The 144,179-nt window shown below is 41.9% G+C and overlaps 1 protein-coding gene and 1 long non-coding RNA gene across 14 annotated transcripts; one reads left to right on the top strand and one right to left on the bottom strand.

Moving 5' to 3' along the window:
• Nucleotides 1-76,074: 76,074 nt before the first annotated feature.
• LOC104680305 lies at nucleotides 76,075-98,020 on the bottom strand. Its single transcript, XR_750439.2, has 2 exons — nucleotides 97,820-98,020; nucleotides 76,075-77,435 (listed from the first exon to the last, which is right to left on the bottom strand). It is a non-coding gene; the product is annotated as an uncharacterized LOC104680305 (long non-coding RNA).
• Nucleotides 98,021-98,141: 121 nt separating this feature from the next.
• Nucleotides 98,142-143,358, top strand: CAPRIN2 (caprin family member 2). 13 transcript variants are annotated; one of them, XM_030939386.1, is made up of 19 exons: nucleotides 98,142-98,343; nucleotides 99,537-99,752; nucleotides 101,972-102,034; nucleotides 111,945-112,031; nucleotides 117,843-118,081; nucleotides 119,296-119,378; nucleotides 121,451-121,618; nucleotides 122,674-122,717; nucleotides 123,625-124,302; nucleotides 126,827-126,949; nucleotides 128,461-128,542; nucleotides 129,600-129,655; nucleotides 131,985-132,086; nucleotides 133,677-133,823; nucleotides 136,235-136,403; nucleotides 137,774-137,959; nucleotides 139,029-139,129; nucleotides 141,274-141,337; nucleotides 142,435-143,358. In XM_030939386.1, the coding sequence occupies exons 2-19, from the start codon at nucleotides 99,576-99,578 to the stop codon at nucleotides 143,001-143,003; spliced, it is 3,138 nt and encodes a 1,045-aa protein (XP_030795246.1). In that variant the 5' UTR covers nucleotides 98,142-98,343; nucleotides 99,537-99,575; the 3' UTR covers nucleotides 143,004-143,358. The 13 variants fall into 13 exon arrangements, with proteins under 13 accessions (XP_030795246.1, XP_030795243.1, XP_030795252.1 ...); XM_030939383.1 differs by having other exon boundaries at nucleotides 99,487-99,752; XM_030939392.1 differs by lacking the exon at nucleotides 98,142-98,343 and adding an exon at nucleotides 141,117-141,160 and having other exon boundaries at nucleotides 98,507-99,752; nucleotides 142,391-143,357.
• Nucleotides 143,359-144,179: the final 821 nt, after the last annotated feature.

Genomic DNA, 144,179 nt, shown 5'->3' with positions numbered 1-144,179 from the left:
GAGTTTCACTCTTGTTGCCCAGGCTGGAGTGCAATGGCGTGATCTCGGCTCACCACAACCTCCACCTCCCGGATTCAAGCGATTCTCCTGCCTCAGCCTCCTGAGTAGCTGGGATTACAGGTATGTGTCACCACGCCTGGTTAATTTTGTATTTTTAGTAGAGATGGGGGAGGGGTGTTTCTCCATGTTGGTCAGACTGGTCTCGAACTCCGTACCTCATGTATCCGCCCACCAAGGTCTCCCAAAATGCTGGGATTACAGGTGTCAGCCACAGCACCCGGCCAGGATTTCTATTTCCACTAGGGGGCGCTGTTGTCTTAGGACTACCATGTGCTCGCCAGAGCAAGTAACGTCACCACGAGGTAGCATTGTGCGGGGTGGCGTGGAGGGGTGGGAATCTCTGTTCCTAGAAGATTGCAAGGGCATTTTCGTGAACTGTATACCCAAGACTACAGCATTTCCTGATCTTGCCTAATAGGATGTAGGATCTTGCCTTAGGCTGTAAAAATTCCTGCACATTCTACACACACGGAGAGTAAGAGACCACAGATAGAAAGAGAAACAAAGTTTGGCGGCAGAATAGCAGGAAGAGAGCCTTGAGATTGAAGGACAGATTTGAGTTTGAGATTTGCTCCACTGTGTACTCACCAATCCACTGAACGAATTCCCGGCCAGTGCAGCAAAATGATATGGCTCTGATGATTGGAGGAACACCAGAGTCCTTGGTCTCATGCTGATTTAGATGCGCCAACATGGACACAAGTCTGGAGTGGTTTTAAGGAGCAGAGAATTTAATAGGCAAGAAAGAGGAAAGGAAGAAGAAAACAGCTGCCCCATACAGAGACCGGGCAGGGGGGATCCAAGCAAAGAGAAACTGTGTGGCAGAAAAGTGGTTGGTTATATGGGAGGCTGGAGGAGGCAGTGTCTGATTTGTGTAGGGCCCAAGGGATTGGTTTGAACAGGTGTGTCATTCATGTAGCTGGCAAAAAACCTGGCCGTCCCAGCGTAGCCCTTTGTTATGCAAAGGCGGGCCTGCCATGATGTCCTGGACATGTGGAGTTATCTGGAGGTGCCTATGACACTTGACACACTTGGTGACAAGAAGAAGGTGGGAATCGCCATATTGGGTGAACCCAGCTTCTAATGGTGTGCATTTGCATATCAAAGCTTGCTGGCCTGGCTCTCTTTAAGCGCCTTTCTGTTAGAAAAGAAATGTTTTTGGGGTTGCTCTCATTAAAAGAAAAACCCTTACTGAGAACTCCTTTTACTTTCTCTATCTGCCTAAAAATTATTTCTTAATAACTCCTGTATTAGCCCCACCATCCATCCAGAGTCACTCAGGTAAAAACCCTAGAGGTCCATCCTTGATTCTCTTCTCCCCTTTAACTCACATCCAATCCACCATAAAGTCTTGTCGAGACGACCTCTAAAGCATTTGCCAAATGGATACAGCTTCCTCCATCTCCACTATGTCCAGCCTGGTGAAAGCTACCATCATTTCCTGCCTGGAGTACTACAGCAGCCTCTTGCTTGGCCTTCATGTTTGTACTCTCTTCCCCTTCGGGTGTTCTCCATAGATCATCTGGAGTTATCTTTTTAATGTAAGTTGATCACGTCACCCTCCTGGTTAAAACCTTCCAAGGACTGTCCATCAGATTTGCAATGAAATCCAGACGACTCTCCCTAGAAACTGCACATGGCCTGAGTCCTGCGGACCTTGTCAGTGCTTGCCCTTGCCTCCCTCACCCCTCTTGGCAGTAGGCTTCAGCCATGGTTGCCTTTGTGTCTGTCCTCCAAGTTTGTTCCTGCCTTAGAGACTTGTCTAAGCTTCCTCTTCTGCAATGCATGCCCCTCAAAGACAGTTAATTTATTTTAATTACCCGAGTTCAGCCTAAACATCATATCATTAGGCCCAAACTAGAGGCTCCCATCATTCACCTATCACAACTCCTTGTTATATTTTCAATATATTATGCACAGAGTGATCTAAAAGTCTTCATGCATTTCTGTACTTGTACAGGAATGGCCAGTGATGACAGGTTCATATTGATCAGTGATGAGAGGTTCCATTTCTTCTTAGTCAGGAACCCAGATAAGGATTTGGGTTAATTTTCTTTCTTATCAAGATGTGCCATGGAGCTTTTTCCCAGTTATTTTGGATCAAGCGAAGTCCTATTCCCAGATGCTTAGTAAACATTCCTGTCCTACATGCAATACCATCCTGGCCCTCATGCCTCTAAACCAGCCATTGTCTCCATCTGACTCTGCCATCTTGCTTTTTGTACTGTTTTGGCCTGTAGACCTCTAAGGGGATGGGCACCAAGATGAAGGCCACTTGGCTTAGGTAATATTCTTGAGACCACTCTCCTTAGTAGCCCTGGAACTAGCCTTGCTAGGGTAAAATCCTAGGAGGGGCATGTAGCTGTCCTCCAAAGCCACCCACTTTTATTCTTTTTGCAGAACTTTCTTTTCTAGTCATGTTCTCGATTTCTTCTAGACATGTTTTGTGATCATTAAGTGTTCAGTGAAGGTCTTGGTCAAAGGGGAAAATTTAGAGGTCAAGTCTATATAAGAGGGAAAGGGAAAGGCATCAAGAATATGCCCAGTTAACACAATTTCTATTTAAGGAGCTAGGATGGTACATTTAGGAGAAACAGCACAGGTTTCTAAACATGGTAGGACGAGAAAGTCAAACAAGAAGAGAAAACCCAGGCTGTTCAGCGGTGGGTTTGTCTTTGTCCAATACCAAGATTGAGAGCTTCTGACCAAGCAGAGGAAAAGCTAGATTGAGCTGCCTGGCATGTTCTGCTCTGGGTGGCCTGGCAGCAGACACCCCCTGTGCTATGGCATTGCAAGGAAAAGACAGTGGGGAATCAAAGTCCATGGTCCTCTGGAGCTCAGCCACCTTGTGGTTCCCCTGATTCCCTTCAGGGAAGGCTGGGGAATGTGGGGGAGGGGGAGCTTTGTGCCATAGAAAGGAATGGCTGGTACAAAGGGGAGATTCTGAGTGAAGCATAAAAAGTTATTTGGAGCCTGGGTTGGAGACAGCCTCTAAGCATGGGGACCTACTGCTCCTGCTTTTAATCAGACCAAGAGGGTAAGTAATAGATCCAGAGTTACATCCACATTGTCTCATGTGGCCTCCTCATTGTCATTGCTGCTTAAACAAAATGGGCATGGGAAGAGGGAATGGTTCATCCTCCTTGTGCCTCAGGGAGGGTGTCTGGGGTGGAGTGATCTTGGCAGCCTGCCTCCCATGGGAGGACTGGGCCTGCTCAGTAGTCCTCACTATTCTGTGAGTAGTGCTCACAGAATAGTAGTGGGTTGATATCATGCCTTTTTTGTTTTATTTTTAGTTGCCAAACACAGGTAAATCAGTTTGATTTAAGTTGCTTATAAAATGCTGTATCAGCTACTACTAGTTAAACGAGTTACTATTTGTCAAGAGCTTAGAACAGCACCTGGCACTGCTACCTATTAATTTAATAGCAATCGTTACCATGATTGCAGCTGTGATGTTTCAGCTACTGACTTCTGGCAGCCTGTACAGATAATCAGCTCTCAGTGTTTCTCCAGGGGAATCAGGGCAATGCTCATCAGCTCAATTTGCCTGATGGACTTAAAAGACATGAAAGGGAAAAGGTTGAGGGAACCGCTCCACATGCAGTTTTTTGTTCTGACCAAATATCTGGCATTGGTGCCTTCTGAAAATGAAATATGCTCCAATAGCCTCACATACACATGCATGTGCCGCATGATGCGTGCAAAGTGTACCTCTGTTACTGAAACAGGAGCCTACTTATTGACAATGGCGAAAGAAACATGAAGGCGGCATTTATTGGGTTGGCTGTGAGGTCATCGGACCACTTAAGCCATCTCTGAGCCACCTACTACCTGGCCCCATTGATGGGGGGGTCCCATGTGATTCCACTCGGATTCAGAGACTGGGTTGATAAGGCTTCACAATCAGGCCTCCTACTGAAATAGAATACTTGTTTTCTAGTCACAACCCTGCTAACCAAAACAGGATCCAGTCCAAACAGGATAAAGTTAAAAAAAAACAACAAAACCAGCAGTTGGTGACAAAACAATCGCTAGCCGACCTCATTGCTTATTTGCATTAGACACTCCCACCAAGCGCCATGACAGTTTACAAATGCCATGGCGACAACTTGGAAATTACCACTCCTTTCCATGGCAACAAACTGGAAGTTACTGTTCTTTTCCTAGAAAAGTCTCAATAACCTGCCCCCTCAATTTGCATTAACCCATCCTTTAACTTGCATATTATTAAAAGTGGGCTTTTGAGAGTATAGAGTTGCCGAGAGTCCACACACTGCCAACTCTAGGTGCACTGCTTATGAGTTAGCCCTACTCTGCTAGGCACAGTACCAGTCAATAAAAGATTGCTAACACCATCAGCTCACCCTTAAATTCTTTCCTAGGCAAAGCAAAAATCTCTCCAGGGCTAAGCCCCAGTTTTGGAGCTTGCCTGTCCTGCATCACTACCATCATCCCGGAACATGAGGAAAGGAAAGCCAAGGCCCTCTTGGGGACATATGGCTCCCTCCGCACACCCACCGTCACACCTCCTTGGGCACAATCACTGTCTGCCTGTTCCTTGGCCCATAGATGTTCGTGAACCCCGTGAGTGAAACTAGACCACTGGATTACTGGCAAGAGGGATTTAAGCCCAGGTCCCTAAGCGTAAGATCCTGTATGTTAGGTTGCCTGGTTGCCTGTCTCTGAACCACTTCACTTGTAAGGACAGGCTGGCTTTCTCTCTTTCTACTCAAACCTTCACTCCTTTACTGTTTGTCTCCATTCTGCTCTGAGAGTCTCATATCAATCAGCTCCTGGGGCCTCTTACTTCTCTTGATAGTTTTCTTCCCTGTTTGCAGAATCTCCTCCATCTGCAGACCACAGTGAGCTGGCTCTCTCCCTGCACTGCCTTAGTCCCCCAACCTGACTGCCAGCAGTGTCTCACTCAGGTTGTACTGCCTCAGCTGCCTGCTGTTCTGGGCAGACATCTGCCCAGGTTGCCACCAGCCTGCCTTGGTGCTCTGAGGGGTTCTAGGATCCAGGTCCCCTGTCTGGAGACTTGTCTAACCCTCTTTAATTCCAGGGGTTTCAGTCAGGCTTCTACTGGAAGCAGAGTCCCAGCTGTGTGTCAAAGAGGCTTCTTCTGCCACCTACCAGTGCCTGTTGTAAAGGCCAGATTTTCCCCAGGGACCCCTGGGTAAATGCCAGAGCATCTTTTGGGTCATTTCAACCTTTGATGAAGGCTGCTGGTGGGGATAGGTGGGCATGGATTACTATCAGAAGATGTTCTCTTTCTCTCCCCTCCCCTCTTTTATTTGACGTTAACTAGCAGGGTTTTCCCCCGCCCCCATGTAATTTAGAACAGCATACTCACTTTTCAGAATGGCATTGATCCGCTGCTTCTAAAATAAACATTGAGCCATCCTGACCAGCTCCTTTGGTGGGAAAAACAATTTCACATGTGTGGCATGACCTAGTCACACAATCCCTTTCTGAACCATGTGGAGTGAAGTCCTGGGGTTCATGTTGATGAACCCTGAGGGGGTGAACTTTCCTCCTCCTGTGGCCCACAGGCCTATAATGGCCACTCTGGGCATTCCTTGGGAGCCAGAGACAGAATCTGCACAAAGACAGAAAAGCACCTGGAAGGCAAAGGGGTGACAGGAGCATTTCACTTTGTATGAAGATGTTAGAGCAGTTTCATTTTTGTTTTCCAAAACAGGTTACTTTGTCTCCATACACCTAAATTATGAACCAGCCTATTCTCTTCTAAAAGTAGAATAGACACTTGATGTTATCAGAGCTGCTAAATCTCGATTTTTTAAAAATCTTAATTTTATTGAGGGACATTACATTTATTTTGTTGGGGGGCCATTCTAGTCTGCTTTCGTTTTCTCTGCCTGCTTTCATACCTTCTTGAAATACACCATGCGGGTTCATACCTCTGGGCCCAGGCTTATGCTATTCCCAGTGCTGGGGCACCCCCTTCTCCCGAAGCTCCTCTCCCACTCAGTAACCAAATTCCCACTCATTGTCCAGGACTCAGCACAGACATACCTTTCTCAGGAAGTCCCCCTTCTCCCCTTTCCAAAGGGACAAGGCCCCTCCCCACTGACCTCCTATATCCCACGCATACATCTCCCTTCTCCCTGCCCATGTATCGATCAAAATTTCAGCTCTGTCTCTCTTTCCTTCTACTCAGTAAGCTTTTTGGGAATAGCTGGTGAATTTTAATCATGGTTGCATTGCTCTCAGCCATCACAAACCCTGACATGTCGTTGATGCTTAAATTGGGGTTGTTTACCTCTGTGCTGTCCTCTCTACATTATCTCATTCTAGACACTTTCCTTGCTTGAGAAGAAACTACATGTCCTTGGGCACACCCACATGACATTTTCTTACTGTTTTAAAATTTTTACTTTTGAGACAGGGTCTCACTCTGTCACCCAGGCTGGAGTGCAGTGGCAGGATCATAGTTCATGACAACCTTGACTTCCTGGGCTCAAGTGATCCTCCTGCCTTAGCCTCCCAAGTAGCTAGGGCTACAGGCACATGCCATCACACCTGGCTATTTAAAAAAAATTTGTAGAGATGGGGTCTTGCTATGTTGCCCAGGCTGGTCTCCAACTTTTCAGCTCAGGCAGTACCCCCACCTCAGATTTCCTTACTTTTATAGTGGTTAATGTGTGAGGCTGCTCAACACATCTAGTTTTGTAATGTCTTTGCTCTAATGTCTGCATCAGCAGTTAAACTTTTTGGTCTCAGACCCCCTTAATAATCTGTTTTATTTTGAGACAGGGTTTTGCTCTGTTGCCCAGGCTGGAGTGTAGTGGTACACTCATAGTGATCATAGCTCACTGCAGCCTTGAACTTCTGGGCTCAAGTGATCCTCCCACCTCAGCCTCCCAAGTAACTGGAACTACAGGTGCACACCACTATGTTTGGCTAATTTTTCAATGTTTTGTAGAGACAGAGTCTTGCTGTGTTACCCAGGCTGGTCTCAAACTCCTGGGTTCAAGCAATCCTCCTGCCTCAGCTCCCAAAGTGCTGAGATTAGAGATATGAGCCACCACATGTGGCCCATAGGTGGAGCTGCCCAAGGAGAAGGATTAGGAGAATGAAGAGTCCATACAGCGCCCCTGTCCTCGGCTGCCCCTGCCCTCTTCTCAGACTAACACTTCCATCACAGTCATCTATACTCTGGCAGAGGCTATGTTTCCCCTCTGCCACCAGGAGGCTCCTTGGGGGCAGTGTGTGAAGATATGCTTTGTCTCATAGTTGGGTGATGATCATTCCTGGGCTGTGGGACCCTAGAGCCATTCAGACCAAGGTATACATCTCCAGTTCTCCATGTGGCCTCTGAACAAAGAGTGATTAACTGTTGTTATAAATAAAGTTTCAGTGCCACAAAAGAAATAGCACTTAAATATAAAATTTTCTTTTTAATTCTCAGCAAGGCAATGTACTTCTATAGAAGGGTGCGCCCTTACAGATGGAGCAATGGTGAGCACACACTTGGACAAGGGAGGGGAAGGGGTCCTTATTCCTGATGCACATGGCCTCTGCTGCTGTGTTGTTCCCCTGTTGGCTAGGGTGAGACGGCACAGGCTAAACGAATTCCGATTGGCTAATTTAAAGAGAGTGACCGGGTGAGTGGTTTGGTGGGAAAAATGGTTATGCAGGGTGGAGAATGAGTTACGGCGGAGCAGGTGGCAGGTAATCGGAATGAGTCAGAGTGGAGCAGGTAATTGGAATGAGTCAGGGTGGAGCAGTGGTTGAAATGAGTCAGGGTGGAGCAGGTGATCGAAAAAGGTTGCTTTATGAGGAAGTTAAGTTTAAAAGTAGAAGGCAAAGAATTGAACATACCAACATACTGATTCTTTGGAAGGAAATTTAGAACTCATATCTAACAGTTCCATGGCTCATTCCCAAAACAAGTCTCCAGGCTTCTGAGATTCAACTTTGGTCATTAAGTGATTCTCTATTACCAAGAGGGCAGAAACTCACCTCAGCCTCCAACCCCATCCAACATGCACCTTCCCAGTGATGGAGGGGAAGAGCTCCCTAGAGTGGGCAAGGCACACTCTACAAGGACAAGGCAAGAAGGGATGAGTTCTTAGTCTGCAAAGTCTCTGGCTTGCATGTTGGGGTGGAATTTCCAGACCGCAGAGTTTCCCCTGCAGCTATGAGTGAACCATGGGAAGGTGGGCGAAGTTGCGGAAGCAACTTTGGAAAGTCCCTGGTGGGTCACAGGTCTGGATCAGAAGACAAGTGCACCAAGGGAAGGCAGAGAAACTGGGAGAGACACCTCATAGGCAGCAGTTAACCAAGAAAATAGCAGATTAACCCAGTGTCAGGAAGTAAGTACAAAAGTGTGTGGGTAGATAGATAGGCAGATGGCATGGATATTTAGTCTAAAGGTGGACTAGCAGACAGCTGGGTGTGTTTAAATAGGTCAGTCAATTGACTAGGATGATGAGTTGCGTTGCAATAACAAAGGTGACTGCCTAAGCTATCCCAGAAGGAGGTTTAGGACACCGTCTGAGGACCAGGTCAGACTTTGGGGCCAGTAGCCCCAATCTTTCCCCATTTTCATCTCATTTTTCCTGCCTTGCCCCTTTACCCCAACACTATAACTTCAACTCTGCCCAGGTCACAATTTTGTAAGATGTGCTCAGGGTACAAGAAATGGGTTCTAGCAAACTGTTTAGAAACTTGAGGTACTCATATCCCAAGTCACACTTAGTTTCCAAACGTCATCATTCCCCCAAAAGAGAACTCCTGGGCTCTGACCTGAAATCCTTCTTTCCCCATTCCCCAGCCTGAATGGGCTCCTCACCATTGTCCTCTGGTAATTGGTGATGATATTTGTCAACTTCTAGCACAGTGGAGTTGACATTTTGTTCTTTAAGTTGTCTTTGTTTTGACCTCTAGTAACTTGAAGGTTCCTCCAAAATTGCTTTCCAACAAATATAGAAGAGAGGGGATTCAAGAAGAAAGGAAAGCTAAAAGGGAGAGAATAAAGAGAATGATGATCCCTGATGGAGAGAAGAAGAGGAGCTGATCCTAGGGAGAGGATTAAAGCTGGACCATGGCTTCAGGGGAGCCGAAGGTATGGGTCAGCCTAGGGACAGGTCACCAGACCTGGAGCTGGGAATGCACTGGACCAAATGTGCTCTGCTGACCGGACTTCCTCCTGGGTATGTGCCCAGCCAGCTACCTTGATGGAGCTGGTCTACCTGTTACCAGAAGAAGGTGTCTGAGTTATTGGCGGTGAATCCATGTGGGTCTGCAGCAACTTCAATTCTTGCCTCCTCAGAAGAAAGAATTTGATGGAGGGGCATACAGCAGAAATAGAGATCATGGAAAATTTCAGAGAAGGAGTGGACGTTTATTAAAAAGTCTTTAGATCTGTAAAGAAAGGAAAGAACACTTGGAAGAGATCCAAGTGGGCAATTTGGAGAACAAGTGCAAGAGTAGTGATTAACCACGAGCCTAGGACTTCACAGGCTCACCTCTTTCCCATGAGTCTTCCCTTGGGGTGGGCTGCCCGCATGCGCAGTGAAATCCTTACCCTTTGGAATTGAGCATGCGCAGTGTGTTTAGGAAGTCGTATGCGTGCCCTTCTGAGGCTTTCTTCCTTTTTCCAGTGGAGTGTACTCAGGAGGTCATGCTTCACCATTTTGTCTCTTAACTTGCATGCCTAGGAAGTTGCTTTTCTCAGGGTCTGCATTCAATTAACACTTTAAGGTTAACAGCTGTGGATCCTCAGGAGGTTGTCGCTCCCTGGCCACCTGGCCCTGCTGCTGCTAATGTAATACCTAATCTTGTTTTTAGACTCTCCCTTAATCACGTAGCCTTGTTTCCACGTGAATAGGCTCTCCCTTAGCTGAGAAAGCCAGACGAACTCCATTTGGCTCCTTCATTTACAAGACATCAAGGACTCCTTACCCACCCCCTTCCTCAAGGAGTTAACTTGTGTAAGCTGACTCTCAACATATCAAAGAGTCCAGTTAACTGATAAGGTACTGAAGCGAGCAATATATGAAGTTCCCAGGATTTCGCTCAAGAGATAACACCATAAAGCCTTGAGTTTGTGTCCAGTAGATCCCCCATACCTATCACCTTATGATAGATTTAGATCCCCTGCACCTGGAACTGTTTGTTTCCCTGTAACCATTTGTCTTTTTAATTTTTTTGCATGTTTTTACTTCTGTAGAATTGCTGTAACTAAGCTCACCCTGCCCTTTCCAAACCAAACTATAAAGGAAAATCAAGCCCCTTCCTTGGGGCCGAGAGAATTTTGAGCACTAGCAGTCTCTCGGTTGCCAGCTAATAAAGGACTCTTAAATTCGTCTAAAAGTGCGGCGTTTCTCTAGCTTGCTCAGATACAACATTTGAAGGCCCCAGCGAGATTATATTCGCCACTGGGCAAGAGCTGGGCTCACTCCAGGCTCCCCTAGATGGATGGCTGGCTTACAGGGGAGCCCACCTGAAAAAAAAAATTTTGACGTCCCCGAAAGGTGGCTGTCTTCCAGAGGAGAGCAGATCAACTACCGTGTATGTGTGCCCACAAAATTCAGCCTCTGAGTCCTCAGCTTCTGACCCCGGGGTCAGGTAAGTCAGATTTGACTTTGGTTTGGTGAGAGGGAGGCAGCCCTGATGAGGGTGTCCCTCTCTTTGACTCGGCCCACTTTTCCAGGATGCTGGAGGACAGAGCCCTGGTTTTTCTGTTAGGCGCCTTTTGGTTCTGGTTTGGTGAGAGGGAGGCAGCCCTGACGAGGGCGTCTGTCTCTTTGACTCTATCCATACTACAGGATGCTGGAGGATAGAGTCCTGGTTTCTGGCAGGCCGGCCTCTCCATTAAGACTAGTCTCTCTCTCCTCTCTTTCTTTCTCTCTCTCTCCCTTTCTCTATCTCTTCTCCTTCTCTCATTCAGGTCTCCCGGGACCTTCGTTTAGAAAGAGAAATAAGAAAAATTGTTATGAACTCTGTGTGAATGTGTGCATGACTGAGGAGTCCAGGGGCCTGCCTCTGGATCTATGGGTTTTGAGTGGGCCCGCACCTGCGGTTCCGTGGCGACCTCATGAGGCTTAAGGCAGCATCCGGCACAGCTTGATCTGAGCCATGGGTTTATATCGGCCTGCCAATGCTAAGAGGAGCCCAAGTCCCCTTGGGGAAGTGGCAAGGAGGGCATCTGACTGATCCCATCACGGGACCCCCTCCCCTTGTCTGTCTAATAAAAACTGCCGTAATTGTTTTATATACCCTAGGGTCTGTTGTTTGCTTTATGTTCATTGTCTTGCTTGGTGTCTGTTGTCCTGTTTAGTGGTTGTCAAAGTTTGGTATGTCAGGTTGTTGATACTTCCCAAGATGTCCGGGCAAGAACTTCTTCAAGGTCCTTAGTGTTGATTTTTTATCACAGGAGGTTAAATTTCTCATCAATCGTTTAGGCTGGCCATCCCAGTCCTGCCTTTTCTGTCAGAAACAAATCAGGTGTTGTTACGGGAATGAGTGTGAAGAACATTCGCCTTTTTGGGATTTCTGGCACCATGAAGGTTGCTGACATTTTTTTTTTTTTTTTGAAACGGAGTCTCACTCTGTTGCTGGGGCTGGAGTGCAGTGGCCAGATCTCAGCTCACTGCAAGCTCTGCCTCCCAGGTTTACGCCATTCTCCTGCCTCAACCTCCCATGTAGCTGGGACTGCAGGCACCCGCCACCTTGCCCAGCTAGCTTTTTGTATTTTTTAGTAGAGACGGGGGTTTCACCGTGTTAGCCAGGATGGTCTCGATCTCCTGACCTCGTGATCTGCCCGTCTCGGCCTCCCAAAGTGCTGGGATTACAGCCTTGAGCCACCACGCCGGGCCCAGGTTGCTGACATTTAAATTGTCATACCCCACGTCCAAGTGACTGGGCTACCTCTAGACTAAACCAGTGATGGGTTCAAAATAGCCACCCCGCAGACCTCCTTGCTCACCTCTTTTGTCATCCCATAACTTTTCCTGTGCCCTTAAATAGGGCACTGTGCAGAGACACCTATGCCCATACCGCTTTACTTCATTTAGACTCTTATTCTATTCCTCTGTGGCTACTCTCCTACCTTAGGAAAGATCTGAGTGGCCCTTTTCCTCCTCTCATCCCTACCCCTTACCCCATACATCTCGTTTTCTGGTGTCCCAGCAAGTTCAATGTCTCCAGGACTTGGTTCTGCTCTCACTCCTCAAACCCTTAAAAGAAAAGGCCGAGTTTGAGCTATTTGCCTTTGAGTCGTGGAGACACCAAAAGTATTTAGGCTACAGGTCCAGGGAAAGAGGGAGGACACCTAGGTCCATCCGGCCAAGGAGACCTCGGGTTGGCCTCTAGTCCTCCTCTCTCAATCTTAAAGCTAAAATTTAACCATCATGTGGCAAGTGGTGTTAGCTATTGTCTTTCTGCTCCTTCTGGTTATGTTAATTTTGTTCTTCCCATACTTCAGCCCCCAGGAAGTGAGTTTCTCTGTCGGTGTTGCGGACAGATATCCCTGCTCAAACCTTGTTAAACTGCCTCCAAAAATGGGAAATTCCTCTTCCCAGCCCTGTAAGGATTGGAGCCCCATTCAAAGTACGTTGCAGATTTTTTCTTTAGGCTTCTCAGAGGATTATGGAGTCCACCTTAAAAAAGGCAAACTCCGGACATTCTGCGAAGTAGAACGGCCAGTTTGGAGTCAGGCGGCCCCCAGTAGCGTCACTGAACCTCGCAATTGTTCAGGCTGTGTGGCGGGTTGTTGCTGAAACTCCTGGCCATCCCGATCAGTTTCCCTACGTTGATCAATGGCTGAGTTTGGTCAGAAGCCCCCCTCCATGGCTCCGCTCATGCGCCATTCATAATTCTGCCTCCAAGGTCCTGTTGGGCCAGACCACACTTTCGGCTTGACCCTTAGCCGGTTTAGCTCCCCCTGTACTGCCTCCCTCTGAAGAAGAGGAGAGTCTCCCCTACCCAGTTGCACTGCCTTATAACCATCCTGCTCCCTTAGAATCTTCCCTGGTCTCCGCCTATTGCCTCTCGATTGCGGCTGTGGGAGGAGGAAGTAGCCTCGCTTCTACCACTGAGAGAAGCACAAGTCCCTCTGGGTGATGAGTGCTCAGCCCATTCTTGGTTTATGTTCCTTTTTCTACTCTGACCTGCATAACTGGAAGGTTCATAATCCTCCCTTCTCCGAAAATCCCCAGGTCTTGACCTCACTGATGCTGTCCATGCTCTGGACCCATTGGCCCACCTGGGATGACTGTCAGCAGCTCCTTTTGACCCTTTTTACCTCTGAAGAAAGGGAACATATCCGAAGAGAGACCAGAAAGTATCTCCTCACATCAGCCAATAGGCCTGAGGAGGAAGCTAGAGACCTTCTTGAGGAGGGTCTTTCCCTCTACCTGGCCTAATTGGGACCCGAATTCCTCGGGTGGGAAGAGAGCTTTGGACGATTTTCACTGGTATCTCCTTGCAGGTATCAAGGGAGCTGCTTGGAAACCTATAAACTTGTCTAACATGACTAAACTCGTACAGGGGCCTGATGAGTCACCGGGAGCATTTTTAACGCCTCCAGGAGGCCTATTGGACTTACACCCCTTTTGACCCCACATCTCCCGAAAATAGCCACGCTCTTAATTTGGCATTTGTGGCTCAGGCAGCCCCTGATATTAAAAGAAAACTCCAAAAACTGGAGGAATTTGCTGGGATGAATATCAGTCAGCTTTTAGAGATAGCCCAAAAAGTTTTTGACAATCGAGAGTTTGAAAAACAAAAACAATCTGCACAGGCAGCTGAAAAGGCCGCTGATAAAGTATCCAAAACACAAGCAAAAATCTTAGTTTTTGCTAAGCCTCCTGGTGGCTCTCCAGAAGGTCAAGAAGGGAAGGCCCCCATCACAGAGGAATGGCCAGGGAACCTCGGGTCCCCACCAGAAGGGCAAAAGAGGTGAAGAGACTCCCCTAGAAAAGGACAATGTACTTATTGCAAGCAGACTGGGCACTGGAAAAAGGAACGCCCACTAAGACCAGAGGAGAAATCAGAAAAGAAAAAGGTCCTCATCCTCCCTGCAACGGAAGTCAGATGACTGACGGGGCCAGGGCTCCCTGGCTCTTGGCCCCCAGGAGCCCATGGTGACCGCTATGGTGGGGGGCCAGCCTGTATGCTTCCTAGTAGATACTGGGGCAGAGCACTCAGTACTGCAGACCCCCTTGGGCAGTGTCTATAATAAAAGAGTGGCTGTACAAGGGGCTACTGGAGCTATTTAGGAATATCCTGTCACACATTCACGAGAAGTGAGCTTGGGACAGAAAAGAGTGACACACTCATTTCTTGTGGTTCCAGAGTGTCCTTTTCCTCTCCTCAGATAAGACCTGCTCCATAAGTTACAGGCCTCTATCTCTTTCTCACCCCAGGAGGCTCACTTCATGCTAGGAAATACAGCACCCTGCACTGCCCAACTCCTGCTAACTACCCCTCTGTGGGAGGAATATCTTTTAGTTTCACCATCATAACCACTGGAAATTAATACTAATCCTCTCCTGTTGGACTTACAGACACTCTTTCCCCGAGTTTAGGCCGAGTCAAACCCCCCAGGACTGGCTAAACAACATCTGCCAGTGGTTGTAGAACTCTTGGCCACTGCCTTGCTGGTCTAGGTAAAGCAATATCCTATATATAACTCACTGGGCTAGACAGGGGATTAATCCCCATATTCAATGACTGTTACAAGCTGGCATACTCACACCATGTCAGTCCGCCTGGAATACTCCATTTTTCCCGGTCCAGAAACCCAGAATGAATGATTACCAGCTGGTACAGGACTTAAGGGAAGTTAACAAACAGACCATTACTATCCATCCAACCATCCCTCATCCTTATACACTACTTAGCCTGCTGCCACCAGAACATACAGTATACACTGTCCTTGACCTAAAGGATGCCTTCTTTGCTATTCCTCTGGCCCCCAAGAGCCAACCGATCTTTGCTTTTGAATGGATAGATCCTAGCTCAGGAGACAATACCCAATTGACTTGGACTTGGTTACCTCAAGGTTTTAAAAATTCCCCCACCCTTTTTGGAGAGGCTTTCCAGCAGGATCTTATACCATTCCAAGCTAGTCACCCTAACTGTACTCTTCTTCAGTACGTGGACGACCTTTTATTAGCTGCTGGAACTATAGACAATTCCCTGCAACATATTAGGGACCTACTTTACCTCCTTCAGGAGCTTGGGTATCGGGTCTCAGCCAAGAAGGCCCAGCTTTGTCTTCCCAGAGTGTCCTACCTGGGATAGAGATAAACCAAGGAAAAACGGCACTCACCAGTGCCTGGAAAGAAGCCATCCTACGAATCCCCACTCCCACCACCAAGAGACAGGTAAGTGAATTCCTGGGGGTCGGGGGATACTGTCGCCTATGGATATTGGGGTTCGTGGAGATTGCCAAGCCCCTGTACACTGCTACAGGAGGGAATGGCCCGCTAGTTTGGACAGACACAGAAAAACAGGCTTTTCAAAATCTGAAAAAGGCACTAACTGAAGTCCCTGCTCTAGCCCTCCAAAATATCCCAAAGCCGTTTCACCTGTTTGTCCACGAAAGCCAGGGAGTTGCTAAGGGGGTGCTTACTCAGACTTTAGGACCCTGGAGATGCCCAGTGGCCTATTTGTCTAAGAGGCTGGATCCTGTGGCCTCTGGATGGCCAAGTTGTCTGTTGCCATAGCGGCAACAGCAAGCCTAGTCCAAGAGGCTGATAAGTTAACTCTGGGCCAGAATTTAACCCTTACAGCTCCTCATGCCATAGAGACTTTGCTATGAAGTGCTTCTGGCAAATGGATGTCAAATGCTTGCATCCTGAAGTATCAGAGTTTACTGTTAGGTCAGCCTCATTTGACTTTCTCTCCCACAGGCTGTTTAAATCCAGCTACTTTACTCCCTGATCCAGACTTTGCCACACCTGTCCCTGACTGTCAGGAACTGTTAGAAACTACAGAAACTGGCCGACCTGATCTCCAAGATGTGCCTCTGAAGAAGGCGGACACCACCATGTTTACAGACAGTAGCAGCTTCCTCAAACAGGGTGTAGGAAAGGCTGGTGCAGCCGTTACTATGGAGACAGATGTGCTATGGGCCCAGGCTTTACCAGCAAATACCCTGGCACAAAAAGCTGAATTAGCCGGGTGCGGTGGCTCAAGCCTGTAGTCCCAGCACTTTGGGAGGCTGAGACGGGCGGATCACGAGGTCAGGAGATTGAGACCATCCTGGCTAACATGGTGAAACCCTGTCTCTACTAAAAATACAAAAAAAAAATTAGCCGGGCGAGGTGGCAGACGCCTGTGGTCCCAGCTACTCGGGAGGCTGAGGCAGGAGAATGGCGTGAACCCGGGAGGCGGAGGTTGCATTGAGCTGAGATCCGACCACTGCACTCCAGCCTGGGCGACAGAGCAAGACTCCGTCTCAAAAAAAAAAAAAAAAAAGCTGAATTGATCACCCTCACTCAGGCTCTCTGGTGGGGTAAGGATAAATGTATTAACATTTACACTGACAGCAGGTATGCTTTTGCTACTGTACCTGTACATGGAGCCATCTATCAGGAGTGCGGGCTACTCACCTTGGCAGGAAAGACTATCAAAAACAAAGAAGAAATTCTAGCCCTGCTTGAAGCCGTATGGCTCCCTCAGCAGGTGAGCAGGTGGCTGTAATCCACTGCAAAGGACATCAAAGAGAAAACATGGGCGTTGCCCGTGGTAAACAGACAGCTGACTCAGCGACCCGGGACGCAGCGTGACTTCTAGTCAGGCCTCTAAACTTGTTACCTGCAGTCTCCTTTCCACAGCCAGATATGCCTGACAATCCCGAGTACTCAACAGAAGAAGAAAAACTGGCTTCAGATCTTGGGGCCAATAAAAATCAGGAAGGTTGGTGGAATCTTCCTGACTCCAGAATCTTCATACCCCAAGCTCTCCGGGAAACTTTAATCGGTCACCTGCATTCTACCACTCATTTAGGAGAAGCAAAATTGGCCCAGCTCCTCCGGAGCTGTTTTACGATACCCCATCTTCAAAGCTTAGCAGATCAAGCGGCTCTCTGGTGTATAACTTGCGCCCAGGTAAATGCCAAGCAAGGTCCTAAACCCAGCCCAGGCCACTGTCTCTGAGGACACTCACCAGGAGAAAGGTGGGAAGCTGACTTTACAGAAATAAAACCACACCGGGCTGGGTAAAAATATCTTCTAGTAATAGTAGACACCTCCGGATGGACTGAGGCATTTGCCACCAAGGACGAGACTGCCATCATGGTAGTTAGGTTTTTACTCAATGAAATCATCCCTCGATATGGGCTGCCTGCTGCCATAGGATCTGATAATGGACCGGCCTTCACCTCGTCCATAGCTCAATCTGTCAGTAAGGCATTAAACATTCAATGGAAGCTCCATTGTGCCTATTGATCCCAGAGCTCTGGGAAGGTAGAATGCATGAACCGCACCCTGAAAAGCACTCTTACAAAGTTAATCTTAGAGACCGGTGAGAATTGGGTAAGACTCCTTCCTTTAGCCCTTCTTAGAGTAAGGTGCACTCCTTACTGGGCTGGGTTTTCACCTTTCGAAATCGTGTATGGGAGGGCGCTGCCTATCTTGCCTAAGCTAAGGGACACCCATTTGGCAGAAATATCACAAGCTAATTTGTTACAGTACCTACAGTCTCTCCAACAGGTACAAGATATCATCCAGCCACTTGTCTGAGGAGCCCATCCCAATCCAGTTCCTGACCAGACGGGGCCCTGCCACTTGTTCCAGCCTGGTGACCTGGTGTTTGTTAAAAAGTTCCAGAGAGAAGGACTCACTCCTGCTTGGAAAGGACCTCATACTGTCATCCTCACCATGCCAATGGCTCTGAAGGTGGACGGCCTTCCTGCTTGGATTCATCACTCCCGCATCAAAAAGGTCAACAAAGCCCAGCAAGAAATATGGATCCCTAAGCCTGGGTCAGGCCCCTTAAAACTGTGCCTAAGTCAGGTGAAGCCATTAGATTAATTCTTTTTATTTACTTCTCTTGTTTGTTTTTGCCTGTCACGTCCTCTGCGCCTTCCTATTCCTTTCTCCTCACCTCTTTCACGACAGGACGTGTATTCGCAAACACTACTTGGAGGGCAGGAACCTCCAAAGAAGTCTCCTTTGCAGTTGATTATGTGCGCTGTTCCCAGAACCAGCCCGTACCCACGGAGAGCAACGCAATCTGCTGGTCATGGGGGCAAGAAGCATCAACCTTGCAGCAGGATTTGGACACTCCGGGAGCCAGACTGGATGTGGGAGCTCCAAAGGTGCAGAAAAAGGACTCCAAAATGTTGACTTTTACCTCTGTCCTGGGAATCACCCTGATTCTAGCTGTCGAGATACTTACCAGTTTTTCTGTCCTGATCGGACATGTGTTACTTTAGCCACTTACTCTGAGGAATTAACCTGATCTTCAACTCTTTCCATAAGTTGTGCTTCCCGTCCTAAGTCGTGTACTAGAAAAAATTGTAATCTTCTTACTATAACTGTCCATGACCCTAATTCAGCTCGTTGGTATTATGGCATGTCATGGGGATTAAGACTTTATATCCCAGGATTTGATGTTGGGACTATGTTCACCGTACAGAAGAAAATCCTGGTCTCATGGAGCCCACCCAAGCCCATCGGGCCTTTAACTGATCTAGGTGACCCTATGTTCCAAAAACACCCTGATAAGGTCCATTTAACTGTTCTGCCACCATTCCTAGTTCCTAAACCCCAGCTACAACGACAACATCTTCAACCCGTCACCTCCTTAACCTCACCCAGGGTAAACTAGCCCAAGATTGTTGGCTATGTCTAAAGGCAAAACCTCCTTATTATGTAGGATTAGGAGTAGAAGCCACACTTAAAAGTGGCCCTCTGTCTTGTCTTGCACAACCCCATGCCCTCACACTAGGGGATGTGTCTGGAAACGCTTCTTGTCTAATTAGTACCGGGTATAACTTATCTGCTTCTCCCTTTCAGGCTACTTGTAATCAGTCCCTGCTTACTTCCATAAGCACCTCAGTCTCTTACCAAGTGCCTAACAATACCTGGTTGGCCTGCACTTCAGGTCTCACTCGCTGCCTTAATGGGACTGAACCAGGACCTCTCCTGTGCATGTTAGTTCATGTACTTCCCCAGGTATACGTGTACAGTGGACCAGAAGGACAACTTCTCATTGCTCCCCCTGAGTTACATCCCAGGTTTCGCCGAGCTGCCCTGCTCCTAGATCCCCTCTTAGCCGGTCTTAGCATACCTGGATCAGCGGCCATCAGTACGGCTGCCCTAGTTCAAGGAGAAACTGGACTAATGTCCCTATCTCAACAGGTAGATGCTGATTTAAGTAACCTCCAGTCTGCCATAGATATACTACATTCCCAGGTAGCGTCTCTAGCTGAAGTAGTTCTTTAAAACCGCTGAGGCTTAGATCTAATATTCCTCTCTCAAGGAGGTTTATGTGCAGCTCTAGGAGAAAGTTGTTGCTTCTGTGCCAGTCAGTCTGGAGTCATAAAAGATACTCTCCAAAAGATTTGAGAAAATCTAGATAGATGCCAACAAGAATGAGAAAATAACATCCTCTGGTATCAAAGCATGTTTAACTGGAATCCATGGCTAACTACTCTAGTCACTGGATTAGCTGGACCCCTTCTCATCCTGCTATTAAGCTTAATTTTTCGACCGTGTATATTACATTGGGTTCTTAACTTTGTAAAGCAATGCATAGCTTCTGTCAAACTTATGTATCTTAAAACTCAGTATGACCCCCTTATTATAACTGAGGAATCAACAATTTGATTCCCCAAATACGCAAGTGGGGAATGTAATACCTAGCCTTGTTTTTAGACTCTCCCTTAATCACCTAGCCTTGTTTCCTCATGAATAGGCTCTCCCTTAGCCGAGAAAGCCAGATGAACTCCATTTGGCTCCTTCATTTACAAGACATCAAGGACTCCTTACCCACCCCCTTCCTCAAGGAGTTAACTTGTGTAGGCTGACTCTCAACATATCAAAGAGTTCAATTAACTGGTAAGGTACTGAGGCAAGCAATGTACAAAGTTCACAGGATTTCGCTCAAGAGATAACACCACAAAGCCTTGAGTTTGTGTCTGGCAGATCCCCCATACCTATTGCCTTATGATAGATTTAGATCCCCTGCACCTGGAACTGTTTGTTTCCCTGTAACCATTTGTCTTTTTAATTTTTTTGCATGTTTTTACTTCTGCAGAACTCCTGTAACTAAGCTCACCCTGCCCTTTCCAAACCAAAGTATAAGGGAAAATCAAGCCCCTTCCTAGTGGCTGAGAGAATTTCGAGCGTTAGCCGTTTCTCGGTTGCCGGCTAATAAGGGACTCTTAAATTTGTCTCAAAGTGTGGCGTTTCTCTAACGCACTCGGGTACAACACTGAATTATCGTTTTTAGAGAGGCAGTATGATAATTGTCGAACCATCACATTCCTAGGGAGTGGAGAAGAACCCTCTTCTGCTCTGCTCATGCCTCTCTAACTACCTGTAACATACCCTGGCTGGAACCAGGAAGGTGTCTGAGATGCCCTCATTTTAGCAGCAACTTGGAGTGCCTCCATAAAGTTGCTGATGTTCCTTCTGGAGAGATATCCTTTTCATTGTCTTCTAAGGAAACTAGAAGAACTGTAAATTTCCCTGTAAGGAATAAAGAGGGAGGGGAGAGTTTCCCTCCTGCTGGAGGTGGGAGTTTCACTGGAGGTGTTTCATCATGGTGTGGTGAAAACATCAGAAGACTTCAGCTTGGCTTCTGACATAAACTATGCCCCTCACTAGCAACTATCCCCCGGGGAACTTGCTTAACTCCTGGGCCCTCTATTTCTTCACATGCAAAATAAGCTCAATAAAAATTAACATGAGAATCAAGAGATGAAATCCGTGCTAATAGATATCAACTTTCAGGATCATCTCAGCCTGTTGTTTGGGCTACATCTTTTCACTTGAGGTCATAAGTGCATCTTATGGGTAGTAGAAAGTTGTAGGGGCGAGGGGTACTTGTCCACAGGTCTATGAATAATTGATTACTACTAACTACAAACTCATATCACAGTCACATGTACCTTTTGTTTAGTTAATAGTGATAGAAAAGAAAAAAAAACACAGCAAATTGATTTAGGCAGGGCTCTGTTTACCACCAGCCACATTTTTCTCCCACTTTACCATCAGATAGGTCTGAGGGTGGTCTATCTCTCTGAGCGGTCTCCTCAGAAATTGCCCTGGGGTTTTCCTATCCAGGAGAAGAAGCTGGGATAGGTGGTCTCTTCTGGTCTCCTCCAGCCCTCCAAGGTAAGTTAATGCTGCACCTCTTAATAAAACAGGAGAGTTCCCTGCTCCCCTATAATCCCTTGCAGGATATGCCACAGGGGTGCGGCTTGTCTGGCCACCACTCAAACCCCTTACAGGAGGGGGAGCACACAGATGGGCAGGTGCAGGAGCTGAGGTGAGTGCTTTTGGGCTTTGGCCCCATGGTGGCATCTAGGGGTGTGTGCCTATGACTCTCAAAGTCCCAGTGGGCATGCTACAGTGCTCTTTTAGCTCTACTGTCCGTAGACGGCTTAAGTGTTAACCAGCTCAGTGCCCTCTTGATACCTGGGTTCTTGTCTGCCATCCAGGAAGAATCAGGTCACACACAGATTTGAAGGATGGTGAATGCGGGAGTTTTATTGGGTGATGGATGTGGCTCTTAGAGGGAAGGATGGGGAGCTGAAAAGGGGATGGAGTGGGAAGAGGATCTTTTCCTGGAGTTTGGCTGTCCCATGGCAGATCTCTCTGACTGTCCCCAGCTGAACTCCTCTCAACATTCAGATGCTCCTTCTTTTCTCTCCTTCTCCACCATGCCACTCTTCTGCTCCTCTGCTCTTTTGTTCATCTGTTTGTTTGCTTGTGAAGCCTGGGGTTTGGGGTTATATGGGTACAGGATAGAGCGGGGTGGTGAGCCAAAAGGCAACATTTGGCTTGAAAACAGGAATGCCTGTTCCCATTTAGGGCTGTGGGTTTCCAGGCTTGGGGGTAGGGCCTTTGCTGGGGAACTGCCCTCTTCTACCCAGTATTTCCCTGTCACCTGTCTGTATCATTAGGACTATAATGTGCAGGGCAGCTGTATGGCCTGGAAGCACCTTGTTTCACAATCCTAGGAGCAAGGTCTACTGTCTTCTGGGCCTCTTCCCAGGACCTCTGCCTCTCCAGGTTTGGCTCCAGTCCCTCACCAAAGCATTAGGTTCATTAACTCCCTGTTGTGGCTTCAGTTGGACGTGGAGGATGGAGGTGAGGGAAGGCGCCTTCTAGCCTGGGTGGGGGGCAGAAGGCACAAGGGGATGAGAACCCTCAGACAGGACAGAAGAAGGGGTGAGCCAGTTGAGAGGTGGGTGCTGCCCTCAGTCCTGCTCTGTACCCCACCTCCCTAAAGTGAATGGACTCACCCACTTTACCCTTGCCAACCTGAACAAAGAAAATGCCATTCACCTAGCTGTGAGTGGGCTTTTTGTGCATGCATGAGAATGGGCTGCCAAGCCACCACTCCAGGGTGTACAGAGGAGGTGGGGCACAGCCTGCTCTCTGGGCTCTGTCCTGAGGACAGACCTGGACAAGGGCCTTCACTTCTGACCCCTCCCAGCAGGGGAGGGGAGGGTGTAGAGCTAGATAAAACCAGTGTTTGCTATTTTAATTACCTCCCTCTAAGGGCATTTTCATATGAAACTTTGTTCTATGTTACATTAAGGGAGAGAGATTTTTAGAGGAGCTGGGGGAGGAGGCCCCAGGGGTTTCCTTCTCCCCACAGATACATCTATCAGTGAAATAAAACACAGCAAAGCACTCAGCACAATGCCCAGCACATGGTAAGTGCTCACTGAACATCATTAACACTCTCTTCCATTGCAGTTGGTGAAAACAACACTCAGGATGCTTCAGCTTGGTGAAGAAGAAAAATAAAGCCCAAGTTCTACCTCTGGGGCCTTGTCCTCCATGTGGTAGCTCAAGGCTAAGGGCAGCTCTGGCTCCAGGATTGCTTTTGCTCAGAATGGGCCAGCATGTCAGAAGTGGTGTTGCCTGCCCTCTGCCATTCTGCATCTTCAGCTCAGCCCACTGTGCCTTTCCAAAGCACAGGCCATATTCCTATCCTCCTGCTCCATGTGGAGCTCCCACAGCTCATCTTTCCTTCCAACTGGGGGGTGGTGATATAGTTTGAATCTGCCTCCCCGCCCAAATCTCATGTCAAATTGTAATTCCCAGTATCGGAGGTGTGGCCTGATGGGAGGTGACTGGATCATGGGGGTGGATTACTCATGAAGGTTTAGCACCATCCCCTTGGTACTGTCCTTGTGATAGTGGGTGACTTCTTGCAAGATCTGGCTGTTTAAAACTATGTGGCACCTCACTCTTTCTCTCTTGCTCCTGCTCTAGCCATGTGACATGTCTGCTCTCCCTTCACCTACTATCATGATTGTAAGTTTCCTGAGGCCTCCCTGGAAGCCAAGCAGATGTCAGCATCATGCTTCCTGTACAGCCTGCAGAACTATGAGCCAATTAAACCTCTCTTCTTTATAAATTACCCAGTCTCAGGTATCCCTTTATAGCAATACAAGGACAGACAAATATAGGTGGGCAGCCCTGAGAGAGCTCTGCCCCTCCCCTGTCTGAGTGGCTCAAAGCTAGGATCTTTTCCTGGTGCCCTCAGGGGCCTGAGGATAAAGTGGGCCCCAGCATGCAGGCTCTATAGGAAGAAAGATGGAGGGAGGCACTGCTAGGAAAAGGAAGAACACTTAGCTCACACCTCAAGAAGGTGTGACTAGATGAGCAGAAGCCCCTGTCCCAGGGGAAAAAGTGTTCTATCCCAAGGCACATCCTGGTGTAGGAAGATTTGGAGCTCAGGTGGGATTCAGGCTCAGCAGGGCCTCAGGCTCACTATCCTTTGCTCAAAGATACTATCAAAATAAGATGTCAGGAACTTCTCAGCTGTGCCAAACAAAGGCCCAAAGGCCCAGCTGTCTACCATGAAGAGGAGGGACAGCCTTCTCTCTAGGGCCACAATGCCCTATATCATTCAGCCTGGGACCTTTCTTTCAAAGTTGGTTCTTTGCACCCTCAAAGCATCATCTCATCTGTTACTTTATTTGTGACTCACAGGAAGCTTCTGAGTCAGACAGGGTGTGTGTTATCACAATTTCATAGAAAGGGAAACTGAGGCACAGGGTGGGCTAAGTGACTCGGGCTACAGTGAGTGGAGGACAGCACTCAGATCTTCTTGGATCCAAACCAGACATCCTTCTCCCACACAAAACCCTCACCCTAATCTTAACACTTCTGTGGCTCCATGGGTTCCTCAGTGATTTTAGGAGGATTGTGTTGGTGTGTGTTGCGGGAAGTCAGGGATCCCCGAACGGAGGGACCGGGTGAAGCTGCAGCAGAAGAATATAAATTGTGAAGATTTCATGGACATTTATAGTTCCCCAAATTAATACTTTATAATTTCTTGTGCCTGTCTTTACTGCAGTCTCTGAACATAAATTGTGAAGATTTCATGGACATTTATCACTTCCCCAATCAATACCCTTGTGATTTCCTATGCCTGTCTTTACCTTAATCTCTTAATCCCTTCATCTTCGTAAGCTGAGGAGGATGAATGTCGCCTCAGGACCCTGTGATGATTGCGTTAACTGCACAAATTGTTTGTGGAGCATGTGTGTTTGAACAATATGAAATCTGGGCACCTTGAAAAAAGAACAGGATAACAGCAATCTTCAGGGAACAAGGGAGATAAGACTTGGAGCCTGACTGTGCTGGTGAGCTAGGCAGAACAGAGCCATATTTCTCTTCTTTCAAAATCAAATAGGAGAAATATCGCTGAATTCTTTTTCTCAGCAAGGAACATCCCTGAGAAAGAATGCACCCTGAGGGTAGGTCTATAGATGGCCCCCTTAAGGCAACCACCTTTTAGGGTCGAAGCTGAAGGGATGAAATAAGCCCGGGTCTCCCGTAGCGCTCCCAGGTTTATTAGGATGAGGAAATTCCTGCCTAATATATTTTGGTCAGACAGGTTGTCTGCTTTCAAACCCTGTCTCTTGATAAGATGTTATCAATGACAACACATGCCCAAAACTTCATTAGCAATTTTAATTTCGCCCCATCCTGTGGTCCTGTGATCTTGCCCTGCCTCCACTTGCTTTGTGATATTTCATTACCTTGTAAAGTATGTGATCCCTGTGACCCACCCCCTATTCGTGCACTCCCTCCCCTTTTGAAAATCACTAATAAAAACTTGCTGGTTTTATGGCTGGGGGAGCATCACAGAACCTGCCGACATGTGACGTTTCCCCTGGACACCCAGCTTTAAATTTCTCTCTCTTGTACTCTTTACCTTTATTTCTCAAACTAGCTGAGATGCTTAGGAAATAGAAAAGAACCCACGATAAATATCGGGGGTGGGGTTTTCCTGCGATAGGTGTGCACATGTGCCTGTGTGCGCGTGTGCATGCCTGCATGTGTGTGTGATGCCTTACTTGCTGAGGGAAGGGCAGGAGGGTTGGCAGTCTCTGATTTTTTGTCTCTATTTTGGATATTTTAGGTGCCACTCCTGAGAGAGACAGAGAGCTGTAGTGTGTTAAGACAAGGGGTCTGAGGAGGAGAAGACCTGTGAAGTAAAGGTGATTGAAGACCCTGAGTCCCACAGGAAGCCCAGCCTGTTCCCCACAGAGATGTGAGCTCTGCCCAGGTCAGTCACGGTGCTGGGAACGGTCTGGGGGAGGCAGGGGCAGATCCATGGAATTTCTCCTCTGGACATGATTTTGGGGAGAAGAAGAGATCAAATATTATAAAACATCTGCACAGCATGTGGCATCTCATTAGGGGGATGGGACCACCCCCATTACACATACACACACACACACACACACACACACACACACACACACACACAGACTCCCCTTTATAGCTTGGCCTTTCCTCACCAGGAAAACTTTCAAGCATTCTTTTTAGGCTGTAACCAATAGTCATCAATATATTTTCCAGTAAGATTCAGTGCACACATACATATATTAACAATTAACAAATTTTTCATGCAACACCTTATAATAAAGTCCCAGAAAAGGGTACTGTTGGCAAATTTAGGGCTGAGATTTTTGTCCTTGCTGGAATTTTTGGAGTAGAGTGTTTAAACTGCAGACCTAGATCCATTAGAAGGTTGTGACATCAATTTGGTCAGCTCTTTAAAAGAATAGCATAGCATAGCACAATAGGAAATATCAGAGTGCATCAGAAGTCACAAATGTTAGTATTATGTGGTGAAACATTTGGTTCATTGCCAATATGTGTGTGTATCTAGAGAGTCTCTTTGTAAAATGCCTTGATGACAGTGGGTTACATTAAAAAACATTAAAGACACACTGTTTTCAGAAGCTTTCCTGCAAGTACTTTATATTGAGGAAGGACTAGCTTTTTAGGCTTGTGAAGAAAGGAAAGGTGTGGCTGGAGGTGATGGGAGGGAGGCCCTGGACCCCCCAGGGGGATGTGGGGAAAGGCTCCAGCCAAGCTAGGGCAGCATGTGACTTCCTGGGGTCCAGAGCTTTCTGCTCCAGAACTGGGTTGGAGGAGTAGCAGAGGTGTCTCCTGTCCCCCTGATGAAGAAAGAAGAATCTAGTGAATAAGGAAAAGCATGGAAATAGTAGAGATCAGTTCTTGACAAATCCATCAACCACCCTGTGCCTTCATGTCCCCATCAACAAAATAGGATGGTGGGGGTGACAGACCTTCATGTTCCTGACGAAATGAAACATAGTCAACACAAAACCAAAAGAAACATTGGAAGCTTCTTAAGAGATAACATTCTCTAAATTGATTTTTGGGGAATACAAATTCGTATACAACCACCTATCCTGGAAGTCAGCGAAAGTGTACGCTTTAACCCATTTTGGTTGCTAGGTTGTGAATAAACCAGTCCCCATACCCAAGGAGGTTTTCCAAACTAGTTAGGAAGCTAACAGGGTCTCAGAAGAGGAAGATAACATGGAGAGCTCTAACTAATTGCCCACAGGGTGGTACAAACCCCGAGGGGTACAGGCATTCAGAGAAGGTTGAGGGCAGGATAAGCTTAACATGTGTGATGCACAAGGTCAAACAGCTGGATGTGCAAGAGTAGGGGTGACATGTCTAAGAGGAAATATAATAGGGAGGGCTTGACTAGTTGAGAATGAGAGCAAGGCAGGGAGGCATAAGAATGTGAGGTCTCACTCAACAAAGGCTGTTGCACATCTGTAAAGACTCAAAGTTACTGTGCTGTGCCAGGAACAGGGGTGGATTCACAGAAGATGAAGGCAGCAGTGTCTCCCCTCAGAAGTGGGGGCTGCACCAGGGACCAGCAATTTGGTGGCTTCACCTGCAAAAGGAAGTTAAAAGGCAACTGTGCCTCTCAGACTGCAGGCCGACACACTAGGGATTGTGAAATCAAAATTTTAATGAATAAGAACAGACTAAAGTAGATTAGAACTTACCAGTGTGCAACATAGTCACACTGGATATTTAGCTACACAACAATCCATCCACCGACATAGAGAAATGATCCAAGAAACTGCCAGTAACATGGTCAAGAGTAGGGAATGGCATCCATTGTCAGGGAGGATGCCTGGATGTCAGGGAGATTCCCTGGATGGAATCCCTCTTGGCCTGGCTGGCTCCAGCTGAGATAGTGAAGCACAAGATTCCATTAGGTGCATCTGTGCATGATGGGAATGTGTCAAATATATTCTCACCGTGATGGTGACTGTGAGTCACCATCAAAAGACCCGGATGCCATTGACTTAATACCTCCCAAGCTTCCTTACAGCGCGTCTAGTCGCTGACTGAATGATTGTATGCTTGTTGTAGGCAGCTGCTTATGTGCCCTTGGTGATGAAAGGGTTGGCAGGGCAGGGAGAAATGGGGGGTGGCTGGTAAGTCTGGGTTAAAGTTGAGAGTAGCTGTGGCACATAGCAGCAGCACATGCAAACACAGGAGCTGAGGCCTTTCCTTGAAAGAACCTAATGGGCCTAGAATGTTTTCAACTCTCTTGATGCCTTTGACCTGAGACTGCCTTCACTGCCCCAAATCTGAAATGCAAGTTCATAGGACAAGCTGTGAGTGAGGAGCTGGAAACTCCCAATCAGCAGGTCTGAAGACATCTGTGATGCTGGGGGCACGGCGGAATTTCCTGGGAAGGAAATACGTCAACCTGTATGTAAGCACAATATGGTGGGGCAGGGGGAGGGTCTCTTCACTAAGGAAAAGAGCAAGCTGCTTTCTGGGGGTGGCAGCTGTCCCTACGCCGTGGCATTTCTCAGCCTCCCAGAATCAGCCCCAAGAGTTCTCTGTTCCAGGCTCTCCTACTGGGGAAATCCTACCGATGAAAATCAACAATTGACACACCCAGAAGAGGACAAGAGAAACATCCAGCAATCCCCGAAGACGGGCTCCCTCTGCTCTGCCTCACTATTAAACACACACCTTGCTTTCCAGATGTGGCCGGTGGTCCCCTCTAAGGGGACACTGGTCAGTGCTGAGGGATGATTGAGAGACCATGGAAACCTGACTCAAACAACCTCCCCAAAGTGAGCTGGGCAGATTTCCAAAGTGGTGAAACAGAATCCCAAAGGCAGGGTGTGCCCAGATGGGCCTTGGACATATGCTGCACAGTATGTCTCAGAGATAAGGTGACAGGGTGGAGAAAGGAGGTGTGTCCGGGGCCACAGACATTGCTTCTTGCACCCCAGCTGGGTGTGAGCCGTTTCAGGCTAGCATGCTCTTTCCCTGCCCTGTTCCTGGTTCTCTGGCTGGCTTTGCAGGTCAAAGGATCTCCTTCTACCTGGAATGTCTAAAGTGACAGAAGAATTTAGGGGGACACATCTCCCAGAAGATAGTCCTGCCCTGCATCTGCTTGACCCTCTGGTGGCTCATACATTTGGACAGGCTGCCAGCCACCACCCAGCAGGCTGGACGGTCCCCAAGATAAGGGACAAATCCCCGAGAGATCAGTCAGTCTTCCCTGTCTCCGACTGCTGGTACACCTCCTACCCCTGGCCCTAACAGCCCCTCGCTAGGGCTGCTCATTCTTCCTGTGTAGGCGAGAGCCTTAGCAAAGTGGTAATGTCACAGGGTGGACCTAGGAAATACTGCTCAGTAGGAACCCTTCCCAGGATCCCGAAGAATCAGCAACTGCAGGATCTGCCTGAGCTATCTTCTTGTGGTGTCATAGATGTCCCCTCATCAAACAGGCTTAAGCTGCAGGGCACCCATGCAGACAGAGTTTGAACATACTGGAAATTTAGCTGCACAACAATCCATCCACCGACATAGAGAAATGATCCAAGAACCTGCCAGCAACATGGTCAAGAGTGGGGAGTGGCATCCAAGGAAAACATGTCAGGGAGATTCCCTGGATGGAATCCCTCTCGGCCTGGCTGGCTCCAAGTGAGATAGTGAAATGCAAGATGCGAGAACCAAACATATTCTTGGTATTTAGGACTAACTCACTTAAAGAGTTATCTAAGATCATTCTATTAACCCCAGGCAAGATGGGGTTAATAGAGGTCTAAAACTGAGGTCTAAACCTCGGTTTCCTGAACTTTTACTCATTTAATCATATATTCCCTACATGGACCTAGGCTTTAAATAACTTCGTTTACCCAAAGGCATTCAGCTGCTAATCAAAGCTCATAATCAGCATAAGATGACCAGTGTGACCCAACTGACTTCAAAGAAATGCAGTTTTGCTTAGTCCAGGTGACATTGCCTAAAAAAGTATGATTTCCACTGGGCTTTCCAAAATATTGAACATACCTTGAACATTTCCTAGATCTCCAGGGACCCAGGAGCCCCACGTTGGGATCATGATGAGCTGGGCTAGGGAGGTGGCAAACTATGGGGGACACTGTGTGTGTTATTCTAAAAGATTTCTTTTTTTATTATTATTATTTTTTCCTTATTTTACTTTAAGTTCTGGGATACATGTGCAGAACGTGCAGGTTTGTTACATTGGTACATGTGTGCCATGGTGGTTTGCTGTACTCTAAAAGATTTCTAACAGTTGGTTTCCCCCATCTGTTCTCAGCCTGCTGGTAGGCAAGAAAGTCATCTTTATTTTGTAGTCCTCTTTATCCCTTTCTCTTCCCTCCCACATAGGCGGTGATCTTCCCGTTCTCTCTGCCTCTCAGAGCTGGGCTTTCCCCACACAGTGTTGCTCTCTCCAGGGAGCACATCTCATCAGAGCAGCTGCCGCTGGGGAGCCTCTGCAAGGGTAGGTCGTCAAGGCAAGCAAGCCTGGTCCCTGCCCTCATGATGCTCAAGAACATGCTGGGACAGAGGACACGATATGTAAATAGTTTGATTACAATATAGTGTGAGACTTAAACTCTGGGTCAACGACAACCTGAGCTAGAGGTTGGTGGGGCATTGTTAATGGCCCGATTAATTGTAAAAATTAAAGCAGCAAATACTAGTTTGGTCTAGCTCTGTGCGATGTGCACTATACTTCTTCACAGACCTTATTTTGATTGAACCTCACACCAACCCTGTAAGATAGATTGATATAGAGGGTATTTGTGTTCTGGTTTATAGAAGATACAGGCATCACGATTCTCTATTATACTGATGAGAAGACCAAGAGTGAGAGAATTCACAGCTGCTAGGTGACAGGCCCAGGGTTGAAATGCAGATTATCTTGATTCCACTCAACCACAGCTTTCTGAAGTTAGAGGAGAAGCAGGCCACATCAGACTGACATAATCATAAACTATATTTTGAGATGGTTGAAATTCATGCCAGGTCTGATGAAGTAGGATTGAGATGGGTGAAAATGATGGCATGTGAATCCCAGGTGGGTGGAACTAGCTGGAAACAACAGCTGCAAAGCAGTGGTTGCTCAGAAGCAGGGGCCTGCCTTGCTTGGCACCAACCACTCCCAACAACTCACACTATTTGTGTGTCCACAGGCATTTTCAGCGGTAGCCCTTAGCCCTTCAGAGAAGCCATCCTCCTGCCTCATTCCCAGGTCATTCTCCACCAACCCCTGCCATAGCCCCCAGCCCAGGCAGGCCTGGCAGCTGGTTCCCACCCTGTGCTGGAGGTAACTGAGTCTAGCAAGAACCTCACCAGCAGTGTCCTGTCACCACTGCAGCTCCTGTGCTGAGGAGACCACCCCGTGGCACAGGGATGCACGAACCAGAGAGCCTGGCCTGTCTTCCCCATGGTGGGTAGCCAGGCTGGGACCCTAGGAGGCAGTTCCACAGCAGTGCCAGCAGCCTGGTGAGGTGGTATATGACTCCTTATCATACAGCAGACAGGGAAGGGAGAGGCCATGGGCAGCAAGGGGACTTGGCATGGGGAGCGGAGAGGGAGAACCTGGCTCTTTCTGAACTGAGTGTATGTCAAGCCTCTGAGCCAGAAAGACCCTCCCTTCCCTCTCAGGGCTACAGAAGGACAGCTGGCGCTGGAAAACAGGACCACGCAAGATGTTACTGGCTCTCTTAAGGCTGGGCCTGATACAGACAGAGAAAAAAGCTACTGAGAAAAGTATCCCTGCCATAGGCCAGTAAACTTCAAGAAAGGCCTTGAGGCTCCATCGTATGAGCCAGCCATGTGCTGTGATTGCACAAAATGCAAATGTGAGTTTGAACTGGATCTATGCAAAGAGAGGGTCAGCATCTGTGGTGCTCAACCCTGACTGCTCATAAGAATCACCTGTGGCACTTTGGAAACCCATGACAAGTGAAACTGATATTTTTAAAAGCCCTTTGATGATTGTGATGCACAGCCAGCTGGAGAGCCGCTCGTCTAGAACAAGAGAGCTTTCAGTTCCACTGTACTCTGCCTGGTGAGAGCATCTAGAGCATCCTGGCACCACATTTTAAGGGACCTTCAACAAACTGGAACAAACCCAAAGGAGGATGATCAGGATGGCAAGGTCCCTAGGAACCATTTCACAGGAGAACTGGTTGAAGGAATTAGGTAAACTAGGAAAGGAGATGACTTCAGAGGCTGTGCTGGGCATCTCCCACCTGCAATGGGAGGCATGGGGAAAGGGTCACGGTCTTGGAGCAACTAGCTCAACGGACAGGCGGGGACATTTCAGGTCACATGAGGAAGACATTCCCAACTGAACTCTCCCGAAACGAGGGGGCATTTCCTAAAAAGTAGCGAGCCTCCCATCACTAGACATATGCAAGCAGAGATGGTGCACATCAGTCATTAGGCTGTCATTGCAGGAGATGGGAACTTAAACCAGATGGCTTCGAAGGTCCTTTGAAACTCCAAAACTCTGATGCTTCACGTAGCCTTGTTACTGTCATGCGCGTCCGTGTGAAGAGACCACCAAACAGGCTTTGTGTGAGCAACATGGCTATTTCACCTGGGTGCAGGCAGGCTGAGTCCGAAAAGAGAGTCAGCGAAGGGAGATAAGGGTGGGGCCGTTTATAGGATTTGAGTAGGTAAAGGAAAATTACAGTCAAAGGGGGGTTGTTCTCTGGCAGGCAGGAGTGGGGGGGGGGTCACAAGGTGCTCAGTGGGGGAGCTTTTTGAGCCAGGATGAGCCAGGAAAAGGAATTTCACAAGATAATATCATCGCTTAAGGCAAGGACTGGCCATTTTCACTTCTTTTGTGGTGGAATGTCATCAGTTAAGGCGAGGCAGGGCATTTGCACTTCTTTTGTGATTCTTCAGTTACTTCAGGTCATCTGTGCATATACGTGCAAGTCACAGGGGGTGCGATGGCTTGGCTTGGGCTCAGAGGCCTGACAGTTACCCTTTATTCATTTCACAGATCTCTCCTGAGCACCTACCACGTGCAGGCGCTCTTCTAGGTGCAGGGACACAGCTGAGAAACAGAGCCTCTGCTCTAGTGACTCACATTGTGGTGAGGAGGGACAGATAATAAATAAACACGTATGCAACAGGTCAGGAAGGGGCAGGAGCTCCAAAGTAAAATTAGGCAGCATCAGGAGAGAGTGATGTGGGTTGGGAGCAAGACGAACAGACACCTGGGAGGAGCGGTGCCAGGTGCGCTCTGTGGCTTCCTCCCTTCCTTTGTCTCGGGAGCTTGTTTTCCCGTAGCCAGGCATAAAGCTGCCAGCAGGGAGGATGGAGAAGTTTTAGGGGTCGCCTGCTGGCCTTTCCGAGCAGGTGCATGCATGGTGTTTGCATGCATACTTCTGGATCCTCACCCCAGGAAATACAGCCAGCGGGCTATGGGCAGTGGGCTCGGGGCTGCAGTTTCAGCAGGGAGAATGAAGGTTTCTTGGGAAGAATAATATGAAAGGCATCAGAGAGGAGAAGAGAAGGGCAGGCTGGGATAGGCCTAGGAAGCAGCAGGGCAGGCTCCCCCGTCCCTCTGTGAGGCAAGTCTTTATTTGATGACGGCTTTTAATACCCAAGGCAAAACTCTTCTCTGGCCTACACATCCCTAATCCTTCGGTTGATGCTCCTTCTCTGCTCATTTCCTACAAGCACCCCTCACAACCCCTCACACATGCGCGCACACACGCAGGCACACACACATGCACTGGCCCGCGAAGTTCCGCGTCAGAAGCCCCTTGCTGCCACCCTCTAGAGGAGTCAAGCATCAGTGATAATGTTCCTTTGATTCTTCATGGCCTCCAACCCCGCCCCCTAGGTTTTGATTTCAGGACTGGGGCAATTTGCTCAAGACCCCGAGTTCACTGAGATCTCAACATAGAAGCTGGCCTCCGCCTGTGACAGGACAGGAGACGAGGTAGAGTGCGAGGCCCACAAAGTCCTCAGCTGGGCGCCCCGCGGAGCCCTGCAGACGCCGCCCTCTTGCCTTTCGTGAACTGCCGGGACCTGGCCAATGCCGGCAGGAGCCAGCGCAGAAGAGCCTGGGAGCTACGCGCCCAGGGCCGCGAGTGCGGGGAAGCTGCGGGACCGCAGGGTCCGCTCGGCAGCCCGTAGTCAGGGCGCCGGGGCGTTAAGCTTCAGATTTACTTCAGTGTTCCTAATGGGCTTGTTTCAGAAGTGCTCACTGTTCTCGCCACCTGAAGAACCGCATTTTCATGTATTTGTATTGGGACAAGACGTAGAGTCCGATGTGTAAAGGGCCTGCTTTGAGGGAAGAAAGGCCGCAGCCCGGGGTGAGTCCGCAGAGACGGCGGGTGACGAGGAGGCAGGAGATCAGGGACAGAGGGGAGGGTAGAGGCGCCTGCCCGCTACTGGCACTGCAGGCCCTGCGCTGCGAACCTGCGGCTGCCTCTGGGGACGGGGAGCCCGGCTTCCTGCGGCGCTCAGCAAAAGGACCGGAGAGCAAACGGGTGTCTTTCAACTCAGCTTGTAATAAAAGCATTTGCACATATCCTGTATGAGCCTCCCTGTCTCCAGAGAGCCAGGGCCTGTGGATTTGGAGAAGGGAGCGGGGCAGCACTTCTCGCGAGGACCCCAGCCCAGCCCACAGAGGGAGGAGGAAGCTGCCGAAGCCGCGGAGCTCCGGGAGAGAGGCATGAGGGCTGGGGCCCAGGGTAGCAGTGCAACTCACCCCAGACCCGGGCACAGCGGCGGCTGCCCGGCCACCTCCGCCCGCCCGCGGCGGGATCACTTACCTACACCCAGCATGCGGAGCTCCAGCCCAACAGCTGGGCAGGCAGCCGAGAAAGGAGCTGGCGCCGCCCACAGGGAAAGGGCGCCAGCGCCCACAAATGAAGATGTGCTCAGCGTCTGTGGAACGTTCTTTTGTTTTGTGGTTTGACACTTTCCTTGCAGTTTTTGTTTTTTGATTTGTTTTGAGCTTTTTAAAATTTTATTTTATTTTAGTTTAGTTTTTATTTTCCCAGGGGGGAGGAGAGGAAGAAGAGTGTTTACAAAGTCCTGTAGCCACCCACCTAATTTTCGCTTTTGCCAATGTAAACTGGGTTTGGTTTTCTTGTATTATTTAAATGGTTGTGGTTTCCTTTATCCAGGGAGGGTTCAATAGAAGACCGTGTTGGATAATTATACCAAGTATTGTGTATGCCCAAAAATTTGTTATAAATCCCTTAAGTAGTAATCCGTTTTTTTTTTTTTTCTGGCTTGGTTTGGTTTTCTAATGTAAAGGTAATTGGCAATGCATTTGATATATCTTGCACAATATGGGTAACTGAGTTGGGTTCCTTTTTATCCTGCGTGTATAGGTGGGTGTGGGAGGGAGGAGCATGGGTGAGTCTCTGTGTGTGTTACACATGTGTGTATGTAGTAGGTTGTGTACCTATATCCAAATGTATATGCACCCATATCGTGTGCCCACAGCACCTGTGAGTACACAATCCGCCTTTTCTGGTTTAATTGTGTGGAGATCTAAATCTGGGACCGTTTGAATACAAAAACAGACCACTGCCTCTACTTCTAAGGTGGTAATCTGTAACTCTTTGCATTTCTGTCCCACAAGATAATGCAAAAACAATGCGATAATATTCACTTTAAAAATATAGTTGTGAGTTCTTTGGCATTAAAACTGTATTAAAAAACCAGAGAAGGCCGGGCGCGGTGGCTCAAGCCTGTAATCCCAGCACTTTGGGAGGCCGAGATGGGCGGATCACGAGGTCAGGAGATCGAGACCATCCTGGCTAACACGGTGAAACCCCGTCTCTACTAAAAAAAACTACAAAAAACTAGCCGGGCGAGGTGGCGGCGCCTGTAGTCCCAGCTACCCGGGAGGCTGAGGCAGGAGAATGGCGTGAACCTGGGAGGCGGAGCTTGCAGTGAGCTGAGATCCGACCACTGCACTCCAGCCTGGGTGACAGAGCGAGACTCCGTCTCAAAAAAAATAAAAAATAAAAAAAATAAAAAACCAGAGAAATTTAAGGGAAAAACTCAAGAAGGCATTTTGCTTCAATATATCTCATGTAATTTTTTATTACTTTTATGTTTCTGTTGAAGAAACTTAAATTCAGGTCAGTTTCAGTATTTTTCACATTTGTTTTAATGGAGTTACAATTGTGCCAAGTGAATATGATTATATTTTAATTCACTTCTTGTATATTTTGCTGCATGTAAATCATTTTGTATTTGGAGTGTGACACGGGTTACTTCTGAACACTTAAGTGCTTTTCTCTATGTGATTGAGGGAAAGGGAATGATTTTTCTTTTAATTTGTACAATGAGCAAAGGTATTGTTGCAGTCTCACTAATGCATTTTAATGTAGCAGTTTCTCATTGTTTGAACTAGTACCCAGGGTTCTTTGTCTTACATCCAAGAAGATTAAGGAACATGGCTACAAGGGTGAGGTTGGAGCAAAAGTTTAATAAACTAAAGAAGAAAGCTCTCCGCAGCAGAGGGGAGTCCAAGTGGATTGCTGGGTTGCAGCTGATTGCAATAAACTTCTATATGCAACTGCTCTCCTCCCTGTAACTGTTTTAGTAACTTTTTACCAGTAAAACTGTCTGTGCAATTGCCCTTATGCAGCTGTAGGTATGTCTCTAGGCAAAGCACCACTTCTCTTGTTTATATAACTGTGGGTTTGTTTTAGGTAAGTCTCCCTCCTCCCTGTGCCAGTTTCCATGGAGCCCACCGTGTATATGCCTGAAAAGGGGAATAAACTTTTTCCTGGGAGTTTGCTAATTATACAAAGAACAGAGGGCTTCTCTGCTGGACTCTGTCTGATTATCTGCATGCAAGTGCAGCCTGAGGTTTTTCCCATGTTGTTTTATTTTTTCCTGTTGCTGTGACTTTTGAGGCAGGCTGCTTTTGCAGTCCGAGTATTCCCCAACTGATTTTTTCCTTTCCTTCTCCCTCAGTATCACCAGTGTAAGTCATTATTCTGGTATCTGCAAACAAGTTAGGACATTACTGCTTTGCGTATCTTGTGTTTGCTTCCATTTCACTCAATTTTTCTAAAATCATGTGATGGGTATATTTGTACCATGTCTTACTTTGTGAAACCAAGACCTGTTTTATTCTTTTGTTTGTTTGTTTTTTTGAGATGGAATTTCACTCTTGTTGCCCAGGCTGGAGTGCAATGGCGCAATCTCAGCTTACTACAACCTCCACCTCCTGGGTTCAAGTGATTCTCCTGCCTCCTCCCCTCCCAAGCAGCTGGGATTACAGGTGCCCACCACCACACCCGGCTAATTTTTGTCTTTTTAGTAGAGACGGGGTTTCACCATGTTGACGAGGCTGATTTCAAACTCCTGACCTCAGGTGATCCGCGCACCTTGGCCTCCCAAAGTGCTGGGATTACAGGCATGAGCCACCATGCCCGGCCTGACGTGTTTTATTCTTGTCTTCATTCTGTCCACTCTGCTTGGGTTCTCTGGCTTGGTACTTCTCCAAAAACAATGCTTCACTGTGAGGTGTAGGGAGGCATTCTGACCAGCCTCTCTGTCCCTGACCTGGCATCAGAATCCTTCACAGAAGAGGAGGCTGACCTTCTCTTCACTGCCACAGCATGGACTTCTGCCTTTGGTTTCCTGGGGAAAATGTGCCCTGACTGAGAGGATGGAAGTAGTGTCAGGCTGGCTGGAGGGAGGGGCCTCTCCATTCCAAGCCTCTGCTCTACCCAAATGCAGACAGCAGGAGCTCAAGACGGGCAACTGGGTGAAACCTTTGTTTGTCCAAAAATCAACTCTGCCATGTTCATTTCTCTATCCCTTCCTCGCTCTAGACCAGGCTTTCCTCTCGCTGCCATGGAGGGGACCAGGAAAAGGGAGGAGGCAGTAAGCAGGAGCTCATGGTGGTGGAAACAAATTTTGTGGGGGCAACTCTTATGCTAGTTTGCATCTCCCTAGAACATTGCCCTATGGTGTTGTGTCCTTCAAATGTATTTTGACAGTGATGGTTGAAAAGCAACTGCTTTGGGGAAAATAGGACCCAACTATTCACCCTGAATTGACTCATTGAATCTCTTCTAGTCCCAGTGTTCAGCTCCTCTCGGCACTTATATCAGCAAGCTAGAAATTAAAATAGACCACCATCCATTCCTCAATGACAGTGAGTTGTGCTTTCATGGACTGATTCATGAAAAAGTGGAGAAATTTGTCAGCAACTCCCAGGTTAACTGTTTCTAGAGCCTAGAAACAAGAGTCTTTGTGGTTCTCCAAGTTCAACCCATCTAGATTTTCTTGGTTCCTTTTCATTGCCATAAAGGTCTTCTAGAAATTGACTTTAGGTAACATCCTTTTTCTGCTTTCCCAAGGTTTCTACCACTGTGCTGCTAAGATTCTAGTTATGATGGTGATGGGGGCCCTTTTGAACTGACAACAGGTTCTTGCTGTATATTTGGCCCCTAGATGGAAATTTGGAGTTTTGACTGACCCTACACACACACACACTCTCACTCTCTCTCTCTCTTTCTCTCTTTCTTTCTCTCTCTCTCAAAAGTTTTCTGCTGCCTTCTCTTTTGAATTTTTCATTCCCAGGTCTCACTGGACAGTGGCATGGGCTAATGGGGTGGACTTGTGTCCACAGCCCCCAGGGTCCTGCCAAGTATGATCCCCTCACCCTCCCCACTCACATCCACAGCCTCCCTTCTTGTCTAATGTCAACACTGGCCAGAGTAGCCTTCCTCCCTTCCCTACAAGAAAGATGTCAGCTGTGACAAGGGCACCTTGCCCAGTGCTGCTGTGAGGGAAGGAGGTACCTGCTGGTCGTCTAGTCCAAGACATGTATGATGCCTGTCATCAGGATAGTTCAATGAGTAGTGACATCAATGAACCACACCCACAATGTGCTTAGTGATGTCTACTCCCCACCTAAAATGGAATTTTCCCTATGACCTTGTGAAACATAATTGCCAAATCTTCTTTAACCCTCCTGAAAACCCCTGCATGGCAGGAGAAAACAGCCAGTGGCTGAAAAACCAAAGGACTTGAAGAAGCACAACTTAAGATCTTTGATTTGATCAACTTAATTTTTATTTGTCCTCTGAGCAGCCCTGCCTCTTTTATTTCTACACCTTGGTCTTTTAGTAATTCTTCATGTGTGTGGCCATATGAAGCAAAAAAAATCTCCAGCTGTTTGTTTTCTGCCTGTTCCTAGAAGATTTTCACGGTTTTGAGATAAAAAGAGGAGGCTTTTTCCTAGGCTTTGACTTGGATTAGTGAACATTTCCCTGCTATTCAGAAGTTATTAGTTATAGCTCCCAGTCGACTTCCCTCTGACTGGGGAATCAGGTCAAAGAACAAGAGGATGTCTCTTATCCTCCCGTTTCCTGGTTCCAAATTCCAGGTGCTTGTCTGGAGTGAAGTTGCCTGTCACTCTCTAACAGCCGTTCTCCATCCAGAATGTCTCCTGACCCTCCAGCTGAAGACAGCAGAGCCAGCACAGGAGAAGCAGACCTTTCCATGCCCAAGTTCAAATCTTTCTGAGAAATAAGAACACTCAGAAAATGAGAAGTTCGGAATCACCAAAAGAGTGATGGTTGCTTTACAGAGGGTGAACGATGCACACTTACCACTTCTAAAGGCAAAAATATAGAACAAGAATTTAGGTTAGGGATAGACTAGAACCCTGGTAATTGGGGTTTTCAGCACCATCACGCCATTATCATAAATCTTCCAAAGGAGGATGATGGCATCTCCATGCCTAGAGGCCTGGAATAATTGAAATGCCATTCTCTAGGAGTTAGAATCAGTTTAGCAAAGAGACCAAGAAAAGGGTTGTCTGGCTCCTAGAAGCCCTCTTTAAACCCCAGGTCAGTCAAAAACTTGCTGATAGAGTCTGGGCCAATTCTGTTTTTGAAAGAAGACCTGGTTCTGGGGTAAAGGTCAGCACAGAGAGGACTGAGGGGAGAATAGGGGCAAGAAAAGGGCATATTTTGGCTCCTTCTGTGTCTCTTCCCATTGTTGCAGAAAAAAAAAAACAACAACAACCAGGTTCTCATCATACAACCAGGAAAGATTAGGCATGCAGACACTTTGAAGGGTGAGTGGTTACAGAATGTATTGGGTGAAAATAAAAAAGATTCTTAGCAAAGCAAGAGGGGTTCCTGTTAACAGGCCCCCATCTCACAGATTGAATTCCAGGTCACCAAACAGCATGAACTTCCTGAGGCCCCACCCTGTACCCCCGGTGCACAGGCCAGTCGGAGGTTCTCCAGGGACCACTTTTTACTTGGCTGTCTTACCATTTTCTGGAAAGACATTTTGAGTTCACCTAACCACAGTGACCAGTGTGGTGGAGTAGCTGATGTCCCAAGGATCTACACAGGAAGATTTTCAATCTGGTGGTGTTTTCACAGCCACATGGACCTTCCTGGCAGGTGTGAGGGTCTCTGCCACCCAGTCCCCCACTCTGCTAATGTTCTTCCTCTCATGCTATCCAGGTGCCATGTGACACAGGTCCTGTCCAAAGGCAGGTGGGGAAGCTCAAACCTGACTCACAGAGCAGCTCACAGTCGCCAGAATCCGGGTTCTCCAGCAGCCACGTTTTGAGGAAAGACGCGTCCTGCAATTGTCACGGATGGGGCACTTTCCCCCTTCCTACACAGATCTCCCTCTTCCTGCCCCTCCTAGCCCCCAGCTCTCCCTTCTCCTTGTAGCTTGGTGAGAGGGACAAGTCAGAGAGTTCCACATACAGATGTTTGCACAGTTTTTTTGTGAGGCCACTTTTGGTTTTAATTATTTATTTCTATCTCAAAGCAATGAAAAGTTAGTTTATTGCATCATATACCAATATAACAGGTAAATGCGTTTTTGCTAGATCTCCATATTGGTTTTTTGTTTTTTTGAGACAGGGTCTCACTCTGTTGCCTAGGCTGGAGTGCAGTGGCACAATCATGGCTCACTACAGCCTTGGCCTCCTGGGCTCAAGGGATCCTGTCAACTTAGCCTCCCACATGTAGCTGGGAATAGAGAAGCATGTCACCATACTCAGCTAATTTTTGTATTTTTACAGATACTGGGTTTCCCTATTTTGCTTAGGTGGGTGTCCAACTCTTGGCTCAAGTAATCCTCCCACCTTGGCCTCCCGAAGTGCTGGGATTACAGGTGTGAGTCACCACACATAGCTGGTCTCCACATTGTTGGGGAGATGCTTGAACACCCCCTCTACCAAAACACACACACACCTTAAGGCCCAACGACTGGAGTGGAGCTCTAGATAAGGGACTTCTCCTCTTTCCAGAATAGCAAGCACTGGATAGACAGACATGGAGAGAGAACCAGAGTGACTCCTTGAATGGAAAAATTACTTTCTTAGGGGAAAGAAATCATCCCTATTAATAAGCAAGATGATTTCTACATAGAAAATTCCAAGGAATACACACACACATCCTAAAAGTAATACAAGGTCAATACAAAACACACAACTGAATTTCTATACACTAGCAATAAATAACTGAAAACCAAAAATGTCAAAATAATTACACCTATAATATCTCTGAAACATAAAACTTTTAGGTATATGCAGGATCTGTGTGCTGAAAACTTACACAATGCTATAAACAAAATCAAAGAAGTGCTAAATAAATCAAGAGTATATGGATTCATGGATTTAGAAGACTCAACGTATTAAAGATTTTAAGTCTTCCCAAATTGATCTGTACTTTTAATGCAACTCCATCAAAATCCCAACACAGGATATTTTATAGATAGAGACAAGGTGATTCTATAAAGGGTAAAAAGAAGACTACAGTGAGTCTAGAAATAGATCTACACAAATACAGCCAATTGACTTCTGACAGAGGTGCAAAGGCAACTCAGTAAACAAAGACACTCTTTCAACAGATGTTATTGGAACGATTGAACTGTCATGTGCAAAACATTGAACCACAACCTAAAGCTCCTACCTTATATAAAAACCAATTCAAATGGACCACAGATTTAAATATAAAATGTAAAACTATAAAACTTTTAGAAGAAAATATAGGATACATATTCAAGACCTAGTCCTTAGACATGCCACCAAAATAATAATTTATGGAAGAAAAAATGGATAAAATGGACTTCATCAAAATTTAGGACTTTGGCTTTGTGAAGGATTCTATTAAAAGGATGAAATGACATGCTATAGACTGAGTGAAAACATTTGCAACCGTATCTCTGACAAAGGACTTGCATCTAGAATATACAAAGAACCCTTAAAACAACACATTTTACAAAATCCCCTGAGAAAATGAGCAAAAGACACAAACAGACATCTCACCAAACAACGAATATGAGGCCAGTGGCTCACGCCTATAATCCCAGAACTTTGGAAGGCTAAGGTAGGAGAATCACTCAAGCCCAGGAGTTGGAGACCAGCCTGGACAACACAGGGAGACACCATCTCTACAAAAAAATTTAAAAATTAGCCAGGTGTGATGGCATGCGCCAGTAGTTCTAGCTACTTGGGAGGCTAAGGTAGGAGGATCGTTTGAGCCAGGGAGGTTGAGACTGCAATGAGCTGTGATCACACCACTGCACTGCAGCCTGGGTGACAAAGTGAGACCTTGTCTCATAAAAAAAAAAAAAAAAGGAAATGAACAGCAAATATGCACGTGTAAATATGATCAGCATCATTAGCCATGAGGGGAATACAAATTAAAACCACAATGAGCTATCACTATTCCTCTTACAATGGATAAGATGAAAAATAACACCAGATGCTAGCAAGAATGCAAAGAAACTGGACATCTCATACATTGCTAGCGTGAATAGAAAATGGTACAGCCACTCTGGAAAATAGCTTGGCAGTTTCTTATAAAACTCAACATGCACTTACCATGTGACTCAGCAATTGCAGTCTTTGGCATATATCCTGAAGAATGGAAACTTATGTTCATAAAAAGCCTGTACATGAATGTTCTTGAGAGCCTTATTCATAAGAAGCCCCAAACTGGAAACCACCCAAATTTTGTTCAATGAGTAAAGGATTCAACAAACTCTAGCATATCCATTCAATGGACTACTACTCAGGTATAAAAAGAAATAAACTGTTGATACATACTTCAACTTGAAGGATCTTCAGAGCATGAAACTGAGTGAAAAAGGTCAATTGCTGGCTGGGCGCGGTGGCTCAAGCCTGTAATCCCAGCACTTTGGGAGGCCGAGACGGGCGGATCACGAGGTCAGGAGATCAAGACTATTCTGGCTAACACGGTGAAACCCCGTCTCTACTAAAAAATACAAAAACTAGCCGGGCGAGGTGGCGGGCGCCTGTAGTCCCAGCTACTCGGGAGGCTGAGGCAGGAGAATGGCGTAAACCTGGGAGGCAGAGCTTGCAGTGAGCTGAGATCCAGCCACTGCACTCCAGCCTGGGTGACAGCGAGACTCCGTCTCAAAAAAAAAAAAAAAAAAAAAAAGGTCAATTGCATAGAAGGCTACACACTGTATAATTTCAAGTAATACCATCCTCAAAATGACAAAACTATAGAGATGGAGAACAGATTAGCAGTGGCCAGGGGAACAGAGACAGGTGGGTGATGTAACTGAAAAGGGGCAGCACAAAGGAGTTCCACTTGGTGATACAACAGTTCTGTGTTGATGGTGGTGGTGGTGGTTACTAGATACTATACATGAGGTCAACTTGCATAGAAAACACACACACACACACAAGTGCATGTAAAAATTGTGAAAACCGCATAAGGTCTGTAGTCTAACAATATTGAACCAATGCCAGTTCCCTAGTTCTGATACTGTAACTGCTGTTATGGAAGATGTCACCTTTAGGGGAAGCTGTGTGAAGCATCCAAGGGACTCTGCCTACTATTTTGCAACTCCCTGTGAATATAATCACTGCAAAGTAAAAAGAAGAAAACTAGTAGTGAAAACACTGGAAACAGCCCAATGTCCATCCATATGGGACTGATCAAATAATTAATGGCACATCCACACCACACAACTACATGGAAATTGAACAATTCAGAGATTCTGAATTGTAACAGAACAGCTGGGTCTACCAGGGTGGTACCCACTGAGCCACATAAAAACAAGGTGAGGCTTGTTGAATAGAATGGAACATTTTAAACCCATGCGTTTCCTTGCAAATCTGTGCTTCATGTTTTAAAAGCAACCTCTTACACAAATTTTAGCTGCCTAATTTGCAAGAAGATCATGCACCCTTTTGCTGTCTGATGGGATTCTGTGAGGTTTCTTTTTTTGTTGTTGCTATTGTTTTTCTGGATAGTAACTGTTACCATTGTAATGTATTTCACTTTGCTTGTTCTTTGTGTATATTTATCTACATTTTACAAAATTGGTGTCACACTATTCATCATGAATCTTTTCCCCTTGAATTTTCCCCAGCATTTTATTGTGAAAATTTTTAAACAGAAAGGTTGAAAAATTGTACAGTGGGCAGCCATAAATCCACCACCTAGATTCTCGTTACCATTCTATGATATTTGCTGATCACTTATCTGTCCTTTTTTCAATTCCTCTATGCACCCATTAATCCATCTTTCTTTTTCAAGGCATTTCAAAGCAAGTTGTAGACATTACTACACTTAGCACTTCAGCATGCATATCATTAACTAGAGTTCAATATTTGTTTGTAGTTTTTTTAGATAACCTTTACGTACAATTAAATACATACATTTTTAACATAACATTAGATTAATTTTTACAAATATATATACCTGTGTAACCTAAACCCCTATAATATATAAAATATTATCATCACTCTAGAAAGTTTCCTCATGTCGGGGGTTGCCAGATTTAGAAGGAAAAATAATAATAAGATGCCCAGTTACATTTGAATTTCAGTTAAATGATGGCTTTGTGTGTGTGTGTGTGTGTGTGTGTGTGTAAGTATGCCCCTACTATTGCATGAGAAATTCTTGTCCTAAAAAAATCATTTGTTGCCGACGTGGGCATGATGGCTCACACCTCTAATCTCAGCACTTTGGGAGGCCATGGCAGAAGGATTTCTTGAGGTCAGGAGTTCGAGACCAGCCTGGGCAATATAGCAAGGCTCGGTCTCTATGAAAAAAGAAAAAGAAATATTAGCCAGTTGTAGTGGTACACGCTTGTAGTCCTAGCTACTTGGGTGGTTGAAGTGGGAGGATCACAGGACCCTAGGAGTTTGAGGCTGCAGTGAGCTATGATCACACCATTGCATTCCAGAGTGAGACCTTTTCTCAAAAAAAAAAAAAAAAAAAAAAAAAAAATTACTCGGCTACAATCCCAGTGCTTTGGGAGGCCCAGGCGGGCAGATCACGAGGTCAGGAGATTGAGACCATCCTGGCTAATACGGTGAAACCCCGTCTCTACTTAAAAAAAAAAAAAAAAGCCAGGTATGGTGGCGGGCACCTGTAATCCCAGCTACTCAGGAGGCTGAAGCAGGAGAATGGTGTGAACCTGGGAGATGGAGCTTGCAATGAGCCAAGATCACGCCACTGCACTACAGCCTAGGGGACAGAGCAAGACTCCATCTCAAAAAACAAAACAAAACTCATTGTTTATCTGAAATTCAAGTTTAACTTGGCATCTTGTACTTTGTCTAGCAACTCCACAAATAACCCTTCCTAGTCAATCCTGGATCCTTTATCCTCTAGATGCATCCACTGTCTGATTTTTTTTTTTTTTTTTTTTTTTTTGGTCATCTGTGATGGTTAATATTAGTTGTCAACTCGATTGGATGGAAGGATGCCAAGATAACTGGTAAAGCATTGTTTCTGGATGTGTCTGCAAGTGGAGACATTTGAGACTGACATTTGAGTCAGTGGACTGGGAGAAGAAAATCTGCCCTCAATGTGGGTGGACACCATCCAATCGGCTGCCAGGTGGCTAGAACAAAACCAGCAGAAGAAGGTGGGATAAGCTGACTTGCTGAGTCTTCTGGCTGCCTTCTTTCTCCCGTGCTGGATGCCTCCTTCTGCTCCTCCTGCCCTTGGACATCAAACTCCAGGTTCTTTGGCTTTTGGATTCTGGGACTCGCACCATTGGTTTTCCAGAGGCTTTCAGGCCTTTGCCCACAGACTGAAGACTGCACTGTCAGCCTCTCTAGTTTGAGGTTTTCAGACTTGGACTGAGCCACTACCAGCTTCTCTCTTCTCCAGCTTGCAGGTAGCCTATCATGGGACTTTGCCTTGTAATTGTGTGAGCCAGTTCTCCCTAATAAACTCACACACACACACACCCCCCCACACATACCCTATAAGTTCTGTCCCTCTGGAAAATCCTGACTAATACAAGATCATATATTAGCTCTGCCTGTTTTACAAGGATCTAACTTCATAAATTGGAATAATAAAATATATCTCTTTTGTGTTAGACTTCTTTCACCAAAATAGCATTTTCAAAATTTATTCATGCTATTTTATCTAATATTAGTTTGTACTACTTTATAAATATGCCACAGTTTTTCCTACTGATGTACACCTAGACTGTTTTTAGTTTGGGGCTATTATAAATAGAGCTTCTACAAACATTTTTGTACAAGTCTTTTTGTGGACTGTGTTTTTTTATTTCTCTTGGGCAAATACCTAAAAAATGTAATAGCTAGGTTACAGAGTATATGTATATTCAGTTTCCTAAGAAACAGGTAGATCTTTTCCAAGTAACTATACAATTTAATATTCCCACCAACAATGCATGAAAGTTCGGGTTGTTCCAAATCCTGGCCAACATTTGGTGTTTCAGTGTTTTTATTTTTAGTCATTCTGGTAGGTGTGTAGTGGTTTTTCATTGTGGTTTTAATTTGTATTTTCCTAACAACTAATGATGTTAAGTACTTTTTAATGTTCTTGTTGGTCATTCATATATATTAATTTGTAAAATGTCTATTGAAATGTTTTGCCTATTTTAAAAGTTGGGTTGTCTTTTTATTATTGAGTTAAGGAGATTTATTTATTTATTTATGAGACGGGGTCTTGCTATGTTGCCCAGGCTGGCCTTGAACTCCTGGGCTCAAGTGATCTGCCTGCCTTGGCCTCCCAAAGTTCCAGGATTACAGGTGTAAGCCACCCCACCTGGTCAGGATTTTTAAAAAATATATTCTGTTTATCAGTTATTTGTCATATATATGTCTTGCAAAATATTTCCCTTATGTCTTGTCTTTTTCCTTAATAGTGTGTTTGAAGAACAAATTTTTTATTTTTATGAGGTTTCATTTATAATTTATTGCTTTCTATATCCTAAGAAACTTTTACCTATGTCCAGTTCACAAAGACATTCTTTTGTTTTCAACTGGAGACTTTATAACTTTTATGTTTAGGTCTATGCTCCATTTGAATTAGTTTTTATGTGTGGTGTAAGGCAAGGGTAGAGGTTCATTTATGTCTGTAGAGAGATACCTAGTTGTTCCAGAACTATGTCTTAAAGAATTTTCTTTTCCCATGGGATTGCTTTGGCACCTTGTTAAGAACAAAATGGCCATGGTATGCATCTATTTGGGGGTTCTCTATTTATTCAGTTTACTTATTTGTTGATCTTTATCCCAGTATCATCTGGTAAAGTTTTGATTACTGTAACTTTAGAATAAGTCTTGAAGTCCAGTAGTGTAAGTGCCCCAACTTTATTATTCTTTTCCAAGACTGTCTTGGATATTTTAAGTCCTTTGCTTTTTCATACAAAATTTAGAATCCTGTGAATAAACCTGATGGGTTTTAAAATTTGTTTAATTTTTGTTTTATTAAATATATTTTCTGGGCCAAGCACAGTGGCTCACACCTGTAATCCTAGTACTTTGGGAGGCTGAGGCAGTCAGATCACCTGAGGTCAGAAGTTTGAGACCAGCCTGGCCAACATGCTGAAACCCTGTCTCTACTTAAAACACAAAAATTAGCCAGGTGTGGTGATGGATGCCTGTAATTCCAGCTACTCAGGAGGCTGAGGCAGGAGAATCACTTGAACCTGGTAAGTGGAGATTGCAGTGAGCCGAGATTGTGCCACCGAACTCCAGCCTGGGCAACAGAGCGAGACTCTGTCTCAAAAAAAAAATGTTTTCTGAATATATTGAAATGACTTTTCTCATCTTGTCATGAGACGAAAATGTTTTTCTTTGTTCTACTGATGTGGTGAATTTGCTACTATTATTGTATTATAGTCTATCTCTACCTTCAGAGATAGTAATGTTCGTTTTATATACTTGGAAGCTCTGGTGTTGAGTGCGTAGATATTTATAACTATTATATCCTCTTGCTAAATGGACCCCTATGTAGTGACCTTCTTTGTCTCTTTGCAATCTTTGATTTGTGTCTCTATAGGTAAAGTGGATTTCTTGTAGGCAGCATATAGTTGGGTCGTGTTTCTTTGTTCATTCAGCCACTCTGTGCCTTTTAATTATAGAATTGAGTCCATTTACATTCAGTGTTATTACTGAAAAGGTAGGACTTACTAGTGCCATTTTCTTGCTTATTTTCTGATTGTTTTGTAACTCCTCTCTTTCTTCCTTTTCTTACTGTCTTTCTTTATAGTTATTTTCTCTGGTAGTATTTTTTAATTGATCACGTGTTATTTTTAGTGAATCTATTGTTGGTTTTGTATTGTGGTTACCATCAGCATTACAAAAAACATCTGGTAGGTGTAACACGTTATTTTAAAGAGATGACAGCTTATCTTAGGTCATGCACACAAAATAGGAGCAAACAAGGAAAGAAACCCTCTACACTTTAACTCCATTCCCCCAACACACATTTTGACTTTATATTGCCTCAATTTACTTATTTTATATTGCCTGTCTCTTATCAAGTTGTTGTAGATATTATTTTTAATAGGTTTGTCTTTTGGATTCATACTAGGATTGTATTTATATTATAAATATATAAATACACAGTTATGATATTAGACTATTCTGGGTTTGTCCATATACTTAATTTTACCAATGGGTTTTATATCTTCAAGTGTTTTCTTTATTCATATTAATTTTTTTTTCTTTCAGAATGAGAAACTACCTTTAGCACTTCTTGAAAGATGAGTCTGGTGGTGGTGAATTCTCTTAGCTTTTGTTTGTCTGGAAAAGACTTTATCTCTCCTTCATATTTGAAGGATAACTTTGCTGGATACAACATTCTTGGATATCTGTTTTTTTCACTCAGCGCATTGAAAGTGTCATCTCACTCCTTTTTGGCCTATACAGTTTCTGTTGAGAAATCTCTTGTCAAATGAATTAGAGCTACTTTATATGTTGTTTCTTTTCTCTTGCTGCTGTTAGGATCCTCTCTTAAAAGAGAGAAAGGATCCTCTGTTTGTCATTGACCTTTGAGAGTTTGACTATTATATGCCTTGGGTTGGTCTTATTTGGGTCAAAAATGTTTGGTGTTCTTTTACTTTCCTGTACCTGGGTATTATCTTTTTCTCATGTTTTGGAAAGTTTTCTATTATTTCTTTGAATAAGGTTTCTATACTTTCTCAACTCTCTTGAATACCAATAATGTTTAATTTTGTCTTTTCAGGTAATTTTCTCTATCTTGTAGGTGATCTGTTTCTTTTCTTTTTTCTTCTTTGTCCTCTAACAGTGAATATTCAAATAGCTCATCTTTAAGCTCACTGACTCTTTCCTCTGTTCAGTGCATTTGGCTGTTGAGGGTCCATAATGAATTTTTTAGTCCAGCAAATGTATTTCTCAATTCCAAGATTTCTGTTTGATTTTTTAAAATTACTTCAATCTCTTTGTTAAATTTCTCTGATAAATTTCTAAATCTGTTTTTTGTGTTATCTTGGAGGTCATTAAGTTTTCTTAAAACTATTATTTTGGGCTAGGCACAGTGGCTCATGCCAATAATCTCAGCACATTGGAAGTCTGAGGTGGGAAGACCACTTGAGGCCAGGAGTTTGAGACCAACCTGGGCAACATGGTGAAACCCCATCTCTACTAAAAATACAAAAATTAACTGGGTGTGGTGGTGCATGCCTGTAATCTCAGCTACTCGGGAGGCTGAGGCACAAGAATCGCTTGAACCTGAGAGATGGGGGTTGCAGTGAGCCAAGATTGCACCACTGCACTCCAGCCTGTGTGACAGAGTAAGACTCTAACTAAAACACTAATATTTTCAATTCTTAGAGAGTTCACATATTGCCGTCTTATTAAGATCAGTCACCGGTTCCTTGTTTGGTTTGTTTGAAAAAGTCATGGTTCCCTGATTGCTGTTGTTTCTTGTGGATGTACATCTATGTCTTTCATTTAAGGATTAGCTCTTTGTTCAAGTCTTCTGTGTGTGGCTTGTTTTGGTTTTTATTGGATACGTTTGCTTACAGATTATCTGTAATTTATCTGTTGACTTCTTTTTTTATTGCTAGGTCACTGCCTTCTTTTTGTCACTAGATGGCACTTTCAGCCTAGGTTTGCTACAGTTCTAGTAAATGATCAGAGTGCTTCCTAGCTCAAATGGGGAGCCGCCAAATGAAATACTGCAGTAGTGCAGGAAGGCTGCCTAGGGTGTTCTGCCCAGAGCACAAACTTGTGGAATGCACCTCCTACAGCATGGTGCTGCTGAAGAGCTACTCTGATTTGTGCCTCATTTTGCTGAGTTACAGAGGTTCCAGAGCTAAGGATGGTAGTCTTACTTCCCTCCTTTGTCTCTGGCTGCCCTCAGGAATAGTTCTCCTTTCAAGGTACTCCTGATACTTTCCTTGGGTTGAGGCAGGGATGGGTCTCCTGCCAGAGAACCCAAGATGGTAGGAAAGCTGGTTGTCCACCTCAACCTCGCTTTTTCCAGTGTGGAAACTGTGAGTCAGGGAGAAATTTTCCGTACACTTGGTGTTGAGCAGACTGGGAGGACGGGCATTGTGGACATGAAAGTATGATTCCCTTACCATCTTCTCAAAGTTTTTCACTTCTCTGTGGCCCCAGGAACTGTCTCATCTTCATATTTAAGTTCTGACATATTGCTGGCAATAATCTCAGAGCTATGTATTTGTTTTTGGTTTTCTGTGGAAGAAGTAAAGCAAGCCTGATTCTATGCTTCCATTTTGGAACCCCTGGTGAAATTTCGATTAAGAAATATTCTGCAAATGTTTTTATGTTTTACTTCCTTTTCAATTATCACCATTCTGCAGCCATGTTATTGACAAGCACTTTCACATAGCTCTATATACCTCAGCACATTGTTCTCACTCCCTTTCATAAATAGAAATTACTTCTAAGCCTCTGATTCTATGGACTCATCTTGCTTCATCTCTCCCAACATTCTTTGTATTCTGTCATCTGCAAACCTCTTTCTCTTCCTTTAAATTTCACTGCACCTTTTCTTTAAAATATAAATTTAATTATTATTCCTGGACCTAATGATTCCCTACTCTGGCTTCACATAACAGGAAGAACTCCAGCCTAAGAGTTAGGAATTTCTCATTTATTTACCAAGTACACCACCTAGCTCTCTCTTTATCCTGGGCTCTGCCACTGACTGTGTAGCCTCAGGCTATTAATTTAACCATCAGAGCCTCAATTTACTTATTGTTAGGTGAAAAAGATTAGATTAGATTAGTGTTGTGGTTTTGTTATGTGATGGTGGTGGTTTGTTTTTCCTTTGTTAATACCAAAACTCTTTCAACAATCTAATGAAATTCATGAACTCTCTTTCTAAGGTAAAGCACATTCACACACACATTTTGCAAATAATATCCAAGTGTTTACAAACTTCCCAGAGCCTATTCATGGACTTCAGCCTAACAATCCTTAGACTGGATATACCCCTTTCTTAGTAGTTCTCTCTGGTTCTAATTCGCTTAAAATTAAAAATTAAAAAATTTCAATTTCTATTCTGTCTAAGAATTCATATCTGAGAAAAATGGTTCTGACATCTCTCAGCCATATTCTGATAATCAGGATTTTTAAAAGTCCCTATGCTAAGAAGCTAAGTGGTTTAGGCAAAAAAAGCTCCATAAATCTCGATCTCCTGACCTCGTGATCCGCCCACCTTGGCCTCCTGAAGTGCTGGGATTACAGGCGTAAGCCACCTGTTTATTTTCCTCCTAGAAATAAAAGCTAATCATTGTAGAATTCGGTGGCATTCTCCCTGTAGGTAGTTGCCCCAGCCATGTGAAATGCTTGCTCCTCCTTTGCCTTCCACCATGACTGTAAGTTTCATGAGGACTTCCTAGAAGCAGAATCCTTATGCTTCCTATATAACCTGTGGAACTTCTTTTCTTTATAAATTACCTAGTCTCCAGTATTTATAGCAATGTGACTAATACAGAAAATTGGTACCGAGTAGTGGGGTGTTGCTATAATGATACCTGAAAATGTGGAAGCATCTTTGGAATTGGGTAACTAGCAGAGGTTGGTCACAAATTATTGTGACCAAAATGCTGATAATGAAGTCCAGGCTGAGGAGGTATCAGATGGAGATGGAGGTGGAGAACTGGAGCACAGGTCAGTCATTTTTGCTATGATTTAGCAAATAAACTGACTGCATTGTGCCCTCGCTCTAGGGATCTGTGGAACTTTAAATTTGAGAGAGATGATTTAGGGTATCTGGTGGAAGAAATTTCTAAGCAGTGAAATGTTCAAGATGTGGTCTGGCTGCTTCTTCTAACAACATATATGTACGAGCAAAGAAATGATCTGAAACTGGAAGGGAAGCAGAGAGTACAAGTTTGGAAAATTTGCAGCCCAGCCATGTGGTAGAAAAGCGAAGCCTATTTTCTGGGGAGGAATCAAAGAAGGCTGCAGAGATTTGCATAACTAAAAGGAAGGCAAATGTTGATAGACAAGACAATGGAGAAAAGGGTTCCAAGGCATTTCAGAGACCTTTGTGGCAGTCTCTCCCATCACGGGTCCAGAGTCATAGGAGGGAAGAATGGTTTCCTTGGCTGGGCCCAGGGCCCTGCTGCCTTATGTAGCCTTAGAACACTGCTCCCTGCATCTCAGTCACTCCACCTCCAGCCATGGCTAAAAAGGGCCCAGGTATAGCTGGGCCCTTAAATATTTAAGAAAGGATTTGGTCTGTTACATTTATGAGTTAACACATGAATCAAAGAACAAGCAAAAGTGATTGTACTTATTTTCTACAAATATTATGAGAGTAATAAATGGACTTACAAGCTTTGTCAAGTTGAATTTAAAAGCTTGAGAAAAACTAGGATTTAGATTTTGCAACTCAATTTAAGGGACTAAAAACAAAACACTTTACTGTGAAAAAGTTTTCCACACACAGAAACCCCTCTTGAGATTTAGTGAATCTCAGTTGGCACATTTATTCAATGGTTTATTCAAAACATATTTTGGCCAGGCAAATGTCTCACACCTGTAATCCCAGCACTGTGGGAGGCCAAGGCAGGTGGATAACTGGAGGCCAGGAGTTTGAGACAAGCCAGACCAACATGGCAAAACCCTGTCTCTACTAAAAATACAAAAATTAGCTGGGTGTGGTGGGGCACACCTGTAATCCCAGCTACTCAGGTGGTTGAGGCATGAAAATCACTTGAACTGGAGAAGCAGAGGTTGCAGTGAGCTGAGATTGTGCCACTGAACTACAGCCTGTGTGACAGAGCAAGAGTCTGTCTCAAAAAACAGACAAACAAACAACCATATGAACCATATGTATTAATCGTCCACTGGGTATGTATTAATCTAGGCACTGGGAGTATGGTTGTCTTAGTCTGTCTTCTGTTACCTAACAGAATACTATATGCTGGGTAATTTATTAAGAAAAGAAAGCTTATTTAGTTCATGAAAATGGAGGCTGAGAAGTCTAAGAACATGGGACTGGCATCTGTTGAGGGCCTCCTTGCTGTGTCATAACATGGCAAAGGGCATCACATCACAAGTGGTCAAACATGTGCATGTCTTTCTTTCCCTTCTTATCTTCCTCTTCTTATAAAGCCACCAGTCCCATCATGGGGGTGGGGGCCCACTATGATGACCTTATCTAATCCTAATTACTTCCTAAACGTTCCACGTCAAATCAACATTTGAATTTGGGGATTAAGTTTCCAAGACATTACATTTAGGGGACACATTCAAACCATAGCAATGTGGGAAATGACTCCCAGTTCCTTCCTTCATTCAGACTTTATACCAGCAGAGCACATATTGGAAAAATAAGTCAAACAAACAGCATGATTTCAGATAATGGAGACACAAATATCAGCAATCAGAGACTAATTCCTAATCCCATCTTCCTCATTGTGAAGGGTGTTCTGTCTCCTCTCCCATTTTCCAGGAATGGGATCAGTGGGCATTTCCTTTTTCCCATAGCCAAAGACACCACCAAGTGCTCCATTTCCTACCTGACTGATTCTTGATACCAATCTACTGCTTCTTTCATAATCAGTCAGTGAATCCAAAACTGTTGTTTGTCTATCAACTGTCTCCTTAAGACACTTCTTGAGGGCACTTCTGTCAGGGCAGAGAAGTGAACAGAAAAGAACAATTGCTTTGTTTGCAATAAACAAAGCAAACATTCACTGAATACCTCACACTCAGCTAAACGTGAATGTTGAGAGAGCAACACAGGACTGAGGAAGTCAGGATCCTTGCCGTCGGGGGGATCAATCTTGTAGACAAAGCAAAATTACATTTCACCCAAAGACACCTATATTTTTTACACTTTAAGATTTCTAAAATGGGACTTCATCTTACAGTCATGACACCTTCGACTGGATGAAATACAGTAACTATAACACAAAGCAGCATTTTGCCCTGATAGGTGTGCAAAGCCTACAGCAATTAGGACACTGGACCAAGGCCAGGATGCATATTAGAATCACCTGGGAAACTTTTAAAACTACCTTATGTCCAGATCCCACTCCAGACCAACTGAATCAGTATGAAAGAGTGAGGTTGAGCATTTTGGCATTGGTACTTTTTTTTTTTTTTGAGACGGAGTTTTACTTGCCATCCAGACTGGAATGCAGTGGCATGATCTCAGCTCATTGCAGCCTCTTCCTCCTGGGTTTGAGTGATTCTCCTGCCTCAGTCTCCTGAGTAGCTGGGACTACAGGCACCTGCCACCACGCCTGGCTAATTTTTTTGTGTTTTTAATGGAGATGAGGTTTCACAATGTTGACCAGGCTGGTCTCGAACTCCTGACCTCAGGTAATCCACCCACCTTGGCCTCCGAAAGTGCTGGGATTACAGGTATGAGCCACCACGCCTGGCCAGCATTGGTGGTTTTTAAAGCACCCTGTGAGATCCTAATATGTAGCCATAGTAGAGAACCAGGATAGCAATTTCAAATGAGAGTACACATTCCCTGAGGTTACCTGAAGACTTTCCAAGGGGCATGCTGACATGAATACTTTGGCAGAGGTCAGCACACTAGGGCTTATGTATGAAATCTGCTGCCTGTTTCTGTACCCCCCAGGGAACTAAGATGGCTTTTTACATTTTTTAATGGTTGGGGGAAAAATCAAAAGGGAGCTAATATTTGGGGACACATGAAATTCAATTGTAGGTGTCCATAATTAAAGTTTTATTGGAGCATAGCCATAATCTTTTGTTTACATATTGTCTATGGCTGCTAAAAGGTCAGAGTTAAAGAGTTGGGATAGGACCGTATGGCTGGCAAAGCCTGAAATATTTACTATCTGACACTTTACAGAAAAAATTTGCTGACCCTGGCTTGAAGAGAATGAATCTTCAGAATCTCAACATCTTATGTCCTATTCCAGAAACTGACCTGCCTATAAAGCTACCAGCTGTTAAGGTGTCAGGTGTGGGTGGAGGCTTATTTCCTTTCCCACACTTTTTTCATAGTTGTCCTCCTGGCCGGGCGCGGTGGCTCAAGCCTGTAATCCCAGCACTTTGGGAGGCCGAGACGGGTGGATCACGAGGTCAGGAGATCGAGACCATCCTGCCTAACATGGTGAAACCCCATCTCTACTAAAAATACATAGTTGTCCTCCCACTTTCAGAAGAAAGGTAGGCCTCTCACCAACAATGGGGTATGAAAAAAAACCCTAGGCACCAGACAAAAGAATAATCCCAAATACTGGTGTCTGATGGGACTCTGACCACTGGGTAACCATATATATCTATATATCGATATATGTGTGTGTGTGTGTGTATGTGTGTGTGTGTAATATATAGTAAATCAGGTGAGTTCCAAATATTGCATTACCAAACCTGAAGGAGAACCCAATCAAGTTATCAGCTGGCAAATTATTGAAAGTATTTGGCTGAGTGTAGTGGTGCACGCTTGTAGTCCCAGCTACTTGGGAGACTGAGATGGGAGGACCTCTTGAGGCCAAGGGTATAAGTCTGGCTTGGGCAACCTAATGAGACCACATCCCTAAAAAAAAAAAAAAAAAAAAAAAAAAAAAAAAAAAAAAAAAAAAAATTGGCGACAGATGGCTATGGGATTTATGGCATGTAACTTAGAAAGAGTTCAAAGAATTGAGTAACATAGTGATAAAAAATTAACGTTATAATTATTTATGGAAGCAAGGTACTTTAAGGCTTACATTTAAAATATGTTAAAACACTGAGTATTGTCTCGTAGGAATAAGCAATATTTGTTCACAAATACGTGAACTAATTAGGAAGAAAAAGTCAATTAATTTCATTAAGAGGTGAATTTAAAATAACAATTTGTTATAATGTTTAATAATTATTAGTATGTGGATTATATTTACGTTATTTTGATCAGTTATGTACTAATAATTGTAATGATGAAATGAGAATCTCAGTTTCTTGCTATGGGCAAAGGCCCTTCTTCGTTCTCTGCCACTTGAGCCCCTCATAGGATGGCTCACAGTGAGGCAGTAGAATAGGGTCTGGAGGCAGAAAACCTAAGGCGATTGGCGCTGACCTCTTAGAACTCAATCAAAAGGAAAACCCCATGTCTCTGGCAGATGAAAAATGGAAAGTACCCCTGATAGGTCACCTCCCTGTGACCAATCAGACTGGTTACCTCCCACGACCAATCAGACTGGCTGGGGGCCAAGTCTTCATTTGCATAGGGTGCAACCAAGTAACCAATGAGAAACCTCTAGAGAGTATTTAAACCCCAGAAGATTTTGCAGCAGGTGTATTTTTTTTTTTTTTTTTTTTTTTTTTTTTTTTTTTTTTTGAGATGGAGTTTCGCTCTTGTTGCTCAGGCTGGAGTGCAATGGCACAATCTTGGCTCACCACAATCTCCGCCTCCCTGGGTTCAAGCAATTCTCCTACCTCAGCCTCCCGAGTAGCTGGGATTACAGGCATGTACCACCACGTCCGGCTAATTTTGTATTTTAGTAGAGACAGGGTTTCTCCATGTTGGTCAGGCTGGTCTTGAACTCCCAACTTCAGGTGATCCACCTGCCTCAGCCTCCCAAAGTGCTGGGATTACAGGCGTGAGCCACCGCGCCTGGCCTACAGCAGGTGTTCTTGAGCCAGTTATTAGAGTGGGCTCCCACTCTGTGGAGTGTAGTTTCATTTCAATACATCTGAGCCTTCCTTGCTTCATTCTTTCCTTGCTTTTTTTGTCCAAAATGCCAAGAACCTGGAGGACTAGTAATCAAGCCCTCCACCGATAACAACAGCATGGCTTCTCACAGAGCAAAGAACTGATAGAGAGGCTGGGCAGGACAGAAGCCATGGCCTTTTTGGAAACTAATCTTGTAAGTGACATCCTATCATTTTTATTGCATTCTGTTTATATTCGATCTATTCTATTGTTAGCCCCAAGCAGGGAGGGGGTGGGGAATTTCAGGGGGTTCTGACTACCAGGAAGTGGGATTCAGGGGCCATCTTAGAAGCTGCCTCCCACAAAAGCCAATTTTTACATAACAGTTACATCCTCTACATCTATTTAAACTTAGCATGGTTTTAGATGTCATCTTAAAAATGCATGAAAGGATGCAGTTTTCCAAAACTCTTTTAGAAACAAACAAGCAAAAATATTTATAGATCACTGAGCTTCAGGCCTCATTCATCCAGGTCCTATCCTTTGCCAGGGGCTCCCAGAGATCATGGCCAGGGCCCAGTCAGCAGCGGCAAAGGCCTTGAACGTTTTGGACAGTGAGAAACCCCATCGCCTCAGATCTGGGAGATCCTCTCCCAGCAGGTGGAATATGCAAGGGAAAGGCTATGTGAGTCTAGATTCCATGGGTGTTAAGGCCAGGCAGAGGCAGACTTTAACAGGCAAGGAAATGAAGATGATGTTGGGTTCAGGAGGAAGAGGTTAAAAAGTGCAGTTTACCTGGCCAGGTGCGGTGGCTCCACCAGCACTTTGGGAGGCCGAGACGGGTGGATCACAAGGTCAGCAGCTCAAGACCAGCCTGACCAATATGGTGAAACCCCTTCTCTACTAAAAATACAAAAAAATTAGCTGGGCGTAGTGGCGTGAGCCTGTAATCCCCTCGACTTGGGAGACTGAGGCAGGAGAATTGCTTGAAACCGGAAGGCAGAGGTTGCAGTGAGCCGAGATTGTCAATAAGAGCAAAACTCTGTCTCAGGAAAAAAAAAAAAAAAAAAAAAAGCAGTTTACCAAAGGCAAATGTGGCCGGAGCGTGTAGGATGAACTAGGGGAAGGGAAGGCTCGAAGCCACGGACTGGCCATGAGGAGTGGCAGGAACCTAGAAGAGGGGAAACGCATGCCCGACTTGGTATCGTCCTGGAGGGTCCAGAGAGAAGAGGATGCAGGCAGCACACATTTTAAGGGATGAGTCTTCGGAACTGGATACTAATCAGATATAATCAGCTGACGACATTCCTTCTGTGGAGTAAGCCTCTTGGGAAGACACTCTTGGGTGCGGAGGGGACCCAGAGGGACGAGACCAGATGCCTGCTGGTCTCCCAGGTTCGCGCTGGAAGGCTGGGAATTTCCTTGCCTCCTCCGCACCGCACCACCCTCCACCCTCCACCCCCAGCCCGGAGCTCTCCCTACCTGGAGAGAAAAAACGGAAAGGCCGAGAAATCAGAGCGAGAGCGCAGAGTGAAAGGGGTGGGGATGGGGGAGGATACAAAGGGGCTAGGTCTAAGAAAACGTTCCTGGAGTCCCGACTTGGGGGCTTGACATCAAGAAGAGAAATAAGAGAAATCTGAAACGGGGGCGAGAGCAAAGGCAGGGGCGTGGGGGAAGAGGCGATTATAATCGACTTTTATGGCTTGACAGCCAGGGCGGAAATTAAATTTGGGAGCCGGCTAAGGCTCGAGAGTAAGGTGACCGCTCGCCCCGCGGGTTTGGAGCTGTGGGCTGGGGGCAGAGGGAGCAGCGGCAGGAGCGCGTGTCTGGGGCGCACGGGCCGGGAGGGGCCGGAGGAGAGCCCAGTCCCCAGCTCAGACTCCTCTCCTAGGCAAGGTCCCCAGCTGAGCCCGGGCTGGAAGCTGGAAGCGGGCTAAGTAGAGCTGACTCGGACTTAGCTGCCCAAGGGAACGCCTCCGGGCGTTCTTCCCTGCACCCCCAGTCCGGGGCCCCGACCCCTCCTGGACACTGCTGGGGCCATGCGGGCGCAGCGTCGCCGGCTACTCGTCGTCCCGGGGGCCCCAGCTGGGGCCGCTGCTGCTGTTCTAGAGCTTGCTGGCCCCCGCGCCCCTCTCTTGCAGTTCCTGGACTACTCGGGGGTACCACGTCGTCCCGGAAGCGCGGCCACCCAGAGGATGCTGCGGCCGCGGGCGTTTCGGGACTACTCACCGGAGCTGGGGAGGCAGGAAGTCTGTGCTGGCTAGGGGTTGGTCTCAGAGGGACTGTGGGGCTTGGACACAAAAATCGTGGCGCACTGGGGAGGACACCCGGTGCGGTGGGAACTGCAGTGTAGACCCGGGAGAAAAGGGGGTTGGACGTGGGGGGAGATCGTGCGGCACGCTTTGCATAACCTGACCTGCAGTCTTGGGCTCGAGACAGGAGTGATACCTCCGCCTGAGCCCCTGAGCCGCAGTTCAGAGAAGGCTACTGCGGTGCTGGGTCCTGCGGGAGAGCCAGCAGGGCTGGGGTGGAATAGGAGGAAGGGAAGGAGCCCTGAGAGGAGCCAGGATGGGTCTGGACCTGGCTCCAAGTCGCATGCCCTACACACCCTCTCCGCGCTGCCCAGCGGGGCACGGCCCGACCTCGGAAGGCCCATCCCGCCCTCGGAATCGGCCGCTCTACCAGGTGCCCATAATGCTGCCGAGGATCCTGTGCCAGTCCCGTGGCAGCCGTGCAGCAAGTGGGCGGCCCGACTGACTTCAGCCGCGCCCCCCTGCGTTCGTCGAGACTTGTAGGCGATCCGGGAGGCCTGCAGGGGCGCAGAGATCAGAGTACTGAGACATAGTATGATCTTTCAGGGAGAACTGCGCAAAGGATGACCAAGGGTCACCTCCCTAGAGGGGCGAAGTCCTGAGATGTAAGGATGATTCTTAAGACAGCGCCCTGGCCGGGTACGGTGGCTCAAGCCTGTAATCCCAGCACTTTGGGAGGCCGAGACGGGCGGATCACGAGGTCAGGAGATCGAGACCATCCTGGCTAATACGGTGAAACCCCGTCTCTACTAAAAAATACAAAAAAAAAACTAGCCGGGCGACGAGGCGGGCGCCTGTAGTCCCAGCTACTCGGGAGGCTGAGACAGGAGAATGGCGTGAACCCGGGAGGCGGAGCTTGCAGTGAGCTGAGAGCCGGCCACTGCACTCCAGCCTGGGCGGCAGAGCAAGACTCCGTCTCAAAAAAAAAAAAAAAAAAAAAAAGACAGCGCCCTTCCCGCCCCTTCCAAACCCCCAGACCACCACCCGGGTCTGGGAACAGGGTGAGCGCGTGGCGAGAGATTGTCTGGTTTTGTAGCTATCAAGTTGTACCCACGCTGCGCCCATGGGAAGTGACCCATCTGCTTGTTAGGTAGTGGCCTTGCTGTGAGCCAGAGCCATATGAAGAAAAGAAAGAAAAAAAGGAACAGCAAAACACGGTGCCCCTGCACAATGTGCTTTCCTTTCGTCTGCCCTCCCTCTCCCAGGCTGTCCTCTTCTTCCTCCACTTGTAGTTTGCTCAGCCCCCTTCTCTCCACTGCCAACCCCTACCCAGTTGAATAATGCTCAGTATCTGAGTCAGCGGATGTGAAACAAAGAGTTATTTCTCCTTATCTAATTTTGTGTAAGATTTACTAAAAGAGGGTGGAGGGTGTGTCTATTTAGCAGGAAAAAGATGTTTTTAACGTGAATAATGTTGAGAAATGTTCTGTGACTTTCACTGTTGGGCAAAGCAGGGAGACACCTGCCTAGCTGGCCCTTCCTGCAGGCTTGGTAAAAAGTCCTTTCACCTGGAGGATTGGTGGCCATTTGTCAGGTGCCTAAAGAATACAAGGTGCTATGCTAGGAACTAGAACTGTACAGAAATATCCCAAAGGTTCTAATGTCATGGGACCTAACTCATTTAGGAGGAAGTAAGGCTTGAAGGTAGAGAACTATCTTGCAAGGCCGACTGTAGCAAGCTCTTTGCACAACCAGTGAGTACAGAAATCCAGGGTAAACAAAAATTACTTCCAACTGGGATATACTTCATAGAAAAGGCATCTGGGTTGGGCGCAGTGGTTTATGCCTGTAATCCCAGCACTTTGGGAGGCTGAGGGGGGTGGATCACCTGAGTTCAGGAGTTCCAGACCAGCCTGGCCAGCCTGTCTAACGTGATGAAACCCTGTCTCTACTAAAAAAACTACAAAAATTAGCCAGGTGTGGTGGTGGGTGCCTGTAATCCCAGCAACTCAGGAGACTGAGGCAGGAGAATCCCTTGAACCCAGGAGGCGGAGGTTGCAGTGAGCCCAGGTGGTGCCACTGCACTCCAGCATGGGCAACAAGAGTGAAACTCCGTCTCCAAAAAAAAAAGAAAAGAAAAAGAAAAGGCATTTGGACAGCCCTGGGGTTGGCAGAAGCCTTCCCGGTGGTAGAAGCCAAGGTCCTTGGGTGGGACAGGATAAGGTATGTGGCTAGAGTGGAGAATCTGTAGCAGGAACTTGAGAAAAGATGCCAGAAAAGGAGATAGGGACTCCTCTGTGGCATGGCAACTGGGCTTTGACTTTCGTTGCACAGTGAAGCAACCGAAAGTCATGAGCAGGGACACAGCTGGCTCCAGAGAGGGCTGGAGAGAGATGCTTACTAGCCATATTTGTCCGCAATCTCCCACTCTACTCTTTTTTTTTGAGACGGCATCTCGCTCTGTGGCCCAGGTTGGAGCCCAGTAGTGCCATCTGGGCTCACTGCAAGCTCCACCTCCTGGGTTCACGCCATTCTCCTGCCTCAGCCTCCAGAGTAGCTGGGACTACAGGCGCCTACCACCACCACCAGCTAATTTTTTTTGTATTTTTTTTTAGTAGAGATGGGGTTTCACCGTGTTAGTCAGGATGTTCTTGATCTCCTGACCTCGTGATCTGCCCGCCTCTGCCTCCCAAACTGCTGGGATTACAGGCATAAGCCACTGCACCTGGCCTCACTCTACTCTCTGTAAACCTGGCTCACAGACAACTAATCTCCATGGACAAACAGCTCTGTTCCAGTGACTGGTCCTTTTCAAGAGAAAGAAACCCTGGGCTCTCTCTCTCTTCCTGGTGTTGTAGTGATATACTGAGGGGTGTACAGATGGGGCTTCAGAAGACCTAGATTCGCATACTGACTTTGCTGCTTACTATCTCTGCAACCTTGGGCAGTTGCTGCCTGGATCTGGGTTTCCTGAATTCTACCATGAAGGCACTGGGTGAGCCTTCTTAAAGTGAGCCTGCACCACCTTCTAGATTATAAATGTCTATTGAAAGCCCAGTTAGATTTAGCCCTCCATGACTCTATTTTGAGTCAGAGAGGAGGCTTTTGCTGGCCTGTTCTATTGCTGACTCAAGGCTGCAAGCACAGCACGTGGGGCTTAATAAATAAGTGTTGAATGAAAGAACAAAAGAATGCAATGCATGAATAAAGGAATGAATGGTTAGCTCTGCTTGGAAAGCATTGGTAAGCTGAGACCAGCCCCAGCACGGGTTCTGGCTGCCTGGGGTTAGCACCTCAAAACTCAGGTAACTCTGATGTCCCCACAGAAATCAATACTGGAGAAACCATCAGTAATTGCATTTCCCTGGGCAGTCTTTTGGCTCACTCTTTCCCTACCTGGTCTTTCTTGCCATTTCCCATGACTGTCATCCAGAGGAGTCTCCGTAAGAAAAAACAACAACAATTTGGAGTTGGTCATTGTGAATGTTTACACACAATTTTATAGACAGAATGTGTTTCATCACAAATTCTTTTTTCCTGAGCACTTTTTATTTTGACCTGTAGTGTTAGAACAACTCTTTGGTTTAACAGTTTTATCTTCTGGTTGCCAGAAGCTACTTTCAGCCAAACCACTCTTCCAGAGTGTACAAAGCTGTGTTCTTTGTGCCAGGCACTGTGCCAGTGGTTCACATTTCATCCCATGCTCACAACAGCCTATGAGGTCAGCATGATTAACCTGTTTATGAGAAGCTGGGTGATAGGCCCGAGATCCGCAGCTAGTGCAGGTTAGGGCAGGGCTATGCATGTAACATCAAAGCCTACTTTTCTTTATCAGGCATTCGGTAATGTTCACTGAATGCACGGAATTGAATATAATCTTTCATTTCTCTTTTTAACCTTTCCACTGTGGATAGAGAATAGTGGCCTACCTTTTGGAAGTGTCCCATTTTTATTATTTAGAGAGGCAGCATAGCGGCAATTAAGAGCATGGGTTCTGGAGCAAAACTACATGGTACAAGTGTTTGCAAAACTACATGGTACAAGTGACCTTGGGCCACTTAGCTCACCTCCCTGGGCCTTGGTGCTTTCATCAGTACAAATGGCATAAGGGTACTTAGCTCATAGGATTGTTGTCAAGATTAAATGAGATACATGTATAAAGTGCTTAGTGTGATGCCTGGTGCAGAAGAGGAGAAATAAATATTAGCTGCTCTCACTGTCATCTTCATTGTCATGAATATTCTCTTCTGATTTTTACAAGATCCTTCATGTAATGCCATTCACAAACAGGAAGCTCATAAATAGTATTCTTAGCCTACTATTTTTAAAGAATGGGTAGTTGGTAGTTCAAAGTGAAGAAATTAGGAATGACTGTTGGAGAGGAATTTGTTGGACAGAAAAAGATGGGCTTTCGTATCTAAAGAAGATTCTTAATGAATTTTTAACATTATTAAAATGTTAGGTTAGTGTAAATTCTATATTGGAATTAAATTATTAGGAAGATGTCCACAATTACTTCCCTAAACAAATGAATATCTTTTGACTTACAAATAAGCATAATATCTTTTGACTTATAATAGGTGAAAATTACATTACTATTATAGAACCAAACTTGGGTCTGCTCTTCTGGCACAGTAAAACCAGATATCTACACTGAAGTTTTGCAGCAATAGAAGGAAAAGCATTCATTTGTAGGGTGCCAAACAAGAACAACCAGGCAGCTAAAAACCTGTGTGGCTAGAACTGCTAGTAAGAGGGAGAATGATATAAAAACAGAATTAGAGAAGCAAGGGGCCAGATTACTAAGGGCATTGGGGTGAGATGGAGCAGGAACCCCCTTTCAAGAGGCCTGAAAACCTCAAACATGGAAATAAAGAAAAATCTGGAGTTCCTTCAAGGGAAATTCCAGGAACCTAGCTAGCCCCAGAAGTAAAAAGAAATTTGTCAAACAAGAAGGTAATAGTAGTCTAAAGCAGTAGCCAAGGAAGTTAAAGTTCCAGAGATGTTTGCTTTCCTTATGGAAACTAAAGATAACATCTTAACACATGTCCCAGAGTTGTCTTTCAGAGATTTGGGCCCCACTGAGTGCCCTCACTGAATGGATCTGCTGGCCTGTAGACCTCAGATAAGCAGGAATTGAAAACTGAACTCTGACCACATTCTTTGTCCTAAAATTTTTCCAGAGGGGCTTAGAGAATGTCATAGTACCCTGGGGGCTCTGGGGACACAGCCAAACTATTTCATTCTGCTTGACATTTTTCTGCCGATCCCAATTTTTTATTTTTTAAAGCTTTTCTTCCTAAACCAATTGCAAAGGAAAAAATCTTCGAATCTACCTATGACATGTAAGCCTGCTTCACGATATCCCACCCTTTTAGGCCTAAGCCAACATGTAACCTCCATGTATTGATTTACAGGTTTGCCTGTAGCTTTTGCCTGTGCTACAGGCAAAATCATAAAACAACACATGGAGGTTACATCCACCCCTGCCTTTAAAAATCCTTGCCTGCAAGCCATCGGGGAGTTCAGGTCTTAAGCTTCAGCTGCCCTGATTCTGCTTGCTTGGCGCCCTGCAGTCAGTGCCTCACTTTCTCTCACTGCTATCCCAGTGTCAGTGATTGGCTTTGCTGAGCCAGGTGAGCAGATAAAATACAGTTTTATGACATCTCTCTCTTTTGTCTTAAAATAACCCAAGTTTATTTTTGGCTTAAGAGCTTTTGAACTTTCTATTCTTGAAACACTCTTACTCAGATATTCATGAAGTTGGTCTATTTAGGGGAGAAGGCATTGAGAAAAAGATAATTAAAAATGCTTTTCTTTTTTTAGGCTTTTGGTTTGATCAACTTGGATGCATGGTGGTTCTCCATTTACTGAGGTGTGAATAGTGGGGGAGGAGATGTGGAATTTGAGATGTCTGTTACTAGCTTACATTTATAGAATGCGTAAGTATTGTATAACAAATTATCCTGAAACTTAGTGGCGTAAAGCAGCATTTATTACCTCATTGTTTCTGGAGATTAGAAACCTAGTTGTGGATTAGCTGGGCCCTCTAGCTCTGGGACTCTTGCAGGGCTGCAGTTCTAGGACTCAACTGGGAAGCATTGTCTTCCTAGCTCCCTTGGGTAGTTGCCAGCAGAATTCACATTCTTGCAGGTTGTTGGACTAAGGCTTTATTTACTCACAAACTGTCAGCCAGAGGTCTCCCTCAGTTCCTTGCCACATGGACCTCTCCACAGAGCAGCTCACAACATGGCAGCTGACTTCATCAGAGAAGGAGAGACACAGTGCTAGCAAGATGGAAGTCACAGTCTTTAGTGACCTAATCACAGAAACCATGTTAAATCTGTATTAGTTGGGGTCCTCCAGAGAAACTGAACCGATGGGATACATACGTGTATGTGTGTGTGTATCTGTATCTATATCTATAGAAAGATGTATTATGAGGGATTAGCTCATGTGATACAGAGGCTGTGTGCAAGCTGGAGGGCCAGGAAAGCCAGTAGTGTAGTTCCACCCTAAACTTGCAGACCTGAGAACCAGAAGCAAAGATGTTCAAGGGCAGGAGAAAATGGATGTCTTGGCTGAAACAGAGAGTAAATTTGTCGTTTTTTTGAGAGACAGTCTCGCTTTGTCACCCAGGCTAGAGTGCAGAGGTGCAATCTCAGCTCACTGCAACCTCCACCTCCCGGGTTCAAGTGATTCTCTTGCCTCAGCCTCCTGAGTAGCTGGGGTTATAGGCACCTGCCACCAGGCCCAGATAATTTTTTTTTTTTTTTTTTTTTTTTTTTTTTTTTTTTTTTTTTTTTTGAGACGGAGTCTCGCTCTGTCGCCCAGGCTGGAGTGCAGTGGCGCGATCTCGGCTCACTGCAAGCTCCGCCTCCCGGGTTCACGCCATTCTCCTGCCTCAGCCTCCTGAGTAGCTGGGACCACAGGCGCCCGCCACCTCGCCCGGCTAATTTTTTGTATTTTTAGTAGAGACGTGGTTTCACCATGGTCTCGATCTCCTGACCTTGTGATCCGCCCGTCTCGGCCTCCCAAAGTGCTGGGATTACAGGCGTGAGCCACCGCGCCCGGCCAGGATAATTTTTGTATTTTTAGTAGAGACAGGATTTTGCCAATGTTGGTCAGGCTGGTCTTGAACTCCTGACCTCAAGTGATTTACCCGCCTCAGCCTCCCAAAGTGCTGGGATTACAGGTGTGAGCCACAGCGCCTGGCCAATTTGTCCTTTCACTATCTTTTTATTCTATCTGGGTCCTCAATGGATTGGATGATGCCCACTTACGTTGGTGAGTGCAATATTCTTTACTCAGTCTACTGATTCAAATGCCGATCTCTTATGGGAATATCCTCAAAGATACACCAAGAAATAATGTTATACCCACTATGTGGGCATCCCTCAGCCTCATGAAGTTGACATTAAAAAAATTAACTGTCACACCCTCACTTTTGCCAAATTCCATGTGTTAGAAGTAAGTCATTAGGCTCAGCCCACACTCAAGGGGAAGGGATTATACAAGGGCTGATCACCAAGACATGGAGACCATTGGGAGCTATGTCTGAAGCTGTCTATCACAGGTATGTGGGCACTATCCCAAATGCTTTACATGTCTTAAGTCACATAATCCTTCCAGTACAACTTAAGATAGCTATGCTATTATTGTCTCAATTTCACAAATGAGATATCAAGAAGTAAAGTAACTTGCCTGAGGTCAAACAGCTAAAGTCAGTCAGGTATGGAGATTTGAACCTAAGCCGTCTTGGTTCAGCATCTGTATTCTTAACCTGTTGGCTGCATTATTTGAAATGGCGGGGTCCAGTAAGAGCTGGAATCTGGACTTCTTGGGAGAGGATTGGACTGGCAAAAGAGATCTGGAGGATGAAATTAACGAACCCTAAAAGAATCACAACTGATTTTCGATTTATTTCTCTTTTGCACCCAGACTTCTCTCCAGTGCCAAGGAGATAAGCTTTTCTCCTAGCATCTTTGTAACAGTGAAAAGGAGGCCTAGCTTAAGAAAATCCATTTTGCTCATAACAGCCCTCTTCCCCCTCCAGGTGGTAGCTTTTAGATTAATTTTGCTTATCTCTGCATGTAGGCAAAGATAATGATATGATGGAAGGAATTTAGTTTGTAGTTTAACTTTAAAGCAAGGATAATAGGATGCTAGTTCCTTCTCAAAACTAACCTCCAAGGAGATAAGGAGTGTGTACATACAAGTAACAATGTTATATTAAAGATTTATGGGATCCTAGCTTTCACTCAGTATACGAAAAAATAAAATAATAATAAGAAACATATAATTAAAGATTTATAGGAGCATTGTGACCTGACCAAGGACAAAGAAGTTTTCCACCTCCCTGTCAGACCCTTTCTGCTGCCCAGATGCCTGTAACCATCAGTCACCTCTTGACGTCAATCTCCTTCTACCTGCTTCCCTTAACATTAAAGGGACCGGAAATGCACATTGCCTTGAGACAGTTCTTTAGGACATTAGTCTGCCATCTTCTCGGTTTGCTGGCTCTCTGAGCAATAATTCACTGAGTTATTGCCCTCTTGCCCCAACACCTTGTCTCTTGACTTATTGGCTGTCGTGCAGTGAGCAGTACCAGCTTAGACTCCACTACATTATCCTGTAGTATTCATCTGTTCCCATACTTTTGACAAGTGTTTACTGACTACCAACTATGTGTAAGGACAGTACTATATCCTAGGGAATGTATTTTTAGCTCTCTGGATACAAAAGATGAAATTTAGTTTGAGAAGTTTTTGAACAACTTGTTCAAAACATCTACTTAACTGTCATCTATTTCAACTTGAACCGTCTTTCTATTAAATGTACCACTATTAAATGTTGTGATGGTACTAGAAAATCAGCAATTTGTAAAGCATTTGCACAAATTCTAACAAGGCTTACCACTTCAGCTTTTTCTATTATCTACTTAGCAATCAAAGCAATGCCTTAATTTAACGTATGATATTGAAAATAATTTTACAATATTTCCAATTAAGTTAATTTTCACATTGCTTCTGTGCTCTTTGTCATCACATAGAGAATGATGAATTCTATTTTACATTTTATTAGTGAACATAGGGTGTGTTTTTCCATTTGGGTCACTATTAGCTCTCTATTATCTAATTTCAAAAATACTGAGTTCAGTACCCAATCTACAAATTATACAGTAACTTCTCTAAATGAACCACAATTTAGAGGTAAGCTTACAAGCCATTTCTTCATTTGTGCACATGTGTAACAAGCCAAAGCTTAATGGTTCATTTCAGTTAAGTAGGTTGCACAAAATTTAGAAGTTCGTTAGTAAGAAATGTGACCTAGAACCATTACGGAAATGAAGAAAAAATGAAATTACATAGTTTAGACCTATATTATCCAATTCCTAATTTAGTCAGGGATTATTGAAGTGACAACCCTCCTTTTTATTAAATAAAATATTTAAAAAAAATAAGAACATTGTTCTGCTCTTAATCTCTGCTAAATGGACAGTTACCAGGAGAAATATGTTATAAAAACCAGCCTATGAAGAATATCAGGAAAGGAAGTAATGTTACCCGGAAAATCTAACCTACTAAATTTTGATAAGCATACGAGCCACCAATCTAGTCACATTGCCAGGAAATTCTGATAAAAGGCAACTATTAATTTCTAACGGATAAATCTGACACAATCTCAGGATAATTGCATTTGGACTCCTTATTTTATTATTATTATTATTATTTTTGAGATGGAGTCTCGCTCTGTTGCCCAGGCTGTAGTGCAGGGTGCAATCTCAGCTCACTGCAAGCTCCGCCTCCCAGGTTCACACCATTCTCCTGCCTCAGACTCCTGAGTAACTGAGACTCCAGGCGCCTGCCACCATGCCTGGCTAATTATTTTGTATTTTTAGTAGAGACGGGGTTTCACTGTGTTAGCCAGGATGATCTCCATCTCCTGACCTCATGATCCGCCTGCCTCGGCCTCCCAAAGTGGGAATCCTTATTTTTTTTTAAGTTTTTGTGCTATTGCTATGGAAATATTCTGATGATTTATATGGTTGTGCCAGAGTTTTTAATTTGTCTATTAGAATTGTGAGAACTTCCTTTACAAAAGTGCTCATTTTTATGTAGCTAAGAGACCAGTACAGATCTTCTCCAAAGAATATCATCATCACAAATTAAATAAAAAATTAGCATACAAAAAGATTCACATTTTACTGCTGAAAGTGCCTCCGGATCTAAGTCAGCCCATCAATCAAGGCTTTCTTAGACACTGACTAAATGTTTAGTATAATCCTGAGTACTCTGGGGCTGTGGAACTCCACATCTGCTGAACACCAGGATCTAATGGGGGGATTTATCAAATAAACAGGTTCACAGTGGCTCCACTTCTGAAGATTCAAACTGGTGGCTTCTGGCATGAGGCTCTTGGGAATCTGTTTTTTGTTTGTGTGTTTGTTTTTCTTTTGTTTTGTTTTTAACATCACAGGTGATTCTGATGATTAGTCAGGACTGGGAACCATACCTGCAGTGGTTCCCAAAAACTGGTCCCTGGACCCACATTATCTGCATCACCTAGGAACTTATTAGAAATGAAAATTCTCAGGGCTGTGAATGGAAAATAAAAATCTTGGGACCCCAAACTCACTATGCCAAAGGGAGAGTGAAGCTTGGGAACTGAGTCACACAAAAACAAAAAAACTGCCTTCCTTTTTGTTCGCAACCAAATAGCTACAAAATAGAAGGTCACGTATCTTCCCAGGGGGCCTCTCTCACAAATTGCTCACAAGGAAATTCTTTATGGGGCCCCCAAATCTTTCAGAGTACATATCCCTCTTATAAACTTGCCCTAAAATAGAGTGCTGTTGAATCTTACCCTGACAATGCAAATTAACAGCTTATTTTCACAGGTAGGGGACAAAGATAAGACTAGAAATTCCTCCATCCACCCCAAACAAATGCATAATTGACTTCCTCCTCTACTCTATGCTTGCTTTATCTTATGTAAAATGTAGATATACCCAGCATGAGAAGAATGCATAATTTACTTTAACCCCATCACTCTCTTTTCACATGTAAAATGTGGATTCAGTGAGTACTAATAAGTGCTAATAGAAGCCTCACAAAAATGTAAACATGTTACTGCCTACACCCAGCCTCTTTTTTTTCTCCTTTCCCTTCTACCTGCTCTTTCCTCTTTAAATGTTGAAGTCCTTAAAACTCTCTTTGGAAAAATACAGGCTACAGATTCTAATGTAACTTGTGTTTCTTTTTCCCTGGCCACATCCTCAACCTTGGCAAAACAAACCTCTAACTCGATTGAGATCTGCCTCAGCCAATTTTTGGTTCACAGGCTCTATTCAGACCCACTAAACCATAGACTCTTGAAGTAGGGATTAACAATCTGTGTTTTATAAAGCCCTCCAGGTGATTCTGATGCTTGATACAGTTAGAGAATCATTTCAGATTTTTAATCTACTGAGCTTAATGACCTTTTCTTCATATGAAGACTGATGTCCAAGTTCTTTCTTTCTTTGCTGCAGAGCTAAGGAAATAGGACTTACTTTTTTCTCTTTGATTACCTAGCCAGCCACTATACCTTTGGGGGTTCTCTTACTCTTAATATGCCTGAAAAAGTGTGGAGGGGAAATAGCTTTCTCAACTTGCCACTTCCTTGCTGCTTGGGAAGACAAGAAAATATGTAGACAGGCCCTTCTGCTTCCAAGGAATATAGGAAGGAGATAATGAATGATAACCAGTATGAAGATGTGTCAGAAGTTCTGGGATTTTATAAAGCTTTTCTGCTCTGGTCTTGTATCCTCTGTTTTTATTCCTGATTATGGAGCTCCTATCTTCTCCACTTTCTCACTCCTCCTTTAGCAAACCCTATGACTCTTCACACCAATTCAAGGTCTAAAAAGAAAATACAGCCCAGCCAGAGATGGCCTCTTTCAGCATAAGTTTTATTTTTACTTGTTAATGGAAATCTCCCTAAAACAAAATTGTAAGAGTTAAAGAAACAGGAAAGAGACACAAAATGTGGTTTGACAGTAAAGACAGGTTTATTTTAGATAACACCTGAGAGGGGCTTCTGGCTGACGTTGATTAGGAGCACTTTCTCTTACAGACTAAGAGTATATATTGGTTTTAGGGTGAGGGGGCTTATTACAAGCTTGGAATGTTTCTGTGTGAGGGAGAAGTTTTATGGCGGAGTTGGAATGTCTCTGGGAGGAGTAGGGGAATTTATCCTGGGGCAGACATCTTACTGCCTGGAGGGGGGTTATCTTAAGGCTGGCATCTTCCTGGCCGGAGGGAAGTTATCGCGGGGCTAGCATGTCTCTGGTCAGGGAGGAGTTTGGAATGTTTCTGGTTGGAGATGTTATTTGTGGTTATTGTGGTTTATGCTGACCTTAGCCCTTAGGCTGATGCACTTTGGATTTAGGCAGTTTTTTATTAAGGTGAACTTTAGAATGAGGGGCTTGTCCAAGATGACGATGCTCCTGCTTTGTTAAAAATGTGTTTACTGTCATGTGGATTTTTCTTGATGGATCATTTAGTATTATTACAATGAACATTAACTGCTATATGCTGCAACAAACAATGATGTCATGGACTTTAAAGACTGAAGATGTGTTTAGCCATTAAATGATCTAAGATGTCTAGGATTTTACTTCTTATATTTATTTCTGTTTTTCTTTTTCTTTTTTTTTTTTTTTTGAGACGGAGTCTTCCTCTGCCACCCAGGCTGGAGTGCAGTGGCCGGATCTCAGCTCACTGCAAGCTCCGCCTCCCGGGTTTATGCCATTCTCCTGCCTCAGCTTCCCCAGTAGCTGGGACTACAGGTGCCCGCCTTGTCGCCCGGCTAGTTTTTTGTATTTTTAAGTAGAGACAGGGTTTCACCGTATTAGCCAGGATGGTCTCAATCTCCTGACCTCGTGATCCGCCCGTCTCGGCCTCCCAAAGTGCTGGGATTACAGGCTTGAGCCACCGCACCCAGCCATTTCTGTTTTTCTTTTCACCACCAAGTGATCAGAAAATCTGCCTAAATACCTTTTCCAATGTTAGTTTTTACTGCTTTGAATATTTTGCTTTTAATTTGGGAGGGCTGGGAAACCAGAAAATAAGTTTGTTAAAATTGTGTTTTAAATGAGCACAGCAGATTAAGTTGTGTGTAATACTCAATGCTGATGAGGTTGTATTAAAGTTAGAACTTCCTGATTATTGTTCGAAAGCGTTAATGTAATCCTTTGAGAAAGCAATTTGGCAACATATAACAAGATCCTTAAAATACTTATATTCTTTAATATAATATTCTTTTTTCTAGAATTAATGTAAGAAAATAATTTATTGCCAAAGTATTTATCCACAATGAAATTTTAACATAATTTATAATAAGGGAAAAGTATAAATGATCTAAATATTTAATAGAAGAGTTTTCAGGTAAATTATGGAACATTTAATGAAACTGTATATAGTCATTAAAACTGATTATACAAAGATTATGAAATAACTTTATCTTATGATACATGAATATGATTGAATATTAAATGAGAAGGTAATTCCCACATCCACTTGAGAGCTTAGAAATAATGAGTATTTTATATGTTATCTCATTTAAACCTCATAAAAAACCTCTAAAGTGAGCACTATTATTGTCTACATTTAATAGATGAGAAAACTATCACCAAGAGCTTAAGTAACTGGCAAATAATTGGTAGAGCTGAGATTCCAACCCCAGCAAAAGAGCCTGTGCTTACTTATAACTATGGGGCTTTAAGCAGAGACATCTCAGTTTATGCTTGGTGTCCTAGCATGATTATTTATAGTATCCCATTTCATTCTTAGAAGTCACAATTTGAATGACAAATCGTATGGTTACACTAGCTCTACGTGAATACACAGCCATGCTAAAAAAATAAGTAAATTATCAATAGATAAGAAACTATGGGGATTTTTTGAGACTAAATCCATGTAGAATCAGAGGAAAGAAGAAACTGGTAACCCAAACCAGCTGAGGAAAAGAAGAGCATGATCACAAAGAATCAGTGACCAAGTGGGCCTCATGCCTGGAGGCTGTCAAAGCCAGGATGGCATCCAGGAGCAACTTGTGTGGGAAGTAGTGGGTTACTATAGCAGGAATAGAGTTCAGTTGTAGTAGATTGCAAAAATGCTCACAATACATCTCCAAACAAGAGTGTTGGGAGATGTGTTCCCACACCTTTGAATCTGGGTTGGCCTTGTGGCTCTCTTTGACTGAAAGAATGTGTTAGAAGTGACACTGTGTGAGTTCTGGACACTGCCGCCAAATGAATAAGCTTGGGCTAGCCTGGTGGAAGATGAAACCACATGGAGAAGGACCAAGTGCCCCAGCTGACAGCTGGCCACCTGCCAGACATCCAAGTGAGGCTACTTAGGATTCCTCCAACCCCTGCCTGCCCAGTGGATCAGCCAACTGCCAACTGACTGCATATCTTGCAGCTGACTGCAAATGCATGAATAAGACCATAGAAAACCTGCCAGGTTGAGCCTAGGCCAAACTGCTGACCTGCAGAATTGTGAGTTGAAGAACATTGTTATTTTAAGCCTCTGAGTTTTAGGGTAGTTTAGGATGCAGCAAAAGTGAACTAATATACCAAGAAGCCCTTGCAAATATCTCCAACTTCCACCCCTCAAAAATCCAGGTAGTGTTTATTTGGAGGTGTCTGTGACAGGCAGGAGCAGTGCTTGGGATAGAAGAGCAGTGACTATATGTCTAAAGTCATTTGGGAAAAATTAAGATCAACTGAGCCTGGAAAAACAAGCTACGATATATCACAGCCAATAAGACATGTAGTTCCTTCTAGAAATAAATCATGTATATCACGAGATGAGATAAGAACATGGCAAATTTTGCCAAATATCTAAGTGAACTCTATCTCTATCCAGGAATTATTATTACTGTTATTTAATGTTGCTGTTAAAAAAGAAGAGCCTAACCATTAGGCCTGCCCCTCAGCATAACTCAGATACTAGAATTTCAACTGACTGTTGCTACAGCCCATAAATTTTGCCCCCGGGTAAGTAATAAAAAGAGTTAGAATGCTTTCCCCCTTGGAAGCAGATACTTGGTTATACCCAAAGGTTTGGCTGTAAATTGCAGGAAAAGATCCTCTTTCACTGCCAAGGTAATAAGATCTGGCTGGGTGTGGTGGCTCACGCCTGTAATCCCAGCACTTTGGGAGGCTGAGGGAGGTGGATCACCTGAGGTCAGGAGTTTGAGACTAGCCTGGCCAACATGGCAAAACCCCATCTCTACTAAAAATAAAAAAATTAGCCAGGTGTGTCCCAGCTACTCAGGAGACTGAGGTGGGAGAATTGCTTGAATCTATGAGGTGGAGGTTGCAGTGAGCTGAGATCATGCCACTGCACTCCAGCCTGGGCAACAAAGTGAGACTCCATCTCAATTCCAAAAACAAACAAACAAACAAAAGAAGATAAGAACTGCTTACCAGTTTGCAAAAATTAATCCATCTTACTAGCAGAGGGTGATTTTATTTCTTATTGAGGTGAAATTAATATAACATACAGTTAGCTACTTTAAAGTATACAATTTAGTGGTACTTAGTATATCTGCAATGTTGTACAACTACTTCTTTGGAGTTACACAACTTTTTATCACCCCCCAAAACATCCGTACCATTAAATACTCACTCTCCATTGTCCCCTCCCCTCGTTCCCAGTTTATCACTAATCTGCTTTTTGTTTTTATTATAGGATTTGCCTATTCTGGTATATGTCATACAAAAGGAATCATTCAATATGTGACCTTTTGTATCTGGCTTCTTTCACTTAGTGCAATGTTTCTGAGGTTCATCCAAGTCATAGGATGTATCAGTACTTCATTCTTTTTAATGGCTAAATTATATTCCACTGTATGTATATACCATGGTTTGTTTATCCATGCATTTGTTGATGGACATTTTTTGTTTCTAACTTTAGGCTATCATGAGTAATGCTCTTATAAACATTTGTGTACAAGTGTCTCTGTGGACGCATGTTTTCATTTATCTTGGGGTACATACCTAGGAGTAGAAATGCTGGGTCATAAGATAGTTCCATTTTTAACATTTTGAGGAACCCCTAGCATTGGTTAAGATAATTGAAAATAAAGGGAAAAACAAATACTCTGACTGGTTCTTTCTCTTGGTACCCCAACATTTTGGTGCCTTAAAATTTTCTTCCTCAGCCGGGCGCGGTGGCTCATGCCTGTAATCCCAGCACTTTGGGAGGCTGAGGCTGGCGGATCACGAGGTCAGGAGATAGAGACCATCCTGGCAAACATGGTGAAACCCTGTCTCTACTAAAAACACAAAAAAATTAGCCAGGCATGGTGACAGGCACCTGTAGTCCCAGCTTCTCGGGAGGCTGAGGCAGGAGAATGACATGAACCTGGGAGGCGGCAGAGCTTGCAGTGAGCGGAAATCGCGCCACTGCACTCCAGCCTAGGCGATAGAGCGAGACTCCGTCTCAAAAAAAAAAAAAATTTCTTCCTCATATTTCATTTTAAAGAATTAACAATAGGTCTAAAATGGAAAATATTAAGCCATTTTCTAATGATGCCCAAAGGTGAGATAAAAGATATATTTTAAAAAACAAATATCAAGCAAATAATAACAGATGTGATAATAACAGATGTAGTAATACGGATGTGATAATAACAGATGTAGTACTACAGATGAAAAAGACTAAAAGAGATAAAGAAAAACATTTTGTAATGATAAAAGAAATATTTATCCAAAAAGACATGACAGTTAAGATCTTACATGGAACCAACCACAGATTTTCAATATACATAAATCAAATACAGGTGGAACTATAAGGAGAAATAGACAAATTTATAATTATAGTATAAGATTTAAAATATATAGTGTCCTTTAGAGACTGACAATATTTACCAAAAATAAGATTTATGTATTTAATTTTTAGAATTCATATAACATATTTAACAGGCTGCATCTAGTATCAAGCACATTGCCTTCTAACCGGTAGCTTTCAAGTGGTTGTTTGGCACACATGCAGCTAAGGCCAGGTGGCTCAGCTACAGTGACAAGTCACACCCTATAGGTGATGATAGATCCCATGGGTTTGGATAGTGTCTTAGGTCTTTCCCTTCTACATCTGAAAATATGTCAAAAGGACAGAGGGAGACAGGAACCTATTGTTCCAAAAGTAACCTGTACTTTGTCCTCCAAACTTCCCTCATTGACGCAGAAGGTAGGAGGAGCATCTTCTGAGAAGCATGTTCACCTTTGTAGGGAAACCAGTACCCATCATCAGGGGCTTAAGAGGCATTTTGAGGCATAATCAGGGGCACAGTCAGGCATAGAACCATGCTAGACTTCCTCTATTGGAGGTTCACCTCAGCAGTTTCTAAATTACCAAGTCGTCCAAAACCAATTAATTGTAAGAAGGTACCAAACTACATCCTTGGAGCTTGCCTCTGGTGGTGCCCAGGGAGAAGGTACATCCCTGTGCTGGCGTAGCGTCCAAGACCCTCAGGGAACCGATAGGCAAGGCTGGGAGCCTGGAGTGGTTTTCAGGTTGGGAATGTGCAGAGGTGTGGGGCCAGCTCCATCTGAGCCCCTGGCTGCCAACCTGGAGTGAGGACCTGCAGCTGCAACAACAGCAGAGCAGGAAAGGATGTTGAGAAAGTCCAGGAAAAGAAAGTCAGAGGGGCTGCAGTGGCCCCATTCTCCCTGCTGTCTGATTTCCCCAACATCTTCGCCTTACTCCAGGCTGTAACGGAGCCCGGTGCAGGACACTGTGCTCTTCAGATTTCTTTTGCCAAATGGGACTTTTTGTACTTGTAATTGTTCCCTCCTCTCTGGTACTCTAAGCCTCATAGTCCTGTTTTTCTTGAATATAGCTTGCTCCATATGGTCCCTTTAGATTCCTAGAAGAAATTTCTGCTGCATCATGTTAGGTGTCCTAGAGGCAAATGAATTCAGCTTCTCAGAAAAGAGTTAAGTTCTAAAGTACACATCTTATCCTAGTGGTTAAGTGTTGTCTGGAGAATATTTAACCCAATAATATATTATGTTCCATATAGGATATTTTTTGCTATATCTGTTAGAACTGCTTTTGCTACTGTAAATGTGATATCTGTTGATGGGAGCTTCTCCTTCCCTTCTTTGAACTGGGATAAAGAAAACAGTTGACCATATAGAGTTGTAAACCAAAAATAAAATTTGAAGGCCCTGGCAACCATTTTAGAGGCCCAGCGCACTCTAAAATTTAACCTGAAAAACTGGTTCAGGCTAAGATGGGAAGTGGAGGTTAGCACGCCTCATTATACCCCTCCAGCATTAACATCAACACAGACCATAATTCTAAGAAGAAAAATTTAGAGTCTATTCTTTCTAAAGCCTGCTACTTGGCATACATACATGTATTGATTGATGCCTTTTGTCTCCCTAAAATGTACAAGTTTTATCATGCAGGTAAAGATTCCAAGTAGCATGTTAAAACCTTGGTCTCCACAATCCCTTATTGTAACCCAGATACCTTTCTACTGATAATAACTCTTTCAACCAATTGCCATTGTACGATCATGCCACTTATATGATTACTGAGCACTCTAATGGTAAGAAGAAACTAAGACTAGCTGGTTGTTAATCTTAACTTTAGCCAAGACATACCCCAACTCAGTTACTTACCTAGGGATAGGTCTCAGGCTGTAGACAGCTCTCTACCATCCCAGAAGCAGGAGAAAGACCTCATTTTCCCTGTTAGAAGTGAGCTCAAACTCCACCAAGGAGTTACCTGCCTTGGATCATCATGGAAGCAGGAAAACTTGCCTTCCTTGTTGGGAGCAAGTAGAACTCCAATAAAAAGCGGTGGGTAGGGGGGTGGAATTTGTAAGGAAAAATAAACTTTAGATCTTGGCCACATTTGGGAAGATCAGGGATTCTCTGGAGGGGATGCTCTCACACCTCAGCAAATTGTCCTGTTGATTTGATTTGAGCCATAAAGTTAGCTCATGCTGGTACCAAGCACCAGGAGGAGATTTGTCAAAGGTCAGGGGCATCTCCACTCATAATCCCTCAGTGGTTACCAAATGTGAACCCCCAAAATTTGAGACAGGTCTCAGTTAATTTAGAAAGTTTATTTTGCCAAGGTTGAAGATGCATGCCCATGACACAGCCTCAGGAGTTCCTGATGACATGTGTCCAAGGTGGTCAGAGCACAACTTGGTTTTATACATTTTAGGGAGATATGAGACCTCAATCAACATAGGTAAGATGAACATTAGTTCAGTCTGGAAAGGCAGGACAACTCGAAGTAAAAGCAGGGCATCTTGAAGCAGGGAGGGGGTTCCCAGGTCACAGGTAGGTGAGAGACAAGTGGTTGCATTCTTCTGAGTTTTTGATTAGCCTCTCCAAAGGACTCAATCAGATACATATTTATCTCAGTGAGCAGAGGGATGACTTTGAATAGAATGGGAGGCAAGTTTGCCCTAAGCGATTCCCAGCTTGAATTTTCCTTAGTGATTTTGGGGTTCCAAGATATTTTCCTTTCACAATTATATACAGTTAACAATACTGAAGGAAAGGTGGCAGGCAAACATAATTGCTTCTGGATGCAGATGTTTACATTTCTTATACCTAAGATGCTTATGAATTGGAATTGAAGAGTGAACGTTGAGCAAAATTTATACCTGGTTTAGCCTTGCCACAGGGCTGCGTAGGGCAAACAGCCCAGGCCCCTTCACTTAGGATACATTTACAGTTGTCCTCTGCACCTTCTCCTATCTTCCCACTGAGTACCTTCCAAGCAACAGATACTGTGGTGTTGCTGAGATCTGACAAAGAAAAAGACTACTACTCAATATCTGAAACAAAAAGCTGAATCTAATGCTGCCTGAAACACAGTCTCCTCCAGTAAAGCAAGGAGCTGATTATCTATAGAAGTTTGGGGAGCATGAAGTTGAGGGATTGGTAGACTTTAAGAGGTGGGAGTGGGTTGGTTGTTGCCAGCTAGGGAAACTCAGTTGTTTAGATGAGATTGTTGTGGACTGGCTGGCTTTCAAAAGCATAGGGTTATTTCTGGCTAGATTTCAGAAGTGTATTCAGTTAGGTAAGTTGCCATCAATCCAGTAGACCAGATTATTTTATTTTATTCCTTTCTGGGTTCTTTTTTGAGACAGGGTCTCACTCTGTTGCCCAGGCTAGAGTACAGTGTACAATTACAGCTCACTGCATCCATGAACACCTGGGCTCAAGTGAACCTACTACTTCAGTCTCTCAAAATGCTGGGATTACAGGTGTGAGCCACCATACTCAGCCCATTAAACCAGTTTGGAACTAGTTCTGGTGGTTACTTGCTGCCATAACTACAGAACATTTAATCTTTTCCCAAGAGTGTCAGAATTTTTTTTTTTTATTTTCAAGTCTCTGCCTTCAAGAAAATCATAATCTATGTGGGGAATAGTCATGCAAGCTATACATAGAGGCGGCATAACGGAGAAGTTAAAAGCACAGGTTTCTTGCTAAACATGAAAGATTGGAGACTCGCATTTCCTTTTGCTCCTTCCTGAATTTCCACCTAGATGACACTAAAGGGATTTTAAAAGGCACAAATCTAAGAGAAAGAACATGAAGGGAGACAACAAGAGGGGGTAGAAGAACAGTTGAGAGATGCCAATTAAATTTTGGAAGCCCCCAAATCAGTTTGCAATTGCTAACTGATCTAGCAGAGCAGAGAAAGCAGAAACAATACTGCCTGCAGAGAGGGGAGCCAAAAAGAAAAACCCTGCCCTCAAACCCTGGAAAATCTCAGGAATAGGTAGTATTCGTCATCTCTGAAGGTAGGGGTGAGAAGTGAGGCTGAAAACAGAAGGATGGATTGAATATCTGTGAATGAAGCAGTTAGACCCTTATATCCCTTTCCATACCATAGGCAGACAAGTAACCCAGCCCAGCAGAAAATGGAAAGGTATTGAATTGAGAAACTCAAACTCAGGCATAGGTGAAAGGCAGGAAGCTCTGCAGAAAGTAGGGGAAATAAGTGGAAATTGATATAGCTCAAAGTCAGACTCTAAAGCCTCCTTCCTTACCGTGGCTCTTAGAATGCTGGCATCTATAACACCCACCAAAGTATGAAACTGTAAGGAGAATTTCTCCTGGGGAAAATGGCCATGCCTAGAAAAAAGATTTAGAGATGCTGACACATTTCTGGGGAGGTTTTCCCTAGGGAATAGCTCGGGCCCTACCGAATCATTCTGCAATAAGTCTATAATTCAGTACATTGCACTTCTCCACAAAGGTTTTGTTTTTAGGTTTTAGTGCCTCACTCTTAGATATAAATGAATAGGTAAGAATCACTAGACATTTGAGGGAAGTTTCCAGCATGAAGAAATAGAGATAAAACAAACAGAAAAGAATTTGGAGGAAACTGAGACAATAGAGGAATCAGAAAAGTTAAGACCTACAAGTTATGGTCTCAGAGAGATAAAAGAAGCTATTGCATTCATGAAGAAAAAATGAGATGTTTTTTAAAAGCCATAGGTAAGCAAGCCAGGTTCAGTGTTATGCACTTGTAGTCCTGGCTACTTGGGAGGATTGCTTGAGCCAGGAGTACGGGTCCAGCCTGGCAACATAGTGAGACCCTGTATCTTTAAAAAAAAAAAAAAAAAAAAAAAAAGCATATGGAGAAGATAAAAGATCTCTTGAAAATAAAAATCATGATAAAAAAATTGACAGAAGTAAAAAAATTGCAAAATATTAAATCTAGCTTCTCTGTGTTTTAACTTCCTTCCCCACCCCCCATCCCCGCCCTGAGACTGGGTCTTGCTATGTTAGCCTGCTTATCTCAAACTCTTGGGCTCGAGTAATCCTCCTGCCTTAGTCTCCTGAGTAGCTGGGATCACAGGTGCATGCCATTGCCTCCAGTTAATTTCCTTTTCTATAAAATGGGGATGGCAGCAGTCACTAATTTATAGTGTGTCACGTGTATTAAATAATTTAGTACATGCAATGAGCACGTAGTTCTTGCTACATTATTTTTTCACTTGCTATTTCACCATTTAGAGCAGAATAGGTATCAGTTTTCTGTTCAGTTTTAGCATATACATAAGGCTACGTGAGTAATTTATTGGCTTCTTAGAAAAAATTAGTCTATGTAAACAACATAGAAAAGCATGTTATATTAGCTAAAAGTACTTTTAGGCCGGGCGCAGTGGCTCACGCCTGTAATCCCAGCACTTTGTGAGGCCGAGGTGGGTGGATCACGAGGTCAGGAGTTTGAGACCTGCCTGGCCAATATGGTGAGACCCCGTCTCTACTGAAAATACAAAAATTAGCCAGGTGTGGTGGCATGCACCTGTAGTCCCAGCTACTTGGGAGTCTGAGGCAGAATCGCTTGAACCCCGGAGGCAGAGGTTGCAGTGAGCTGAGATCGCGCCACTGCACTCCAGCCTGGGTGACACAGCAAGGCTCCATCTCAAAAAAAAAAAAAAAAAAAAAAAAGTACTTTTAAAACTGAACTAGTAGTAATTATTTCTAAGCACAAAAAGGCAATAGAAAATTAATGAGGCCTGTTGTCAGCTGTTTTGATCTCTAAACTTAGAATGGCAGGTTGGGGATTGAAGTCCATTTGTTTTTTCAAAAATTGTGCACTAAGCACTTATTCCCACATGTCAGGCATTGTACTAGGTGCTGGCATTTGGTATTTTCATGATTGCACTTTAAGAAATATAAAAATAACTGAAAAACTTTTAAAAATGTAGGGTTAAAAATTAATGATGAGGAAATATCTCTCAGAAAGTATCTTTATCACAAAAAGATAAAGAGATGGAAAATAGAAGGACCATATAAGAAAACTAGAAAATCAGCATTCAGCTCAGGAGATACAAAATCTGAATAACAGGAGTTATATATATATATATAACACTATATAATTAAATACCATATATAAAGTACTTATATATAATATATTAATATATATTAAGTATTTATATATTATATATATTAAGTCTATATATAGAGAGAGAGAGATGAGAGAAAGAGAGACGAGAAGAGTGAGAGAGAGTGAAATAAATAGATGATAAGAAGTTACCAGAGAAATAATTTTTAAAAAATTCTCAGAATTGAGTTTCTGACTGATAGGGCCCACTGAGTGCACCAAGTTACCTCATCTTGAAATTTCAGAATCCTGGGGACAAAAAGAAGATCATAAAGGCTTCCCGAGGATTTAGAATCATAATGGCATTGGCTACTCAAAGGTGACAGTGGAAACTGTGAGATGATAGAACAGTGTCTTTAAAATTGTCAGAGGAAAAAAAATGATTTCTAACTTGGAATTATAAACAAATCACATGTGAGGATAGGGCAAGTTTTAATCTCTAATATTTTACCCCAATCTTCCTTTTTTTCAGAAAGCTCCAAAAAAGGAAACTCAAAGGATTAACTTAAGATCCAGAAAGTGGGAAATTTATTACAAAAAAAAAAGAGACAATGGGAACCCCTAGGATGAGAGTGAAGGTAGATCTCAGACAATGGCTAGGCAGCAGCACTAGAGAGCCAGCAGTCCAGATTGGTGCAGGTTAGAAAGCTTTGGGAGAGGTAGGTCCAGGAAAATGAAATTCCTACTATACCTGAAGAACTTAAATGTACTGAGATATAGACAACTGGGCTAGAGTTTAGGGATGATAGAGTGATTCAAAATTAAATGTTGTCTCCAGAGAAAAAAGTGACACTGATGTATTTCATTTGTTTGCCTAGAAAACAAGATTAGATGAGATTTTGTTTGCCTAGAAAACTAGGTGAACTTCCTAGTAAGTGCTTAACGAATTGTAGCTATATAATATGGATTAATACCACAGAGAAATATATAAAGCTGCATAAGAAGACTTGTGAAAGTAGCACTTAACCCTGTCAGGAGGAGATAGGAAAGGTGTCACAGTAGAACGCCACAACGGGGTATAAGTGGATGAATAGAGTTTGACAGGTGATGAGTGGAAAGAACATTCCAGTGTAGAAAGGTATAAGCTGTAACATAAAAGTCTGAAAGATATGTGTTAGCAATGATAGTATGAGCCAAGAAATTATATATTGTGCTTAGTTGACTTTCAAGCCTAAGGCCTACAGATAAATTGTTACAGACATTTAGGATCTCAGGGAATATTGCTCCCATGAACTCTTCCTGAGGAATGAAGTAGAAAATTAGCCTCAGATAAGCAAAATGACTAGAGAGGCATTGACATAAAGACTGGTGGCACTGGTCCTTAATAGGTCTAACATCACAAAAAGAGAGATAACCATACATTGTATACATCCTGCAAGAACATGGCAAGAGCACAGCTGTGAAGAAGCAGTGTCAAAAAATTAAGCTTAAGTCTAATCATGATGGAAACCTAAGATGGGTGGAGAGTAAACTGAGAGAAAATTTGGAAGCCCCCAGGCCCTCGGTTCCATAAGAATGCGAGGGAAGGGTAGGAGTGAAGAATGACGTGAGACTCCCAGTGCAGGTCACGTTCCAGTATTTAATCCAACTTTTTTAAATCTTTAAGCTGATGACACCTTTGGATATTGCCTATGATCTCTGAATCACACAATGTTGCTTTGCCTTAATTTTGGCTCTCTGATGAAAAGATTGAATTAATCACACAGCTCGATTCCTAGCACATTATGATCATTAGACTGAGCAAGGTCCTTGTCCTGTTTTAGTTATTCCCTATTAACCCCATTTCCCACTTGCATCTCCTTCCTCTCCTATAGGCAAACATTCTAGTCTTTTTAATGTGGTTTTTTGCTTGTTTCTTTATATAGTTCTTACAAAACATGTATCTTTGTGCGCATGTGTATTTTTGTTTTACAAAAATGTGCATCATATACATCTTAGTCTTGGGCATTATGCTTTAAGTTCAGCCATGCTGCAATGTGCAAATCTGATCTATTGCTAATCTACTCTTCCAGTGATGGACACCAAGATTATCTTCTATTTACTGTACCATAAATATTGTTACAATGCACATCTTTGCATATGTCCCCTTGGGACATATATGACCTGAGACTATGGACCTGAGACTATTTGAGCACAGGAAGGAGCTTAAATACTGCCCAATATTCATTTAATGATAATTAACAAGTATTTATTGAATGTTACCATAGTACCAGCTACTATTTTAGCTTCTAGGCATATAGTAGGAAACAAGATAGACAAGGTCCTTGCTCTCAAATAGCTCACTTTCTTTCTTTTTTTTTTTTTTTTTTTTGAGACGGAGCCTGGCTCTGTCGACCAGGCTGGAGTGCAGTGGCCGGATCTCAGCTCACTACAAGCTCCGCCTCCCGGGTTCATGCCATTCTCCTGCCTCAGCCTCCTGAGTAGCTGGGACTACAGGCGCCCGCCACCTCGCACGGCTAGTTTTTTTGTATTTTTTTCGTAGAGACGGGGTTTCACCGTGTTAGCCAGGATGGTCTCGATCTCCTGACCTAGTGATCCGCCCGTCTCGGCCCTCCAAAGTGCTGGGATTACAGGCGTGAGCCACCGCGCCCTGCTCAAATAGCTCACTTTCTAAAGAAACAGAACAAAGACTTTTTTGGGGGGTAATAGTCCTATGCAGAGAATGAAAACATTGTGATGTGCTAGTGTCAGAATGGCTATTTAGATTAGTTAGATAAGAATAAACATTAGAGCTAAGTTCTTGAACGACAAGAAAAGGTCAGCTAGGTAAAGAGCTGGGTTAAAAGCCTCCTCGGCAGAGGACACGGTTAAGTGCAATGACCCTGAGGAGGGAATAGCCTTGACACATGGGAGAGCAGCAAGAAGGTCCGGTGTAGGGATAAGAAAGAGTGTAATGGAAGAGAAGTGTACTAGTTATCTGTTGTTATATAACAATATTACCACAAATGTAGCAGCCTGGCACAGTTTAGCTGGGTCCTCTGCAAAGCTGCAATCAGGGTATTGGCCAAGGTAGGGTTCTCATGGGAGGCTCATCTGTGAATCTGCTTCCAAGCTCAAGTAGTTTTTGGCAGAATTCAATTTTTTGCAGGCTCTTGGCTGGAGGGCCTCAACCTCTTGCTGGCTGTTGGCTGGAAGCTGCCCTCAGTTCCTTGCGGTGGGGGCCTTCCCCTCATGGCTGCTTGCTTCCTCAACACCAACGAGAGAGAGAGAGTTTCCCAGCAAGAGAGGTTATAGTCTTGTGTAAGGTTATCACAGAGGTGATGGCCCATCACCCTGGCTGTGTTCTGTTGGTTAAAAACATGTCCAGGTCCTGCCCACTCAAGGGAAAGGAATTATACTGGGATGAATACCTGGAGTTGGGGATCATGGGAACCACGTTAGGGGCTGTCAGCCACAATGAGGAAACAGAGGTGGAGGTTGGGGGAGGGTTTATATCATGAACATCATCTTAAGCACTATAGTATGAACTTGTTTTTTCTAAGTGAGGTAGAGAATGATTAGGAGACCTGAGCAGATTATATCATATTTTAAATTCTTAACTATCCCTCTGCTTCAGTGTCTAAGAGACATTGTAGTGGGGTCAGCAGGGAAGCAAGAAATCCATAGGAGGCTGTTGCTGTAGAGAGGAGACAGTGGCCTGGCTTCGATGGAAGTGTATATAGAGAGAAGTGGACAGAATTGGGATATGCTTTCGAGGTAGAGTGGATAGCAATTGCTGACAGTTTATTGGGGGACTGTTCACAGACAAATTTAGTAGTTTGCCCAAGTTCACAAACTGTCATTGGAAGAGCTAGAATTAGAACTCTGCCTGCCTGGTTCTTCATCCTGTTCTTTTTCTACTATGCCATTATAGACACCATGATATATCCAGTATATCCTCTCTATACCTACTCTCATTGCCTGCCCTCTACCTCTTACTTTCAAATTTTGCTTTAAACAAACAACTATTGCACAGGCTGCTCTGAAGAAGAGGCATTGTTGCTGCAACTCTAAATCATGCTTTTAGAATTGGTAACATTAATAGTTATAGTGTCAGGTAGGTGTAGCAAAAGCAATGATCTTAGAGAAAACGTGTCTACTCCAGCATTTGCATTAAGCCAGACTACCCTTCTATGTAGTAATTTCTGTGATGCCCCCTGTACACATTTACAGAAGTCTGGGTAGCCCAAGCAATGCAAAGCATGGGGAAAGAGACTATGTTGTCTTCTTGATTTGTGCCGTCCTGAGATGTGGGGGTTTTGTCTTATGAATCCTTTATGTAGTGTCCTACTTCCTTTCCCTAGGCTGTCCTAATCCTTCCATGGGATGTATTCTTCCCTGGGTACTTTTAGAGTAGATAATGGCACCTGAGTGGAAACTGTTTTTGTAAGAATAAGGACCAATTACTGAGTATTGTGACAGGCAATGTGCTAAGTACTTTACATCTATTAGCTCATTTAATCATCAAAACACTCCAGTGAATTATAGTCTCATTTCAGAGGAAATAAAACTAAAGCTCTAAGAAGCTGACTTATTAGCTAGTGGTTTTGCTTACCTGCATCTGAAGGTAACTCTCCTAGAAAAAAATAATTTGCCTCAATAGTGAAACATTTAACATTTAAGTGAAGTTCCATTTAGTCTTTTTCCCCCATGTTGTTTTACTTATTAATTGTTAGACATTTTGAAAGAAACATTACGAAGTCTTTAAAAGTATACATCTTTTAAAATTTCCTATGAAAATCAACATGTTGTTTATTTTCCTTTCCTCTCCATGGCCACAAGATAATTTCAGTGCCAACCTACATGAATAATATGCATGGTCTCAGGATTCCTGCTGAGATTAAGGGAAAAATTCTTATTTTAAAAGTAATTTGCTGAATTTTTTTCTGGCACAGACATCTGCTTTAAAGCTTTAATTAATGTTGCATGGTTTTAAAGAGACTAGTTTCCAATAACCCAAAAAATATCAACATTATGAAGAAGATGAAACAGATGTAGGAACACTCAGATCAAATAAGGAGCTCAATTATCTTTGGAAGGTAAACGTTGCTGACCCCTACTTTTGCTGCCTGATACTAATTACAAATAAAAAGAATCTTAGGAGGGCAATTCAGATGGGGCAGCTGGGAGGGGATACTGGAAAGAGAAGTAGGGAAGTGCCATAGAAAAGGTAAGGCAGCCAATGAAGGTACTTTATTTACCAGCTACCTTGTGGAAAAACCCTAGGAGGTAATGTAATATACAAACCTCAGAATTATCCCACTAGAGGGATGACGGAGCTGAAAAGCCAGGGATAAATGCTGCTCCTTGTGCCTTGTGTGTATGGTGAGTGGCGGGGGGGGGGGGGGGGTGGTGGGGGGGTGGGGCGGGGGGCAGGTTGGGGGGTGGTGGGGGGGTGGGGCGGGGGGCAGGTGGGGGGGTGGTGGGGGGGTGGGGCGGGGGGCAGGTTGAGGGTACTGGAGTTCATTTTCTGTGCTTTTGACCTTCCTATAATCCCATAAGACTCCTTGTTCAGTTGGGAAGGGGACTCTCAGGCACAGAGACTGAGCAGATATTGACAGTCGGAAGTCACAGAAACACACTGACAGGTCTGAGGAATGTGAGCTGGGCACAGCAGCACTTGCTACACATGCTGTGTTAATGATGGGGAGGATAAACAGGTTGCATATGTTGCTGATGGGAGTTTAAATGTGGTTACTTCTATGGAAATCAATTTGGAAACACCTATCAAAAGCATAGTTGTTTCAGTAATACTGCTTTGAAGGTTTTCTCCTACAGATATATTCATAAATGTGCAAAATGATGTATGAATAAGGTTATTAGTTGCATCACTGTAAGGCAAAAGGTTGGAAATATCCTTAATATTTTTCACTAGAGGACTGGTTAAATTATGGTACCTTTACTTTTTGTATAAATTTATGAGTTCCAAGTAAAATTTTGTTACATGCATAGACTGCCTAGAGATCAAGTCAGGGCTTTCAGGGTATTCATTTCCTGAATAACTTACATTGTGTCCATTAAATAATTTATGATACATTTAAATGCAATACTATGCTTGTTTGAAAGAATGAGGAAGCTCCTTGTATAATGGTATACGGTTGATTGCAAAGATATACTGTTAGGAGAAAAAAGCAAGATGGAGCAGTGTTTGTATGTGAACACATTTGGATTAAAAAAATGGTGGTGGTGCGCCGGGCGCGGTGGCTCACGCCTGTAATCCCAGCACTTTGGGAGGCTGAGGCGGGCGGATCATGAAGTCAGGAGATAGAGACCATCCTGGCTAAAACGGTGAAACCCTGTCTCTACAGAAAATACAAAAATTAGCCGGGCGTGGTGGCGGGCGCCTGTAGTCCCAGCAACTCGGGAGGTTGAGGCAGGAGAATGGCATGAACCCCGGAGGCGGAGCTTGCAGTGAGCCGAGATTGCGCCACTGCACTCCAGCCTGGGCGACAGAGCGAGACTCTCTCTCAATAAATAAATATATAAATAAAAATTAAAAAAAATGGTGATGGTGGTGGGAGAATGTATGTTATATGTGCATAAAATCTATGGAAAGTCCCACCAAAGATAGTTAATACTTGTTAACTTGGAGGAAGGGAACTAAGGACAAGAGTGAGGGGATACTTTTCCTTCTGTATAGCAACTGTATTCCATTAGCTACTCAAAAATAAAATGTAAATAATTTGCAAAGAACATTGTATCTTGGGGGCAGTTGGGAGCTGCTAAATTTTGTTTTAATCTTTCACTGAATAGGTGATCAGACCTGTTGGGATGGACAGGCAGTTGGGTGGGATGCAGAGTTTCAGAGAGCCTAAAGGGAGAGCGAATGACTGGATAGAGAAGGAACCAAAGTTTAGTTCCCAGGGCCAAAGCACCAATCAGGGAATAGTATTCAGCTGTTAACTTGTCAGGCAATGTACTTGGGTAGGTAGAGGACTCAGTTTGAAGGTAAATGGTATCAGGCTATCAGTTTTAACTGCATTTTTTAAGATTCTGTATGTCTATTTGGTATCCACCTATCACAGGACCAAACCATAAATAAATATGGTAAACCATATTTACCTCTGTTCTGTAAGTCGGCTTCCTGGGAACTCATGTGCAGACCACCTGATCAAGGTTGTGGCTCCACATACCTTCTTATCTAATTCTCACATACCAAGCCACTGTTTGCCCTGCCCTAAATCATCACAGGGCCAGGTATCAGGCAACTAGAGATCACCTCTATAGCCCAAAGCCTATTGGAATTATTCAAACTAGTCAATCCTTAACTGTTTCCCCTGCTCTGCCTTGCATTTGCTGCAGGACCCCAGTAAGGGCTCTGGTCTATGCCTTCCCCTCACTCCTGCTTCTGCCCCGCAGAAGTCGGCATGAATAGAGCCTCCTTTTCGCCTTTTGCCTTCTAGACTTCCAACGCTCTCTGCCATGAGTATACACATTTCCACTTAAAAACAAAAATAAACCCAGAGCCCTTAAAAGAAAGTTTTATTAGTATATAATTCACATACTGTATCACACCATATATATTAGTTTCATATGGCTACAAATTACCACAAATTGGGTGAATTAAAACAACAGAATTTGTTTTATTGAATATTGTTTTATTTTATTGAATATTTACAGAATTTTGTTTTATTTTACATTTACATAATTTACAGAATATTGTTTTATTTTATTGAAAATATTTATTTTCTCACAGTGCTGGAAGACTGGCCATCCAAAATCAAGATGTCGGCAGGGGGACGCTCCTGAAGGCTCTGGGGAAGAATCCTTTCCCTCCTTTCTATGTCCTGGTGGTTGTCAGCACTCCTTGGTGTTCTTTGGCTCGCTAACTAAATTGCTTTACTGTCTCTGTCATCACATGGCCTTCTTCCCTGTGTCTCCTCCGTGTCTTCAAATCTCTCTCTTCTCTCTCTTTTTTTAAGCCAGAGTCTCGCTCTGTCGCCCAGGCTTGAGCGCAGTGGCGCGATCTCGGCTCACTGCAAGCTCCGCCTCCCGGGTTCACGCCATTCTCCTGCCTCAGCCTCCCGAGTAGCTGAGACTACAGGTGCCCGCCACCACGCCCAGCTAACTTTTTGTATTTTTAGTAGAGACGGGGTTTCACCATGTTAGCCAGGATAGTCTCCATCTCCTGACCTCGTGATCTGCCCGCCTCAGCCTCCCAAAGTGCTGGGATTACAGGCCTAAGCCACTGCACCTGGCCCCAAATCTCTCTCTTCTTACGAGGACACCAGTCCTTGGTTTTAGGTGTCCATCCTAATACAGTATGGCCTCATCTTAACTTGATCACATCTGCAAATATCCCATTTCTAAATAAGGTGATATTCAAGGTACAGGGGTAGGACTTTAACATATGTTTTTAGTGGATACAAATCAACCCACACCACCATACAATTCACCCATTTAAAGTATACAATTTAATGGTTTTTAGTATACTCACAGAATTGTGCAATCATTATATCAACTTTACAACATTTTCATTGCCCCACAATGAAACCCTGTCCTGTATGCATTAGCAGTCACTCTCCATTTTCCTGCAACACTCCCCCAAGTCCTAGATAACCAGTTACCCATGTTCTGTCTCTATAGATTGCCTATTCTGGACATTTCATATAAATTGAATAATATAGTATGTGGCCTTTTGTGCTGGCTTCTTTTTTTTTTTTTTGAGATGGAGTCTCACTGTGGCCCAGGCTGGAGTGCAGTGGCATGATCCTGGCTCACTGCAACCTCCACTTCCCAGGTTCAAGTGATTCGCCTGCCTCAGCCTCCCCCATAGCTGAGATTCCAGGTGCCCACCACCACGCCTGGCTACTTTTTGTATTTTTAGTAGAGATGAGGTTTCACCACATTGGCCAGGCTGGTCTCCAAGTCCTGACCTCAAGTGATTCACCTGCCTCGGCCTCCCAAAGTGCTGGGATTACAGATGTGAGCCACTGCGCCTGGCATTGCTTAGTATAATGTTTCTAAATTTCATACATGCTGTATCAGTACTTCATTCCTTTTAATGGCTGAATAATATTCAATTGTACAGACATAACACATCGTATTTAAGCATTTACTAGTAGATGGGACATTTTGGTTCTACTTTATTACTTTATTTATTTATTTATTTATTTATTTTTAAACGAGTCTTGCTCTGTTACCCAGGCTGGAGTGCAGTGGTACAATCTCGGCTCACTGCAACCTCTGCCTCCCAGGTTCAAGCAATTCTCTGCCTCAACCTCCTGAGTGGCTGGGATTACAGGTGCCCACCACCATGCCCGGCTAATTTTTTGTATTTTTTTTTTTTTTAGTAGAGACGGGGTTTCACCATCTTGGCCAGGCTGGTCTTAAACTCCTGACCTCGTGATCTACCTGCCTTAACTTCTCAAAGTGCTGGGATTACAGGTGTGAGTCACTGTGTCTGGCCTGGTTGTTTCTACTTTTTGGTGACTTGGATAATGCTGCTATGAAAATTTGTGTTCAAACTTTTGTGTGCATATGTGTTTTCATTTCTCTTGGGAATATACCTAGGAATGGAATTGCTGGGTCATATGGTAACAGTATGTTTAACTGAAGAACCACCAGACTGTCTTCCAAAGCAGCTACATCATTTACACTCCCATCAGCAATGTATGAGGATTCCAACCAATTTTTCCACGTCCTCGTCAACCCTTGTTATTATCTTTTTTTATTATGATCACCTATGTAGGTGTGAAATGATATCTCATTGTGGTTTTGATTTACATTCCCCTGTTGACTACTGATGTTGAGCATCTTTTCATGTACTTATTGGTCACTTTCATCTCTTCTTTGGAGAAATGCCTAATCATATTCTTTGCATTTTTTTAATTGGGCTGTCTTTTTATTAATTAGTTCTAAGAGAGTTTTTTATATATTTTTGTACAAGTACCTTATGTATAATTTACAAATATTTTCTCCAACCTTGTGGGCTGTCTTTTCACTTTCTTGATAGTGTCCTTTGAATCACAAAAGTTTTCAATTCTGATGAAGTCCAACTTATCTATGTTTTCCTTTGTTGCTTGTACTTTTGATGCCATATCTCAGAAACAGAACTTTTTAAGGACACATTGTTTATTAAAAATGAGTAAATCATTTATGTGAAAAATTCTGGGCTAACAAAGTCATGGTGAATAAGAAGTATTTTTTCAAGTCACTAAATAATTTGTACCACTTTAGGCTTTCTTTTTAGAGTCACTTTTTTTGTGTTTCACTTAGGATTCTTGTCCTTGTACAAGAATAATAATTACGTAGATTACCATTTATTCAAATAGTTACGGGTGTATAATATTGCTGTGATTCCTATTTGTATAACTAACATTTCTGTTAATGTTAGTTCTAACTTGTTCACAGAAAGTAAAAAGAATATAATTAAAATAATATGAAATTCTACCTCTCAAAGCTAATCCAAAGTTAAAGTTTATTTAATTTTATTTTTATTTATTTATTTATTTTGAGACAGAGTCTTGCTCTGTCGCCCAGACTGGAGTGCAGTGGCGTGATTTCGGCTCACTGCAAGCTCTGCCTCCTGGTTTCACACCATTCTCCTGCCTCAGCCTCCCGAGTAGCTGGGACTACAGGTGCCCGCCACCATGCCTGGCTAATAGTTTGTATTTTTAGTAGAGACGGGGTTGCACTGTTAGCCAGGATGGTCTTGATCTCCTGATCTCGTGACCTGTCCGCCTTGGCCTCCCAAGGTGCTGGGATTACAGGTGTGAGTCACTGCACCAAGTTTATTTTAATAAAAAGATGCTCACTATATTTTAAGTCAAAATAGCAGAATTGCAAAATGTTTAGTACATTCCTATTTTGTAAAAAATTACATAGATATTTTCTTGGAAATAAGTCTAGAAGAATATAAGCAAAAAGTTAATAATGGTAATCTATGGAGGGGGCAGTTTTCATGTTTTTGGGAAAATACTTTTTCTAGTTTGGTATAAAGATTGAACGTATGCTATAAAAATAAAGTGAAAACATCTTTCAGCCTTTTCCATGCATATTTAAAATGAAATATTTTACAAAATCACAATCTTACTAAATGTTTTATACCGTGTTTTATCCTGTGCTTTTTTCACTTCATATAATATGATGTCATTGAATATTCTTTGAAAAGATGATTTGTACTACTCGAATTAAAATTCAAGGCTTAGAGTCACATTATTTAGCCATTTCTCTATTGTTGAATGTCTAGGTTGTTGTTTACAATTTCTCACCACTTAAAAAAATGTGGTGCCTAACATTTCCATAAATAAATGCTTGTTTGCATCTCTGATTATTTTGACTGGGGAGACTCCTAAAATAAAGGTTACTGGATCAAAATATATGAGTATTTAAAAATGTCTTCCTGAATGAATTCCTTTGAAGACACTGTAACACTGAATTACTTATTCTTTTTGGTTTCAGTTCTTCAAGTGTAATTGCCTATTTCTATACTTTATTTAGTGCATGGAAGCAGCAAGGGAAAGGCATGAAGCAGCCTGGAGTGCATGTTGCACTAGAAGGCAGGAGACCTAGATTCTTTAGGTCTTGGAAAACTCACAAATTTCCAGCAGCTTTATATACCTTATCTTTCAAATAAGTGGGGGTGGGATTCCTGAGTCATAAATTCCACAGTTCTCTAGTTTTCCTTGGCTACTAGGAGAAATGCTGGGCTTCGTACTGTGGGAAAAGCAGTAAATACAGGTATCCCAGTGGAGGATACGTTTTCATGGCCTAGTCTCTAGACAGATGCTTTTACAGAAACAAAATGAAATCCTTAACAATGCTGTTAATAGGTAATATTACGTCTGTTTTATTATCAGCTGTTTTACAGCTGAAAAAACTGAAGCCCACAGAATTTCAGTAACTTGCCCAAGAGCATTCAGCTAGTAAGGGGCAGGAATAAGAATCTAGTCCAGCCGGGAGCGGTGGCTCACGCCTGTAATCCCAGCACTTTGGGAGGCCCAGGCGGGCGGATCACGAGGTCAGGAGATCAAGACCATCCTGGCTAACACGGTGAAACCCCATCTCTACTAAAAATACAAAAAACTAGCCGGGCGCGGTGGCGGGCGCCTGTAGTCCCAGCTACTCGGGAGGCTGAGGCAGGAGAATGGCGTAAACCCGGGAGGCGGAGCTTGCAGTGAGCCGAGATTGCGCCACTGCACTCCAGCCTGGGCAACAGAGCGAGACTCTGTCTCAAAAAAAAAAAAAAAAAAATCTAGTCCATGTGTGTCTGGCTCCAAAGCCATGCTGTTGGCACTTTACAATACTTCAAAGTTGGACAGAAATCGTATTTTTATGGGCTTGATATTATTGATTTAATGACACACATTCACAAGTTCTATGCTGATTATTCCTCCTCTAAAGAACTTTTATTTCAAAGGTACTTAATGGTGGAGCACTATTAATGCATTAATTTCAATATCAGAAAAACAGTATCAACAAAACCAATAGGAATGTATAATTATAATTTTATGAAAAAATAAGCCTACCAAAATATTAATCTTATAAACCAGATATTTCTCTAAAAATACTCTAAACTATTACGGCAAGTTTTCTTTTCCTACCTGAGGTCTACATTTCTCAGTTCTTTACTTTCATAAAAAGCTTCTTTTCTCAAATATTTGAATAGATACTCTATGAATCAGCAAGTATGTGACAATACTTTATATATGTGTGTGTGTGTATATATAGATATATATATATATATATATTTTTTTTTTTTTTTGAGAGAGAGAGTTTCACTCTTATCATCCAGGCTGGAGTGCAGTGGCACAATCTCGGCTCACTGCAACCTTCGCCTCCTGGGTTCAAGTGATTCTTCTGTCTCAGCGTCCCAAGTAGCTGGGACTACAGGGGTGCACCACCATGTCCGGCTGATTTTTGTATTTTTAGTAGAGATGGGGTTTCGCCATGTTGGCCAGGCTGGTCTTGAACTCCCGATTTCAGGTGATGGGCCCGCCTTGGTCTCCCAAAGTGCTGCGATTACAGGCCTAAGCCACCATGCCTGGCCGAAAGTCCTACATTTTAAACAACTTTATGTTACTGTTCCCTGTCTTTTTCTTTCCTAGCCTTATTGTTATTTTTCTTCGTGACTTTCTCCCTCTCTCTCGGTGGCAATTATCCACAAAGTCTTGTACAGCCAATAAGAAACAGACTTCTGGCCGGGCGCGGTGGCTCAAGCCTGTAATCCCAGCACTTTGGGAGGCCGAGACGGGCGAATCACGAGGTCAGGAGATCGAGACCATCCTGGCTAACACGGTGAAACCCCGTCTCTACTAAAAATACAAAAACTAGCTGGGCGAGGTGGCGGGCGCCTGTAGTCCCAGCTACTCGGGAGGCTGAGGCAGGAGAATGGCGTAAACCCGGGAGGCGGAGCTTGCAGTGAGCTGAGATCTGGCCACTGCACTCCAGTCCTGGCGACAGAGCGAGACTCCGCCTCAAAAAAAAAAAAAAAAAAAAAAGAAACAGACTTCTATCACCCACAACAATATGTCTAAGACAATTTCTCATATCTCTACTAATACACTACCAGGTTTCACATCCTTAGGTGGATTTATCTTTCCAGTTTCAACAATATGAAGCTATATGAATTTTAAGTGACTACAGCATAACCATCCCTGCAGCAATTGAACATTTGTCAGACAGTGCATATTTAAGAGCTTCACATTTTCAAAGGATGTAAAGTCTTGCTGTTTTTGTAGAAATCGAACCATCCATTATAAAAGTCTTTAGTATTTTTGTCTTTCGGGTTTTTTGATTTAGTCGTTTTTGCCATTTACATCTATAGCTTTTACTGAATTCCCCCACTCAGCTCCATGAAGGCAGAAGCTATATTGTCTCAGTCACCATTATAGCCTTATCACCTACTACATAGCAAGTGCTAAGTATCTGTTGAATGAATGAATGAATGAATATATTCTTCTATCAATGACTTGAGATAACACTTTTTATATTTCAAATATAGTTATTCCTTGCTAAGCTTGGAGGTGGTATGCCACAAATACTGCCTCACAGTTGGCAAGAAAAGTCACGGTGTTACAGAAAATAGGGAGTGCGAGAGGGTAAAATAAACCAAACTTCTGACAAATAAAAGTTTTGGGGACATATGCTTTCAAAGTAAGCCAGACTTACTGACTTTAAAGATCTCCTCTAGCAGAAAAGCTTTTATCTGAATCATCTTTGTAACCTGTTTAGAAGACATTGCTTCAGGAGTATCTACTGTGGTATGTTCTCCTATAAATGTCACGCCATACATATACAGACTGTACCTTACTGGACTTGAAATTTAATTACTTTTGCTTTTGCATTCTTTCGTGATCCATTTTTATAATCCTTATTGAGAAGTAAATCTGTATAGATTTATTCATTTAGGAGAATATCCATTTAGTAGAAAATTTAAAATTTATGGCCTCCTTTTTTGCCTGGCCGATTAGAAGGCAAACATTTCATGACTAATTTGACTGGAATATGGTTTTTAGATTCATCATTAGCTTGGGCTACAACTCAGGTTGTGCTGTAACTTTGTGTCAACTCATTGATCCAACAGTGTGTCCTTCACATTTTTTCTTATTATGGCCACTGTTTTTTGTGTCATCAAAGGTGAAGGCACAGCCTTCCTCTCCTCATGTTCAGCATCTTCTGCTCTTTCTCTGGTTATAAACAATGAGTAAAAGAGAAAATCTAGTATTTCTCTGACCCTAAAGAACACATATGAGATTCACAGATTCAAAGTTAAAATGCAACATTAGGGTACGTTATGTCACCAGGGACTGAAAAGAACACAGATAATAGATGCCAAAAAATGTATTAAGTAATGTTAAAATTAATTTTGTGTGAAGTTGACCAAGGCTTTTAAAACTAGACCTTTGTTTCCTTGATTATTATTCTGAATTTTCTCTGTTCTCTTGCTAGTCTCAATATTTTTTATCAGAGCGTCAGGGACAGACAGGACCTAAAAAACTCCACTTGGTGTAATAACTAAACATATGTTGGGGCTAAGTATTGCTGAGTGTGTCTGTGTGTGTGTGCTTTTCTTGTTTGGTCTCAGAAACACCTTCCTTTCCTTAATAAACTTTTATGTATTTCCAGACTTTTCTCTTAATTTTATGTAACCTTACAAAGTTTTTTTTACAGCTTTCTCTGCGTGCCAGTCAATAAATGTGTTTCACATGAACAAATAATACAGCCTGAATAAACTCAATCCTATTATTGCAGGTTGCGAAGTCACCTACTCCGTTTTTATGGCAATGCTGATTTGGGGCATTCTGCTCTTACAGGCTGATTCTCCTGTAAGGAAACGGTGTTTATTCCCCATCCTACTATGAAAGATGCTGAGAGGCAAAGGTGCCTCTGCATTTCACGATTGCCCACTGGGCTAGGACAGCCTCAAGCTCGGCTTATCTGGCAGTTCCGCCAAGGGCGCTCTGCCCTCCTGGAGCTATTGGAGTCACCTGTTCAAGGTCGCGAACCCACCGGTGCAGCCGGCAATCAGCGAGGTCCAGCGGGGCTGCGCGGTTTCCGCTCTGCCCGCATTCGGCGTCGCCTGGGCCCCCACCTGGTGCCCCGCAATCTGCGCAAAGGCTGTGAGACCGCGCCCTCTCCCGACCTACCCCACCAGCCCAAGCTGGGCCCGGAACTAACACCCCACAAGCGCAGGAGGCCAGCTGCAGCCAAGAAGGGGCACCGGAAGGAGGCGGTGGTGGGGCGGCCGGGGGAGGAGCGAGCCGGGGCGGGGCGCGGCCTACAAAAGCCACGCGCGGCACGGAGGGCGGGCCTGGGCGCGAGCGGCGGAGTCAGCGGGGTGCCTGTCGCCGCAGAGGCCGCGGGCGAGGACCGGGAGGGGAGAGGGAGGAGACAGGAGGAGGAGACGCGAGTGCGGGGTGGCGCCGGTCCACCTCCGCAGCGCTCCTGCCTCCCGCCGGCTTTGGAAGGCGGGCCCGGGCTGCGGCAGCGGCGGCCTCGGCTGCCTGGGGAGGTGAAGTCCGGCTGCGGCGGCCTCGGTCGGCGCGGCGGAGGGAGGCGGCCGACCCGGCGAGGGTGGGCAGGTCTGGGTGGCCGGCGCCGCGGCGAGGTGGAGGGGCGGCTTGGCATCCCCGGGGCGGGGCGGGGCTCCCGTGGGCCGTGGCCTGTGGCCGGTGCGTTTTCCTCCAGGTCAGCCTCCCCTGGGGCCTTGCAGAACCGGTTTCTGCGTCCCCGGGGCGTCTGTGGGAAGGGTGGCGGTCGGTGCCTGCAGGGCTCTCCGTGGCCGCTCGGGAGAGGTGCTCTTCGCGCAGGCTCGCTCGGAGACTTGAGGGGGTGCTCGCTGGCGTGCATGGGGCCTGTTCTGTCCTTGCTTTGGGGATGCTCCTAAGCGGGGAGAAAGGGATACCGCGGATGCTTGGAGGTCGAGGGAGGGATACCTAAGTGCGCAAAGGCCACTCTTTAGGGCAGGGGAAGGGCTCGCTAGAACAAGCTTTAACTGGTTGGGTGTAAGCAGTTTTGGGCTAGTCTAAACCAAACAGCCGAGAATCAACGCGGAGTTCCTGCAGGTTGAGAGAGTACCTGGCTGAGAATGTCCAGTAGTGATGGATTGCCTCGTAGGCCCCAGAGCAATTGGGGAAGTTAGCATTCTTGTTCAAGAAGCTGCTGGGTCACTTAGAGCTATGAGAGAATGTTGTGAGTTTGGGATTTTCTTTCATACGTTCAGGATTGAGGTTAGGGCTGGTGGTGAGGATCATGTAAAGAGGTTTGAGTGGCTGCCTTAGGTCCCGGTGTGGGAAGCTTATTCTTTTGGTGTCATCACGTGTCCATGGGAATTATTTAGAATGTGGTCTGCCCTCATGAGAGGAAAGGAGCTGTGAAGCCATTGCAGTTCTTCCTCCCTATGTGGAAAATCGAATTTCTGGAAACATCCTCTATGTTGGAGATTTTGCCTACGTAAAGGCTATCCTTATTGGCTAGCGGCACTAATTACTTTAAAAGTAGGATGGAAGTACAGTATCTGAAGCATCACTGGGTTTTGAGCTCACTTCTGTGGAAAAGAATTTAAGGGAGTGGTCTAGACTTTCCAGGGAAGTTATTGTCTGGCTGTGTCCCTCTAGTCCTAATTTTATACTTAACTTTCCCCCACCTCCTTCAGCCTCATCTGTTTCAATGGTGCAACTCTCTTCATCCCCTTTTGGTTACCAGTCACCTTCAGGCCATTCAGAGGAGGAAAGAGAAGGGAATATGAAGTCAGCCAAGCCCCAAGTGAACCACACTCAGCATGGGGAAAGCCAGCGGGCCTTGAGCCCCCTGCAGTCTACTCTGAGTTCTGCTGCATCTCCTTCCCAAGCATATGAGACCTATATTGAAAATGGACTCATATGCCTTAAACACAAAATTAGAAACATCGAGAAAAAGAAGGTAACTTTTTTTTTCTTCCAGTTCTGTATATGCATGATCTTAAAAGATTAAGGAGCTGACATTTTTCTTTCAGAGCTCGTAGGTGTTCTTTACTAAAAATTTAACTAACCTTAGGTTTAGCTGCTTTAAACAAGCAGGCTACATGTTGGAAGTATTAAACATTTTCTGTTTCATTTGTCAAAACAACTGAATAAAAATATTCTTCATAGTAAAATTATTATGCATGCTGCTGTTGAAATACTTTAAGAGCTAGCTATTTTAGGTCAGATTAATTCCTTATGTAGTATTAATGTTTCTTTTCATAGATGTGTTAATAGCTGATTTTTTAGCTTGTTTTCCTTGTGACTTTCTGCAGCAGTTGATATTGCAGTATTACTGCTGCAGTCATTGGAAGGTTTAACCGTGGTAGAACTAGAAAATGTTTTACCACTTACTTTTGTGTTGTTAGTTGAGGATTTAAGATTGCTGGGTGAAAGCGTTGTAGTCAGCCTTGTAAAGAGACCCAGGAGTTAAGTCTAGCTACAGAAAATGCTGTTGTAAAGATCTAAATCCTTCCTCATTTCCTGAGTCATGTAGCCTGTGAAACAGACTGCATGTTGCTTTGCTGTATTATGATTCTCTTCTGCTTTTGGACAGGTGAGGTTGAGTAACTGTCTGGACCTATGGGCTCTTAAATACTTTTGTGCCAAGACCTAGTGAAACCTTAAAGTTGCTTTTAATGGACGGATGTGAAGAGACTCTTCAGAGTCTGGTTGACTCTATTTCTTTTCTTTTTTTCTTTTCTTTTTTAAACTAAGAAAGTAGTAAAAAGGGCAAGTTGCTAGTAACTTCTCTGTGGCTCTCACCATTTGTCTTTTTAATGCATGCAGTTGATCACAAGTGTGATAAGGTGAGTGCCAGGTCAGCACAGATTCCCCATCAATATGATAAATGGTCAAAGCAGGATCTATTGACAGAGCTTCCCTCAGGTGGAGGACCTACATATATGTATACGTATGCTCTCTAGCTTACCTATAGTAGCTCTTTAATTTTGAATACCTATCTGATAGTACCAGTACTTCTTTCAACCTTCTGGGAAAGATTTTTGCCACTAAAACCAATACAGAAGGAGCCTAAAAAGTGCTTTTAGAATACCATAGTAGGGCCGGTCCTGGTAGTGGATCACACCTGTAATCCCTGCGCTTGGGAGGCCAAGGCAGGTGGATCACCTGAGGTCAGGAGTTCGAGACCAACCTGGCCAACATGATGAAACTCCATCTCTACTAAAAATACAAAAAAAATTAGCCAGGCGTGGTGGGGGGTGCCTGTAATCCCACCTACTCAGGAGGCTGAGGCAGGAGAATCGCTTGAACCTGGTAGGTGAAGGTTGCAGTGGGCCAAGATCACGACACTGCACTCCAGCCTGGGCAACAGAGTAAGATTCCATCTCAAAAAAAAAAAAGAATACCATAGTGGGTTTATGTCATTATTATGGGGCCAATAAATGCAATTTATCTTTCATAATTTCCTTAAGTATCAAATATAATATGAAAAATAACTTCAGGATGAGCCTACTTTAATGATAGAAAAGAATTCTTTTATGTTTCTGTACTTCCAATAGGAGTTTCCTTTTAGGAAAATGCCACATAATTCAACAGGTAACTGAACTAACAGTTTAAGCATAAGATTAGAGTAGGGCTTCTCAACCTCTACACCAATGATGTTTGTACTGGATAATTCCTTGTTGTAAAGGACTGTCCTGTGCATTTTAAGATGCCTAGCAGCATCCCTGGCCTCTAACCACAAGATACCAGTAGCACTCTTCACCTCCCTTCCCTCTCCCAAGTTGTGATAACCCAAAATATCCCCAGATATTGCCAGGTATCTTTGGGGTACAAAATTGTCCCTTGTTGAGAAACTACTGTGTTGGGGACATATGATTTACTAGTTAAGTCCCCATGGGTTAAGTAGTCTAGTTTGTTATTAATAGAGTCATTAGGAGAAAATAGTTTTATTACTGCTTAACTTTTGTAATTCCAGACTCATGTGATTCTGTGTATTTTTTCTCCCCTGACTGGAACTCATCTACAGTTGCTGCGTGCCTTATAGCAAAATGGTAGTCTTGCAGATCGATAGCTTGCTTCAAGGACTTTGTTCCCTAGAGACAAAGTCTGGCATTTAGTTTATTTGCTTCTGAATTTTGTATCAGACTATAGTAGATACAAGTTTCTCTTTTGTAGCTCAAACTGGAAGATTATAAGGATCGCCTGAAAAGTGGAGAGCAACTTAATCCAGACCAGTTGGTAAGTGGCTTATGATCTTTTAGTAAGACTTGCGGGTTTTCTTTTCTTAATAAAACTCTACATGGATTTAGTGAGACCAGAGTTTTTATAGTACACACACACAGTTAAAATCCACAGTTTGTTCAAAACTGTTTCAGAAGCCTTTGTTGTTTGTGCCTGTTAGATCTCAGATATGACTTTTTTTTTCTGTTGACTAGAAGACAGTATGCATGGGGGTGTAGATTGTTCAACAGGAGTGAAATTGTAGACTGTCACTAAGAGTTAACATACAGATTTAAATTAAACTTATATGCCAGAGTGGACTGAAGGAGAAGAGAAGGGCATATTCTTTCAGCTCTTCACTGGTGTATTCTAAACCTGACATCTTTGTGCTCCAAAATGTGAAAGAATATTTACTGTAGCTTACCCTAGTTTTCTCTAGCTGCCTCACCTTAATTCCTTCATGGTCTCTTCCTACTTTTCTATCCTGGATTTTCGTGTCCCCTCTCAGGAGGCATGTTATCTGATAGATATCTGGCCTTTAAAAAAAAAACTTACTATAAACATTAGGCTACTTGCGTTTTTTCCATTGGTTAGCTTGTCAATGATATACCTGGTAATTGCAAATTTTATGTAATTTGTGAAGGAGAGTTTGCAATGTGGAAAGGAAACAGTGCTTTGTGGATGTTTGCCATTTTGACTTGATCATGTCTCCTGGCTAAGAAGGGACACATTTATTTGAAAATTATTTGATCTTGTTTGTGGGTCTTTTGTCTTTATGTTTTTCAACTAAAATTTTTGGCTATACATCATAGATACTGGCATTCAAGGACTTTTCCCATTCCATAGTGACTCCTCTTCACTGACCCAGAATTTTTGTGATGTAGTAGTAAGTTATAATTTTGCTGAGACACATATTCGAATTGTGTGAGCTCTGTGAATGGTGTGCTCACTTAGCTGGGGAGAGGACCTAGCTGGACATGCAGCATTTCAGTGTGGCTTTGTTTTGAAGTCATGGTGTGTTCAGTAACTCTTAAAGTGATAAAACTTTTTATTGTGTGTGTAAATATTCTTGAATAAAGTGTCCTGTTAGAATTGTGTTCTTTATTTTTGAGAAACATCGGGGAGAGGGGGTTGGAGATTGATCATTCCCATGGTAGCTCTCTAAGAAATGTTAAGGACATGTTATATTAATTGCTCCAGCCAGGCAAACTTCATTCTTAATATTTCATTACTGTCTTTATAGCCACATGTTGCTTCTATAATAAATGTATGAACTTTGTTATCTGGAGTCATATGCTGACAACTGCCCAATTTATATTGCCAACAGATCAGTCCTCTGAACTCAGTATTTCTGTGTCCATTTGCCTATCTGACACTTTGTAATTTTCCCCTATTCCCCAAAATCTGCTTCTCCTCTAATCTTAGCTGTGTGAGTTGATGGCTTGATCAACTAGAAGGAGTTGCCAAAAATCTTGGAGAATTTATCTCCTTTTTCCTCATAGCTCACGTCCAGCTCATCAGCAAGTCTGCTCACTTCTCCCTTTAAGGTAAATCAGGAAACTGACCATTTCTGCCATCTTCATCCAGGCTGTATAATCTTTCATCTGCATTACTTATTACAGTAGTAATTACTTCTTCCTCGCAGATTTTTCTATTTCTGCCCTCTCCAAGCCTGTTCAACGTAGTAAATTCAGTGATCTTGTTCTGATGCAAGTCAAGATGGTTATTCCTCTGCTCAGAAGTCCCCATTTGTTCACATCTGGTGGTAAAATGTCCTTACTGTGTCTACAAAGCACTACAGAATATCCTTCCTATTTCCTTTGACATTTTGACTCCATTTCCTGCTCTTCTTTCCCTCGCTAGCTCCAGTCTACCTACCCTAGCCTCCTTGCTGCCCCTCAGACATCCCAGGCACACTTCTGCAGGACTTTTTGCACATGATCTTCCTACTGCTTGGGATGTTCTTTCTCCAGATGTTTCAATGGCTCAATTCCCAACCTCCTCCATCTTTTTATTTGAAGGTACCCACAGTGAGATCTTTTCTCACCTCACTACCACTTCCCCATTCACACTTCTTAGCTCATTTCCTTGCTTAATTTTTCTTAATAGAAGTTAGCACTTCTCTGACAAGCTATGAAGTTTTATTTTGTTTCTTTCCTACCCTTACAATGTAAGTTCCATGAAAGTAAGGATTTTGTCTGTTAGTTGCTGTATTCCTAATGCATAGAATATAGCATGTAGTAGGTATATAAAATATTTATTACATGTAGATTTACTAAGTATAAAATGAATGTTAGGTCTTTAGATGTAACTAAGCACGTAGTTGGTGCTACTTTTGAGAAATCACACCTCATACATGCAATATATAAGGTGGAAAATTTAGAAAATGCAGGTAAGTCAGAAGGAAAAAAATAGAATCTTCAGACAACTGTTACCAGTGTAGGCATACCTCAGAGATATTGTGGGTTCTGTTTCAGACCACCACGATAAAGTGAAGATTGCAAAAAGCAGGTCACACAAATTTTTTGGTTTCCCAGTGCATGTAAAAGTTATGTTTGTCCTATACTGTAGTCTCTTCAGTGTGCAGTAGTACTGTGTCAAAAAGAAGGTACACACCTTGATTAAAAATTATTGCTAAAAAATGCTAATAATCGTCGGAGCCTTCAGTGAGTTGTAATCTTTTTGCTGGTTGACGAGGGTGTTACCTCAGTGTTGATTACTGATGATAGATCAGGGTGGAGGTTGCTGAAGGTTGGAGTGGCTGTGGCAGTTTCTTAAAATAAGACAACAGTAAAATTAGCCACGTTGATGGACTCTTTCTTTCATGAAAGATGTCTCTGTAGTATGTGATGCTGTTAGATAGGATTTTACCCACAGTAGGACTTTTTTCAAAATTGGAGTCAGTCTTTCGAACCCTGCTGCTGCTGCTTTATCAACTATAAGTTTATGTAAAATTCTAAAGGTTTTGTTGTCATTTCAACAATGTTCATGATATCTTTACCAGTAGAGTCTATCTCAAGAAATCTCTTTGCTCATTCATAAGAAGCAACTCCTCATCTATTAAAAGGTTATCCTGAGATTGCAGCAATTAGTCATATCTTCAGGCTCTACTTCTAGTTCTCTTGCTGTTTTCACCACGTGCAGTTACTTCCTCTGCTGAAGTTCTGAACCCCCTCAGAGTCATGTATGAGTGTTAGAGTCAGCTTTTTCCAAACTCCTGTTCATGTTGATATTTTGACATCCTCCCATGAACCACAAATGTTCTTAATGACATCTAGAATGTGGGGAATCTTTTCCAGAAACTTTTCAATTTATTTTGCCTGGATCTATTAGATGAATCACTATCTATGGCAGCTATAGCCTTCTCAAAATGTATTTCTTTCCTTTTTTTTTTTTTTTTTTTTTTTTCTGATGAGGAGTTTCGCTCTTGTTGCCCAGGCTGGAGTACAATGGCGCGATCTCGGCTCACTGCAGCCTCTGCCTCCCAGGTTCAAGCAATTCCCCTGCCTCAGCCTCCTGAGTAGCTAGGATTACAGGCATGCGCCACCATGCCCAGCTGATTTTGTGTTTTTAGTAAAGACGGGGTTTCTCCATGTTGATCAGGCTGGTCTCGAAATCCCGACCTCAGGTGATCTGCCTGCCTCGGCCTCCCAAAGTGCTGGGATTACAGGCATGAGCCACCGTACCCGGACTAATGTATTTCTTAAGACATGAAAGTCAAAATTACTCCTTGATCCATGGGCCGTGGAATGTATGTTATGTTATCAGACATGAAAACAACATTGATTCCTTTGTATATTTCCATCACAGCTCTTGGGTGACAAGGTGCATTGTCAATGAGCAGTAATATTTTGAAAGAAGTCTTTTTTTTCTGAATGATAGGTCTCAACAGTGGGCTTAAAATATTCAGTCAGCAGTGCTGTTAGAAGGTGTGCTATCATCCAGGCTTTGTTACTTTGTTTGTAAAGCACAGAGTAGATTTTGCATAATTCTTAAGGGTCCTAGGATTTTCAGAATTGTAAATGAGTATTGGCCTTAACTTAAAGTCATCAGCTGCATTAGACCCTAGCAAGAGAGTCAGCATGTCTTTTGAAGCTTTGAAGCCAGGCATTGACTTCTTATCTCTAGTTATGGAAGTCCTAGATGGCACCTTCTTCCAATAGAAGACTCTTGCGTCTACATTAAAACTCTGTTGTTTAGTGTAGTGAGCTTCATCAATTATTTTAGCTAGATTTTCTGGCGAACTTGATGCAGATTCTACATTAGCACTTGTTGCTTCATCTTGTTCTTTTATGTGATGGAGATGGCTTCTTTCCTTAAACCTCATGAACCAGCTTCTGCTAGCTCCCAATTTTTCTTCTGCAGCTTCCTCACTCTCTCAGCCTTCACCGAATAAAAAGAGAGTTAGGGTCTTGTTCTCGACTAGGTTTTGCTATTGCTGATGTGCTCAAATCTTGTGCACATCAGCAATAGCATTTGTTTGCTTATTATTCATGCATTCACTGGAGTAGCACTTTCACCCCACACAAGCTCAACCTCTTCCACTGTAAACATCTCTCATCAGAGAAATACATTTTTTACTTTCTATGAATCTACATTAATGCATTATCATCATCACCCAAAGTTCGTAGTTTAGAGTTTACATTAGGGTTCACTCTTGATGCTGTACATTCTGTGGTTTTTGTTGGTATGTGTTTGTTTTTAAGAGACAGGATCTCTCTTACCAGACTGGAGTGCAATGGCACAATCTCATAGCTCATTGCAGCCTTGAACTCTTGGGCTCAAGCGACCCTCTTAGCCTCCTGCGTAGCTGGGATTACAGGCGTGAGTCACAGCACCCAGCTCTATGGGTTTTGTTAAATGCAAATGGATCCACCATTGTAATGCCATACAGAATAGTTTCACTGCCCTAAAAATTCTCTGTGCTCCATCTCCTCACTCGCCAATTCTTTCGTTGTTGTTTTAATACTGTGGCAGTGTTTCTACTATACATGGTCTTTAAAGTTTGGTTGGATTATTGTGTGAAACTGTCTGTGCCTGGTTCTCTTTGAGGTGGGAGCTCTTTGAAAATATTCTCTATTTTTTCCTTTGGAAATTGATTTTGTTTAGATTTCTTTTGGCATCAGTTTTTAAAAACTTCTCATTGAAAATCACCTGTTTTATTCAGTTTTTAAAATTCATTTCCATAGATTAGGGCCAAGTAGTTTTTAATAAAAGTGTAATACAGCCTGTTTCTGTTGTAATTTTCTAGTTTTGTGTGGTTTTATTTCCTCAGTTTACTCTTATATTATCTAGGGGTATATTCCTCCCTCCCACCCAAAGTCAGCTTTGGACTTTATTCCACTTTTTAAAAATTTTTCTGCTTTTTTGTTTTTTGGTTATTTGCTTTTCAAATTGTGAAAATTTTCTAAAATTTCTTGAAGACTGAATTTTCCTTCAAGCACTGGTTCAGTTGTATTTGATTTGATACTGTATTTTCAGTATTATTTGTGATAAGTTTTATAACTTTAGTTTGATTTGCTTTTTTAACTCAACAAGTACTTATAGTAATGTAAATAAAACTTGTAATGTTCTATATGCCTCTTGCAGGCTCTTTGAAGTAGTAACTCTTAAGGGATCTGTCAAGGCTAAGCTACATAAGGTTTATGTTAAATTGGTAACATAGGTTTCTCTTTTCAAATAATAGAAAGAATGTCTAATGAAGTTGTTTTTGGAGTCACTTTAACTTGTAATAATTTAATGTAACTTTATAATTTGAATGATTTAAATTGTTACATTTATAACTTTAGTATGTTTGGTTCAGATCTGGATTTGAAATGGAGAGCTGAGATTCAAGTGAATTCTCAAGCAATAGGCAAGGGGAACTTGATGTCTTTGGTTCTGCTGAAGTTTTTGTTGTTAAAGAATTAGAATTTGGTATCCTTTTTTTTTTGCTGCTGAACTGTGATCCTGTGTTATATTTAGTACATCTGTAGTAAACTCATAAAAAATATAGAATCTTCCCTCTTTTGTAATTCCATTGCTGTTGGCCTAGTCAAGGCAAGCCACGTAAACTTTACGTATGCTTCCTAGTTAATATCCTTGTCTTGAGATCCTTCCTTCAATTCACCAGTCCTATTGTCTGTGGTGTCCTTTTCTTGAAACAGCTCTCAGTATATTTCTTTCAAAAGTTTTAAATTGTTCAGAATCTTGAGCATATCTGATGCTCTCTAAGATCATTTGAACTATCTTTTATTCATTCAACAAGATATATTAAGTATCTACTCTAGGAGGTGCTGTACTTAATATTAGGGTTATAATACCTAGGGGACAAATATGATCATTACCACATGTAGTCTATAATGTAATGGGGAAGAGAGTGGGGAATAAGCAAATACAGATATGATGGATGTTAAGAAGGTGAAGTACAGGATGAAAAGACATTGTAATACAGGATCCATCCTAGTCTAGAGAGTTAAGGCCAGCTGCCCTAAGAAAGGAAAAACTTTAGTTAAGACCTAAAATATGAATGAGATTTAGCCAGTGAAAGAGGGGAGGGAGGAAGAAGAAGAACAGAAGGCTAGGCAGATGCTTGCATGTGTAAAGGCTCTGAGAAGGAACAGATTTTTGGTTTTTTACAAAGAGCCTTTTTCAGAAACTGTAAAGAAGGTCATGTGGATGGGTGATGAAGCTGGAGGGGGTAGGTCTTTGTGCACCATTTGAAAATTACTTTTTCCCAGAGACATCAGAAATGGTACAGATACATTTAAGTAGGGAACAACTACAGATTTTTAGTTAAAAAAATCACTTTGATTGCAGTGTGAAGTATGGTTTGGAGATGGTGTATGGATGTAAGGAAATTAGAAAAGCGTTGCCTGTAGTCTAGGTGAATGATTATGGGAGCCCTACTAAGGCAGTGGCAGAGGGACTTGAATCAAGTAGCTGGATTTGAGAGGTAAAATCAGCATGGCTTGGTAACTGGATGTAGGAGTAGAGGGTAGAGCTGAGAGTGGTTTCAGGTTTCTTGCTTGAACAATGGATGGATGGTAAAAACATTTATTAAACGAGGGACCACTGGGGCAGAAGGAGGTTTTGGGAGGATGGAGTAGGATGAAGAGCTCAATTTTGTACTGTTGGTTTTAATGTGCCTGGTAGACATCAGTGTCTGGTACCAGGTGTTTAGGTAAATGGGTCTGGAGCATGGAGAAGTTTAGCCGATAGAAATATCACCTGTATGACCACTACTTGAAATCATTAGAGGAGATGAGACTGTCTTGGGTGAGAGTATGGAAAGCAGAGTAGAGAAGCCTAGGACAGAATCCTGAGGAACTCTGACATTTAATGTTTGGACAATAATGGCTAAAAATGCGGTGTACTTATTAGGATCAGGCATCATTCTGAGTGTTTTATACATATGCAGTCATTTAGATTGTGCAGCATCCTTGTGAGGTAGATTCTATTACTCCTATTTTACAGGTGCTAAAAACAGGTGAGAGAAGCTAATGGAAAAATTGCTAGTAAATAACCAGCTGGAAAAATGGAAGTTTAGTGTTAGGAGAAACAAGAAATGTCTGTAGAGCAGGAGTGTGCCTTCTTGTTGAAGGCTGCTGCTAAGTCAACCAAAATGAGAGCTATAAAAGATCCATAGCTTTAAAGGATGACATCGACAATTGCTAACTTCAGCTAAAACAGTTCTGGTGGAAATGGAATCCAGGTGATGAGGTCTGAAGAACTGGAGACTGAAAACACGTTTGAATTTGTGTAATGCTGGAGGGAAGTAGTTGTCACAGAAGAATTAATTTTTCTTGTTTAGATTGGGGATGACATGAACTTGTAAAATGCTGACTTAAGCATCAGTAGAGAGGGAGCAGCTCTCTGTTAGAAGACCTTAAAGAGGGAATCCTAAAGGAAAGTTTTGTATGAAGGCAGAGTTCAGTAGGATCCAGGGCACAGGTAGAAGTGGGGGTGGCAAGGGGATAACTTCTTCACTTAGTAAAGAAAGGAAAAATGAAAGGATAGGTCTACATTAGATGATGGAAAGTTGTAGTTCCCAGCTGATGCTGCTTTTTTTGAGTCAAAGTTAATACCACTTGGGAGTAGATATGGAGGAGTATTTCTGTATAGTTTTACATCCCTCTGAGGACTGCATATCCTGGTAATGTTATCTGCTCATTCTAATTTCCATAGCAGGAAGACTTCTATACCTTTTTATTATAAAATATATGGCGGAAACAATATATTCCATGTAAGTTATAACACATAATAAAGCAAGCACCAGAACCCAACTCTCAACTCAAATAGTATGTTTCTAACAGTGTTGAGGCTGCTTTCTAGTGTGGTACTTTCTGTTTCCTGTAACCATGACCCTGAAGTTTTCCCTTGGTTTTAAGAGCTTTTTTTTTTGGCTGCTCTGTTAGAGTTGCTTTTTTTGTACGTTATAGTAAGTGGTATCATGCTATATGTTCTGCAGTTTGCTTTTTTTACTCATTATATTTAGTGTTTTTATATCAATACAAGTGCCTGTATTTTATTTGGTTCTCTCTACTTAATTTTAGTCTGTAAATAGATGGATGCTTGAGGTTTTTTTTTTTTTTTTTTTTTTTTGTCGCTATGAAGAATTTTACTTTGAGGAATATTTTTTTTTCAGGGTATATCATTAGGCTGTAGGACATGCTTATGATTAACTTCATAGGTGAAAATACTGAACTGTTTTCCAAAATTATTGTACCAATTTATACTAATACTGGTATTATTACATAGGAGTTCCTATTCTGTAGTTTTATAAAGACTTAATATTAGTCTGTTTTTCAACATTATTGAGATATAATGTACTTAACACAAAGTAAACCTATTCTAAGCATACATTTGTTTATAGTAAATTTGTAGAGTTATTGAGCTTGTTAGCACAGTCTCATTGTAGAGTATTGCTATCATCCCCTCAAGGTTCTCTTTTGTGCTCTGATTTACTTTCTAGCTTTATAAATTTGTCTTTTCTGGACATTTCACATAAAATAGTCTTCTGCATCTTGCTTCTTTTACTTAGCATGATATTTTTGAGGTTTATCCATGTTATATAGCATATACCAGTATTTCATTTTTTTCTGTTGCTGACTAGTATTCCATTGTATGCGTGTACCACATTTTGTTTATCCACTTACCAGTTGCTGGATATTTGGATTGTTTTCATTTTGGGATATTATGCTGCTGTATACATTTATATACAAGTCTTTATGTGGACATGTTTTCATTTCTTTTGGGTAGATACCTTGGAGTGTAATACTTTACTCTTTTAATTACTGAGGCTTTATAATATGTATCTGGTTGTGCAGGTTCTCCACCTTGTTCTGTTTCAGATTGGTCCTTTCTCTTTCCATATAGATTTGAGTTAAAGTCCCATGAAATGCCCCCCCTCTTTTCTGTCAGTGTTGTTCATCTGGGAAATCTTTAAAAAATTTTTTGCTCCTTTAAATTTCCTGTAGGACATTGCATATTGTTTGTTATAATATTTATTTTTGTCTGTTATAGGTAATTATTCTAAGTCTTTCCACCATATTATAAATGTCTCGAAGTTGGTTGTTCATCTGTTTGATACTCACTGCTATTTGTGTAATATGTTTGAGTAGTGAATGAATATTAACAGAGAAATCCTATTGGCTCAGTGCTATTAAAACCAACAGGCCTTTCTGATCTTAGACTTTATAGGGGTAAAATTGGGACTCATATTTCTAATATAAAAATTGAATTTCTGGCATTAGAATTGAATTTTTAAATGCAACTTAATATAACTTATATTAATACTCTTTCTCCTTTTTCTTTAGGCAAGTACTTTTTTTGTGTGTGTATAGTAAATAGCGATAAGGTCTTAAATCTCTTCTGTGTTTAAGAAACACTTATTTTCACATATTTATACTTAGTCACAAAATTAATGTTTTCTTATCCTATTTGGTAGGAAGCAGTAGAGAAATATGAAGAAGTGCTACATAATTTGGAATTTGCCAAGGAGCTTCAGAAAACCTTTTCTGGGTTGAGCCTGGATGTGAGTATGTTTTCTTTGCTTTTCCTGAAACCAGTTTTAACCATTGATCTTGGAGAAAATGTCAAGTGTGTCAGTGTCTAATAATGGTGTTTGGTTATTCTTCATCTAATTTCTGCTGATATTTTATTGGGATGGAGGGTTGAGGATAACTGTTGGAGAACTAGTTTTTTTTTTTCAGATTTCTGTAGTCTCAAGGGAGAACACAAATGTCATCTGAATATGAGACATTGTGAATAAAGCATTAGTTATCTAATGTATGTTATTTAATTATAGAATTATAGAAATAATTGAGAAAGGGAATCAAACTTTTGACAAGGTATGTTTATTAAAGATATTTTAGAATATAGGCTTGTAAATTTATATAAGATAGGCTTCTTTCACATTATTTAACATACGAGACACCAGAGTTGGTAGTCTTGAAAGCATGAAAATTATTAATGGGAAAATTAATGACTCACATTAAATAGAGTTAAATCTGGCCCTGCTACTTGTTAGGTTCTGTATGTTGGCAGTTCAAACTTTTATCTCTGACAAAGTTAATCAGTAATATGAAGTCTTAAACACTTCTCAATGAAGTATTCTTTACTTTTTCAAATCTTAGCATTAGAAGGTCCTTTAAAGGTCATGTTCCAACAATTGCAGAAATCTTTAAATAAATTCATTCCTGGAGTGGAGAGCATGCCTCATAAGATAATCTCTTCTCTTTTTTTGGATATTTTTGTTTAAAAAAATTATATATATATTTTTATTGTATTTTAGAGACAAGGTCTTACTCTCTCACCCAGCCTGGATGCAGTGGTGTGATCATAGTTATAATCCTGTACTGAAGGGATCTTCCTGCTTTGGCCTCCCAAAATGCTGGGATTACAGGTGTGAGCAATCGCCCTGGCCTATTTTTCTTTATAGTGAACTAAAATTCTCTTCTCCATTCCTCTGGAATCAAAAAAATTATTTTAGGCTGGAGACATTTACCATCTTAATTCTTGGCTAAGAAGGATTACAAATATAGTTAGAAGCATACTTTTATGATGTTGAAAATTTTCTGTCTTCTGTCTTTACTCATAGTTACCCAGTAACAATTTAGTTTTTCATTCAGGTCTGTATTTTTCTAATGTATTCTTTTCTGTTTAGATTAAAAATGTTTAAACGATGCCTACCTTGTACCAGGCACCTATGCGGTTCCACTTGATTTTTACAATAGTCTGGGAAGTTGCTATAAATAGTCTCATTTTACAGATCAGGAATCTTTTTTTTTTTTTTTGAGACGGAGTCTTATCCTGTCGCCCAGGCTGGAGTGCAATGGCGCAATCTTGGCTCACTGCAACCTCCGCCTTCCGGGTTCACATGATTCTTCTGCCTCAGCCTCCCACGTAGCTGGGATTACATGCACGACTTATTCTTCTTTTTAAGAAAACTTTTATTTTAAGTTTAGGGGTATATGTGCAGGTTTGTTATAAAGGTAAACTCATGTCATGGGGATTTGTTGTTTAGATTATTTTGTCACCCAGGTACTAAGCCTTGTACCTAATAGTTATTTTTTCTAATCCTATCCCTCCTTTTACCTTCACCCTCAAGGGGCTCCAGTATGTGTTTTTCCCCTATATGTGTCCATGTGTTCTCATTATTTAGCCCCCACTTATACATGAGAACATGTGGTATTTGGTTTCTATTCCTGTGTTAGTTTGCGAAGGATAATAGCCTCCAACTCCATCCATGTTCCCGCAAAGGACATGATCTTGTTCTTTTTTTATGACTGCATGGTATTCCATGGTGTATATGTACCATGTTTTCTTTATCTAGTCTATCATTGATGGGCATTTAGATTGATTCCACGTTTTTGCTATTGTGAATAGTGCTGTAATGAACATACGCGTGTATGGTAGAATGATTTATATTCCTTTGGATGTATACCCAGTAATGGGATTGTTGGGTCAAATGGTGGTTCTGGTTTTAGCTCTTTGAGGAATCGCCACACTGCTTTCCACAATGGTTGAACTAATTTACACTCTTCTCAACAGTCTGTAAGCATTCCCTTTTCTCTGCAGCCTTGCCAGCATCTGTCATTTTAAAATTTTTTAACAATAGCCATTCTGACTGGTGTGAGATGGCATCTCATTGTGGTTTTCATTTGCATTTTTCTAATGATCAATGATGTTGAGCTTTTTTTATATGCTTTTTGGCCACATGTATATCTTCTTTTGAAAAGTGTCTATTCATGTCCTTTGCCCATTTTTTAATGTTTATTTTTCTTGTAAATTTATTTAACTTCCTTATAGATACTGGATATTAGATGTTTGTCAGATGCATAGTTTGCAGAAGTTTTCTCCTGTTCTGTAGATTGTCTGTTTACTCTGTTCATGGTTTCTTTTGTTGTATAGAAGCTCTTAAGTTTAATTAGATCTAACTTGTCAGTTTTTGCTTTTGTTGTGATTACTTTTGGCATATTTGTTATGAAATCTTTGCCAGTTCCTACATTCACAGTGGTATTTCCTAGGTTATCTTACAGGGTTTTTATAGTTTCAGGTTTTACATTTAGGTAAAAGGAACTTATTCAAAGTCATATGGCCAGTAAGTGGTAGAGCCAAGATATGGCCCTAGGTACTTTTTCTCTATACCATGAAGATAGTGTCTTACCTGTGTGTGTGTGTGTGTGTTTTTTCTGCTGTAGTCTAGAGGTAGCTCCCAACTCACCAAATTTTGTTAATATCCATGAAATTATTTTTACTTGCCTGTGTTTGAGATTTACTTTCATTTTAGGTGACATGAGAAAGTACTTTGGAGGTTGCCTTACTGAATCAAGACCCTAAAAGGTGCTTGGCAGTACTTTTGAGTTTTTTTTTTTTTTCTTGGTAATTTTTTGGGCTCCTCTTTTAAGTTTTTCTTTTGTCAGACATGTTCTATGATAGCCAGTTTTGCAGTTTGTGGAATGTTTTCTTTTTTCCCTTCAAAATAAAGTTGGAAGTCCTTCTTTTCGACCTTGTCACATTCTGCTTTGTCCTCATGAGTTTTGTCCCCTGGTAGGGATTCATCATTCTGAGTCTCGATTAAGAAAACCAATTTTATTGGCCAGGGGCAGTGGCTCACGCCTGTAATCCCAGCACTTTGGGAGGCTGAGGCAGGAGGATCACGAAGTCAGGAGATCCAGACCATCCTGGCTAACACGGTGAAACCCTGACTCCACTAAAAATACAAAAAAGTAGCCAGGCGTGGCGGTGGGCACCTGTAGTCCCAGCTACTCGGGAGGCTGAGGCAGAATGGCATGAACCCAGGAGGCAGAGCTTGCAGTGAGCTGAGATCGCGCCACTGCACTCCAGCCCGGGTGATAGAGCGAGACTCCATCTCAAAAAAAAAAAAAAAACCACACAGAAAACCAACTTACCAATTTTATCATTCAGTACTACTGATTAAGAGTGGTTTACTTCTTCTGTTTTCCTTTCCAAACTGGTCCTCAACTGGAAAAAGAGAACAATGTAACTTACCTTTCTAATTTTCATCTAAAGAAGGCGAAATTGGCTCTTGTCCGTGGCTTTTCATGATACCTGATCATGATCTGGGAGACTTTCTTCTTACTTGATTTTATTCAACAAAAATTTGAGGCCCTGATATGTGTCAGACTCTGTGCTGAACACTAGTGAATATTAGTGAACAGTAGATGTAGTCCCTGTCATCGTGGATGCAGATAAATAAAAAATAGCCAGGGATGGTGGCTTACGTCTGTAACCCTAGCCCTTTGGGCGGAGGATTGCTTGAGTTCAGGAGTTCGAGACCAGCCTGGGCAACATAGGGAGACTTCATCTCTATAAAAATAAAAAATAAAAAAACAATTAGCCAGGTATGGTGACATGTACCTGTAGTTCCAGCTATTCAGGAGGCTGAGGTGGGAGGATCACTTGAGCACAAGAGGTCGAAGCTGCAGTGAACCTTGGTTGTGCCACTGCACCCCAGGCTGGATGGCATAATGACACTCTGTCTCAAAAACAAACAAAAAACCCAAAAATACTTTGATAGGGAAGTTCAAGGTGGCATGAGCCCATACGACCACCCAGTCCTACCTTGGGAGACTGGCCAAAGATAAATCTGAGATAATCATGTGGTATAATTGTCTGAAGATGCCCTGCGAATCAGTTGCTTTTGCCTATACCATGATGAAACTCTGTCCAAGAGAATCCCAGTGTCTTGGAGAGCTAGGAGTGCCACCTCCATCCTCTTTTCTTCTCTCAAGCAGGATCAGAGAATCCTATAGTTTTGGTAAGTGTTACTGATGCAGTCTATACTGAGGTCTTGGAAAAAGCCTTACTGAGCCGTTCCCATCTGAGAAAATGTGCTTGCTCATGCAACCTTCAACCAGTCTATTTCTCATTCTCAAAATTTTATCTTCACTTATTATCTTTCTGCCCCTAGCAGTAGCTCAATTCAAAAGGTGCTTCCACATCCCCTAGGAAGGGATTAATTATGCCACAGTGAATCTTTTTCATGAGATTTTTCCCCCCTAATTTTAATCTGTTAGGATTTATGAACATCTCTTTTATATAATTTAAAATATTGATGCTATATCAAAATACTTTCACCTGTCTATAGAAAAAAATCTTAGTGGTTTTTTTTTTTTTTTTTGTATTTTAATCTTCATACCTTGCGAAATATCCAGTATGACGGAAACGTTACAATCAGAAAAACTATGGAGGGAGAAGACCTTTTAGGTTTCTTAATGGAAAGAGATAGTACTTTTTAGTTAAATGGCAAGTCCTTTCTGGGACCCATGAATATTATGTCATACTTCAAGGTGTTATAGTTCTAAGCTTTAGAGTAGATCTAGGGCTGCTCAATCTATATACACACATTGTTGGAGGGGAAACTTTTTTTTTTTTTTTTGGTGGGGGATAGGATCTCACTTTGTTGCCCAGGCTGGAGTGTAGTGGCACTGTCACCACTCACTGCAGCCTTGACCTCCTGGGCTCAAGCTATCTGTCTACCACAGCCTCCTGAGTAGCTGAGACTACAGACATACACCACCATGCCCAGATAATTTTTGTATTTTTTGTAGAGATGGGGTTTTGCCATGTTGCCCAGGCTGGTCTTGAATTCCTGGGGTCAAGTGATTCACCCTCCTCGGCCTCCCAAAGGGCTAGGATTACAGGTGTGTACCATTGTGCCTGGCCTGAGGGAAAACTTAAGCTCCATTTATTTTCTATATCTGTTTTGTCAGCTAAATATTGGAGGATATAGCTCGGTCCAGACTGACAGCACAAATTATTATTTAAAAAATTTTTAATTTTACTTCTTAAACAAAATAGCATGTTTGCTGTGGCTGATTTTTGGCATTACACTTGGAAGACATTTTATGTCCGTTAGCTTTTCAGTTCCTTATGCTTTAGCCCGTCGTCTTTGGTTGATTGAAAATTGACCTTTTTAGTTCAAATATATTTTCCCTTGGAATATGAAATGAAAATAAAAATCCTAAAAGGTCCAAAAAGGACTGATATACATAAACGCGAAAGAGTAAAATGTTGAAATGAATATGGACGTCAGTGATGGGTACTTCACTGCTCATCATAGTGATATTAGTAGTACTAGACATATCCTGGATTTGGGAGTCAGATATTTGACCCCCTTGGCTCCGGTTACCTGAGACAAACCAGTTTATTACTCAGTGACTTCTTTAGCTCAAAAAGGAGACAGACTAAACTGATAGTTTGACAGTCATGAGATTTATCATCTAATCTTAGCTATTTGGGTTTAGACTTTGTAGAACACGTATTTCTAATATGGGATGGTAGAGAATTGTTACCCTTAATTAGCCATTTGTTTTAACAGCTACTAAAAGCGCAGAAGAAGGCCCAGAGAAGGGAGCACATGCTAAAACTTGAGGCTGAGAAGAAAAAGCTTCGAACTATACTTCAAGTTCAGTATGTATTGCAGAACTTGACACAGGAACACGTACAAAAAGACTTTAAAGGGGGTTTGAATGGTGCAGTGTATTTGCCTTCAAAAGAACTTGACTACCTCATTAAGTTTTCAAAACTGACCTGCCCTGAAAGAAATGAAAGTCTGAGGTAAGCTAATGAAAAGATTTTCCTGAAATGAAGCGCTTGACACTTTAGCGCTTTAGCAGTGTGTGTGTGTATGCGTGTGTTAGAGAGGGGGAGAGAGAAATTAAGAAAGTATTAATTTGATTCAATATGGAAACTTTGGCTGGCCCAGACTCTGACAGGGTTGACAGATGTCTGAAAGGAAAGTGAATTTGAATGGTCTCATTAACATGCTTCTTTATTGTAATACTGATTTTTAAAAAAATGATGTCTGAGCATCAAATTTTAATCCTGTACAAGTATATTATATCTATTTCTAAAACTTTTAAAATAATTTTTTCAGAGTTGCCTTCTTACTTCTGCTATACTTAAGTAGAGGTAAATAATATTTAACATGGCCGGTATCATTAAACTTTCAAAGTAAGAATTATTTGGTGTTCTTCTTATGCTGTGAATAACTAGTGAGAAATAACATTTGATAGTTTAAAATACAAAGCCTGCAAATTGGGGCTGTCTGATTTTTTTCCCTCACAGTGATCCACTGCTCTTTTTGTTTTGATGGAGTAAATCAGCTAGGGGACAGATGCTTTGCTCTTGCTTTGTTAGATGCAGGCTATTCCAGCTTTGTATTTGTTAGCCATACTAAAGTAGAGTCAGATTTCAACAGTTACTAGAAGTCAGTCTCTGATCAGAGAGAAACCTAATAGAACTCTTAATTGCCTATGTATAGCCATATATTTTTAAATTCTCATGCTGATAGTCTACTCCATCATCATCATCTATACATTGCTTTCTTTGCTTTTGTGGGTTCAGGGAATGTAGCTTCACTTTAATATATGAAATGTAAGCAAAACATAATTTGTTAAATAAGCTGCTTTCTTTAAAGTCAAATGCGGCTCTTAATATTTCTATTTCAGTGTTCTTTTATCTAGGGCATACACCTGAACTAATGATACTGCATTGGCAGCTTTAAACTCTTTTTGGTCTATTCTTTAATAGTTTTATTTGGTAAAATCCATATTTTAGTTGTTTTAAGGAAAAATTCTTACATTTGAAATCCTCAAGCAGGCATTTAGTCACCGTGTATACATTTCAATTTTTTTATTTCCAAAGAGCAAAAAGACAAAATTAACATTTGAATGTCTTGTCTGTTAATGGGTTATATTGCATAAATTGTGCTGCTCCATATATATGTACTTCTAAAGCCACTTTGTTCTGCTGCTGCTTTTCCTTGTCAGTGTTGAAGACCAGATGGAGCAGTCATCCTTGTACTTTTGGGACCTTTTGGAAGGTAGTGAGAAAGCAGTGGTAGGAACGACATGTGAGTTTTCTCTACTCTGGACTTATGCAGTAAATACTAAACTTTATGTCTAGAAGTTTAGTATGATATTGAGGGTCTAAACTGTGTCAGTCCATCAGAACTTACATGTCTGACAATAGTATATTCATTGGGAGAATGATCCCTTTGTTTAGTCCTGTTAAAAGCAGCTATTGTATAACCCTAGTCACTAAAATGATATTCAGGGAGAGTTTTGAAGTGGCAAGTCAATATGATTTGGAAATAGAGCTAAGTGCTGGCTTCAACACTAGCTTGATCATTTTGGGGTTCAGTTTTCTATTCTGTGCGGTAGTACCTGTTCTATTTAAGAATCTTAAGTTCACACAGTGTTAATAATCGAGGCTCATCTACTAGATCAGCCTAAGAATATATGAATGGTTTTATAGTCTATTGAAACATTGTTGTCTGTTGATCTGGAAGTGGTCTGTGGAAAGAGAGTTCTTTTGGCTTGCTAAATAGACTTTGGCCAAATGACCAAATACAAATGACTGGACATGAAGTACATAGCTTTGTGTACTAGCTTAGAGTAATGAAAACTTACTAGAAGGTAGTAAATATTTTTGTTACCAGTGATTGCTTCGTTGAAAAAAAAAATCCAAGTATCTGTAACTATCTTAAGATTTCTAAGTTCATTCAAGCTTAAATCAAAATTAAAAGTTTATTTCTTGGTTAGAATGCAAAATGAGTTTAGAAAATAGTTTGGCAATATTTTAATAAAATGAAGCATACACTTATAACACGAAGCAATTGGTCTTCTAGTACCTAAGATAAATGAAGACGTGTTCATGTAAGTACTTGTACATGAATGTTCATATTAGCTTTATTCAGCTGATAAATCGATAAAATGTGGTATACCGATACGGTGGAATCTACTCACCAATAAAAAAGGGACAGAACTATTGATACATGTAACAACATAGATGAATCTCAAAATAATTATGCTGAGTGAAAGAAGCCAGACATAAAATGAGTACATATTGTATGATTTCACTTATATGAAATTCTAGAGAAGACATAATGGAATGATAGCGGGTTATTGGTTTTCAGGGCGTCAGGGGAGGAGATTAATTGCAAAAGGGGTAGTAAGGAACTTTTTGGGTTGATGAAAATCCTCTGTATCATGATTCTGGTGGTAAGACAACTAAATATCTGTTAAAACTGTACAGTTAAGATAGGAGAATTTTGCCTGTAAATTATAACTGAAAGCTGCTTTTTTTTAAAGACAAAATCTGTGTCATAGTAGTCCTATGAAAGGAATAATATACTCAAATGAAGTACGGAAACTGCTTAGTTTGGAATTATGTTTTTAATGGATATTCAAATAAAATGACTTTAGACCTATTTGTAGTGTAGTGACTTCAGCATCATTTTAAGGTTTTTCTTGATCATCAAATGGTCAGGTGGTAGGAATGACAAACAGCATAACTTGAGTAAAATCTTCATGATGGAATTTTGTGGTCTAAAAATACTTCAGAGTTTGTACAAGATAGGGTTTTCTAAAATAGATTAATAATATTAGTAATCTAATAGAGGTTGTCCAATATAGGACTTTCTAACCCAACCTAATAGATTTTGAGGAACTGACTTTCACTTCTCTAAAGCCTTAATTACTTGGGGAAGATAGAGTGGTTGCTAGTTGTGATGTCTTGGGAGCAGATAGGAAAAATGACTTATTTCTCATCTCAGAGAATAGATGTATGCTTTTGTGACATACTTGATTAGGGTCTCTGATTTTTAGTCATTTTTCAAATGGTGGAAATGGAGGTCCAGAGAAACTAAAGTGACTTGCTGAACTTTTGAGATTCTGATCTTGTTAAAATTCGTATTGATTCAGCATAAAATAAAGATGGACTGTATATTTACTTTTCATGGTACTGATAAGTTCTCCAGTCAGTACCATGAAAATGTAAACTGTTGTAAACTATTGTAACGATGTATTGTGTACATCAATGTAAACTATTGTAACGGTGTACTACAACTAGGATAAAATTAGGATTTCCCAGTAATTTTCAGTGAGGTCATGTGACAACTAAGTCTTAATCACTCTTTCTTAGACAAACACTTGAAAGATCTACTGTCTAAATTGCTGAACTCAGGCTATTTTGAAAGTATCCCAGTTCCCAAAAATGCCAAGGAAAAGGAAGTACCACTGGAGGATGAAATGCTAATACAATCAGAGAAAAAAACACAATTGTCGAAGACTGAATCTGTCAAAGAGTCAGGTTTGTTGTGACCTCTGAAAATCCTTATAGTGGTTGCATTTTTTAATACCCCAAATGAGTCACATATTGTACAATGATTGCCTTATTTTAATTTGTAAGGTTCTACATGCATGGAAATCTTTACTTACCGCAGGATAAACCTAGGTTTATAAAACATCTATAGGCTTTATCACCATGATTTACAGAGTGAACCTTATTAGAAATATTAGTTTGTACTTTTTCCCACAAGAATACATTGGTTAAAAGGAGGCATTTATGGAATTTCCGTAAACTTCTCTGTTAAACTACTAGTGGGATAATTCTGTTTAAAATTGTTTACAATGAAAGTTATGGTAGAATCCAATACTGTAGTAGAATGAGGATGTAATTAACCTAAGGTTGAAATATCGATTCAGGAGAAAAAAGGGCTACAGTCAGTAAAGAAAATATACTTTTAAAATTACCATTTGCCTGGGGAATAAATATTTTGAGCAAATGGCACTTTTGCTTTTGTTTACCAAACTTGGATTTATTAACTATCTCTTCTAAGGAGGTAGTCCAGGCAGGGTTCTGGTAGCCATAAGCAAGAGTCAAACCATTTTCCATGTTTATTTCTCCTTAGTTCTTAATACAAAGTCCAGTGCTTAAGTATCTCCACTCTCTTATCCCCTCCTAACCTTAAACTGGCTTGTAAGAGGTTTTTAAGGGCTCTATTTCAAGCTGAGATGACCAATTTTTACCCTATGGGACATGAGCTATAATGCTAACTTGAAAAAAACTGTGTTTTAGGGTAAGAGGAAATAGTCTTATTTTCAATCAGATATCAGTTTTAAACCGAAACTTGACTTTTGTGAAGTGTCTTACATAAGGAGAGCTACTAGTTTGAACTAGCCTCAGACCACATGCTTTGGACTAACAAGCAATAGAATTCCTCTTGCCATCAATATACTTGATTGTATTGCCCTTTTGCTGTTATGAGTCTTCTGAAATATGTTTCTAGAATGAATTATAGTTGTAATCTGTCTAAAAACTTATAGTTCCCGTAGTGTTTATTCGAATTCTTTTTATCATCCCAGAGTCTCTAATGGAATTTGCCCAGCCAGAGATACAACCACAAGAGGTAAGATACTGAAGGACAATTTGCTGATGTTGATTTTCCAGCCTTTTGTATAGGGTTGTGGTTGGAAGCTAAGGCTCTGGAGCCAGACTGCCTGAGCTTGAACACTGGTTCTGCAGTTTACTAGCTTAGGGACTTTGGGCAAGAAGTCTGATCCAGCTGTGTCTGTTATTCCTCATATGTAAAATAGGGATAATGATAATGACTAATTCATGGGGTTATTGTGAGGATTAAAGAGGTTGATCTAAATTCTATATTACTTAGAATTTGACCTGGCACACTGACTGCCCAAGTGTTAGCTATTTTTGGCCCCTGTGTTAGAGGAACTTTAAGATGCACAGGACTTTGCCTGTCTCCAGAATTTACTCACATTGGTAGCAGAAAAGGGTATTTGTTTTCTCTCTGAAGTGACATTGAAATTCATGGGAAGCTGAAAAGAATGGGAGATTCAAAAACAGTGTAATTGATGTATAGGGGAAATAAATAAAACACTGGTAGCTTAGGAAATGTAAGGTTTAAGGTTACATAATTTAACTTCGAAGTTGAACTATCCTCTGCCTTTTAATGTTTGAGGGAGTCACCTCGGGAGAAGGGTCCTAAGGCTGGCAAAGGCAGAACAGCCTTGGTAGAAGAGTCCGAATCAAACAATTGTTGCCAGTCTTAGGCAAGTCAAACAGAAATTGCTACTTCTGAAGTAGCGAAGTCTGTATTTCTGTTAATTGAGGAAAAAAGAATGGACAGAAAAGAAGGAAAGAGAAGTAGGAAAGTCTTTTCAAGTAGAATAAGGACAGAAATTTCATATTAGTGCAACAACTTAGATCAATGGACATAACGATACTAATAGGGTTGAATATTCCCTTCAAGGTCTTCTATGAATTTTGTGACTTAAGTGCATTGTTTCTCTATCTAGTTTCTTAACAGACGCTATATGACAGAAGTAGATTATTCAAACAAACAAGGTGAAGAGCAACCTTGGGAAGCAGATTATGCTAGAAAACCAAATCTCCCAAAACGTTGGGATATGCTTACTGAACCAGATGGTCAAGAGAAGAAACAGGAATCCTTTAAGTCCTGGGAGTCTCCTGGTAAGCACCAGGAGGTATCCAAGCCTGCAGTTTCCTTAGAACAGAGGAAACAAGACACCTCAAAACTCAGGTCTACTCTGCCAGAAGAGCAGAAGAAGCAGGAGATCTCCAAATCCAAGCCATCTCCTAGCCAGTGGAAGCAAGAAACACCTAAATCCAAAGCAGGATATGTTCAAGAGGAACAAAAGAAGCAGGAGACACCAAAGCTGTGGCCAGCTCAGCTGCAGAAAGAACAAGATCCAAAGAAGCAAACTCCAAAGTCTTGGACACCTTCCGTGCAGAGTGAACAGAACACCACCAAGTCATGGACCACTCCCATGTGTGAAGAACAGGATTCAAAACAGCCAGAGACTCCAAAATCCTGGGAAAACAATGTTGAGAGTCAGAAACACTCTTTAACATCACAGTCACAGATTTCTCCAAAGTCCTGGGGAGTAGCTACAGCAAGCCTCATACCAAATGACCAGCTCCTGCCCAGGAAATTTAACACAGAACCCAAAGATGTGAGTTGATCTGTATCATTCTGCTTCTGTCAGTGTAGGCATAAATAAGGTGTTGTGGTAATGACTTTTTAGTTCTCTCTCTTTTTTTTTTTTTTTTCGAGATGGAGAATCACTCTGTCACCCCGACTGGAGTGCAGTGGCACAACCTCCGCCTCCCGAGTTCAGGCGATTCTCCTGCCTCAGCCTCCTGAGTAGCTGGGACTACAGATGCATGCCACCATGCCTGGCTAATTTTTTGTATTTTTAGTAGAGACGGGGTTTCACCTTGTTAGGCCAGGATGGCCTGTATCTCCTGATCTCGTGATCCACCCACCTCACCCTCCCAAAGTGCTTGAGATTACAGGCGTGAGCCACTGCGCCCAGCCTTAGTTCTCTTCAAAACCCATGTGAAGTTAATGTATAAAATATTTCACCCTCTTTAGTGGGTAGATTTATTATATTCCCTTGAAAACTGGGAGTTAATCTAGTCTGTCTTTGAACCTAATCTGAGATGAAATTTCTGCAATTATAAAATGTTGTTTTAATGCCAAAATTTTAACAACATAACATGATATGAAAATAGTAGATAGTTTAGACAAGACCATAGTGTGAACAAGTGAGTAATGTAAATGCTTGTCACAGGATGGGAGATACTGTATTTCATTTGTTGTCATTTACCTGCTATATGAATAACTTTTTCTGACAAGTTATATTTTTCTATATTATCTTGCTTCTCTTCTACTCCTTTATGGTCACTCAGTTTAGCCCAGGTCTTTATGAAGGTGGTTTAGGGTGGTTGCAGATACTTCAGTATTGGGGGAAGGATTTGAATTAGTTCTCTATTTCCATTTCAAAATGAGAATTTTTCCAAAGGTAGGAAGAGTGTTGGCATTAAATATTTTGTAGTTAGGTTTTGGAGTACAAAATTCAGTTAAAATATAAGGCCACATTCTTTTAAGCATAAATAACCTATTTCAGGTAGGTAACACTTACATTGAATAATTCTTGGGTATAGTACTATGTTAGGGTTGCCTTTTATTGTAAATTACTTATTTACTACTATTTATAACGTAAACTTGTTACCACCTCATTTGCTGAGATGTATGAACTTGTGCTTCCACTGATCTCTTATCTCTGTGGAGTAGTCTTCCTTGCACTTTTGTGCCATTTTAGCTAAAGGCTTTCTGATAAACCATTGGCCCTCTAATAATGTGAAAAACATTTTGCTTGGGGAAAGCAAAGCATTGCATTTTATAAGTAAATTACCCTTGGCTTAATTCTGCTATGGAAACAAAATTTTAGAGTTATGTGGCTGTTTTGCTCTCCTTTCTCCTTTCAAGTTGCTAATATTAATTTTAGCTTCTTCCTGACCCTGCGGAAGATTAGCAGCTTTATTTTATTAACCAAATGTTGCACAACCATAACTGTAATATAACTATTTTGAAAAACATATTTTAAAACTCAACTTAATATCTCAATGAAGCTGCTTTTAAAAACGTGGTTTAAAATTCCAGTAGGTATAGCAATGCAGAACTTTTATCATACCAGAATATTATCATGCTATTTGATGAATTGCATTTAAAATCAGGGTTGCATATTTGGAAAGGTCAAAATATATTTAATTTGCTTTTGTGGCACAGATAGCATTATATTGAAGTTGCAGGGTTTTTCATTTACTGAGAGGAGAGAATACTTCTGTGTGTAATATAGTATTTTTCTGTCTTTCTTGGAATCTGAGCCGTCTAGAATATTGACTAAGTACAGTCAAATGCAGAATAGAGTTCAAAGCCAAAAGACTAGATAACGTGAAATTAATCACTAATGTTCAAACCTTCCTCCTAAAAGAGTCTCATATGTATTCACTTATGGTCTCTTAACTCTATTTTATCTGGTACCTTTGACAAACTTAGCTGTGTATCTTCTTTGAAAATTAGAAGGTGGAGAAGAGGAGCTAGTGGAGACTGGCATGTTGACAGCTTTAAGAAGTAACTGTAAATTGGTCTAATTTAGGATGTGTAGCAATTTTAAGCAATTTAGGATGAATATCAGTAGCCCCCAAGAGTGTACTTACTTTATAACTAAATATAGTGTATCCCCCTCAATTTTAGGGTATGTGTATGTATGTATTTATATATGTATTTACATTTTGATTTCTGAAATCAGATCTTAAAAATGGGATGTATATTTAATGTGGTAGTAGTAATTTTTGCCCTGGAAAAAAAATCATTGGTATGTCTCATAGTCATTGGTGTCTTATACTAGAGGACATATGGTAACTTGTGTCCATAATGAAAACACTCTTAACAAGGAGGTTCTGTTGGATCTTAATTTTGTGTTTTAGAAAGAGTTCCATGAAAATTGTGAAGGGGAAAAATCTGTTTAAAGTTTGCTCATTTAGAAACAGTATTTATGAGAAAATTCTTTATCTGTGATAAATGAACATTGCTGTTTTTTCTTTTCCTTTAAGGTGTAGTGATAAGCTGTTTCCTAGACTAGGCTCTTGAATTTGAATTTCGCTCTTACACATTATGGGTTTATCTTGTAGGTGCCTAAGCCTATGCATCAGCCTGTAGGTTCTTCCTCTACCCTTCCGAAGGATCCAGTATTGAGGAAAGAAAAACTGCAGGATCTGATGACCCAGATTCAAGGAACTTGTAACTTTATGCAAGTATGAGTCATTTACAAAATCTTAAATGATATTCATGGGGATTCTAATTGGAAACATTACAGTGAAATTATTGTTAAGAGCATTGATTATTCTGTCAAGTCCTGGGTCTGCTGCCTCCTAGCTCTCCTAGCCTAGAGTTTAGGCAAATTACTTGATTCTGCCTCAGTTTCTTTATTTGAAAAATGAGGATTATTGTTCCTGCTTCCTAAGTTTGTTAGAACAAAAAAAAAATGAAGTAAGCATGTGAAAAGCTTAACTTGCACAAGTATCATTACTGCTATAGATCATCAGTACTGAGAACTGTGAGAACCTACTCTATGCTTGGTATTGTTAGGTACCGTTGTAGTATAGATATAGAAAATAAGACATTCATTGCCTTCAAGGAATTTATATTCCAGTTGTAGAAGATTGTAAATTTATGTTAAATCAACAGTTAAATGATAAATTGTGTTATACAATATGTTTATGTTGTGAGATACACAGAATTTGAGAATAGTATGAGATTACTGAGGGCTAAAGTAGTCAAATAAGTATTTTTGTTTAGTAAAAGATCCTGAGCTTTGAATATAGACATGGGTTTTAAATTCTGTTACTTACCAGCTGTTTAATTGACCTTTAACACTTATTTGCAAAATGTAGGAATTGCCTATACCATCAGGTTACTTGAAGATGAAAGAACTAAAATGCTCCCTGCAAATGTGTAGCTTAAGTGTGCAAAATACTGGAAACTTTTCTGGGAGAACTGAGATAGGCAGAAGAGAGTGATTTCTCATCATGGAAGTGTTTTAACAGCATGAGCTAGTAAATGGTTGAGATAAATAGGTGCTCTTTGGTTGGGTGTAATAAAAATGGGGGTTCTGATTAGACTAGGATTGATGGCTATGTGTAGGACCTTAGTAAGGTCAAGAATTTCTTCTCCAACTTAGTCCTTAGATTTACTATTGTAGTTTTTTTGTTTTGTTTTGTTTTGTTTAAAGACAGGGTCTCACTCTGCTGGCCGAGGTTGGGGTGCAGTGGTGTGATCAAAGCTCAGTGCAGCCTCGAACTCCTGGGCTCAAGCACTCCTCTTGTCTCAGCCTCCTGAGCATCTGGGACTACAGGCACATACCATCATTCCTAGCTAATTCTTTAAAAAAATTTTAGTAGCAGCAAGGTCTCGCTTTGTGCCCATGCTGGTCTCGAACTCCTGAGCTCAAGCAATCCTCCTACCTAAGCCTCCCAAAGTGCTGGGGTTGCAGGTGTGAGCCACTGTGCACAGCCTACTCTTGTGGGTTTAGCACTCTACACAGCCTTAAGGTATGGCAGTTACTTTAGATTTTAATTTTAATTCTTAATTTCTTTTTCTATGGAGACTATTTTTGGCATCTTGAGATAGTGATTAGCCAGATACCTATAGCTTTAGCTAGATATCTGTAGCTAATAGACTATAGGCAACATCATGAATAATTTAATGGTAATAGCTTTTAAATGAGTAATCTCTGTTTCTACTCTATTTAAAATTGTATCTTTAGGAGTCTGTTCTGGACTTTGACAAACCTTCAAGTGCAATTCCATCGTCACAACCGCCTTCAGCTACTCCAGGTAGCCCCGTAGGTATGTAATCATTCTAAAGACTTGGAGCAAGCGTCTTGAGCTAACAGCTGTTTGTCGTTGCTGTTGTTGTCTTTTCAAATGGTTTTATTTTAGATGTCCTAATATGTTGGTATATTAATTTATTCTAACTGTATACATCTGTTACCAGTTATACGTGGGGAAATTACCGTTAGGACATTAGTGTACTTAACTGACTTGTTTCCACTTTTTGGAGAAAGGCTCTGGATGGGTGAATGGAAATACTCAATAGCTGTTTTTGTAATTTATGTTGTTGTTGGAGTGAATTCTGACCAGAACTTGCTTGACTCCTTTGGACTCTAAATCTAGTGTTGAGGCTTTTAGGTCTTAACTACGGGTGCGATTACCACAATGAAGTGGAGAACGGTGATTAACACAGTAACTAACAAAGGAGCCTACGTTAGAATCTGGCCCGATGCTTCAAAGCTTAGGGTTTTTGCTCCACATTTGTTTTTCTCCAGAGAGGAGTGACATAAAGCTAGTCCAGCTGTAGTGAGCAGTATACACCAGCTTGAAGATTGGTGCAGCAATTCCTGGGTGAAGTAAGAGTAAATAGAGAGTAATTAATGAAAGTGATGAATATTAACAAGAAGAAACAAACTATATAATTGAAAAGTATATTAATATATATAATCAGAAAAAAACTGAACAGATGATCCAGATAAGATTGACTTTGAAATTTGTGAAACTTAAGTTTATCAGTTAATTACTATGCATGGTAGCTCGGGTCTTATCTTCCAGATCACTATTATCAGTTATTTTTTAATGTCTTAGTTCTTTCTTTTAGAAGTCTTGAAATGCTATTTTTGTCCATTTAACCTTAGAACATCACTCTGTGTCACCGATGGAACTAGTATTTTCTATTCTTCTACAGTTCTCTCTTTTTAAAACTCTTAATAGAAAGTGCATAATGAACTTGAAACCTAGTCCTTCCAGCTAATGCCTTTTTTTGTGAAGTGTAAGCTTTAGTTTCCTCCTAGTTGATACGCATAAGCTTTTGTCTTCCCTCAATAGTTACTGTTTGTTTTACTTCTTGCAGCATCTAAAGAACAAAATCTGTCCAGTCAAAGTGATTTTCTTCAAGAGCCATTACAGGTAACTTTCCAAATTAATCTTTTATTCTTTATTACTCAAGGAAGAAGCTCTTGCTTTGGAAAGAATAATCAGACTTACTGATTCTAATGTACCTAATGAAATTACTGAAAGTATTCTAAGCATATCTAGTTTAGTAGATTAAATACAACTTGTCCTAAAATGATTCCCTGATGACTATGCTGAAAACATCTAATACAGGTTTGCTGACTTTAGTAAGGAGAGAGCAAGCCTGAAGAAGTAAGAGGGTACCTTGTCTAAGAATATTATGTTCTCTTGAGCTTAAGTCATTTAGTTTATTAACATAGTAAAGTGTCTGAAGAAAGAAATTATTATTTTTTTTAATTTTTTTTATTGAGACAGAGTCTTTCTCTGTCACCCAGGCTGGAGTGCAGTGGCATGATCTCAGCTCACTGCTACTTCTGCCTCATGGGTTCAAGCAGTTCTCTGCCTCAGCCTCCCGAGTAGCTAGGATTACAGGCGCCCACCACCACACCTGCCTAATTTTTTTGTATTTTTAGTAGAGATGGGGTTTCACCATCTTGGCCAGGCTGATCTTGAACTCCTGACCTCGTGATCCACGCACCTCAGCCTCCCAAAGTGCTGGGATTACAGGTGTGAGCTGCTGCACCCAGCCTTAATTTTCAAACTGTAGTTATTGAGCAGGGTATATTGAAGTTTTTCCTACTTTCCTCCAATTCACTCACTGCTTTTACTGAAGCAGTTAAATTTTATCTGTTCCAGCTGTTTAGGGTTCTCCATAAGGCTTTCAATTGACAAATTTTTTGAAAAGCACTGGTCTAGTTCAGTAGTTCTCTGGTGGAGGCTGTGGGATGGCTGCATCGGAAGCCCCTGGTCACTTTAATAAGGTATACATTTCTAGATAAGACCTTAGACCTGTTAGAGCAGAATTTTCTAGGGTGTTACCTATATTTTTAAAAACTTACTGGTTGAATCTTCATTCCCATTTTTTGGAACATTGGTTTCAAACATCATGTTTATTTACCAATAACCCACCTCCAACTGGTCTACTTAAAAAGCACTAATTTGGAAGCAGGAACTGCCATCACTTCTAAATAAATACTAATATAAATGTCTTTGTTATTAAATGAACCTTTTAACTGAAATTCAAGCCATTTTAAGATTAACTATCAAGTGGCCTAAGATGCCTTAACCTAGCGTCTGTGAATCTTCACTTAGCAACAGAGTTAGTTATTTCCCCACAACAGCCAGTTCTACTTTTCTTGGGCACTTGTCTCATTACTTTAATGACAGAGCCAGAAGAAAGACCTAGTTTTAGAAACACTCTAATCTCATAATGGTTCTAATATTTTGGCCAGATCTAAGTTAGGCCTATTTATTTGGGTAATATAAGATGTTCTAAAGGATTTCCAATATTTTTTTCCATGAGATCTTGAAACTTAATCCCCAGTCTCCTTCCTAAAAAGCAACATATCATAATGCCTCCTTCAAGAAGGTCACTGAAACATAATTTCTCTGTTTTGTTACCCTTCATTAGTTTCCAGTTCACCTATTTTATTACTTGGGGTCCTCAGAACCACATAGAAGCATTTAGATAAAAGGAGTGGATTCACTGAAACTTTAGACCTTGCTCTTGCCAGATTTTTATGGGTGTCTCTCTGCTATTTTTGAATACCTGTTGTGTGATAGAATTCTTTCCTAGCCACTCTTTTCATTTTCTGTAAGTTACAGTTGTCACAACTTTTGTTCCTAATGTACTTTCTCCCAATTTTTATTTTACATATGCTATCAGCTTTGATTTTTCACTGGCATTTTTGGTGCCATTCTGATTTATGTAGAGCTTATTCTTTCTATTTATGCTTTAGCCTGCCTTTTTAGGACACTGATAGCACTTAGCATGAAAGCATAGTTACTATGATCCTTGGCAGAGCTGTGCCTACAGTGTTAAATATGCCCAGAGCTCACCTTCCCATGGATGCTATCTACTGCAGGGCCAAGAATCAGTGAAAATGGGATGAGATGTGTAGTTTTGGTGACCAGGCCTGGAAAGGCAGTGTAGCAGGCTGCTTGTGTTTGAATCTCAGCTCTGCCACTTAATTGTAGTATGATCTTGGGCAAATTTCTTAACCTTTCTTTGTCACTGCTTCATTGTCAATAAAATGAGAATAGTACCTACCTCACAGATTACCATTAGGATTAAATATATTAACATGTGTAAAGTGTTTAGTAGAGTGCTTCTTGACACATGTGCCTGTTCAGTAAGAGTAACATATTAGGAAGGCCAGGGCCCAAGAAATCTAAAGTGAACAAAATGTGCCTTTTACAATGTTTTGTATTTTCCTGTGTCTAGGCTGCTTCTCCAGTTACTTGTAGCTCAAATGCTTGCTTGGTTACTACCGATCAGGCTTCTTCTGGATCTGAAACAGAGTTTATGACCTCAGAGACTCCTGAGGTAAAAGACCAATTGTCTTAATTTCTTTTGTGTCTTAAAGAATAGCAGAACCAGTTTATCTTATGAATTACAGGCGTGATTAGTTGAATGATGTACCATTTATACTTTATTAATGTATTGCTTTCTATAGATACTGTGATCTTAGAACGTATACAGATAACTTTATTGTGGCTTTGGCATATAAATAGATTTAATATGGTATTGCCTTATCTAGTGCAATAAATGCCAATTTTTAATCTAAAATAATGAAAAGTGTAGGTAGCATTAAGTCAAATTTCTCACTATATTTACACTGGAGGACTTTTAGGAGAAAAGTTTCTTATTTGTATAACTGAAAGCTCAATAACTTTATATTTTTAATATTAGCACTTACTGAGTTGGAATGAGTTACAATCTTATTTTGGCTAACTTTGTCAAAAATATTTTGGGTCAGGTGCAGTGGTTCACGCCTGCAATCCCAGCGCCTTGAGAGGCCAAGGCAGGTGGATCACTTGAGGTCAGGAGTTCAAGACCACCTGGCCAACATGGTGAAGCCCCGTCTCTCCTAAAAATACAAAAATTAGCTGTGCACGGTGGCGTGTGCCTCTAGTCTCAGGTACTCAGGAGGCTGAGGCCGGAGAATTGCTTGAACCTGGGAGGCTGGGAGGCGGAGTTTGCAGAGATTGTGTGCCACTGCACTTTAGCCTGGGTGACAAAGTGAGACGCTGTCTCAAAAAAAAAAAAAAAAAAAAAGGCATTTTAACGGTATTATGTTTGTGCTTTCAATTTCAATTCTAAGTTACAGTTTTTACTAAGTTTGAGTAAATTCTTAAGATGGACATAGTAGGATGAATTTTGAGGGGTAATTTAGCGACTATCAGGTATTTTTTGTTAACTATTATACAAGAATATGTATTCATTATAGAAGATAAGAAAATATAGATAATCCTTAGTTTTTATGGTGCTGACTTGATCTGAATTTAAATTAACTCATTCCTCATTTTAAGAAGAGGAAGAAGTGATTGTTACCAAGTAACTCATAGCTGTCTGCCTCACAGTCTAGTTGAGATTGGTTTTTGGTATTTTTTAAAGCCTTTGGATTTATAATCTGTTACGTCAAGAACTTGGGGCTTCCTTAGGTAAGGATTACTTAAATCGGATCAGAGTTGTTTTCTGTTTTAGGTAGCTGACTTAGAAACCCACTAATAAGTCTTTAGAATAGAGAAAAATTAACACTAAACAACTAACCCAAGTTTTTTCTTAAATCCAATTCTGATGTATAAATTTTGAATAATATTAGGTTCTTAACCGGAAATTACCATTTCAGGGTTTGAAAAGAACGAGGTGCATAAAAAAAGTTCAGCCCCTCATCTGTTAGACTGATTATTGGTAAGACTCTTTCACTTAGTCAGCAAGCTGTGCAAAGCAAATACTGGTATGCATCCTCAGCAACTGAGATTTGAAGTTGTAAGCAAAAGCTATTCTTTTGCATTCCTGTGTCCAAATGTCATCCTAAAGAACTTGCTGACTTATGCTAGTTTGGGTTTTAGAGTAAGTTAACTGCTTGTTATATGGCAGGTGATTGGCTGATGCTGCATTTCTCCTCCCCAGGCAGCAATTCCCCCAGGCAAGCAACCGTCTTCACTAGCTTCTCCAAATCCTCCCATGGCAAAGGGCTCTGAACAGGGCCTCCAGTCACCTCCAGCAAGTAGTAGTTCAGTAACCATTAACACAGCACCCTTTCAAGCCATGCAGACAGTGAGTATGAAACATGAATGATGATTGCAGTTCATTATTCCTGTTAAAAGCCATTGTTTCTCTTACATAATTATTGGGTACTATGTGAAAAGTTTGCCTTTTGTAAAATTTATTTGAGTTCGTAGAATTACATTTGGCCAATGACAATGCTGTTGTGGTAGAAGAGTAGGAAATCCGCAGGCTCTAGAATTTTAAATGGGTGTTTTATCAGAACATTATTCCCTCTTTCAGAATTAGTAGCAGGCAAAGTCGAGGACACATATTAAACAAACACAATGTGTGGGTGAGAAACAGAATTTCTAGCAACAGCTTAATAATACTAACCATTACTAATATCAGTACTAGTGTTATTCCCTAACATCAGTAACCTGAAATACCGGACACATACTTGGGTGTTCTGTCATTGCTGAAACTTTCATTTTATTTTATCCTGATCTCAAGATGGTTTTTGGAGATTTGTTCAGATTTGTGTGGTGTTTTGAGTTATGTATTTTTCTACAAATTGTAGTTAAGGCTTTTTTTTTTTTTTTTTTTAATAATATTACAGCTAGTTTGGTATGTTTATTCTCTAAACACAGACTAGTCTAAAACAGTTCTTCGGGGGGAAGAAAGCCTTAGTGAGCCAATAAGAACCCTTCCTGTTGGTGCTTAGTGTCCCACTCCAAGCACTTTGATGGTGGTAGTGGGGCCAGTGGAGTAGCATGGAAAGCAGGCATCACCCGGGGAGATTGGCTGGTGAGTCCAGACAGTTGAATTCACTCACCTTATCACTTAGAATATCTTATTTCTAGACAGAATAGTTTTCTTGCTTTCACTCTTTTCCTGTCAGTTCATCCTGCACAGGATAGCCACATTGGTTTTACCTTTACTTTTGTCTAATTAAAAGCAAGCAGTGTTCCATTACAGAATGAAATTTAGTCCTCTGATACTCAGTACCTTTTCAAGTCTGGTATACCTGCCACACTGGTCCTCTGGGCTTGCCTTCTATATTCTTATCACAATACCTTTTGCTCATGCCAATCTGTTTTATCTGCCTGTTTGAATCCTACCCAGTACACATTGGTTCTTACTCATTTATTGATTAAAGAATAGTTACAAAACCAGGCACTGTTCTTAATCACTGAGGTTGTAGCAGTGAAAAAAAGTAAAATATGCTCAGGAAACTTAACATTTTATTATGGAGGTAGGAGGGCTGGGGAGACAGATACCTGTATATTAGGTGCTGTGTAATGTAAGGAAAAATGGAGCAGAATCAGGGAGCTAGAGAGTCATAGAAGGACAGATCATTGCTTACCACATGGTAAAGATTCAGTAAACGGTGAAATATTTCGTTCATCTTTAGTTTTTGAAAAAAGACCGTTTTCCCTTATAGCTTTTATTCTCAGTAAGCATTATTATGATAGCATAGTAGCAGGAAGATTAACTTTTGCTCTTATGTGTAAATTCTGTCAGGAATAGAGTAGGAGTGTTTTTTTTGTTGTGTTTTTTACTGTGGTAAAGTATGTGTAACAATATTTACCATTTTAACCTTTTTAAAGTATACAATTCAGTGGTATTATAATAGTACATTCATAATGTGCAATCATCATCACTACTTTTAGAACTTTGTCATTATTCCAAACAGAAACTCAGTATCCATTAAACAATAATTTCTATTTATTTGTAACCCCCTCCACAGCTCTGCTAATCTCTATTCTACTTCGTTTCTATGAATTTACCTATTCTACCTCATATAAGTGGTATCCTACAACATTTTTCCTCTTGTATCTGGCTTACTGCACTTTGCAGAATGTTTTCAGAGTTCATTCACGTTATAGAGTGTATCAGAATTTCATTTTTATATGGCTGAATAATCCATTTAATGTATGTACTTCATTTCGCTTATTCATTCATCTGTTGGGAAGTTGAGTTGTTTGTACCTTTTGGCTATTCTTCTGAATAATGCTGCTATGAACATAGGTGTATAAATAGCTGTTTGAGTCCTGCTTTCAATTATTTGGGGTCTATACCTAGAGATGGAATTAGTGGATCATATGTTAATTCTATACTTTTTGAGGAGGCAGCATACTGTTTTCCACAGGGTGGCTGCGCCATTTTGCATTCCCACTGGCAATGCATGAGGGTTCCAGTTCCTCCGCATCCTTGCCAACACTTATTTTCTGTCTTTTTGATAATAGCCCTCCTAATGGGTATAAAGTTTGTATTGTATTATGGTTTGGATTTACATTTCCCTAATGATGATGAGCATGTTTTCATGTGCTTATTTGCCATTTATATTCTTTGGAGAGATGTCTATTCAAGTCCTTTGCCTGCAAAATAGAAGTTTTTGAATGTACGATTTTTCTGGATACCACCCTTAAGAATTTTCTTTGAAACTTCCCAAATGACTCAGCGTGTCCTTGTCTTTTAAGGTATTTAATGTTAATGCACCTCTGCCTCCACGGAAAGAACAAGAAATAAAAGAATCCTCTTATTCACCTGGCTACAATCAAAGTTTTACCACAGCAAGTACACAAACACCACCCCAGTGCCAACTGCCATCTATACATGTAGAACAAACTGTCCATTCTCAAGAGACTGGTAAGATCTTTGCATATGATATTTGGAAGACATAGATGGACAGCCAATTGAATGGAAAGCAAGTCTAGCAAGTCTGTAGTGACACTTTAGAAGTATTTTCCTGACTAGTAAGCATTATTTCTTCACATGTTCCTCCAGTGTTGAGAAAAACCTAATGCCCTTTCCTGTGTTGAGTTTACCTATTTTTAATTTTTGTAGAGATAGAACTTACAAGACTGATTTAACCTTGAAGTGGGTTTGTATTTTCAAATCTATTTGCTTTGATTACCACAGACAGTGATTGAGGTAGATGGGCACTATCTGACTGCTTGTATGAAGGTTTTGAAACCATTCTGTTAACCCTTTTAACACAGATGGTTATCTGTCCTTTTCTTTTTATCTTATAACAAAAGATTGAAGACTGTGAAGAAATGACTTAGTATGCTCATTGTACAGTTTGCTTAGAGATGGGAGACTATTTTGATCTTTCATGCTGTTCTAAATCATGAATAGGTAACTTTGTACTCATTTCTTAATTTAAATTTAAGAAGCACTTGTAGATTTTTCATATTGGTATTTCAGATCCCTATTGAGTTTTTTAACTGAAGTCGGAGCAAATGAATTGAGCATTCTGAGTACTTGGCTAATCAAGTGATGAAGAGGTGGTAATATAAATTCTGGGACCTAGGCACAGATGACCCAATTGTCTTCTCCCCTCTACTGTTGAAAGACAGGGCAGGTGACTTACGTAAATGATATTTTTGTCATGTGCCTTCTCAGATACAGTATTAATTAGAATCCATTTTCTTTTACTCCCTCATCCAGAGTATTTAGCCTGCTTTTTAAAAATTGTCATAAAATATACATAAAAATTACCATTTTAATCCTTTTTAACTATATAGATATTCTGTGGCATTAAGTACAACCAAATTGTTGTGTAATTATTACCACTGTCCACCTCCAGAACTTTTCATCTTCCCCCAACTGAAACTTTGTAATCATTTAATACTAACTACTCCTCCTCCTCTCCCCCTAGCCCCTGGCAACCACCATTCTACTTTCTGATTCTGAAAATGACTGCTTTAGGTACCTCATATAAGTGGTATACAATATTTGTGCTTTTGAAACTAGCTTATTTTACTTGGCATGTCTTAAGGGTTCATTCGTGTTGTAGCATGGGTCAAAATTTTCTTCCTTTTTTAGGCTGAGTAATATTCCATTATATATGAATTATGTATTTGAGTCATGTAGATGAATTGTATATATGAATATATATCTCCTATTTGTTTTTAAAGGGAGCAAATTGTATTAATGATTTTGATATATATTGGCTTTTAAGTATAAAGACTATTACCATTTAACTCTTGGACTCCAAAACCGTTTTTCTTAAGCAGCAAATTATCATCCTGATGGAACTATTCAAGTAAGCAATGGTAGCCTTGCCTTTTACCCAGCACAGACGAATGTATTTCCCAGACCTACTCAGCCATTTGTCAATAGCCGGGGATCTGTTAGAGGATGTACTCGTGGTGGGAGATTAATAACCAATTCCTATCGGTCCCCTGGTGGTTATAAAGGTATGCCCTGAATAAAATTTAATTATACTGAATTATTTTGTCTGTGTGTTTACTTGACTCAAACCATTTTTACCTAACCTTGCTCTTACCTAACCTTTTGTCATTTACAATGTAGTAGAGAATTTCCTGTTTGTGAATAATAAAGTATTTTTAATATACCTATTCTTCATAACAGAGGAACTAATTTTCTGAATGAAAAGCAGATTGATTTTGTGACTTACTGAAGTGGAAGGTTTCACCGTATTGTTTTACAGAGGATGAATTTTCATATTTGAGTGATGTTTTTCTTTTGTTGACTTAATTCTGCTAAAAGTGAATTTGGGCATATTTACAAAATGCCCATTATCTAGTTATTTGTTAGATTATGTCACAAAGAATATAGAATTTGAGACTATAATAATGATATTCTCTTAAACTTTTGTTATGATTCCAAGTATCCTAGTCACTACTTATTATTAACAAAATACTCTAGACAGGCCGGGTGCAGTGGCTCACACCTGTCATCCCATGACTTTGGGATGCCGAGGTAGGAGGATCATTGAGGCCAGGAGTTTGCGACCAGCCTGGGCAACACAGTGAGACCCCGTCTCTACAAAGAATTTTTAAAAATTAGCTGGGCATGGTGATGTGCACTTGTAGTCCCAGCTACTTGGGAGGCTGAACTGGGAAGAATGCTTGAGTCCAAGAGTTTGAGGTTACAGTGAGCTGTGATCTCACTACTGTGCTCCAGCCTGAGTAACAGAGTGAGGCACTGCCTATAAAAAAGCAAACAACAAGAAAACAACCCTTGACAGAGGCCCTAAGTAGCTAACTGCCCTACCACCACGCTTTCCCAACCCCAACCTGCATTTTAGCAGTAGTAAATTTATAAACCTGGCTTATTTGAAGACATCACATATAAATGTATGTTTTACTGTGGAAGCAATATTAGTAGTTTGCTTAAAGAGGGTATAATTCTAATGATGGCATTATACAATCAATTTAACTTTTAAAGCAATATAGAATTAGACTGTTTAAAAGTTTAATATGATTTTGTACATAATCTTATGTAAGTTTGTTTATTTATTAGGTTTTGATACTTATAGAGGACTCCCTTCAATTTCCAATGGAAATTATAGCCAGCTGCAGTTCCAAGCTAGAGAGTATTCTGGATCACCTTATTCCCAAAGGGTAAGTAAGAATAGTTGTCATAGTTGAATGATGGTACAGTTGTTGATGTTAAGCTGGTGATTGAAGTATATAGCAGAGTCATAATTTGTTTTCTAAAAGTGCACTCTTAGTTTTAAAACTACTTGTAAGTCCTATGGAGAAGAGTTGAGTTGGAAGCTTTTTCCAATTACTCAAGAAAGATAATGATAACTGCTTGTTATGTGGAACTTAGAAGGTGTTAAGGACATTATTAATCATGTTGTTTGCATTAACCCATTTGCTCTTCCACCTTATAGGAGAAACTGGTTCAGAGGTTAAATAACTTATCTAAGGTCACTCATCAAGGAAATGGTAAACTAAGATTAGAACGTGACTTTCTTACTCCAGAGCCCATGATTTTAAGTTTACTACATTGCCTTTGACTTAACTTGCCTAAATAGCAAATGTAGCAAAGCCCTTTTTCGTAAGATTTTTGTTGTTGTTTGTTCTTATTTGAAGAACCCAGCATATTTTCTTTACTACATATGATAAAAGACTCAAGAGTATGTTAGAAATTCCACTTTAACAAACCTTGGGAACTTACGGATTTGAATCTATAATACATCAGCATATTCAGTTTTGAAGTTTTACAAGTCTTTGAGTATGTGTATGGTATCATACTGAGTTCTGTTGGTAATATATAAAATACGTATCCTTGGAGTTTACAGTTACATGGGGTAGGATGGATGTCCACACAGAGGCAGTATTGAAAAGGGTGAAGGCCAGGCGTGGTGACTCACGCCTGTAATCCCAGCACTTTGGGAAGCCGAGGCGGGTGGATCAATTGAGGTCAGGAGTTTGAGACCAGCCTGACCAACATGGTGAAACCCCATCTCTACTAAAAATACAAAATTAGCCGGACGTGGTGGCACACACCTGTAATCCCAGCTACTTGAGAGGCTGAGGCAGGAGAATTGCTTGAACCTGGGAGGTAGAGGTTGTAGTGAGCAGAGATAGCGCCATTGCACTCCACCCTGGGCAAGAAGAGCGAGACTCCATCTCAAAAAAAAGAAAAACACCTTGGAATCTAAATGCCTTGGGTCTGACCCCTCATTTATCACTTCTCTTGCCACGTGACCTTAGATATGTTAGTGAAACTTTTTGAGCTCTAGTTCCTCATCTGTTAGTTTTTCATCTAACACTGAGGGGTAGTGAGGTTTTCTCCATGAGATATTCTGAGAATTAAATGAACTAAAGCACCTAAGTGCTTAGCACTACAGAGCCAGGTGTGTATATTAGTCATACAAATACGAGATGTTATTATGTGATCCTCATGGAATGTATGTGAGGGGAGGATGTTGATTAATATAGACTTAAGTAAAAGAACTGTCTCTTCTTAATACCACTATTACAGTATTTTGTGTGCTCTTTTACATTTCTTCCTGAGGAACAAGAAATTGATAATGCTAGTTGCTATTGCAGAGGGGGGACTGGGAGTATGGAGTAAGAGGCTTTATTATTTTTACCGTATACCTTCTTATCCTGTTTCAATTTTTTATTGCATATAATAATTACACCACTAATTATTCTTTTCATGAGTTGTATGAAGTTTGGCTTCCTTCATACTTGAGTTTGTTTGAAGTACTGCCCCTGGAACATTTTTTCTTAATATATTGGATTATATTTCTAGGCACTAAATATATTTATACAATATACTTTTTTATCAATTTCTTAAAAAAAAATTCCCAAATCCCAACATAGTTGGTATTAGTCTTCCCAGTTTGGTGTATAAATAGAGCAAGGTTGAGAAAAATCTGTGTTCTTGCTTTATGATGTCCTTTTATACTGAGATGAGGGACAGAGGACCATGCCACATGTAAAAATTTCTCTCATTACTCAGCATTGTATCTTTTACATTGTATTCTCCAAGTGCTTTATTGTTTTTCATTTATTAACAGATCTAATTGGTCAGATTAATTAACAGATGAAGCAAGTAATGCCACTGTTGCCCTTGCTTTGTTTTTCTTAGTGTTTGGAAACATCTGAGCCTCTTTGGTTGCTGGGGAAGGCCAGGTAAAGAACTAAAGGGACTAATCTTACAGATTTGCCAGCCAGTAGTCCTGTGTAATAACCAATTATAGTCCTGCATTTTTAATGCCAAGATAAATATTATATGTTCACTTTAGGATAATTTCCAGCAGTGTTATAAGCGAGGAGGGACATCTGGTGGTCCACGAGCAAATTCCAGAGGTAAGAGTAATTAACTGAATAGTTTTTTTTTACCCAAAACATGTCTCTAGTTCTTTCTGCATCCTCTACCAAGTTCTTCCCAAAGCGCATTGCTTTTTAGCGTTTGTCTAGTTGAGGTTTTCAATTTGCTTGAATGTAGTACTAAAGTACTAAGGGAGATATTAGACTACTAGATAGGCTATGGAAACCAATTGCAAATTGAATTAAAAGGGTGGGTGTTTTAAAAAAATCTACTTGACACTAGAGCATATTTAATCCTATATATTCACTATGCTGATTTCAAATATTTTCATATGATGATTCAGGATGGTGGTTTTTGTAATAATGGGTACTTCTACTTTAATGTCACTGCATTAATAGATTCAAATAAGCAACAATTAAGACACTGTGACTTGAAACAAAAGCAGCATACTTATAACACTTTTTAAAATGTGAAGGAACTATTGAAAGTTTGTATAAGGGAGAAAAAAATCATTGAAGAGTAACTTTGTCACAGGAAAGCAATCTTTTCCTTCTGAAAAAATAGCGAGTATTCAGTTTGCCTTTGCCTTCCTCTGAGCAGTGTTTTTGTATGGCACTTAAAACATTAAAAGTGTATGACTTGGAAACAAAAAAAACCAAGCATTCATCATGGGACTTAGTTCCATATCAGTCTATCTCTGAATGGCTAGTGGCTAGTAGTTCTAAAAACTGGTTCTTTTATGTAGTCTCCATTTTCTTGAGACCTTCTACATTAGCTGCTTTGTAGAATGATCTCTGAGAAATTAAGAATTATAGGAGGAAGATGAAGTAAAAAGTGTTCAGACCTGAGTTTTAGACTTTGCTAAGTTATCTAGCCTTTTGGGGGCCACATTTTCTTAATCTTTAAGAAGGATCAATTAGACAAGATTATCTTGGACCTTTCTGGCTTTAGAAGAGTATTGTAAAAACCTATTGCCAGAAAAATCTAAAAAAGTATAATCTAGCTATATATTGCTTTTGTTTTGGAATTTACTGTAAAATGTATCTTTGTCTGTTTCAGTAGCCGACTAATGTTAAATATTGTGTTCAAAGCTAACTGCTTCATTATGAGAAACTCACTGTTGCTAATAAAACAGCAGGGTGGAGTGATTCTTCTCAGGTGAGCAGCCCAGAAAGAGACAACGAAACCTTTAACAGTGGTGACTCTGGACAAGGCGACTCCCGTAGCATGACCCCTGTGGATGTGCCAGTGACAAATCCAGCAGCCACCATACTGCCAGTACACGTCTACCCCCTGCCTCAGCAGATGCGAGTTGCCTTCTCAGCAGCCAGAACCTCTAATCTGGCCCCTGGAACTTTAGACCAACCTATTGTGTTTGATCTTCTTCTGAACAACTTAGGAGAAACTTTTGATCTTCAGCTTGGTAGATTTAATTGCCCAGTGAATGGCACTTATGTTTTCATTTTTCACATGCTAAAGCTGGCAGTGAATGTGCCACTGTATGTCAACCTCATGAAGAATGAAGAGGTCTTGGTATCAGCCTATGCCAATGATGGTGCTCCAGACCATGAAACTGCTAGCAATCATGCAATTCTTCAGCTGTTCCAGGGAGACCAGATATGGTTACGTCTGCACAGGGGAGCAATTTATGGAAGTAGCTGGAAATATTCTACGTTTTCAGGCTATCTTCTTTATCAAGATTGAAAGTCAGTACAGTATTGACAGTAAAAGGATGGTGTTCTAATTAGTGGGATTGAAGGAAAAGTAGTCCTTGCCTTCATGACTGATTGGTTTAGGAAAATGTTTTTGTTCCTAGAGGAAGGAGGAGGTCCTTACTTTTTTGTTTTCCTTCCTAAGGTGAAAAATCAAGCTGAATGACAATTAGCACTAATCTGGCACTTTATAAATTGTGATGTAGCCTCGCTAGTCAAGCTGTGAATGTATATTGTTTGCACTTAATCCTTAACTGTATTAACGTTCAGCTTACTAAACTGACTGCCTCAAGTCCAGGCAAGTTACAATGCCTTGTTGTGCCTCAATAAAAAAAAGTTACATGCACCTTCAGTGTTCCTGTTTGATTAAACATTTAGTTGAGAGGTAAAATATCTGCTTTTTAATATTCATCACTGATAACTCTTGAATGGTTATTTCTTCATGGGCTCCTGCTATTATTTTAAAATAAGACATATATAACAGTTCCTTCCAGGGTTACTTTTCTCTGATATTATGTATGCCATTCATCAAAACATTTCATCTGTTTTCCATGGGCCAAATCATGCATTCTTCTTGAAGCTACTCTATTTTGCAGTAGGGCATGGGTTTCCTTTAGTTAGAATCTTTTGGTAGCTACTACATGTGTAGTAATATACAATAGGAGATACACAGGAAATACTACTGGCCCACCATCAATAAGACTTACACTTTCGAGTGGATTCTCAATTTAATTTGAGCAGGCAAAATGCTAAGACATTAAAAAGCAGAGGCTCTGTGGTCAGGCAATGCTGTCTTTCAGAGTCCTGATTTTGCCACTTAGTAGCTAATCTTAGAGAAGTTATGTTACCTCTAACATCGATCTCTCGCTCTCTCTTTTAAATACTGTTTCTCAGATGTAAAATGTGAATGGTAGATTACCATCAGGACAGCTGTGAAGTTTAAGAATATATCTAAAAGACTTAACATAGTGCCTGGCACATACACATTTAAGAATGCAGTAAAGTTTAGTGTTCATTCTAGCCATATAATACTTTCTCACACTTAAAGCTTGTATGTCCTCTTCAGTAATAAGTTTTTTGTTTCTCAGTTTAAATAATTTTTGGCTGGGTGCGGTGGCTCACACCTGTAATCCCAGCACTTTGGGAGGCTGAGGTGGGCAGATCACCT

The sequence above is a fragment of the Rhinopithecus roxellana genome, chromosome 10 (genome assembly GCF_007565055.1).
Source record: "Rhinopithecus roxellana isolate Shanxi Qingling chromosome 10, ASM756505v1, whole genome shotgun sequence".
Classification (NCBI taxonomy): Eukaryota; Metazoa; Chordata; class Mammalia; order Primates; family Cercopithecidae; genus Rhinopithecus; species Rhinopithecus roxellana.
The sequence above is the reverse complement of the archived record's forward strand: the minus strand, read 5'-3'. Positions and strand labels throughout refer to the sequence as shown.

What these genes read in the sequence shown, in the direction of transcription:
- CAPRIN2 (XM_030939383.1), top strand. Translation starts at nt 99,501, where the DNA reads ATGGTGCAACTCTCTTCATCCCCTTTTGGTTACCAGTCACCTTCAGGC. An exon ending in GAAAGAAATGAAAGTCTGAG is followed by an intron (nt 118,082 to 119,295) that starts GTAAGCTAATGA and finishes TTTCCTTGTCAG; the next exon opens with TGTTGAAGACCAGATGGAGC. An exon ending in GTCCCCTGGTGGTTATAAAG is followed by an intron (nt 137,960 to 139,028) that starts GTATGCCCTGAA and finishes TTTATTTATTAG; the next exon opens with GTTTTGATACTTATAGAGGA.